The following is a 128,719-nucleotide window of genomic DNA, read 5'->3' on the forward strand; positions in this document are numbered from 1 at the left end:
GATTAGCTAGAGTAATTAAAGATTTTTTTAATTTTTATTCTTCTCCCAAAAAATTATTAAAAATAGGTTTGAAGGATTAACAGTTGGCTAATAAAAATCTATAATTTTTAGATGTTTCCCAACCAAATTCAGGTTATTTTATTTCCCTGCGAGTTTTTCTCCTTAAAATCATAACAAGTGAGAAAAGCGACTGTTTATCGCACATTTGCCAACATTCTGCTCACATAAGGATAAAGTATGCCTACTTAACTTTTATAAGGCTTAGGCGTTATGGGTGAAATGAAGAAGCAACAGTTGATGAAAATATTGCGAAAGCCGATGGGAATTTGAGGATGTACGTGCTTCCTGGGCAAAAGGAGCTTCAGTTACCTGGAGAAAAGAGTGTGTATGCGCATTATTACGCCGCTAATTAACTAAACGCACACACATGTACCTACACACTCACCTCGGCCACACTCCTTGGCCAAGTTTTTACAGCCTTCGCCATCTCATCAGCATAAAAGTTTTTAATGAGCCATTTTGTTACTCTTGACAACGCCCCCGTTGTCGCACTTTGCGCATCTCGGGGTGTAATTCAAATGCGAGGCGAATTTGTTATGACAAGCTCAGTTGACACATTTTAATTAAATTTAATTAATGCATTCGGCAGCATCCCGCTCCACTGCGTAAGCCAAAACATAATGCCGCCGCAGAATGAATGAGCATAAAACCAGGAGTGTGGAATTCAAGAGTGAAAGTGATGTGTATTTTGTTTTATGATGTGTTACATTTGTCGCCTCAATCGAGACAGGTTGTACATTTGGACCACGTATAGAAAAATTCAACCTTCATAAAATAATGAAGTGGGTAATTAAAGAATGGTTGGGGTGGGACTTAGAGTCTGCTATCACACAAATTTAAGCTTTTTCAATGAAAATTTAATTTTATTGTTATTGGCCCATACTTTATTCATGGAAAGGAATTAAAATTTAAATGCCAACTGCACTTTAGTTAATTAAAAACGTGCGAAACTATGTTAAACGAAATTGAAAAAAAAAACTAAATTGTCACATTTGTAATAATAAAATATTTCAACTCATGTTTATTATCAGAGAGTTTGTTTTATACACATTTTATTTCAAAACAAATGAAGTCACAAATTATAAATTTTTCATTTAGGTGTATTATTGACTGATTTGGATTTTTGCGTATTTTGTTTCCTTTCTTCGGCGATCTCCATGAAAACCTCTTCCATTGATGGCTGTGATAACGAGTAGTCGGCCAAATGCCAGGAGCCGCGCTTTCCTTCGACAAATTCGAACATTTGCGACCAGCTGCTATTGTCATCAGGAATATGAAATGTAAGCCTGCCACTGAACTCGTATATTTCTCTTAAGATAAAATAATATTGATTAAATAACATTATTATTATAATCCTCCTGCTGGATTTTACTTACTTTATAGTTGCATCTGGGAATTTTTTAACAAGTTCATTTTCGATCTTTAAAAGCACATCAGCCATGCTGAAGAGATTGTTAAAATTATATTTATTTAATAGTGCGAAGATCGAATTGATAACTTACTCCTGCGTATTGGCGTTTATCGTTAACTTCAGAACCATTCCCCTTGCAATTTTGTTCTTGACATGCTGGTTCGAACCCATGGCGTAGATACTTCCGTCCACCAAGATAACACATTTGGAGCACAGGGCATTCACCTCGTCCATGCTGTGGGATGTGAGCAAAACGGCCTTGCCGGTGCTGGCCTCCTCGCTTATTAGGGTCCAAACTCTAAGCCGGGAAGCGGGATCCACTCCCGAATTGGGCTCGTCCAAGCAAATAAGTGATTTAGCCCTACAGGCGATCGCAGCCGTGATTTTCCGCTTGGTTCCGTCACTGTAGTATTTAATCTGTCGATAAACAAACATTTTTTGGTCAAATATCATTTGATTTAAATAAATTTATTTAATTAGTTAATTACAAATGTATTTATTGATTTAAGTGGAGATTAAGATATCGTACTTTTGATATCGCAAAAAAAATATGTATGGGATAACACATCTAAGGAAATATTTTTGAAATTATTAGAAATATAAATATTTTTAAGATTTTTATAACTTAAATAAATTTGCCCTTTAAAAGCCTTACCTTTTTATCCAAATGCTTGGTGAATCCGAACTGATCGGCCAGCTGCTCACATCGTTCTTTCAGTATGTCTGATTTAGTTCCTCGTAGCATCAAAAAGAATTTGACCATTTGGCGACCCGTGTAGAATTCGAAGAGCGAGTCGAATTGTGGGCAATAACCGATTTCTTTCAGTGCTGATTTTCGATTCTTTTTCATGCTATAGCCAGATATGTATATATTGCCTCCGTCTATCGAATGTTCGCCAACAATCATTTTGAACGTACTTGTCTTGCCAGCTCCATTGGGTCCAAGTAGACCCACACAATAGAACCTGCAAGTTCTCTCAATTAGTTTCGAAATGTAAACTGAAAACCACATTGGATAAATATATTAAAAAGACAACGAACGAATAACGAAAGATGGATAATTAATCTTACTTTATATCTGTACAATATTATATTTACAACTTAAACTTACGTTACTGGGCTTTCGGTTATTAAGAATATAATACGTATAGTAAAAGCTAAAAGAGTTTTTAATCTATATTAAATACGCCAACATAATTTACTTACGGCTTCACGACAAAGGATATATTGTTAACCGCTAAAGGACCGCAGCAATAATTTTTGGAAACCTCTGCTACGACTAAGGCCCGACTGCCAATTTGATCTGAGTTCATACTTTTTATTTTCTCCGCCTCCTTGAGAACTTTTGGGTCATTAATATTACTTTTTCGCTGGACTGGGCAGCAATCTTTCAAAGCATACCACAAACAACCGCCATACTCAAAAAGTACTATTATTATCGAGAAAAGAATGGCGCCAACAATCAAGCAAATTATCTCAGGCCAGATTATCAGATCTGTCAATAACATAAGAATTTAATGGCATAAAGTAACATATTTAAGACTTACATTCACAAACGCAGTGTTTTACCGAGTTAGCAAAAGGGTTAACACAATTGATCTCGCGTTCACCTTCACTTTCTATATATCCTGGACTGCACACATAGAAGTGCGAGAAGCATTTGGCTAAGCTTAGGTAACCAGCTACCATAGGATGTAGGTTGGCAACATATACAATAACATACACGTATGTACGTAAATCTGGTATATAAATTGCCATTGTTCCAAAAATACTTAAAATTGTAGCCAAAAAAAAACCTAAAAGAAAAGAAATTTATAATAGGGGTACTGGAAATATATGCTGAATTGGATGCATATGTATATAATATAATATAATATATATAATATATATATATATAATATGTAATATATAATATATGCATATAAAACCAATATAAGTTTAACAATTTGCATGTTTTCTTAAACGACTCTGAATTTAAATAGTGATAATTTCATTTGAAAACTTTAAACTATTTGGTCCCGGTTTTGACACATACCTGAAAGTAGGACCAAGGACACTATCAAAACTGAGGCCGAAAACACCAAAATCATGAAGTAGCAAAATATCAGGCCCGTTAATCCCATTAAAAGGAGCACCAGCAGCAATTGTTCCCAATGAGCGGATTTGTAAAGGGGAAGAATTAGGACCAGAACCAAAATTAAGTAGACCATCATGTCGATGAGAAGGTTAGTTAGCCAATAGGATATCATGCTCAGCCCGGAAACCTCTTGTTGCATTTTCATGTGCGAGTCCCTCTCCACGATAATCATGCTCGAGAACAGGATCAGAGCGATGCATATGTAGATATAAACGTTTAATTTCTTTGCCGAGTTATCCTTGTCTATAAATATGTCCTCCTTGAAGGGAGCAGTAACTACTTCCAAGTTGATTTGGGGTCCAAGAAACTCATGGGCCAGGACATTGTAGAGCAGGTTAAGGGTCATGGGCCTCGCATGAACAAAATGTCGGGGGCCAACCCATCCAACCAAAGGAGTTTGCACGCTGACTGCAAACGGCATGAAAACAATCTCGCGACGTCCCTCTTTCGTTTTCGAAGCTTCCTCTAGGTACTCATCCACGGTTAGGGACGTTTCCTTAATTTCGATGTCATCTCCGATCACCCTCGAGAGGGTATAGGGTGTAGGTCTTATTCCTGTCGAGTTACCCGGATCTGACAGCAATGCGGAGACATCGTACCGATCGTACACACCGAAATTCATGTCCAACCTGATCAAATCTTCCGATTTGTCAATCCGCAACAACATCAATAGGAAGTAGAAAAGGGGAACCAACAGGAGCACCAGGAAGTAAACCTGATGTTATATAGTTAAGTTTTATAATTGATAATTGATTCAAAGAGCGGGAAATGTAATAAAATTATTATGTGCATCTTTGAGTTTAAATATTCAATATTCAAATGTTACGTATTTTCCGTATTTTAAAAAAGCAATTATGGTTAAATCAAGGATGTCTTAACTCTTATTACCTTATAGTCGTAGAGAAACAAAAACTTCTTGGTCCCCAAGGCCCCCCACTGATAGCAACATTTGTGTACATTTTTATCCTCATCATCGCTCTCAAAAGATTCATCGTCGTCATCTTGATTTTTGTCAGCACCACCATCCTTTCGAGGTGCTTGGAGATCCTCCGCCCCAAAAGTCATGAAAATCTCCTCTAGACTCACGGAACTTATACCAAATCCCCGAACACCCAAATCATCTCTCTTGCGTTCCAAGTCGCGGAAAAGCGCCGAAAACGATTTCGACTTCTTGAGCGGCAGCTTATAGCAAACATCACGGCCCTTGGTGCTATATGGCGTTATTGTACCCACGTGACTGGATATCAACGCGGAAAGCTTATCCACTTCACATCTTTTTCTAGTTTCGCAGGTGAGCAGGCAGGAGGCATCCACCAGGTTCTTGAGAAACGGCATCGATCCAATGCAGCGCAGTGTTCCTTCGCTTATGATGACCATACGATCGCAGAGGACCTCTGCGTCTTCCAGTTCGTGGGAGGTTAGCATGATGGTGCAGCCCTCCTTCGACTCCAGGATCAGTTTCCACAGGTCCCGCCGGGAACTGGGATCCAATCCGGTGCCGGGTTCGTCGCAAATTAGAACCTGGGTGGATACAAAAGTTGTTATCCCCAAGCCATAAAATTAATTTAAAATTAATTTTTAATAAAAAATGTGGTCACTAAAAACAAGGTAATCGAGTAAAAAAGAGCAAAATGGTACAATTGGAAAACTTTTTAAACATACCCGTTACAAATTTGTGACAACACACATGTTACTGTACTGTGAAGATGTGACCAATCATTGCAATTGAATGACAAATCGCAGATACGAAACGACTGCATGAATCATGCACATTACTATTGCAAATACGGTCACACGAGTCCACAAGTAAAAGCGAGAATACAGTGTTAAAAGATCATATAATTTCTCCAACTTTAGAAAATAGTGTTATGAAACAACCGATAGAATGAGTAAGGTTACATTAACTAAGTGTCAAGTCACTTGACTCAAGTGATTAAGTAAGTTGCGTTTTAACGATACTATTTTGTTCTTAAAAATCAACTAATTATCAAATATTTTATATTGCGTTCACAGTACCTTGACGCCCCCGCAGAGGGCACAGGCGACGCTCAGCCGCCGCTGAGTTCCGCCGGAGAGGTTCCGGACTGGCGCCCTCCGATTGCTCTCCAAATTGAGCTTCTCCAGGTACTTTTCGACCTCGGCCTTGACCTCCGCACCCCTGAGTCCTCGAAGCCGGCTGAAGAACTCGATATGGTTTGCCGAACCCATGTTCCTGAACAGTACATTTTGCTGCGGACACAAGCCGATGCACCTGCGAGCTTTGTAGCGCTGCTTCTGGATGTCATAGCCATTAACCAGAGCCGTTCCGGAAGTGGGCATTATAAATCCGGCCAGCATGCTGATCAGCGTGGTCTTCCCGGCCCCGTTGTGTCCCATCAGCACGGTGACCTGATCCTCGAACATGTCGAAGCTCACGCCTCGCACCGCCTCCAGTCTGCCGAAATTCTTGCTGAGACCCATGATCTGAACGCCTGCGGTCTTGCCCTCGGGATCCGGCTCCATCAGTTCGTCATCCAGGCGCTCCACGTCCAGAGTGGATGCCTCTCGGATGCCGAACAACCTGCGGAAGAGCCGCCTATAGGGCAGCAGGGCTTGCGGATTACGGCAACAGAAGGTTACGGGAAAGTGCCAGGGTCGGGCAACTCCGTAAGGACCTGGCCGAATCTGCTCCACATACAGACAGATGAGCACGCAGACGATACTGCACAGTATCATGACCAGCAGGACATACCCGATGCTGACCGAATCCCCCGGCCAGGCGGTCTGGAAGAGATTATCCCACTGGACACCCACACCGTAGTCTTCCCAACTGCCGGCCAGTTTGCTCAGCAACATCAATCCGGACAAGAGGAAAACGCTAATCAATGTGTCCATTGCCATCCTATTATCCTCTGAATATAGGAAATAATACGGTAGTGTGGTGGCGAACAGGGACAAGGTTGCGATCAAGGCGACTCGGCGTTTCGTGGAGATCAGGCTGCTCAACAGGAAGCTGAAGCAGATCATACAGTGACCGAGGACCATCAGGATGAACAGGAGCACCGACCAGTGGGTGAACGGCACAAAGGCGATCAAGGTGGTTTCCTCTGGCAGAACGACTTTCCAGCATATCGTGATCAGAACAAATCCAATCAAGAGGATTATAAAGTTCTGGATGTACCACGCCAGCCATTGCAAACCGGAGCAAACACCCAACAGGGCCAAGGTCTCCTTTAGCTGAAGAACCTTTTCCTCCACAATGCTCTGCAATAGAATCTTATAGAAATCTCTGATATACATAAAGCCCTTGTCGCTTTCGGATACCTTTGTCAAACTTACGACAATGAAGTAGGTTACTATTATAATCATAAGTTCGGCAAGTAATTTTATAAACGGTGCGAAACCATTATCATAAATCAGAGGTGAGGGCAGGTCCTTGAACTCTGGAAACTTGGCACGCTCAATATCCTTGTTCATCTCCTTGCACTTTTGTTGAATGTGCGCTTCGCTCAATGCCTTTTGGACTCCCATATAACCATTGAAATAGATTAAATTCGTTCCAAAGAATGCAAACAAAGGTTGCACCTTTCCTTTCCAATTTTTGGGAATGCGAATAGCAAAGGATAATTCATCGGGCCATTCGTTCCAACTTTTGCGAAACTCGATTCCAAGAACGCTACTTCCCGGATCTGCGAAACTAATTAGGGCATCTTTGAGCTTATCTGCATTTTGAAAGCCCGTGATATTGCTAGTATTAAATATTCCCAACATTGACTCGAGAAATTTAGTGTGAGGGGCATAATATATGTTTCGGCTTTATAGCCTATCATTAAATTTTATCCGAAGAATAAACAGATTTATTTGACTTACGGAAGGCTTTCGAGGTAGAACTGGACCGGAATTACTCCTTCAGTTTCTGGTTTATCTCCTATTGAAGGAAAAAGCCTCAGACACATAAGCAATACGGGCAGTATGGCAAATATTATAAAAAGGCTGACCATGTAGCACTTTTGATCGAAAATCAACAAGAAGTTCTTCCATACGAGCAGCAATAATTGTACCAGGAAGTTGGGCCCTTTGCGCTCAGCCATTATTAATATGTTTTTCCGAAAAAGTGTATAAGATCCAAAAAACGTGTTGATATATAAATCACTACAAACTAAAAGCAAACACGAAATTCTAAGCCACTTTGTTTTGGGTGGGTCAGGACTTGAATTTAATTCTGTGGGTAGAACCATAAAATGTAATAATTTCATATTTTTTAATTGCTGTGTATAACTACCAATTAAAGATCAATAGGCATTCTGTGTAAATTTATATAATTTAAAATTTATATAATTTTAAATAGTCTATATCTACAACAATGATTCACATCTCATATTTCTGAATGCTTTCAAGAACAATGAAACACATTCACCTTTTGTTGTCAGCTTCTGCAACTTTCTAAAGTCAGCCCCAAATATCGCCCCAAACTAAGACCGTTAACACACATAACTTCAACAAATAGGATTACTGCGTCACTTTCAAGCCAAGGAGCTCCGACTAAAGTCTGGTCATCATCACAGGGTTATCCATTTTACCCGAACAGCAGCCAGGGCGAAGCCCCAAAAGTCAATCAGTCTGAAATTATAAATGCAAATTGATGAAGCCAGTGAGGCTGGCAGCTCATTGATTACTGGGTTTGCTGGGATGCGGAGAGGACATAAACAAAGGTCCACCGCACAGGACACACACATCAAGGCAATCGACGACGACGACTCCAAGACGGATGGACAGTATATAACAATTAGAAGTTTCCTGCTGATGCACGGAATCGGAGGACACGGGAAGGCACCTGGTAATCTGAGGCCATGTGGACAAACGACGGTGGCAAAGGCAACTTGTCAGCTCGAATGACGTTTTAATAAGTCACATAATTCATGGGTCGAAAATGGGCGGAGGGGCTGTAGGTTGGACTCGGCACGGAGATAGGTGGTTGGAATCTACTCAAAGGAGTTGAGAGACTGGCGAATGTGAATGTCCCGCGTTCCCCGAAACTCCAGAATACTTGTTCAGCATGTAGATTGCAGCGCGACTGTCGTACAGTGGGGCTCATCAGGACCAGAACCACTCAATGCGGGGGTTTTTAATTATTGCCATTAATAAAATATTTAATGACCTTGCGGTACTTTTAAGTAAACAAATGTTTGTTTTATAAAACCTGTCAGCACCTTTTAAAAATGCAAAATTGATTAAGAGTAAATACAGTCTGGCAAAAAATTAATGTAAATTAAAATGGTTGATTTAATTATTTACTTTTTTAAATTGTAAAACGAAGCTCTTAATTCTTATACAAAAATGATTCTGAATAGTTAAAATGTAACGTAAAAAATAATTATAAATATGATAGGGTATCACAATAGTAATTTATATCTATAATAAAAAAATTATTATTAATATCAAGTGACTGTTATTCTTCATGATTTTTATTTCTTAAAGAGAAAAAAAATTTATATGTATAATTATTTTATATTTATATATTTTTAATGGAATATAATTTTTAACATATAAAAAATTATCAAAGAAATTTTACATCTTATCTGTTATCCTTATAGATAGCCCACTGTGCACGTTTACCTGGTTAGCCCGCGTAGCATCCACTGCCTTCGGGGCAAATGGCGCTTTTGGGACGCTTTGACACATGCTCCCTCCGCACGCTCCACCACCCACCCCCTTTCGCCGTCCCATCAGCCCCCATCCCACTGCTTGTCAGCTGCTCATTTGTCAATGTAATTGATTTTATGCCTGGGCTTTTGACTAAGGTTGTCGTGCCGTTAAGTTGGCCTGTGTATGGACTTAGTGGAGGGGATAACTTGGCCTAGAGCAGACAGTCAAATCGGAGATCACAGGAAAAATAACAGTCCTTCTTGTTTCCTAATTCATTATCAAATAACAAGGTTTCGCATTCATAATTATCGTATTAATTTACAAATAGTATAGAAACAAATTTAAAGTAATAAGTTTTAAATGATCTTTTTTATTATAAATGGAGGGAAAAAAGTTTTGTAGTTTGTTCATTTTTATTAAAAAAAAGGTGTAAAACTTCAATCGCATTTTTTTCAGTGTGCACATCATGGTCAAAGGGACGAGTGAAGGGGCATCCGCAGACTGGATTGGTTTTTGCGGCTGAGATAGTCGGAGCTACCTGGCAACTTGGCCACTAGCCTTTTGCCTGATATATTATTCGATTACAGTTAGACGTAAATCAAGTGGAAGAGCATGATGTAGCCATCACGTGAGCTTCAGGTTCAAAATGCGAATTGGGGCTTGAGTCGGGAGAAGTTATTGCGTTGACTTCATATGACAACGATTCAAATTGAATGTCTGCCCTGACCGATGGTCACTTGGGAGGCTGGAATCAATAAACTATGAAAGAAGGTCAAACGGATGTGGTCACACATGAGGTGATGTTTAAACTCTCTGTTGAGAGGGATAATCTATGGGTTTTGGCATGATTAAAGTAGCTTAAAATAGGAAAAAAAATATAATTTGAATTGGTTGTTATCTTTAAAAATAGTGCAATCAAATTTTGGAACTATTTCAAATAAAAATTTTTCCTTAAATAAAAAATATATATTTATATTAATTAATTTTAAGAATAAAAAATGCTCGTTGGACTGTATAAAATATTTAAGTGTTTGGAAAATATCGAAATGGGGGAGCCTCTTACTTCCTTTTAAGACTTAAATTTTAAGTGTCGTAAAATTTTCTGTTAATATTTTTTACACGGCTTTTAGCCAATATAATGAAATATAAAAATTCAGCGTCGGGTAATTTTTCTAGCTTTTCAAATTTGATTTTTACACATTTCGTGACGGCATGATTGAATGATGAATTGAGGAGTGAGAGATTGAGGCACAACTTAATTTTCAATCAATGCACGAAACCAGAACAAAAGCCCGGCCAAAACCGGCGGAGGAACCGGTAGCCGGGAGCTGGCTGCGACTGAGGCGGCTGTTTTATGGGTGAGCGCATTGTATCCGCGAGATACATAGATACTTCTGTTGGCCAGTGCCCGAGGCGCACACACGCGTTTTGTGGTGGCAAAAAAATCCTTGGCGCTCATAAATTTTTATAGCTTGTAATTATTTGAAATGTCGGGCTGGACAAGTCTACAGTTGGGCCCCCTTTTCCCAATCTCTCACAATTATTCCGGCTTGACTGCTGTTAGTGTTGTTGAAAATTATCTGGCTTTTTTTAAGGTCAAAAGCCGGAAGTTTTTTAAATTCAAATAAGAAAATTTTACGTAAAAGTTAATATTGTATAACTCACTTATAAATATAAAAACAATACCTACTAAGTAAAAAAAAAAAGGTTAACTATTTGGTAGCCAAAAAAATATCTATAAATAAGTATCTATATAATTTAATTCCTTTTTTTCGGTTTTTTTTTTTTAGCTACCTAAAAAAAGTTAAGCACAAAGTTAACACCAATGGGCATTCTTATTTGCGCATGCGCGGCAGGCGGTCCGAGTGTATGAGTTTGGCAGCTTCCTGCTTTGTTTGGTTTTCGGCTTTGGAGCAATGCGAGATTTATACTTTGGCTTAATTAATGGCAATGCTTTCGCTATTGGGTTTTATGGCTCGTACGCGTATCTTGTGGATGCATTCGAACTGCCGGTATCTGTAATTAGTCGTGGCCAGCTGAGAATCGTGTTTACTGTGCTGTCTTGGCCAAAACTATCCGCCTTGCTCTCTCTTAGGTGCTAATAAAGTTGTCAGCTAATGAAATTGGCAATGCCAGGAGCTACAATCACGATTGTTGAACGATAAACGATTAATAAAAAATGTTTGGTCCACAGCTTTTACTTCGTTCTATGGTCGCAATTAGGAGTTAAATATATTGAGTGTGGGAATCAGATATATATATATATGCGTATACAATAAATTACTTAACATTTAAGGTAATTATAGTTTGAACAAATTTTCTGATTTTTACCTTTTGAGTTTTTATTGGTAGAGTATCAAAATTAATACCACCAAACGTTTGGGTTGCAAAAGTTCCAAAGATAATAATATTCCACACTTTTCTAGGGGATAATCACGACGCTGTAACATATCAGTGTGCACTCCCGAACATTAAGCAATATCGCTTTGCTTGCTCATTATCTTCACAGCCGGCACTTCCCCGATTTCCCCAATTCTCGGCCACTTTCAACGCCTCGGCGAGCAAACTCAATTACTTAGAGAACACACTTTTGTCCCGCACTTCTTCTTCTGGCCCGCCACGCCCCCCCAACCGCTCACCGCCTCTTTTTCATCCTGAGGCGATTCCTGTCTTGGCTTTGGCTTTCAGTTTGACTTCGTTTCGTTTCTGCCTTTCTGCCCGGCAACTTAAAATGCAAACATTTGCCGAGCTTCTCTGGAGCGGCAGAGCTCTTCTCTACATGGCTGTTTTTGCCTTTTTGATGATTACAAATTAATCACACTTTAAACATGGCAATTACGCTCTGGAGGGGGCCACAAAACTTGCATAGACACTTGGCCCGGTGGATCCCTATCCCGATCCCGAACCCGGCTTCCTCAGCAGCGAACTCCGCTTCTTTTATATGGAAAATTGCTTCCTTTCGCTGTTTAACTTTCGTTTTAATAAATAATCAAGTAGGCTCTGAGTCGGGAGCGCAGCTCCACTTCAGCTGTGTTAAGCTCCACTTTAGCTTCTCGAGCACTCAAAAAAAAATAACGAAGGAAAACACAACTATTCAAGTTCAACTGAAGTTCTTAATTTCAAAAGATTGTGTTAAAAATGTTATTGAGGATGGATCTTGATGCATCTTTTTGTAAAATAAAATTAAAAGTATTCGTTAGTTAAACTGCCAATTACGAATTCAAATACATTTATTATTTTTTACTAATTAAATTATTAAACTTTTTTTCTGAAACAACTATTTTGTAAGAGTTCTAAATTTATGAAGAAAAACCTAATGCTCAGATAATTTTTTTTTTTAATTTCATTTGTAAATTCAAGCATTACACCTAAAATAAAAATTTTTTTGAATAAAGATTGGATTTTTTCCAAGTGCAGTTGCTCTTCTTAGCTGCTGTTCGTCAAGTCCCTCGTGTAATTTCCAGGCAATTTCTCATACCCATAATTGCATAATTTCAAAGTTGTTGGCAACTTAATTGCGCTGCACATTGGACCAGGCCAAGACCGATTCTCGGGCTACCTGTCTCCCTCTGGCTGCCAACATGCCGTCCCGCTTCGGCTGCCGTCTTCGGTGTAAATAAAACCTTTTTAAACGGTTGTCAGGCGGTTGGAACCCACGATGGACCTAACTGCCAGCGACTTCAAAAGCGCGCATCATCATCAAACATGTGTTGCTGGACTGGGTTCCAGATCAACTCCCCTCCCTCCCCCGCCAAGTCCGCCCCCACTTCTCCCCCTCCCCTCCACCAATTCGCCCTTCGCCCCGTGGTCATTTGCCATCAAAGTTAATATGCTTTATATTAAATTTGTAGCCTGGCCTCCTTTTCTGTCCGGTTCAACTGCTCTGGCCGGCAGGCATTTTATAATCTGCATCAGCCCTCCGCCCACCGCCAACTTTTCAGTCTTGTTTGTGTGGAATTGTTTTCGTTTTTCCCCACTTTTTTCATCCAGCTTTTCCCCTGCGTGTCGCAAGCATTTCGCATCAAATTACTCAATTAATTTCACTTAAATGAAAAACAAAGTTAAGGCCAGCGTTAAATGTGGGAGAAGCAGAAACAGGAAATGCTGCGGCCGGTCATTCCCACCAGGAATTACCAAATTGGTAGGCATTTGTGTGGAAATCGCGGATAATTGGTCGAGAATAAAACAAGTTAAGGAGCCAACTTTTGGTTCGCAGGACGTAAAATGATGGCGAAATTATATGGTCCGGAGGATCAGGTTAAAATTAAATCAGGGGAATAAAAAATGTTTATGTCTTTAATCAGAGCATTTAAAATAATTTGATTCCACGAGGAAAATAGTAAAATCAACTTCTACAAATTTTAATACAGTTGAAAATTGAATTTTTTACAGGAAACAATATCAAGTTATACCTATTATTACTAGTTTTAGAAAGTATTTATAAAAAAAATCTCAATTCTAAATAGTTAGTTTAAAAAAAGTACTTAAGGAAGTACATCTAAAGTTTAAACCTTATACACAATTCGAAAAAGTTCCTGTAATGCCATCAGAAATATTCAACTCACCAGGGGGCTATTATTTCTCCCTTTCACTAGATCCAACATTTGACTGGAATCTTGTGTTACCACCTCTCCAAAACTTTGAGGCATCTGGGGATGCCGCCTCCACAAATGTACATGGAGTGAAGAACGTAGAATCGTGGTCTTCAAAGGAGTCGACAGTAGTCAACGAGCATTGCCAAATTGATTTATGGGCACATTTCTTGCAAATGAGCCAAGCAAATCAAAACAAGACTGCAAGTAGGAGCATGTGTTCCTGTTTTCCTCACCATTCCTTGGATTCTCTCCACTGGCTATTGCCAATGTGGACCGGCCACAGAGCCAACGAAATGCATTTGGCACGCAATTACGGCCCAAAGTGTTAATTGCATTTCCGCTCTGCTCTACAGCCAGCCAAAGGAGCAGAATCACCAGCAGGAGCAAAAGCTGGAAGGCTGCAGCCGGGGCTATCCAAGCCATCAAATGCGGCACGGCCCACAGCTCACGCATTTGGCATTAACCAGAGACAGCCAACAACACACTAGAAAAAAACCAGCTCAAAAAAATTATATGGAAGGTAACAACATGAGTGCAAGTCACCAAATCACCTTTTTATTATCATCTCAGTTAGAAGTTAAATTGGCTCAACCTAATATAATTAATTCGTGTCCCAAGGACATTAAAAAAAAATTTCAAATATAATACATAATTAAAAATATGTATACCCTTGCCCCTTTTTTTTTTTATTTTTATGATGCAACGCTTTCCGAATGTCCAAAAAATTTGTTTGCTGAAAATTGACATAAATTTAGATTTTTTTTTTGCTTGACATTTGTGAGGACTGCAAGGGTATATCAAGAAATCAAAAATGATTTGGTTTAGACATACGATTATTATACATTTTTGATATGATATATGATATTTAATATATGATATAAAAAACATTTTTTCTGAGTGTAGTTGGAGAGCCAGCCTAGCTAAGCCCAAGCCGAACCAAAACATTTGGCTGAGATAAGCGAGCGGCAAGTTAACGGAGCTTTTTTGTGTGCTGCAGTGCGGAATGGAGGAGAACCCAGTGGGGCAGAGGGAATATAATGGCCAAGACGCATGCGTGGCACTGCGGACCTGGCCAAAAACAGAGCAGAGAAGCCCAGACACGCAGCAGGCGGCCAGATGGAGCGAAACTAAGTCAAACATTTGTAGAACACGGCGGAGAATCCAGCAGTGGAGCCAGATTCAGATGCCGGAGATCTCCCGAGGGAATCGCGGATGGAAAAGTGGAAAATTTATGGGCCCCAAAAGGCGAATAGATGTCGTAGATTCCGCATGCTGCACTGAATAGTTAACAGTTTCGGAGGGGGAGAGTTGGAGGAACCCACCATGTAGATGCCACGGATATATGTAAAATATAGGTTGCTGCAATTGATAGGGTGATAGCAATCTCTTTGTGAGATAACCCGAAAATACGAAAAGTAAGCATATGGCCATTTATGGTGAACTTCCCTTGAACTCCGTTAGCAGACCAAAAGTGCTTTTTAATTGGTCAAACGTGCAATTTGCATAGACCATTTTCAGTAGTAGTTATCGCCCGGAGGTCCGACATTCGAAACGGGTCCCAGTTTCCATTCGGGGATCCTGCTCACCATCGCTACTTGTGGCAGCATTTCAGTGATAAGCGGTAGTGGCAAAAATGTTGGCCAACCACTCGCCGGTACCCAGCTGGCTGTTCCGCATTTGGCCAAGCTGCAATCTCGAAAGTCGAAGCCCCATCCCCTTGGCGCTGTCGGTTTTGTGGCATTTGTATTGGCAAATCAATGATAATGACATTTATTTGAGCCAACTCCGATACGCTCGTCGCGCGTTCTCGTGCGGCTCTTACCCAAATCCGTTAATAAGCCATTTTGACAAATTGGATGATTGCCGACGCAATCGTTCGCCTGCCAGGAGCAGATGGGACATTCCCCACAATTGTGAAAGTGTGGCGAAAGTGAAGATAAAATGTCAAGCAAACAACCTCTCGTTTGATACGGAATATGGCTTGCAAATGGGAAAATGGCTGCCTGTTCTTTGGGGACTTTGAGTGCGAAATCATAATGATTGGGGGAAATGGGAATACTCAAAATAAAAGCTACTAGGAATCAATTCGGCTTGAATGTTTTTAAGTAAAATGTAAAGGCTACTTATTCATTTACGTTATTATAAACTTCATTTGGAAAATATTATTTTATTTCATGGAATGTTATTGTGGTTAATTTGTAATTATTCACGGAATTAATTACATCATCATGTCCCTCTTATAGCAAGTAATGGTATTTTGGCACTCGGCATCGTGCACTTGATGGAAAACTATAAAAGAATAAATTTATCATATTAAACACTAATATTTAAATTAAATATTTGTGTGTATAAATCATTACCGTTCTTGGTGTTGAAACAGTTCCATTGACTCAGTTCACATTGGCCGGGAAAGGTGACCACACACTTGCCATTGCTGGCGCAAACGGATAATGCCGCTTTGGGGCACTGGAAATTGCATTTTCCGAGTTTCATTTCCTCGCGATGCTGGGAAATCAGCTGTGGAATGTGCGCGTGAACCTGGTTCACCACATGGGAGACCTTATCGGGAATTACGATAGAGCGACCTGTTTTGGATCCATTTGGCTGGTTTGTTGTCTCGGTTTGCTCTTGATCCACCTTGCTATTATCCTGATTTTGCTTATCCTTTTGCAGCTGCTCCTTTTCCCTTTGCGCCTGCTGTTCCCTCTTTTGCTTGATGGCCTGATTGACGGCCAAAGGAATGTGTTTCTCAGCCTGTTGCATCACCTTGTTCACATGCTGTTGCAGTTTGCCAAGTTTCTCGGCCACATCAATGGGTTCCTGGCCGGGAAGGGAGAGCACCATATGCTCCACCGGCCGCATCACAACTTTGTTCTGCACCACCGGCCTGCCCTGGTGGATCAGGGTTCCGGTGGCGTGGTGGTTGGTAACCTTCACCTGTGGATCGCCAGCTTGCACCGACTGTAGGCCAGATTGCAGCGCAGGTGAAGTCGTTGGGATGTGGGCAGTGGGAGACGAAAGGACATCACCAGAGTGTGCCAGTGGTGGAAGGAGATCTGGATGGGGCTTGACGACTGGCGCCCCACTCCCACTCCCAGTTCCACTCCCATGCCACTCCACCGGGCCACTCAAAGTATTCGCAGCCTGGGGTTTGTTCTTTATGTGCTGGAGCACCTGATTGACATGGCTGGTTATCAGGTTCTGGACGTGAACGGGCAGTTCCGGCTGCTGGGGCTTCCCCGCCGTGGTCTTCGGTGCGGTTTCCGTGGTCTGGGGCAACTCGGCGGCGAGTCCAAGCGACAGGAAGGCTGTGGAAGTTCAAGGATTCATAGTTTTCTTTTACGCAGCACAAAAAATATTCAACGTTCTTTCGCCAATTTAATGCATCTCTATTAAATTAATCTTTGTACAATCCTATTTAATGAATTTCAATTTCTAACGCGCGAGGTCAAGAAACTTAGGATTTTGTATTAAAAAATAAGAAGTTAAGTTAAGTTAAAGAACATTAAATTTTTCTATAATCTTTTCTTCTTTAATAAAAAGAAAACTGACGAACTGTTAAATTTTCTTATTGCCTTTTTTGTTTTCACTAGGCACTATGAAAATATATTATTTTTCTTCTTCTTAAGCTGTGTAAAGCTTAACAAAATTTTGGCTCAAGCTTACCTAATACCAAAATGACTTTCATGCTGCTCAGATAATCCACACTTGCGTTGCTTTTCGACACTCGAAGGTGTTCTGTGTCTCTTCCCAAAATGTTTGCACTTTATAAAGGCTTTTCGGGCTCCCTTAAACGTCAGCAGCCTTGCAAACGATTTGTTTAATAATATTTGTTCATGTTATTATTTGGTTTTTATGTAAATTCTGAACACACGAGTTGCTAACAGGTTTTCGGTTGCGCTTGAACGGACCAGTGAGCTGAGACCCGCTCATTGAGGGAAGGTGTCGACTTGTCTGGTAAATCTCATCATACTGCTTCAATCGTTTCCTTATGGAAACGACATTTTAAAATAAGATAATAATGTGGTATTTTTGGAGAAAATCCATAAGTTATAAGTTAATAAGTTCAACAAAAATGTTGACATGCCAAAAAATATAGTATAATATATATAGAATATACTATAATTCATCTTTTTGAGAATTCTAAATTTGCTTTATATTTTCTGAACACCGCTGCTCAGAAGTTTATTAAGTCATAAAAGTGCAGTTAGACGAATTTTTCTATAAACACGCATCTATATTTATTAAAAAAAAAAGTAACAAAAAAAATATATTTCTTAATGTAGGTACATACATTGCTTATAAATAAAGTTAATCCTCTTTCGACAAAATAAACATTTAACTTCCTCCTAATTTAAATAGTATCAATAGTAATTAAAAATGGGAAAATAAAATTATTTATTTCAATTTGATACACATAATTTAATTGGAAAAATTAAAAAATTGTTTAATGAGTTGAAGAGATTAAAAAAGTGAATAATTCAATTTATCACTTTCAAACAATAAACTTTAGCGCCGTCACAGAAACCAAGCGGAATTTTCCCCAACTAAGAAAAAATGAACGCATTTCAAAGAGTACTTTTAGGCGACAGCCGCAGTGAAAGCAAATTAAAATGCGAACAATAAATATGCAAATTCGGCATTTCAGAGTTTTATTTTTAGTCAGGCGGGGGACGTTTAATTACAACGCAGTTAAGAATAAAAATGACAGTCAAAGCTGTTGATGCCGCTCATGATGATGATGCAATTTAATATCTGCGGCAGGTGTTAAAATAAGGGATTATGCAGGGAATCAGGAAGAACAGACCGCAGCATCGGCGGCAGAAACCGAAAGCTTTCATCAGCACAAATCTGTTTCGTATATAAACTGGTCGAAAGTCGGTGGCAAAATCAACAGTTTTACAGTTGCTGCGAACACAGCAAGGTAAACGCAACAAAAATAAACATCAACAGTTTCAACCGAAACTCCTTTACATACCAACAATGAAGCTCCTGTCGCTGCTGTTTCTGGGTTCGTTTTTTATTAACCAAAACCTTAAATCATTTATTATAATAAGCGATTTTACCGCAGCTTTTGTTGCCTATACTGCCGCCAAAGTGATGCCCGTGACGCACAGCAACAATTTGAGTATTATCGATCAACATGGCAAAAGGGTTTATGCCGACCTAACCGACGTTAAATGCGATTATTATTGTGCCGAAAAGGATCCCTCGGTGTGTGCCACCAATGGACAATGCCTTTTGAAGTTCGAAAGTCGTTGTGCCATGGCAGCGTACAATTGTCGCAATCCCCAGAAAATGTTCACGGACGTGGAGGACCATCGTTGCACCAAGGATTGGGAGCCCCTCTGCTTGGAGTCAGATCTCAGGGAGTTCGGCCTGTAAACTGGGTTTCGGTTGAAAGGTTGTAGAATTAAGATTTAATAAAACTGAATTGTAAAGCTAAACTATCTTTTTGTAATTAATTAATTTATCGTTAAGGATTTTTTTGACAAAGAAATCTGTTTATTTCAGGCTACTGCAAGTTTAAGACTTTCTTAAATATAAAGTCATTTTTCGGATATCAAGAAAATGGATCCAAAAATCTAAAAAAAAATTTGGGATACAGTTTTGTTAAGATTTTTATCAAATCCAAGATCGGACAACATTTAGAAAAGTTATGGGCTTTCAAGAGCGACATTTTTTAAGAAAGACATATTTTTGGCGGGGTGACATCATAAAGATATAACAAAAAATCGACCCAAATATCAAAACCAAACTAATGACAAAGCTCTTAGAGAACATCATCACAGTCATTTTGAGGTACACCAATTCAAAATCGGATATCATTAAAAAAAAGTTATGGTCTTTGGAGTTTTGATTTTTTGACATGCATCACCAAGGATTTTTTTTTAATTATTGAAAATAATAATGCAAATAATTATTTAGATTTTAAGCATTCAATCTAATGTAATGTAATTCTTTAAAAATACTTTTAAAAGATTTATTTTGTAGAATATGTTGTATATATATTTAACTCTTATCCTCTTAGTTTCTGGTATTTCAAGGCTTGAGGTCCTCCTCCTTGCATCGCCTCATGCAGACTCCCAGTCGGCAGACATCCTCTTCCACAGCACGGAAGGTCGAATCCCGGTTTTTGCAATTGAAGGTGTCCATTACGCACTGATTGGCAAACTCATGGACACAGACTCCGTTGGTGGCACAAATGGGCACGAACTCGAGCTTAGTGCACAACTGCTCGCAGTTTTCCATCGATGGAGGAGCCGTTGTCATCATATCCGTTGGAGACATTGTAGTCATGGCTCCCATCAGCAGGTGGAAGCAATTCCTTGTTGGCACCTTTTTGGGCATGGGTGTGGATGTGAATGCGGGTATGGAGGTGGTTCGTCCAGGTGGCATCACGACAACAGGCATAAGTTCCGAAGCACTGGCAACACCTGGATTGGGAGTTCCATGGTTAGGGATCCCGGGATTCGGAATTCCATGGTTAGGGGTTCCGGGATTTGGAATGCCATGATTTGGGATGCCAGGATTCGGAATGCCATGGTTGGGAATGCCAGGGTTGCTCACTTCTCCTGAATTCCGAATGGATCTTGCCTTCCTAACCTTCGGAACTCCATGGTTGGGGATGCCAGGATTCGGAATACCATGATTAGGGATGCCAGGATTCGGAATGCCATCATTGGGAATACCACGATTCGGAATTCCATGGTTAGGGATCCCGGGATTCGGAATACCATGATTAGGGATGCCAGGATTCGGAATGCCATCATTGGGAATACCACGATTCGGAATTCCGTGGTTCGGGATGCCAGGATTCGGAATACCATGATTGGGAATGCCAGGATTCGGAATGCCATCGTTGGGGATTCCGCGGTTTGGAATTCCATGGTTGGGGATGCCGGGATTCGGAATACCATGATTAGGGATGCCAGGATTCGGAATGCCATCGTTGGGAATACCGCGGTTCGGAATTCCATGGTTCGGGATGCCAGGATTCGGAATTCCATGGTTTGGAATACCAGGATTAGGAATGCCATCGTTAGGGATTCCGCGGTTCGGAATTCCGTGGTTGGGAATGCCAGGATTCGGAATACCATGATTAGGGATGCCAGGATTCGGAATGCCATGGTTAGGAATACCAGGGTTGTTCACTTCACCCGCATTCCGAATAGATCTTGCCGTCCTAACCCTGTTCTCCTCCTTCACAGTGGGTGGCACTACAACTTCCTGGACAACATGGACCTTTCCCGGCTTTATCTCCTGCACGGAGGCGACTTCCTCTTTATCCTGACTGGTAAGGATCACTGGTTTCCCATTGGACAGCAACGGCACTTGGACGGTAATCCGACCGATCTCTGAATTTGGCACAACCTGCGCTGTGGCGAAGACAAAACACAGCAGCACTGGAAAAAAATAAAAGTCAAGCTGATTCCGGCTCCCCGTTAATAAGAAAATATTAGCTGCCCACCTGCGGCCAAAGGATAATACGACTTAAACATCTTGAAACTTCAACTCCAATGTCTTCTCTGTCCTTGACTGCTGGATAACCCGGCTTATATAAGAAGCTCAAAATCAAATGATCTTACGCAATCTTCCCTGGGAACCTGTTCTCAGCTTCAGGCTTCCTTAATAAATAAAACATTTATGTGCATTGTCTTCGAACGAGTTTCGCTAATTAGCAACGCTTTGGTTTTAGGGCCAGTCAAAAAACCCCGCCTTTGAGTTTATAAAATATTATCATTTTATTTTGATAAAAGTACTGAGACTTGCATCTGGTAAATTACATTTAAAACTCCATTTTACTCAGCATGTCATTAAACGTTATGGACTTTTTTGTTAGAGTTATCTAAGCCTTAATACACATTAAAAATTTCCGTTTAAGGCAATCAAATTTTGATGAACGATTTTATATCGAGTTTTCAGTTTTCTTGGATATCATAATATCTATTTATAGGGTTGACCGCTTGAGTTCTTCTGTTGCTTAGACTATTAGGGATCACCTTCGTTTGGAGTTCTTAGGTGAGACCTTTGCATGTGCTATCCCTAAATGTTTGCACGTTACGTCCATTTCATGTTCGGTTATATATGCAGAGTAAGTTTAGTTGCAACTGTGCTATACATTGACATATGTTTGTGGGTTACGATATAAGTTTGCAATTGTATACATTTTACTAGTGATAATTGCTTTCTTTTTCGATCCAAATTAAATATAAACACCGTCTTCGTACCTTGGGATTGTCCATACCATAAACGCAAATTTTTTGATAGATTTTTTTTAACTACTTTGGGGGCAAACTAAGGAAGATCCTTTTGCGAGTACAAATTGAAGTATAAAGAGTACAGAAAGTTGAGAAGTAGTAAAAATATATTGGTGTGGAAAAAATATGAAAACTTTAAAGTGAAGAATTCATTATAGCAAAAGCCTTCTTAGCTGCCTTAACAAAATTGGAAAACATCAACGCTCCTTTAAAGTTCCTCATTTCGTGCTGTACAAATTCGCAATCAGAGTTTCCATTAAAGTGAAGGTTAAACTCTTTTAAGACTTAACATCTAACAATATTTATAAGTAATATCTTTAGGGATCAACAACACTCACTATACAAAACTCAAAACTAGAACGAACGAAAATAAATTTTTACACAATTTCGGGCTTTCTTTTTTACAAAACATTCTCTAATCGAATTAAGGACTTTTTCACCATTTTGACATACAATCTTTGTGTTCTCTTTCTGTGTTGTTTTGGTTTAAAAAACTACAATAAATTTTTATAAAATAAATTACGACTTACGTTAGGCATAAATACATGTATAGAGTGTAGCTTAAAAAGTTAACATAGAGTATGATTTAGTTAGTTTATTCTTTTCAGTTAATGTTAGGTGGTTGTGGCTCTCTATAGAGTGCCTGGGGATTGGTTTGTTCTTCCGTTTGGCTGCTCTACTTCCGCTCCATGGGCTTGACCTCCAGCAATTGAGGATAGTTCTCCACGATGTTGAGTAGGATGGTGTCAATGTAGTGTTTGAGTCGCACATTTTCATCCTCCTTTTCCTGGAAGGCCTGTTGCAGCTGCAAGACATAGTTTATTATTAGTACTCAAGTCAAGCTTTGACCAACATGAAAACACAAAAAATAAAATGATTATTGAGATTTTTATGTACACCAATGAATGTTAGACCAGATGAAAGTTTGTATATATATATATGTCCTTAACAATTTTGATAAATTAGAAGACCATGAACCATCATTAACGTTAAGTCAAATTTAGTTTAAGTCAAACTGCAATGCGTGCACAGTGGCTCCAAAACCGTGTTTAATTAATTCGTTTTTTTTAGTTTGTGGCTTTTGCGTGATTGAAGCATTACCTGACTTAAGGATGCTAATGTGGCTGAATCCACAGAATCCTGTAATACAATAAATGTCATTTTAAATACATATGTTGGCAGATAAAAAGTAAATGTTTTTAAATAAACGCATGGCAGTACGGTCACTAGGAGGCTCTCAAACTGTAGGTTTCTAAAGCATTTTCATCAGTATTTCTTTTGCGGTGACTGTGCGTGTGCTTTTGGACTTGGCTTCTAAACTCTGTGTTTTTGTGGGTGTGGGGATGACGGATTGGACTACACTAAAAGCGGAAGCAGGCGATATTGCAGAGGTGGGCTTTGGATACACACCTGGGCTTGTGACATCTCCTCCAGTTCCTGGGCCAAACTGTTGAGCGTTCCGTTCAGCAGATGGCGACCCTGCTCCACGCCATTCGTCAGCATGGTGGCCTGGTTGGTCAGCATCGTGGCCTGCAGCTCCTCGTTCTGCTCTTCGAGTGCTGTAAACAATAAATAAATTAGTTAAATTCCATCTTGTTTAAGATAAAGAATAAAACGTTTCAATACTTGTAATTTTAATTTGAAATGCAATAAATTATAATCTAACCCACACTCAACCTCCCTAGCTACTCACTTCGATTCTTCTGGCGCATCTCCTCGAGCTCCTGGTGCAGCTCCTCTAGTCTTATGCTCTCCGGCGACGTGGTTGGCATCGCCCGGGCGCCGCTCTCCTCGCGGGCGCGCTGAAGTTCGCGGCTCAACTCCACCATCAGATCCTCGGCGGACTTCTTCTCCTGTTCGTGCCGTCGCAGAGCCTGGGCCTGCTCCTCGTGCTCCTGCTGCAGGACGCCGATCTGGTCGCGGGCCAGTTCCAGCTGCTCCTCGGTGCGGTGCAGGTCGTTGGCCTGCTTATCGCATAAAACGCGCAGTCGGGCGGCCTCTTCCCGCAGAGCGGAAGCCTCGATCTCGGTGGCCCGGATCTTCATCTGGCAGTTCTCGTTCTGCAGCGAGGCTTCGCGCTCCACGCGGGCCAGGATCTCCCGGTGGCGCTTCTGCTCTTCGGCCAGCCGCTCCTCGGCACGCAGCTCCGACTGGAAGAAAAAAAGAAAGTGTATTGCCAATATTAAAGTTTAAGAAAAATGAACTCCAAAAAATTTGTACATATATTCTTCTCATTCAAATAATATGTCTCAATTGTTGTTGAATTTGAACTGAATTTTAAAAAACTAAATGTTTCTCTATGTTCAAACCAACAAACTTAAGAAATTTCGTTTTTAAAATAGCAAAGAAATTGATGAACATGAATTATTGCACTTTATATAGGATACTATTGATTTAATCTTGTTTTCCAAGTACTAACCTCTCGGTACTGCTCCTCGAGCATGTGATATCGCGCCTGGAGCACCGCATATTCGGTTTTGGTGCGGGTCGTCCGATCTTCAGCTATGTTCTGTGTATCCGACAGATCGTCCACCTTGCGCTGCAGTAGCTCCAGCTGTAAATATATAGATGGAAACAACTGATAAGTCTATATTCGAAAACGAAGGTTCGCGGATCGACTAACACAATCTTTTTTCATGTGCCGCAGATCGAGGAGCAGATCGTTCACCAACTGCACATCAGCCATGGGATATTTCACATACATTTGCCTATATCTATATGGTTTGCAACTGTGTTTATTTCTGTGTATAAATCTTTTTCACATTATTGAGGAATGCCTATTTCGCGAAGGCTTAAGAAAAATTCAAATTATTTCTGCATCGTCGCGTAGTCTTTGCTCATTTGATGGTCGCAGAAGACTGCCGACACTTCGTTTATATTTTTTCTCGGAGCGACAACGACAACTCACTGAAAATGTTGTTAATTACACCAGCCAACAAAAGCAAACAGTTTGTTGATAGCAAAACTTGTGCTTCAATATTGGAACTTTGGAAAAATAAAATTTTACTTAAGCAGCAGCACTTTGATGCCTTTCCTACACATCTGCCATCCCACTTTGGTTGCAAAGTGCTATTGGCATGCCTTGCCCATATGAATCTCATAAATATTAAGCATACGCCCCATAGGCAACCACTTCAGTAGAAGGCGTAAAAAGACACGCACACACACACTGTCGTTATTTTGCATTCAAGTTTTGGCCAACTATTTGCTGGCATGTGCAAAAATCTGTTTTCGCAATTACAGATTGGCTGGCTGCTGCTTTTTGCGCAATTACTCACGATCCGCCCGCACTTTTAAAAATATATAGGGGATTTAATAACAGATGATCTGAACATGAGTTGGTTGCCTGCTTGCGGTGATAAGAAATTTGCAAGATGACTGCACTACAGGATGCCGGCGGGTTTTGATATGAACAAAACAAAATACAGGGTGAATAAACCAGGTGAAATATTTTTATTTTTGTTTCTTTTAAAATGAAAAAAATAAAGATTACTTATTTGCTAAAGCCTTAAATATTTAATGAATTTGTTTTAGTTTTAATTTGTTAAAATAAATTGCTTTGAAAGTTTAATTTGAAAACTAACCAGATTATAATATCAGAACTTTTCTCAACTCACAATGTATTTATACCCCTAATCTCAATGTGCTGCTACGTTAAACAATAGGTACTAATAATGAACGACATCGCGGGATTCCTGTTAATTTAATTCCACCACCTTTCCTAAGGACACCCTCACCACCCCCTTAACTTTGGCCCCCAGAAATGTCAATTGAGAAGTTCAATTAGCGGTTACAAGCGGCTGTTATTCGGGGTCGGCAACCAATAGCTATCAAACTGTGCGGCATAGGGTTCAATTAGCCTTAATTAAATGCAATTTGCTGTCAACAATTCGCAGTTGTGCATTCTTGTTTGGTTTACAGAGCGTGTGGCACAATATATATTATATTAGATCGAGATGAGAGTGGAGCAGTGGCAAACGATGGATACACGGAAACACAATCGACGGCAAAGGCGGCACGACGGGTACTGAAAAATGGGCCTAGGGCCCCACCAAAAACAAACAACACACAGAGTCATAGAAATGGAGAAATATTCAGAGAGTGAGAAATATACTCAGAGAAGAACAAGCTCGCTGAGTCAACCGAAAAACACAAAGTACGATATGGCAGGGGTCTCAATTAGGGGCTGGGTATGTGTACAATGAACCATGCCAAAAAATCTAAGCATATTATATAGAAACTAGCATTTAAATTAAATGTCTACTGAATTCTTCCGAAAAAAAAATACGAAAAAGCCAAGAAGCAGAAAAAAGCAGCAAAAACAGAAGTCGCGTCTCATTCAGAAACCGTTTGGTCAGAACGTAAACAACAACAGCAAGAAAGTAATAAAAATAAAATGTTGCTGAAGGCATAAAGAGAAAACAATAAAAGTGTAAGACAAATTGAGTAACAAGTGACGAGGATTTGTATATAGAAGGAAAAAGTTGATGGTATAGAATAAATATTACCCTGTCTTTAGATTGCTGTCTTCACAAAGAAGAAATCTGTCTATCGCAATATATCTATCAATCTTCATATCATATCTATTTGGATTTACCAGAAGAAGAATCGATTTAAGTGATTTTACTTTTATTTTTAAATAATTGAGGGACAATTGCATTTATGTAAATTTGCTTATATATATTCCTTGAAAATTATCAATTAAAGTCGCATTGCTTTTTTTTAACTAACAATGTATTTATCTAAAATTATCTGTAATGCAATATACCCATTTTTTATTCTAGACTTACTATTTATAAAAAGAGTGGTCTGGCTACGGTTTCTTTAAATGGGATTTACTTGTGCCCGTCACCTTTCGTCTTTCTCCAGCCTGAGAAAGGTGTTCCCGGGGTCATTAATGCCCCTCGGCCTCTTTGAGGGTCTTTGATTTTTCCAGTCTCGTTTTGACAAGTTGATGGCACGACAGGTGCGACCGAACGACGGGAAATTTTTAATGACAAGTGCGGAAATACGCAACAGATGTTTTGGCGCCGTGAAGGTTGCCCCGAAAATGGGGAAAAAGTGGAAAATTGGGGAAAATAAACTTGAAAGAAAACAAGGTGTCACAAGTTGAAGTGCCCGAAATAAAGGTACGATTTTAACGAGGACACCTATTAATAAGTTAAAAGGTCAAAGGCTAATTGGACCGCTTGCTCTAATTAATTGGGCATCGGTTTCTTTTTAAGTGAAGGCTACTAAATCAAAACAAAATTTGTAGTAGCTTTACGATTTTTAAATGTTTTCTTTTCTGATTTTTCTTTCTTTTGTAAATTTTTTACCATTGCCACCAAATATAAACAAAGATTGCATTACATCGACCCGGCAAATTGCTTTTCTTTGTTTTAGTTCGCTCGTTAACAGCTCGTAAATATCGAACGGAAAAGCAGATGGAAAAAAACGAGGACCATTCGCACAATATAATCGGCATTTGCTTTGACCCCAAAACGAAAATCTTGACTTGCAACACATACTCAGTTTCCTCTTCTGGCGATACAAAGCCCTACGATTCTTTTCATTTATCTAATGAGTTTCCTCACTAGTTTATGTGGATCAAGTATAGTAAACAAATCTAGCATCCGCCGGAGGTTTATCGCTTTCCAGAAGCAAAAATTGACCTCTGGCGCAGTGGAGGGTATTTCAAATCATTGCCTTCCATTTGCAGACCCAGTGGGAAAAAAAGCTCTTTAATTGGTTGCATAAAGTGCTGGGAATTGCATCAGTAGCTGGAAGATTCTTTTCTTTGACTGCCATAAAACTGGAGCAATCGCCTTAGGCATTATCGTTCCATGGGTTTTTCTCGGTTTTCTCTACATCCACATGAGCTCGCTTCTCTTACTTTCGTTGACACATTTTCCCTTCACGGCTAATCATCAATTTTGTTACAGTTTTTTTCGGTATCATTAATTTTGGCTTCCTCAACAAATTTCTCAAAAAGTCTGTTTCGATTTTCCTTTCTTTTCTGACTGATGACTTGTGCTCGATGATCTCATTTGACGCAAACTATAATATATTTCTGTTTATAGTTAGCAGATGTCTGGCAAATTATATGGCAAACACAACAGTTCTTCGACTTTGAAATGTTATTTTTGGCCCAGTTTTGACGTTAAAAAAGGTAAATAAGTCAAGGAAATCGTAAACAACGTTTTCGAAACAATTTATTTTCAAAAAGGTGGCAGCAGTTGGAAGAGAAAATCTTATGCCACATTTTTTTAAACTCGAGGAGCGCAATCAGTTTAGCATTGATATTATCGATTTTTTCAATCAATAAGAACCCAACGTTACATTTTCTTTCTTGTTTTGCATATCAACACTAAAAACTTTTCATTTCCAACTTATTATCCACGTTAAGACCACACTTTCAATGGAATTTTCCACCACACAACTTCAACTCACTTCGTTGGTTTCCAGCATATTGTTTTAGCTTTTTAGTATCGATTAAAATGTCAAATCGTTCTGAAATTTGCCACAACCGCACCGAACTAAACAGTTGAACTAAGGCAATTCAAAGTTAGACTAAAGCAAATTGCATTCAATTGCGGCTTATTTATGGTGAACGGACTGGACATTATTGACAGGCCGTATATACTATATACTACTCAGATGTCGTGACATGCGAACTAAATAAAGAGGGGCGTCACCACCCCCAAATGAACCCTGAACTTTGAATGAAATTGGCCCCCTGAATCGGGGGAATTAGTAGAACTTAGCTTACTTGCTCGTTGAGATTATCGCAGATCTCGGCACTGAGGGCCCCGTTCATCATGCCAACAGGTCCTGATCCTCCACTGCCACCTCCTCCACCACCTCCTCCTCCTCCGCCGTTGGTGTCCTCGAAATCACAGAGTAGTTTGTTCTTGAAATTCTTCAGGTTCTCCAATTTGAAGCCGTTTGTGTTTGTGTTGTTGGTTTTATTGTTGAATTTACTTGTCAAGTTCTCCAAATTGTAAATCTTATTATTATTATTATTGATATGATTATTGTTGTTCGATTCGATGCTGTTGTTGTTCGTCTCAAGTTTGTTTTCAATAAAAACGAGTGAATTGGGCTCCGAATTCGATGGCACAATGTCCTCAAAGTCCGCTGGGTTTAGGCTCAGGAAGGTCTCCTGATCGATGAGTATAGGCGGGTGTTTTCCAAATCCACAATAATCGCCACCGGCACCGCCAGTGACTCCCAAACTGTAGGCGTTGCTCAGCGGATTTTGCGAGGCACTCGTGTTAAAGCTCAGATTCAGATCTTCCAGACTATCCGTAGATAGTTTCCGATTTTGTTGCGCGCCAATCCTGCACTTGTTGTTGTTCAAATTGCTGTTGTTATTGTTGTTATTCTTGTTGCTCTGCTGATTTGTGGGTCCTACGAACTCGAATTGGCCCGCCCACATATCATAGGCTAAGTCGATGCTATCGGGCTGGCTGGCAGGTTGACTACTCATGATTTGCTTTTTGTTTTACTGTTTTTTTGTTTTAGGCAGTTTTTATCTTATTTGGCTAAATGGTTTTACTGGGGCGTGGCACTGGTTGGGGGCGATTTCTGTTGGATTTGTTCTCACACTTTGATGTTGTATTTTATTTTGTGATTATTTTTATTTGAGTAGGAAGACGGTTTTGTCTTAGGTTTGTAGGCACATAATTCAGATATTTTTGTGTTGCTAGGTTTTCATCTCTTCATACACTTTAAGGCACTTTTCTGGGCATGTTTGGGCTTTTCTCTGGCTAAATTAAATATTGTACGCATAAGTAAAATAAAGGAAATCTTTTTGGGCTTACAATTAAAATGATATTTATCATATTTATGCACTTATCACTTTGTTTAATATTTATTTCTTTATAGATTTTTATGTTTTATGTTTCCTTTGTATTTTATAGTTCACCTTTAAGCTTAAAATATACTCTTTTACGATAATAATTGCTTTTTTTGATTTCCTTCCCATAACAGTCCCATTAGTAAATTCCCCTTGCATAATTATAAACAGACCTATTTTTTTCGCAGATCTCCCCTCAAAGATTGTCCCCCACGAATATCTTTCTTTTTTCACCAAAAATGAGTTTCTTGAACTGCCAGCAAAGTTCAGCAGACAAACAAAAGAATTTTCAGTCCCCCCAAGCAGATAACTGAGTTATGCAGAAAAATAATAGTAAAAAAAAATAAGTAGAAGCTTAGCAAATGATTTCTTCTTTTGTATCGCGATGGCCTTTAGCACAATTCTTAACAAATTGAAAGGTAATTGTTTGGGATCGGGATTCGGATTTGGATGGGTCTCATGCAAAGTGGAGGGATGCGGAAAGCAGATCAAGAAATTGACTGGAAACAAAGGCGGAGAACGGTGGAAAACCATAAAGAATTTTTCTGTATTTCATGCAGGAAATGTGCGCTTGCAAAAAGATAAACAAAACAAAAGAACCGACGAAGACAGTCCAAAGAGGCGTGCTCCCCGATTCTTCTCCTCTTCTCCCGACCGAAGTCTCTTTCTTTCTACACGACTGAGTTTGGTTTCTTCTGGGCTTCTGGCTAAGTTAATTTCCTAGTTGAATTGATGAACTTCGTGTAGATAAAACAAAGCAATGGCAAGAAGACGCTTAGAAGAGGGAAAACTGTTGGTGCATGCAATTCTTCTGCTGTAACTAAAGAATTGCATAATCTTGTCGGAGACCGTCTTCGCTCTTCATTGCTCTCTCTTCTGAGAAGATGATTCAATCCATCGCTTGAATTGGCGTCGGGAAATGTGTCATGAGTTTGAGTTTTTCATCTGCTAAATTGTTTATAATAAATTGTATGAATCAGAAAAGCAGAGCAACGGGAATTATACAAATTAAGAAGACTGGCAAAGAGAAGAGAAAACAACGCAATTCTGCACATCGGCTAATGTCAAATGGGTTTAAGTGGCTTGTCATAATAAATTAGAATTTATTTGCTTACGAAATTCGACAGCTAAGAAATGAGAACATTTTTTTAACAGCTCAAGAAAATATTCTTCAAAAATAATGTTAAACGGAATAAACGATGCAAAAAACATAGTATTTTAAACATTTTATGTCTTCTATTTTTTCTTATTCAAAACTCTCTTTACTTTATTCTCTTCGCTTTTCATTTCAAACCACAATCCACACAGCCGAAAACAGAAGTCCAACCAACTTGACCGCAAGACTCATTGATCTATGGACAATTTTGTCAATGAAGCATGGCAAACGCAGCAGCAACAACAACATTAACGTGTACAACAACAACTTTCACCAACAAACTTGTCTGGTAAACAACTGAAAATAACAACAACAGACCCTGGCATAAATATCTTGTGCAACTTGTTTCGTTTCGAAGGAAAAATATGAGGAAAATTGAAAGTAAGTGAAATACCAACTTCAACTACATTTTCTATTTTCAACTGCAATATTTTCGGATCTTTATGCAGTAGCAGGCACGTTTTATGATGCATCGCTCATCGCCTAAACGCTTGAAATCCGAACTGGAAGAATGTCTGGGGTTCAGATGAAATATCTCAGTATTAATGGGGGATCTTATAATGAATGCACACGCGCTAGTCCGGGAACTATTCGAGTTTATGAGTTCCCAGATGAAGCATTTATGTGGGGCCGTTAAGATTGACTTGTTTAGCATAAATAGCTTAAGGGGTTATATACCTTTTTGAGCGAAAAAAATTAGGGAACTTTGGAATTTTTTTCAGGTGTTAGCAATTCTTTTATGATACTGAGGTTATTATTTATTGATAGTACATGTTTTTATATACACAACAAACGTTTGTTCTTAAAAAAATATAAATAACTTTCGAAGTTATGGCAATTCTCTCATAACCCTTTTTTTGTTATAGCGGCTTGCGGTGACCACGATGGAAGTCCAGCGGGTCAACTAAAATCAATAAACCAAAAAATTTTTATTAGTTTAGTATTATTTCTAGTTCGTCATTGAATTACTTCAAGAATATTTGGTTTTTTCTGCATACAGTAACAATTTTTTCAAAAAATTGAATTTTCGAGCTCTAAAAATTTTATTAAAAATTTCTTATCTGCAAAATCGAAATTGCCGCATAAAAACTGATTCAATGACGAACTCGATACAATCATTACGAATATTTAAAAAAAAAATTGAAGAAGATCGATCAAATAGTTCTTGTGCAATCGCGGTCACAGCAAAGGCACTTTTGGAAAAAAACGACTTTGAGATAATCGCATTCAAAGTTTTACGTTGCGTTACAAAGAGTGACGAACCGCGCCTCAAAACGCTGTTTTCCTATCGAACTATTATTCGGATCTCTTCAAAAATTTGGGAAAATGTTCTCTAGGGGATATACTTTAGGATTCAGCTAAAAAAATTTTTTCGTTTTTTTGAAAAAAAAAAAGGTATATAACCCCTTAAATGTGCGGCTATATTAGGTAAAAAAGTCATGGTTGAGTTGGGATAGGGCGCGTGGTATAAATAGAGTTGTGGGGATCGTTGAGGAATGTTCAAGAAATTCGAATTGGGAGTTTAAATTTAATGGGTTTCTACATTTAATTGTATATCCATGTTCAGGAGAAATACCAAAGATTAATGAGTAGTTAATTTGTTACTCTTATCCTACATTATCTCAAAATTCTTGTGGTTTAAGCTGATTCTTTTGATTCTTTTCACCTTCGTAATATTTTGACTTGGCAACAAATTCGTGCCAATTACCCCGGCTAACCTCGATTTCTTTGCCGGGTGTTGCAGTTTGCATTTGCAATTATTTCTTCTGTTGTTGCATTTTACATGGCAATAAACCTTTTAGACGACCGACCGCCCACGCTAAGGCAAAGAACCAAAAGGTGAAACTGATTAAAACAACATGCTAACCTCATTTCACAGCTCGAAGGGAAACGTCAAGAAGGCGAAGGAAAACAGTCAGAAGTCGCGACAAACAGCAGATGTTTGCTGTCACAAACTGATCTACCCCAAATTAGAATTTCCCCCTATAGCAAAAATTAATACTGTATTATCATATAACTAAGAAATTAAAAGGTTACTTGGCAAGAGATATATTTTCTGACAATAAGAACCAATACAGATATGCTAATCACAGTTAGCCACATTATATAAGCCAACCCTCTTTTCTCTCTCGACCTTTTTTTTACGACCAACAGAGCGTTAAATTATTTCTGTTCAGACTTCAAGGCAAATTCGTAGACAACTTTACGTATCCTCTCTGTACAGCTGTTTTTCACCTCATCCCATATTCTTGGTTTTTCATTTCTTTTCGCTTTGAATGTCCGACATGTATCTAATTACCAGAAAATGCAATGGCTGGCTAAGTTTGCTTTTCTTTTGCTTGGAAATGTGAAATGCCGTTTGCTTTTAGTAGACAAGTAGACTGAATCATTCTTAGCCTTATCAAAGCGTTCTGCTACTTTTATTGGTAAGGTGCCCTTGTCGAAACGAAATAATCACTTAACACATATAAAGAGAGGTCAATATAAGGGCCAATTTAAAGCAGGGAATGACTGATAAAGATTCGACTAGTTTGAACAACCGAAAACAACAAGAAAAGTTTATTTCATTTATATAAAGTCATTGTTCAATTGATTGTTGAGTAGCCGAAATGTAATATTTAATAAGAAACATTACAATTTTAGGAAAGATAAGGAATTAGTCAGCCGTAGTATTAAAATAAATAGGTATTGAATAAAAGATACAATACAAAATAAATAAATAATGAAATACAGCCATTATTTATAGAAAAAATACCCTTGCTTTCATGAACCAAAACAATCAAAAACTAAATTGTTAATTAAGTAAACTTTCCTTTTTTAGTCAGTCAGTTTGGTTTTTTACGATTTCCATATCTTTTCAAAAATTTTCTGCCTTGGCACATGCCCGGCAATCAAAAGTAGCATAAAAGAAAATTATCATTAGTTACTGTTCAAAAATTGAATTCCACAAAGATTTGCATACAATGGGTGGAGAGGGGAGGGTGTAAAAAAGAGGATGAGTCGAAAGAGGAGGAGCTCATTAAATGCAAATTTTTCTCTGCCACTGTGCCTTTTCATGCAACAAAGTAAGACAAGAAGAAAAGGTTGTAAAATACACAATGATTGAATGATTGAGCAAAATTGGATCAGGAATGCCTTACACTATGGAAAACGTCCTAATTTTGTAAAAATAAATAAAGTCTTTTAACGCCACAATGGCAAACGAAGAAGTAAAAGAAAATTACATATATTCAAACGATTCATTCACGAAAATATTGAAAAAGAATGTTTTTGAGCATTATTCACAAACAAATGATACAATCAAATGTTTTGCCCTTATTTATTATGCCAATTTAAGAGAATCTTGAAAATCCTAAGGGTGCGTAATTTCTACATTTTTTAAGTTTCCCCAAAATGGGATTTACATTTTTTGCAAATTTTTAATATGGCGTGTTATATATTTTTATTACAACCACAATCGGGGGAGGCAAACAATTTACGATTAAAGCACGCGAAACGCGAAAAGCAAACTGAATGAACCACAAATTCAGGGGCAAAATAAACTGAGGCAATCAGGGAAATAGAGAAAGAAGAGAGACTGGGAGAGCGAATTCGGGGAGGCGCAATCTTTATAAATAGTACAAATAATAATCAACAAACAAGAGCAATGACAAGAGAGCGATCCCCCCCAACGAAAAGTTTTTCGCCATATGTCCGAGGGTGATTCTCTCGTCGAGTCCGACTCCCTCTTTACTTTTCGAACATATGGTCTTTGACTCAGAGACAGCGCATAATTATGTGGAATTTTTATACGGTCACCCCCAACCACTCCCAAAATCCCTCCCCACATTATATCTTTTACTCATTACTAAACAAAAACGCAAGTGAATAAGCGTGGACAAGAACCGAAAGTCAAGAGTAACGGGACGCATGCGGGTTGGATAGTAATCCCCATCTCATCCCATTTCTTTCGTACACCCCCTTTTTTGTTGATGTCATCAGAGGTTCTTTCCGTTCTTTTTGTTGTTGTTGCTAACTTAGGCCTTTTGCTTATTGGTTTTAATGTTATTTCCAGTTCCGGTTCGTTGTCTTCTTCTTTTTTGCCTCGGCCACTTTGCCGTTAGATTTATATGCCTACTAATTGACGAACCATCGCTAATGAAAGAATATTTTCTTACCAAACTTAACGGTACGGAAAATGCCTAGTCTAGGAAAATAAATATGTACAAAAGAAAAAGATTGTAACCTTCTATGAATTTCAAAATCCTGTGCATAATTTTAAAAATGAAAATATCACATCCCTCTTTACATTCTGCTTAGAATTGTAATTTTTAGGTGTTTATGCTTTGTAAGTTTGTTTACTAAATTTCTTTAGCTTAATAAACACATATGTTTTCACATGTAAAATAACTATATGGGGCTTATGAACTTTTTCTATCTTATCTTAAGTACTTTTAAGGTTTAAAGTTATTAAAACAAAAAGAGAAATACGTATTTAACTTCGCCATAATTTTTTGTAAACACAATAAAGGCACAATATAATATTGATACCTTATTATTTATTATAAAACAAAATTAATTAAATGTTATGTATTATATTAATTAAGTTCCTGCGTTTTTTGATCATCAATTACCACCAGGCCTTTTAAATGTTTAATACCCACATCACAAAGTTTTTTAATTTGTTTTATTTTTCATTTCTTTAGTAACCATTAATTTATTCATTTATCAATTTTATACCACACTTGATTTCCATTTTTTTGTTTTTCTATAAAACACTTGACGGAATTATTCAACCGCACTTTTCAATTTAAGATCAATCAACCAATATATTTGCCAGAGGGTATGGAAATTGGAATATAAGGCGAAAAAGAGGGTATTATTTTGATTAGGGTTTTTCACAACAGACCATATAATTAACGTGTTTTTGTTTGATTTCTTTTTTTTGTATTAAATAACCGTTTAATGAGCCGAAGGCACCTGACACAGCTGATAAACGATTTCGATCGATAAAAAACTAAACGAAAAAAACAACACTTGAACACACACAGTTAACGTTAATTTTCGGTTGAATTTTCTTGAATTATAAACCTTTTTTTGGCAATTTGCTTCAGGGGAGCAGCAGCAGCTGCATTTTCCTTAGCATTTTCCTTGGCAGTTGCATTGCCCAACAACAAAACACCCGCGCGAGAGAGAGAGCGCGACTGGGAGAGAGCGGCGGTTCGCTGCGCTGCTCCGCTTCTTTAGTGTTGTGAACGCGGCAAGAGTTAAATGCAATCTGAGAGAGGAAAGCGCTGAAAAGCCAGCGCCAAGCGGCGGCCCCTCCTCTGCCGGCGTCGGCGTCGCCAGCGACCGCGACTTGTTTTGGGTGCCGAAAAAAACTGAAAAGAAAAACAAAAAAACAGGGCCCCAAAGCAAAAGCAAAACAAAGGTAACCGAAAAAACCCACTAATGCGATGTAGTAGTGTTGGAAATTCGTATTTTATGCACTCTGAAAATTATATAATTCTGTTCCCTAACACTAAAACTGTTTAAAAAATATTTGCTATTCATTAAAAATTAACTTTTGTTGAAAACATATTTATTGAATTATTGTAAAACGATTTTTTACCAACTACCAATATGATCTCAAAATAGAGAGTGTTTTTCTTTAAGTGTATGTAGCTTAATAGACATTTGCAAAGTGCATTTGGGTAAAGTGGATAGAAAGGCTTGAGGGAAAGGTAATGGGAGACAGCACAAGAATCGAGTGGAAAGAATCAAAAGCGACACATGTATGCAAGCATCTCTTGAACTAAATTGAGTCAATTAAAAGTAATGGAAAAGCAAATCAAAGGAAAATGAGTCAGGGAACTTTATAGTTCAGTGATTCAGCGAATTGGTCTGAAAAATGAGCGATTCTACTAAAAGAAATGGCAAAAGCGGCTCTAATTGCATCTTTCTATTTTATTCTGTTTTATTATATAATATGATATATTTCCTGCTCCCCTATGTTCTCCTAGATTTTATATGAACTTGAACGCAAACGTGAACTTCCTAACAGTTGATTCCTTAAATGTAGTGAGGTGTGCATCGCTTTAAGAAACAAATTGTAGTAATAGTGTTCGATTGTGTAGGCTAAGTTTAGAGGGACCCGCAGTCTTCAATGATGATCTTCTTGCTGGTCTTTCCCTCCCTCGATCCGAAGGATTCAACCTTCTGGACGATCTCCATTCCCTGGACGACCTTGCCAAAGACGACGTGCTTGTTGTCCAACCAAGTGGTCTTCCCGGTGCAAATAAAGAACTGGGAGCCATTGGTATTGGCACCGGCATTGGCCATCGAAAGAACCCCCGGTCCAGAGTGCTTCAGCTCAAAATTCTCATCGGGAAACTTGTTACCGTAGATGGAGCGTCCTCCGGTGCCATTTTGATTGGTGAAATCGCCACCCTGGCACATGAAATTGGGGATCACCCGGTGGAAAGGACTTCCCTTGTAGCCGTAGCCCTTCTCACCGGTGCAAAGGGCTCGAAAGTTCTCCGCCGTTTTCGGGACCACATCCGATCGCAGCTCCATCACAATCCGACCGAGCTTCTCATCTCCGGCGGCTATATCGAAATAAACACGCGGCAGCGACATCTTCGCAAATGCCGAAAATTTACGTAGGAAAGCCAGGTCTATTAGGTTTAATATCACATTTTCACTTGTCCGAAAACAAGTATATAAATAATTACCGAATAAGTTAAGTTAGACAAGTTGAAAAAAAGGTAATTTCCAAGAGGACTTCACAGTGGAACAGTAGAAACTGAACTGAATAAATTCCGGAGTAAGCTAGGAATCTAAACTAAAGCCGGTTTGAAATAAATTGCAATGCCTGCTTTATAAACACCTTCAAAGCAATAAGGATTCACAGCTTACTTAAATAAATCTATTTTAAAAAAGTTTATTTTTAATAGGAATCTTATTATTAGTAGAAAAACCCTCTTAGACACTCTAGAACCTTTAATCCCCTTTGTTTATGTACCCAAAGAAACCAGGCACCTCACTTTTGCTATCTTTATACTTCGCACTACGTAATATTGGAATCTTTATTTACTCTTCTAATTTGTTTAACCGACTCTTTAATCAACGCGAGCCCCGCAGATCGGTATTATTTACTTTTCATTCGGAGCCTTGTACAAACCTCACTTATTCCACCCGATGAGTGTGTGTTTGTATAATTAGGCAAAAATATGGTCAATATTTATGTGGCAAGTCAAATAACAAATTCCTCAGGAACTGTGAGAATTATTAAAGTTTTTAAGAAGCGGCTATTGCAATTTGAATTCATGCATATGTTTGTTTTCAATATGAACGTATAGCACTCCTTTAAAGTCGTTGTATTCCGATTTGTTTGTGTTTGGCTCATTATGTGTACACAATATGTGGTATGTACATATTGCAGGGTTTAGTTAGTTGCCAGGGTAACTATTGCTTTTAAAGTAGATATACACAACAATTGTTATGGAAGGAAACTAAGGAAGGTCTTGTACGATAAACTGTTAAAAACAGTTTATGTAATTAGAATTGTATTTTATTTTAACACTTCTTGAAAGGCTGAATGAAACACTACAAGTTATAAATTATCCTTTTATGCGATAATCTTATTCTTTTTATCATATTTTCTTGTCGAAGTTAACATTTAATAATCTTTAAACAGTATCCCATCGCAAAATGCCAAGAGTTCAAGATGATTTTGTGAAAGAAGTACTCGAGAAAAGGTGATTCGCACGTAGGCCGTAATTGTTAACTCAGATCTCCACTGTCTCATTACTTATAATAAATTGTTGTGCGGCCAAATAGCGAAGACAAGAAAGATACTACCCATAGTTGGCCAAGACAAGTGCGCCCGGCCTCAACTCACCTGAACTCGAACTCGAACCCGATTCGATTCGTTTTGACTAGTTACCCATTAATGTAACGCCCCGTTTGCCTTGGACAACCTTGTGCAAAAAAACAATATACGAAAAGGCAATATGACGTAATGGAAAGCGTAGGATTTCTACTTGGCAACTGCTCCCACTGCCACGCCCCCAGAAATTGGCGCCTCTTGCTTAGAGCGTGTGTGTGTGTGGGAACATAAATTCACATTATGGCCAATTCTTCGGGCGATTTTTCAGCTTAGATAAAAGGCAGACAAGAAACACTTTTGTGGGTTCGTTTTAACACTTACCAAGTGGAATTGGTAAGATAAGAGTGCTTGAGGTAGTTGGTTTTTGGCCATTGTAGTGCTTACCTGGAAGTAGAGGAAAATAAAGAACGAATTATTATTAGATTTGGAATAGCAAAAGGGAGATAATGGATATGGAAATGAGGTGAATGTAAAGTCAACACGAGAAGAAGTTAAATGTCAACCAAGGGCAAGTCTTGGAGAAAAAGAAAATTAACAAAAATGAAAGAGGTGTGAAATTAGAAAGAACAATGGAATTAATTTAATTTATATAAAATAGAACATCATATAAACTTCAATTTAAATTTAATTTATACAAAAAATACAGAAACTTTTTATTATATTGGCAATATAATTAACTTTTAAGCACTAAAAATAGTACAAAACCCTCCATAAATATTTATCGCAAGCCAAAAGACCGTTTTACTAATTCCCCGCCATCATCGATCGATCCATCAACTGAAAAGCGGCAAAGAAAATCGGTTTCTACGCCCACTCTCTATAAAAAAGACCACTGGAAATGGGCTTTTTGTCTGGCAGGTCGTGCCATTCCATTCGCCACCTGCTAGGGTCGTCTTATCGATTAAACAATTTTGCTGGCACCTCTGCTCGCCCACCTTATAATACGTATACCCTCTACGAGTCGAGGCCCGGCACAACATAAAAAGCATAAAGCCGAGTCGAATGCGATATGGAAGGAAAACACGAAAAACGCGACTGTAAGCCATAAACGAAAATCAATTTTTAACCCAAATGTGACGTTGACCCAGAAAGTATCGAAATCTTAAAGACAAACAGAGCCACACTCAAGGAATCGAGGCATAAACGTTGCAATTATCATAATTAATGCAAATGCGCCTTAAAGTAAACCGAAAGAAAGACGAATTAAATACTCGAAGCCGTTTACGAAAGCGTTTAGGCCAAATGGGGGGAAATTGTTGTGATAGGCTAGGTGATGCAAACCCATTAGGGGGAGGTTAATTGGTCGAAATGACAGGGAAATTTCGGGGGTTAGTCATATTTTAATTGAATTTAATTGAGTGATGTTTTGTAGTAGGAAAGTTGCGCAGTAAAATTTGGAGCTTAGTCAAATTTATTGGGAAATAGTAATAAAATATATTCTAGTAAAGAATTTTTATAGAAAAATAAGGAATACAAAAGTATTTAAACTCAATTAAAGATATTAGCATGTGTAGAATACAAATTAATAGTTGTTGAATTGCTTCACAAAAGAAATATATTAATAAAGAATCTCGTGCTGTGACCGTAGTATTTGTATTAAATAAAACGCTGTTCAATAAAGCCAAATGGTAATTTCTATTCCCGTACACTTCGCGTTTCTTTTTCCTTCCTGCTGGCTTTAGCTTCATTTGTATTCCATTTAATATATTTATGCATTCTATTAGCCAGACACCTGGTCGAAGTTTTGTTTATGCGATGTCTTGTAGGTGGCTGTTTCCAGTCAACGCCTTCTTCAATATGGTAAAGAAATATATATATATATTTTGCCAGGGGGATTTATTCGCTGCAAGAGATTACCAAATCCTAAACATTTTGCTTGGGCAACTTCAAAGTGATGTCGTCACCGCAGATACTCCACTTGTGCATGTATTAACCCAAAAAAAAAAGAGAAACAGATTCATTCCCCACATCTTTTGCCAGCTCTGACAATTGAACAAATTGCAATTGTGGCATTGTCTTGGGCCTGCCTACAGTTATAATTGCATAAGTGCGACGATGCAAAACAGCTGGAAAGTGTCTACAGATTTAATCAACCTCTGACAGCGCTGGGAAATCAGGGAAGACGATGTCAAGATCTCTCCCTCTTTTTAAGCCTTATGCAATGCGAACGGCTCAATCCAATGCGATTCTTTTCTTCCGCATTAGATTGTTGAAAAAGTGACCTCAGCTTAATTAAGCCAACGGAGCATTGAAAACTAGGAAAGGGGAAGGGGAGGGGGAGGGGGAAATTGGGGCAAACAGAAGTGAAAGAGGAATTAAATAGAAAATCGTATTTGGTGCAGTGAAAATCTTTTTGGATACGCTTAGCACTTTCCTGGGCATCGGGCCAAGGTGAGATGTGGAAAGTTTCACGGGTTTTCACCGGCCAATTTCAGTCAGGGGTTAAAACGAATTTTTCTTAAATGAAAGGGGACCCAAATAATACTCATTCTACTAGCACTTTGTTTAAGGTTTTCAAAATTAAAATAAATATTAACATAACACTATAAATGCAAAAACCTTTATTTAGATCAAATGTATTTTTTTTATCAGAATCAATACTCGCCAAAGTCGCTGCTTTTATTTCAAACAATATTTTAAAGCTTCTCTTTTGTAAAAAAAAAACAAAATAACTTTTTCCTTATTTAGCTCTTTATAAACGAAGGTGCATAAAGGTTCTCGACTTTAAAAAACTTCTGTTGTGATGCTCTTAGCTTAATTTGTATTCAGCGCCAGGTTTCACACAACAATCAAACCAAATGCGAGGCACTTCTATGCCTTGTAATGATCTCCTGGGCCAACTCCTCCAACCTGGCCAAAATCCCCCTGCCCTGGCCCACAAATTCCACTTCCGTTTGCCGCTGGCCTGTTGCATAAAAGAACAATCGCAGAGGGGCGTTTAAAAATTGATTCGTACGTGAGATTTTTCGCAAAAATCATTTTCACTTCAGTTTGTTTTTTCCGAGTTGTTTTTTCCTGTATGCCTTTCCTCCTTTCCTTTTATGGTCGTTGCTGGCGACTTTTACCAGTTACATACTCCTTTTATCTGTTTATTTTAAGCATTTATGCAGAAAGCAATTTTACATCTGTCGCATTGCCATAACATTGTTGTATCCCTATCAGCTCTCAGTTTTATTTTCTTTCCTTTCTTGCGGGAAGTCTTAAAGCTTAAGATGGCAGGAAAGAAAGTGTTCGGCTTTATATGATAAATATTAAAAAGTGTTTAGTTGTCGGATTAATTGAAGAAAGTTTTGGTAAAACAAATATTTTGTGTTGAACGCAAAAAAAATACATAACATTATGACTTTTCACTGCTATATATATTTTTATCTAAATTATTGCCTTCTTCTTCTTATATCGATATTTGAATTCCAACCGGAACTACTAAACATTTTAGTTCTTCCTCACACGATGATTTCCTCAAACAAAAGCGAAAATATACAGCCAAAGGCCCAAATGCTTTTCCGACCACTTTGGCACCAAATCAAAAAAGCTCTTACGTTGAACGCCATCATTTGGCCAGTGGGAAATCTAATTGGCGGTAATTCGAGGGAGGCTGAGTGAATTTCAATGACCTTGAGGCGCCAGTGCACTCCCCTTTTGGCCATGGCCAATTGCGGCGAGCCTGTTGAAATGCTTTTGCTTTTTTCGCTTTATATAATAGTCGGTGGAGCACAATCGAATTGGATCCGCGGAGATCGCGATAGACAACGGCAACCCACACAAGACCTGAAAACTGAATTTCACCTGCCAAGTAGCCACGAACTCCCCCAGTGAAAAATACCAGCGAAGGTGACTGCCACAGCGATTGAGGGAAAGAAAACACGTTTTATTTCATTGCGGCCGAAGATCCAAAGTGAAAAGTCACAGATTCACTTTTTCCAGGGAACTTTTTTCCCAACGAACATAGAAATGGCAATCAACCAAGTCGAAATATTTTCGGAATTTCGTCGCAATGAAAATGTCTTACAAGCTTGCACACATGAAAGTTGTGAAATAAATTCACAATTGCGAATTTGGCTCAAGTGCAGATTATGACTCCTCATCAGCAATTTCTTTGATGAAATATCAGACAGTGACAGTTTGTCTCATTATTTTTGCACAATCATGCAATGACAGATTTATTTATTTATTCAGTTAACTTTTTTTTCTCCATTGTAAAATCTTTGATATCAATTTGTGAAAAAACGTGTAATAAGTTGCAGAAACTAATTTGGATTTGATTGAAGCAATGCGTGTTGTCTAAACGATATCTTATTATTAAGAAATAATTGCAAAACTTAAGTTTGTTGGGATGGATTTGGAATTGCACTTGAATTTTATTAAATTAATTTGATTATTTAATAGGTGGTACTTACCCTATAATCGTAGTCATGACGATTCTCCAAGCTGATGTCGCTGTACATGTCTTCAGTGGTATCACAGTTGGAGCTACGGCCCGATGAGTTAAAGCTCGATGATCTGTAGAGTTGGCTGAAATAAATAGTTTATATTTTTTAATAAAAAAAATAATAAATGGTATTAAGCTATAAAATTTTTTTTACTACTTTAAATTTTTTAATGAAATTGCAGGGAAAAACTTTGATCTTTTGTTATTTTACATCGTTGATATTTTAATAAAATACAATGCCTCAATGCTTTTATTTTATTTGTGCGCGAAATTTTTAATTTTAAACTGTTATAATTTGGAACTGTGACTAGCGAGGACACCAACATTTCATTTTTACACCGCTCTACGTGTATATTGGCGCCACCTATGTTACACCGCTAACGGTTTGCGTATCTGCTGAGTTATTCACAGTTTGGGAGACTTTCTGTTATACATTGTTCCAAAGACGCTAACCGACTTTTCAGTGAATCACAAACTGTATAAAACAGTGAAGAAAAACCAGTGCAATAAATATACATGTTTTTTTTTTCAATTTTTACCATTTGCTTTCAGATTACAAAATTTGTTTAATTGCTTTTTGAGCAATGTTAAGCAATGTTTTATAACCGATATTTAGTTTTGGTATTTAAGTACAAGCAAAAACATTCAAATAGCAATGAAGTTACCAAATATACTACAAAAGAGCTCCTACAATAAATATTTTAAAATATAAAGAACTCACCTGGCTAAGGCATTTGAACTGATCTGTCGGCGACCGGAACTGAAAATTATAATGAAAACATAAATCAGTATATGCAATATTATTCAATAGAATTAAACACTTAGAAAGAAAACCTTCAAGCCGCTAAGGATGGATAAGTGCTAATTTAACCCTTAGCCCAAATCAGCCACAACCTATAGAAGCCCTTCAGCCCAAATGGATGAAATTCTAGCAATTCGAAATGCAAATAAATTCGCTGGCATTGAGGGGCCAACAAAAAAAAAGAAAAGGGAATTGCCAAGAAAGGCAACTTGTAAAACAACTTGACGCAGGCAGCCAAACAAAAATAAAAGGAAACCAAACACGTGATAATGAAAGAAACAACACTACCCATTATTGCGCCCAAAACAACAAAAATGCGCCACCCACGCGAACAGGTAAAAAAAACTGAAAAAAAAGAAACAAACTGCAGCCAAGAAATTGTAACAGCAACGAAACGTCAAAGACAAAATAATTGCGAAAGATGTAGATGTAGACAGATAAAGACACTTGGATAGAGACAAAGACGCAGACGACTGAATTTCGAGTAAAAGTGGAAAAGTGGGGGGAAAATGTTTGTTTGTGTAAAGTGCACATCGGGAAAATGGGTCAAAGGTGGGAGACATTTTGCAACTACCAATGCTGAAAGCCAAATGAAGGAGAAAGGAAATGGGAGATGCAAGAAAGGTGCCGGAAAAGTGTCTTTATTTATATATTTTGGAAGGAACTAAGTTTTTAAAAATAAAAAGTAAATTGAAGCAAAATAAGAGCAGCTAAAAGCTAATTGTGGAAAATATTTTCATGTCTACGCTGTAACATATTTCATATTAATCAAACAAAACAAATCATATTACATTTAAACACAGCAATTAATAAATATTTCATTCTAAGGTAGCAAACCTTTGAAATTTATCATTTTCACAGCTTATCATCCACTACAAACATTTAAACTATCTCTCTAATAATCAAATACTTGTCAAGCCCTAACATTAGCTACATTTATAAGTGTTTTGTTTTCTTTATTGCGGTTTCTATCTGAGGTGATCTCACATGGCGAATGCATGGAAAATGTTTCGCTTTAGCCGAGCCATAAAACGCGTAGATATGAAAACCGCAAATAGTTTCCGTTTTGGAAAATTGAAAACCAGAAATGAAGCGAAATTTGCAAAGCCAGAAAAGTTTGCGAACAAAACGTTAGCCAGTCCACTTTTTTAGCCTCTTTCTGTGTCAGTTCGGCCCCAACTGAACTCATTAGCCCACTTTTGAGTGTAGTTGAGCCAAGACCATAAAACATTCGTGAAAATCTATCTCATCTGGGTTTATGGCACTCTGCTCAACGAACGCAACTTTATTTTATGTTTTAATTTACTTTATGCAAAAACAACATACAAATTGAAGTTGCGTGCTCGTAAAAAATGCAGCAAAAAATCTAAAAACAAGCCAGCAAATTATTGCAAATTGACCAAAGCCAAAAAGTGTTGAGGGGACCTGCTGCAAAATGTTGCGCAATTTTAGCAACCAAAAGGCAGATGCAGAAAGTAAAAAAAAAAAAAAACAATATTTTTGCGGCTAGTTGTATAGCTGCTTTTTATGCGTCAGTGGTCTGCTGGCATTTTATTGATGCAAAGTGGAGTTGACATTAAATGGCAGCCGAAAAGTTGCAACTTTGAAATCGTCTGACTACAAAAGCAAGTTTTTCGGTAAACAAAAGTGGTATTTTACTGGGGGCAGCTGTCCACATATGGCATAATAAATAAATGCAGTATTTATATCTACACTGCATAATGCAAAAACTAGTTAAATAACAATATCATTGCATTAATTTTAAAAGTAGTTCTAAGCTGTTATTTATGTTCAAGGCAAACCAATTTTTTAAATGTCGTACAACTTAATTCAAATGGTAAAATTATTTTAAGTGCTTCATTATGTGATAAAGAGGAAGTTGCGAATAAGTTTAAAAATAAATATGACTTATATAACTTCATATTACAGTCAAAATTACTTTAATATACTTTTTTGTTTGCTCACATTAAACACAGCCAAAAATCCACAAAAAACAAAGCAGTAAAAGAAAATAACGAATCAAAAAATGACAGTTAATTGTACACAAAAAACAATCAAGATAATGACTTGAAAACTCTATAGCAACCAAAAAAAAAAACTGTTTAAATATGATTAAGGTCGTTGGCAGCATTTGGAGGAGGAGTGGAATGGGGAGGGGTTTTATTGGGGAGTGGAGCTGGAATTACTGAATGAGTTTTCCGTTTTTTGGGTAACCTTGAATTACGGAGAGGGAGTGCTATCAAATTTGAATGAACTTTGAGTCTTTGACCGGAAAATATTGCCGAGGTATTCTTTTTTTTTACAGATTTCTTACTTAAACTTCAAGTTGTTGGACCTGATTAAAATTCCCAACACACTTTTTAAGCTGTAATATTTTTAAAATTTTTAAAGGTAAACAAACTGTAAAAGAATTTTACCAAAACACCTGTTGAATATCAAAGTCTACCACTTATTTCCCCTTTGATTTACCTTTTTTACCAACCATTGCAAGCTAATTTCCCTACCTCCCACTTGCCACTCCCCCTGCTTTATTCTATCCCCTCTCGAAATGCGTTCCGCTTCGTTAACCCTTATGAGGGACCCCTTGACATGGGTGGGAACGGGAGGAGCTCACAAAACAGAGAGAGAGGGAGCTTTCAAAGGCATTTCAATTGTTATTTAGAACGGATTGCAGTCATAACCAAATATATATTTTCATGTAGTTTATTACATTTATTTGTCGGCTTTTAGAGATTGTGTAATAGAAATAGAATACATTTAATGGGAACGAGGATGACGTTTTAGAAGTGCTCGTGATTCAGCTAGATTTTTTTCTTTTGACAAATATATTATATTCTGAGATAGTGCTATTTGAAATTTTTACTCAGTTTTTTAATGTTCCTGTTTATCTCACAAAGTGTTAAAAACCAAAGGAACAAAAACCATCAGTTAACTTCATTTAACTCTACAACGTTGACTACGTCACTTGCACCTTTTAGCAAGAAATCGTTAATTGAATGCAGGGGAAAACCCAGCCATCTCCTCAAACTAAAGTCACCTGACAAAAGAAACCTTCATATAACGACTTATGTCTTTACACAGAAGTGGTTAACAGTTTGCCGTACTTGTTATGAGGCCCGGCTCAGATTAAAGTAAAAGTCAAACTTTAATGATCCCCAGACCCGGTCCGAGGGTCTTCAAAAATTAAATAATCAACTAAGTAAAGGTGGCAAAAGTTTCTTGAACTTTACTGCTTAAAATTCAAAACAAAAACAGAAGCAGACAATGGCCGCCAGTCAAGTTTGTATTTTATAGCTATTATCTCTCCGAGTTTCTTTTATTTCCAGTATTCCGCTTTGTTTATTTATCCCTGGCTTTCTTTAGTGCAATTTATGTCTCATATTTGCGCGCCAATCCTCAAAGCGCGTCAATCAATCACGATCGGATTATGCAAAAATAAAGGAGGGGAAAAGAAAACACAAAAAAAAGGGGAAAAATTGGTTAGACAAACACCTGTCCCCGTCAGGTGAGATTGACCCACATAATTGTGTGCCTCTCTGGCGGAAGCTTTTTTTTTTTTGTATTTTGGCTGCCCAAATCAAGTTTTCTATTGCAGAAATTGTTGTTCACAGGGAAACGCCTCAATGCACAGTGGTTTTGGGCTGACTGTTACAGTTATTTCAGCGCTGTTGCCAAAGGGTGAAACACACCTTGCTCACTCACCTGGCCACGCCCCCCGCCCCTCTTCAGGTGCTTCGCCTTGCAAACCGCTCATTAAGCGCCTGGGAAGTTCAGCTAATTGAAACTATTAAAAACAACTATTTTTTTGGACTGGTTTTCGCCTGGTTACGACAGTATCTTGAGGCCTTTTAGATTTTTGTGGATAACTTAATTATGAAATAGAAGGCTGGGTATTCATTAAATTTTAAGAAAACCGGAGAAAGGGCTGGATTGTAAAAAGGTTATGAGAGGAAAGAGCACCCAAATTTAATTTAATTTCATGACTTTTTTCTTTAATTACGTTTATAAAAATAAAAAAACTATTAAGAATCTTTATGCAACAATGAAATTGACGATGATGGTTACGTTCTATTGCAAACACTTTTTGCTAAATGTGCTTTAATTGCTAACTGGAATAATTTGAAAATTAAAACATATAAATCATGTCTATTACTAATCTAATTTAACATTGTTTAAATAATATGTTATATATAAATACCTCTTGCTTACTGACTTGTAACATAAAAACACTCCCCTAATTAAATGTTTCGTATTTTTAATAAACTACAAAACTTTTACCTCAACAAACATTTTGATGTGCTTCAGTTGGTTTCTTTAGAAATGGTAACAAAATTACAAGGGGTCAAAAAATGTCGCGATTGTTGCGATTTCCAAAGAAACAATGCCTTGAGACGCAGTTAAAGTGAAGAAGAAATTGACGTCTTTTGTTGCCGGACAAGTGAAAGTATTTATGGACATGTGGGCGGTGACTTCTTGTTGTTTGCGAGTTTTTTTCAGTGGGCGTGTCTGGTGAGCTCTCTTAAGAACTAGCTATGAATACAACAAACAACATGAATACGACTAAGTGCAACAACATCGAGATGGTGAAGGTTTTTAGGTAAGGACTTTATACGCACATGTCTCTCAAATGACTGCGACGACGGTCATAAGGAAAGTACTCAAAATACTCATCATCCATTTAGGTGAGATCAGATTCCTTTTATTTTGTAATTTACTAAGCGGTTTATCTTTTATTGTTTGGTTAGCTCATTTGCTTATCAGTTTTAAATGCCATTGTACGCATTGTGAACGTCATTGACTTTAATTTGTTGACATTAAACGATAAGGTCTGTTTTACCACGATTTCGATAAGATATAATGGCTTGTAGGAGTAGAACGATAATTCCTTTGTGTATTAATTTTCTATTCTTACAGGTGTTAACACAAATTAAATGTTGACGAAATTAATACGAGCAGAATTGTCGATTAAACACAATAAAAGTTAGGCAATTTTTAATTGATTTTGATTAGTAATGCTGTCTTAGTTTCTAGCAGCATATAAAACTTCAAGGTTGATCAGTTTAGCGAAATGTACTTTGTTCGTTTTTCAGCACTTTTAATTTAGTTTCTCGTCAAACTCGTTAAACTAACACTATAAAGTACTTTAATGACAACAATTTATAGTGCGATCATCATCATTAAAACTAATGATACATCAATGATTTCTTATAGATCTTCCTGGATTTACGATGGCTTACACTCCCACAGAAAAATGTTGCACATCCGTTAACTTCACTTTTTATTTGGTTTATGAGGCGCTCAACAAATTGTTAGCTCGTTTTTGCCACAGAAAAGGAAATTTCGTTCGAGAAAACGCACTCGCACTCATCATCGGCAAATTAGACACACTTTCGCAATTGACGGCTCCGCCAGCCACACTTCACTTTTCATTATAAATCTCCTCAAGCCGAACAGCCAAGCCAAACCAAACCAAACTGAAACCAAACCGAAACCAAAACCAAACCGCAGTTAAAGTCGATGAGAGGATGGTTAATATTTTACCAACACGCTGTTGGAAAATCGCTCTGATAACGTCGTTAAACGCTCTCAGGCAGCGAAATCGAAACCAAAGCTCGAAAATCGAAAAGAAAATCGCTGGAAAAGTGCACTCTCGACTGCGCTGACCAACTAACAATGAAATTGTTCAGCTGCGGACGGGCAACATTTATACGGCTGCTCTCCGTGTAATTAAGGCTATAAAACTGATTCGATTGTGATTGATGGCTCTCGACAATGCGTTGCGAGCAGGAAAGGGCCAAAAAGCCGAGTTGAAGATGCGGTGAGTGTGGCAATGGGCACTGCACTTTTGGCCGGCTTCCACGCGTCGATTACTCTTTCAACTCCCAACGCATTCGAGAGCCCCAGTTGATTGGCTCTGTCGTTACTGGTTTTTAAAGGTGTCGAAACAAGGGTGCCATTTGGGAAGATATCATTAATCATGATTTCAGAAAGCCCTTTTTTTGGCAGAGATGGAAAACGTTGTTCCAAGTAGTTTTTAAAACCCCTGATTTGTTGTGTAAAAATTCATAAGAACGTTTCACTCAGTTACTGCTGCATTAAAAACTTTCTTAAATTTGAAATGCAAATATCTCTAATAAATTAAAGCAACAGAATAAAAAATATTAAAATATTTAGCTTTCAAAAAAATGCAAAAAAATTTAAGAAGTATTTTGAATATTGAATTCAATTAATCAAACTAAAATAAGACGAAGGAGAAGAACATTTCTCAGTTTATAAATTTCTAAGCAATTGTATTTTCTGGTATAGAGTGACAATAGTAACCTATACACCTTTTGTTAACATTGTTTATGCACCTATTTTTAACCAGCCAGTGTGTAAATGGGGCTTTAATTTGGCTGAATGCATGGGAAAAGTGCAGCACAAAAGGGCGTGGGCCCCGTGGAAACCCGGGGAAAAGTCACGTGCAAAAGACGAGACACACATGTCGAAGATGGAGAAGAGGATAACGCACGAGAAGAATAAAGAGACGACGAAACGACCGACCGACCGACCGCCTTGTCCGATTTTGCATGGGAATGTGCAGTATACTATACTATATGGCCGAAGAGTGCTCTTGTTATAGTGGCCATTATGGCGGTGATGGTAGTTGAACGTCATTAAGGCGTGACGCCGTAAATTACCAAAGTGTAAACTACAGCACAAAACTATGTACGAAATCTCATAAAACCGCGCGGCTCAAATTAAAATCGTTTTCTATTCCGTGGAAAGCGAAATTTATGGCCAAAAACAAAACCGAAAAAATCACAATTAAATCTATATTTGCACAAATGTTTCACATACGACGCGTTGTCTGGAGCCCCCAAAAAATACATATATATATCCATATAAAGGCCACACACACACTTTCACATACTTTTGTTTTCTCAATGGATGCGGCGGAATTTTGTATGTTTGTTTTTTTTCTCGGTTTTATACCGGAACACTAGTTACAGACTCTCTGGCGATTAATAAATAATGAAATCGGTCCAAAACGGTGACAAAAATTATCTGACATCCGCTCGCGGTTAAAGCGAAGTTCGAACTAAAACCAAAAACCACATTCCAACTTTTTAGCCGCTTGCCAATCTAAGGCGGCCAACAAACAGGTTCGAAGCGGGAGAGCCAACAAGCCAAATAATAAACAAAGCGGGAGCGGGCCAAAAGAGCGAACAAGTGTGTGTGGGAGAGACGCTGAGAAGGCCAAAGGCATTTCTGTTGCAGTTCAAACGGTTGCCAGACGCATTGAAATAGTCGGCGAGTGAAAAAGTGGTTGTAGGTAACAGGAAAATACTACTGACTTACGGTTAAAAAAAATTTACTTTAACTGCCTATAAGCAAGGAGGGGTTTTATGGACCATTTTAGATAAAAAAAAATAGTATAACTACATGTTCGATTTTTAAAATACGTTGGATGCTGTTTTCTTAACCCTCTAATGCCACTTTCCACAATAACGCAAGTATAATGAGTGCCTCAAGGCACTCTTGGGGCTTAGAGGGTTAAGATTCTATTAACTGATTCAAAGCAAGTATAATTTATCTAAAAATTCTTCCTATTCAAAATAATAAATAATAATAAATTGTTTTAAAGGTAATTTATAGTTTTAATATGATTATTTTTAATTTATTGTCAAAATAAAATCTAAATATTTTTAAAGAGAGTTTCAAAAAAAACATGATCACGTAAAATAATGCTTTTATTAATAAATTTCTGTTTTTATTACTTTAATTGGCTTTAGATATTAGTTTAGTCATTTTAGTTCTCAAATTTTTGTAAATCGTGAGATTTTTTATTAACAGTAGACTGACTTTTCCTAGCTTTGTCTGGCAACTCTTTTACAGCCTCTGCGCTTTCCCACGCAACTTGTTCGCCTGCAACATGTTGGCCGGCGAAACTAAAATCTAAAACTACAAACAACATCAACAAATCTGGCAGGCAGTGAACATTCTCAAGTATCTATTAGATGCCAGCTACCTCAAACCGAAGCCAAATTGGCGTCAGACGAAACTTTCGAGCTGCTTTCGGCTGCCAAATCATTGGACAACATGCAAGCAAAAAACGTGGAATTGTCGCCGAGTCTGCCAATTAGCCAAGAAATGCCAGCCAACTGCCAGCAAAGTCGGGCCCCCGCAAAGTGGCCAGGAAAATGCCTCGATTAGGCAGCCGACCACCACAAAGCTAATTGAGGGCCAACAATGGTAGACTTGGGAATTATGTGCGGGAAAACTGAGATAAACAACGAAATAGGTGAGAAATACAACGAAAGACAATTGAAAATCACTTAAAACTAAACGTTTTCCAAGGCGAGATGTCAAGGTTGAACTAAGGCATTGGAAAAGTTAATAGGGACAGCTATTGGGCCAAAATTAAATATTTTTAACAAACACAAAAAAACCAGGTTTTAAAAATGTTTATACAACTACAAATTTATATCATGGTTATAAAGTAGTACAAACATTTATGTTAAAGTAGACTTTGCAATTTTAACAAATAATTTATAGGGTTTACATTTTGCTTCCTCAGTGATATAAAAAAATTATCTAAATTTTCCATGAAGGACTCGGCACATTCTGACGTCTACGTAAATTTTTTTGATCCTGGTCATTTTCCACATTTGCATTTTCATCTGTATTACGCCGATTGGAAGACAAACTTCGAATGGGTTTCGGTTTAATAGGGGGCTTCTTGGCAATTGCATTAGAAGAATCAGGAATTTCATCGGATTCGGGAACTTCAAAAGATTCTGGAGGCTTAACATCCATTTGTTCATTACTTTCCTGTTCATTACCTTCTTCCTCTTCCTTTCTCTCATGCAAGGCGGCATTAACCTGGTCTATAACCACATGGGAAATACTAGGTATCGACTTGGCCGCATCAAGGGCATCCTGCAACTTGACAATATCCTCACTGACATACTGAACACGATCTCTCAGCGATCTTATCTCCGACATGGGCACCTAATGAAATATCTCAAATAATGCTATATACATAATTTATTGAACTACAGATCAACTCACTTCGCTCCTCTTACGCTTTACCCATCTAAATAATATCCAAAAGAGTCCGATCAGAAAAATCGACATAATGACATGGTAAGTCGTTGATCGGTCCGATACTAAGAATTTCCACATGTCCACGCCTTTTAGGAAAAACCAACAAGCCGATTGCCAAGAATGGCAATACGGTGACATTTTCACCGAAGTTTCAAGGTTAATATCCTGGCGATACTCCCACATCTTTAGGCAGAATTTCGTTTCTTTATCTTGTTCAACAATTTTGTTTGTTTAACGCAAAAAAATAGATGGATGTTGCTTGCTGTTATTACAAATTTGAACTGAAGTCTAGAACAATTTGGATAAAGTTAATTTCTCAGTTTACTACAACTTTTGATTTTGTAAAAGTTATTTTTGATATTTTATTCGAAAACTTTCAAGTAGCTTACAAAACTATTACAGATGCATAAATAGTGAAATTTCCAGAGCTCTCTTTTAATATACAGATCTTAATCTCTTTTCCCTTAATTGTTCTCAGTTCTGTAGCTGCATTTTCCCCCTCCATTTCCCAGAGCAACTTTGTTGAATGCCAAGTGCAGACAGGGAAAAACATGTTCACAGCAGATGAGCAAAAACAAAGGCATTTGCATGACAAATTCAAGTCAGCCAGAGATTCAAAAAGAGGAGAAGCCCTGGGAACTTGAAGGTCCGGAAAGTTGACAGAGCATCCACAATTTACAGCCTGCGTGGGGTTAACTGATTTGCACACGCCTTTAACGCAGAGAAATCTAATTATTTTTGCAGATTTCTCGCATTGTTTTAGCCGCCTTCAAGATTTAAAGAAAGGTTAAGAAAGATTGTTAATGCTGTTTAATATTTAAAATCAACTAAAATAACAAATCATTAAATGTAACTAAATATCAATATCAACTTCGATATCCCAAAAACCATTTGGCCAACACCAAACTGAGTTTTATTTTGGGTCAACTTATTTTTTTGCGACTTGACAAAAGTGCCGGCCTAAATTCTGAAGAGTAAACAATTGCCGCAAGTTAAACCTGTTTCTGGACCCTCTCCACTTCCTCTGATCGCCTGAGCGAAAAAGTAAATTCCAACGGCATGACAACCCCAGCCAGTCAGCGAAACTTGTAAGCCAAGTTAAGCGGGAAGGAGTTGGCCAAAAAGAGGGGAGAGTAGAATGACCCGCATCTTCTACCTTCAACCTTTTCACTTGGTCCCTGAGAAGAGTTCACAAAAGCGGCCAAACAACTTTTGGGCCGAGAAGATGGCAACAGGAAACATGGTCTTCAGTTGACAAGCAGAACTGCCAAAGGAAGTTATATAAATACTAGTAGATCCAATCTCAGTGTTCTCATTCTATTAACCAAAATCTCTTGCTATAAATCTTACATATTCGTTTGACTTTTGTAATAGTCTGCGTTGCAATTAAGTCCCAGGAAAAAGAGCAATTTTGGTTTGCTGTAACTTTTATGACAGCCCGCAGGCAATAATCATAAATTTCGGTTTTTCGGGGGTGATGGCGAAAAGAAAGCTCTTGAAAATTACCCAATTGAACATTCGCTTGTACAACAATTGAAACAGCCGAAAAAGATGGTAAAAACTGATAACTAATTTGGGTGGAGAAAAACAGGCAATTGACTAGACCAACTAATGGAAAAATGGGAAAATATGAGCCAACTTATAGTTCGAATTAACAAGCTTGGGAAAAGATAACGTGAAAATGATTTTTGTGAAAACTATCTAATTGCGTTACGAAAGAAACAAATTGAATTAGTAATGGAATTTTATAAATCTAATTTTTGCTTTGGAATTATAAGTTTTATAATAATATTTGCAAATTATAAGACATCTAGTTTGTTACCAAAATAACTTTTATACAGCTGATAATTAAGGATACCAATATTATTATTAATATATAACTTATAAGACTTTTATTTACAAATCAATATACCAAAACCAAATGGGACCAAAAATGAGGGTTATGATATTTATGAGGCTCTACATGAAAACCCAAAGAAAATATATTTGAGAGGGCTTACTGTCTCATTGATCCCCAACGACGCTGGGACAAACTATCAGGATTGCTGTAAGAAAAATGATTTATCAATTTGAGGAACTTAAGATGGTTTTATATTTTTTGTTTTTTAAGGGATCTGTTGCTAAGCTCAAAACACCATTAAAATGGAGCAGTCATTAATAATTTAATGGGAAATTCAGAATCTTATTAAAAATACAAGAATCAATATTATTTTAAATAAAGAAAGTAGAATAAAATATAGAAATACGAACACAAAAAAATATATATTATTACTACTAATTTTTTAAACCTCCTTTTAAGACAGCTCTTTTATTAATTTTTAACCATTTAGTTACTAGCCACTGATAAAATTAGACCTCATCACGGTATAATTTAAGAGAGTTTCGCGACTCTCTTACGATCAGGTGAATTGTGAATTCACCACGGCTTTGGCCAAGTGTTGAGCAAAGGCGGAAACAGCCAGAAAGAGACGGGTGAACGCGAATAGAAAGAGAGGCACGATCACTGTGATGTGAGAGATTCCGAGACTCGAAGACAGAGACACGCATGAATCACGGCCCAAAGCGTTTCATGTGCCCAAGACAGAGCATAGAAAAAACTGGTTTCAATCTGTGTATGCATTTTTTATGCCCCACACACAAGCACACATACAAATGTACAAGCTGACAAACACAGGTTTACATAAAAGAAAAGGTTAACTATCCAAATACGCTTTTTTATGTTGCCTCGGACAGACAAATTGAGAGTTTTGAATTTGTGAAGTCTCTGGGCCTGGTCAGTTTTGTTTTTTGTTCACGGCAATTACGTATTCAGTCCGATTATGTGGGCAACCTTATAAATGTCTGACAACTAAGGAAATTCGCATTCGCTTCGATTTCCATTTTGGGAGGTGGCCGATCAAATGAGCGAGATTACCTGGTGGGAGTTCGTCGCAGACTGCGCCTGGCCCAATTGTCCCGGGGCATTATGTTCAGTTCGTCATCACTGCAACAATGGAAACGAGATAATAAAATAGTCAGTTAGTAGTAATAACAATAGAAATATACGAGCCAGTTCAATGTGGATACTTCAAGCGATTAAATTGGGTATAGCTGAATGAAATTTAATTGTCTATTCGTCTTTATAACTTTTACTTAATGAAATGACATACTTATGTAAGGCATTTCTGAATAGAATAAATAAACTAACAGCCATTCGCAGTAAATATGCGAATTCAATCTGCAAACAATTTTGTTTTGATTATAAGGTTATAATTTATACAAAAATTCAATTCATTTAAAAGGATTCCAATTCCAGCAAATCCAATCAAAATTCTCTATCAATTTCAATGAAATTTCGTTTGTGTTGTGAAAAACCCATATCTACATTTGAAATGCTCTGTATATAACCTTTAAAGACTTACTCTTGTGGTGTTGATGAGCCGGCGTGAGGGGCCAAATCGAGTTCGATGCCAGTGCTGCCATTTAAATTGTTATTACCGTCATTCGAGTGTCCACTGTGGTTGTGGTGTGAGCTTGAATTGCCTACGCTCAAGTTATTATTATTGTTTATAAGGTTGCCGTTGTTGTTGCTTCCATTGGAATTGGAGCTGCGACCTTCACGAAGTTGGGTGGGATACTCATTTTCGCCATAGCCCTCAAAGGATTCGCCATCCGAAAGCGATGAACACTGGGATTTGGCAACGCCCGCTTTGTTATTAAAAATAATTGATTAAAAGTTTATTCAACCAAAATATAGTTGTTTAATATTTACCTGTACTGGAAGGAGGGCTGCTTGGGGTAGGGCTACTATCGCCCGACATCGTCTCGGCATAAAGAAAATTATTTGTATTGGCCTTTATCGATGCATTTCCATTGGGCAACTGAATTCGGGGCATTGGCGCCATTTCGGAGGAACAAAAAATGCAACTGGAAAGGAGAATAAGAAATTTAAGAGCTCAAGTTGGTTATCTGTGAAATTCATTTAGATATTCGATTGACTGCAGACATGACATGCAGGTCAATAGGTCAAAGTACTAAGCCAACTTCGTCATGCAATCGCAGAAAGTTTAGCAAAAGAGCAAAAAGCGAACCCATCACTGCATTACTTATTGATTTAAAAGAAAACGAGAAAGTTGGTTGGACTTAAACTTTTAAGTGCACTTAGTAAAATTAAAACTACTGCTTAGGAAGAGAAATAAACCTCAAACCAAACAAAGACAAATGTTTTTTAATTCTTACACTCTCTAAATGTCCTGTAATTCAATATATACAGTTTCATTAATTGCATTTCCTCCCCAACCAAAACTTGTCACAATTTTCAGGAACAACCTTCAACAGGTGCGTTTTTTGTTTCCGTTCAAAAGGAAAACGAAAATTATCAGCCCAAATCGTCATTAGCTAAATGGGTCGAGGTTTTCTGTGGACACTACTTCCTTTCCTGGCCACTTGCATTAGTCCCCACTTTCCGCCCCTTCAATTACTCGAAACTTTGAGGCATGACTAAGGGCCTAAGTACTTATATAGAAGGCCCCGATCTAAGCGTGAGTAATTACCTATATTTCTTTTTTAATTGGTTGTGGCTCTGCCTTTCCAACAATTTCGGTTTTCTTTTCCTAGTTTCACGCTTTCGTTTCTTTTGGGCATATTGTCAAACTGTGGGTGTAAAAGGCAGACGGAGAAGGTATGGTACAAAAATCTATAAATACTGTAAGTACAATTGTTCGAGTCTTGAATGGCTGATTGATTGATATGTCAGGGCCGTTAGTTGTAGAAACCAGAATTAGGTCAACATTTGTTTTGGGGATTAGGTAAAATTACAGTGCCCAATAAAAAGACTCAACAAAAAGGACAAAATTATTAAAAAAAGTTGTTTGTTATATACTTAACACCTATTTATAACTTCATCACTGTAAATATACAACAAAATAAATTGAACAAAGAGAAACAAATATTTAAAGCTTTTTAATATTTCTTATTCCGAAATGAAAAAAAGACTTTTAATCATCATCAATATTTCCCTATTAATTAATAATTAATAAGATATTATGGCATGTAATCTTTTCTCTATTTTTTCCCTACAAATTTCTCTTTAAATAATCCAAATTACATATCCTGGCCAAGTCATCAATTTCATAATAAACTGACCATAAACTTGTGATTAAATATTGATTGTCTGCTTAGCTCGATGCAAAACGTTTTTAGCTGGAATAATATGCAATAATGAGCATAAATATGTGATTAAACTGAGGAGGCTCGACGATTGAAGTTCGAAAGAAAGCAAAGAAAATAGTAAACACACAGCCGGCAATCAAATCAAATGAAATCAAACTAAATATACCATTGACCAGCCCACCAAAGGAGGCGAAATGTTGGAAATGGAGGTGACTTGAGGGAAATGCAAAAGCAAAAGAGCAATGAACCCTGCTCGAACCCAAAGAAAGCAACAAAAAGTGTGCACTGAAAAAATCGATGAAAGTTACTCAAAATAAAACCAAGCTAAAAAACCTCAGAAATCTTTTCCCCTTATGCAATGTTTTCTTTTGCTTTGGTTGCTTTGCATAATGTTTTGAAGTTGGGTGTAAGTTTTTTTGCTGAGAGCTGCCACCCCCAAAAGTTCACATGGCTGACAGCTGTGACACTTGATTAACTTGGCTAATACCAGTTGTTGCGCAGGGTTTTTCCAAACAATGGGAGTGGGTAAAATTTTTGGGTTAAGCTTTTCATTTATGAATGGCAAATCAATCATAGTATTTATTGACTTGAAAAAATTATAAAAAATCCAACATAATTAACTGAACCCTATCAAATGTTTAAGTTTTGCTAAATAAAAATAGTTGATTTTTTATTTTACATTCTTAGCCAAAGTTATAAATGCAAATGTCTATCTTTAAAAGCCAAGCCTGTTCGGTTACAAAGTAGGCAAAAAAAAAATGAACAACCAGCTGAGCAAGAAGTGCAGTTAGAAGAAGAAGAAGAAGTCAAACCGCTTGGTTTACAGTTACTGCAGATGCTCAAGGGGCCATAGCTTTTCCGAGCTTCCCATGCGTTTTCCCTTCTGCCCATTGAGATTATAAAATATATTTCCCATGAACGGTTTTCTTTTGTTCGCAGCTTCGTTGTAATTATCGTTACCTGATATGCAAAGTAAAGCAAGAAATATTTGGAATAGAAATAAATGAATAAAGAATTGTGTGAATTTCCTAAACAAAAGGGAGGTGCAGAATGTCGTGATTAACTTGGGTTGAGCTTTCAGCTTAGATCGGAGATTGTGCCCATGCAACAGTGGAATACGGAGGATCGTCTATAATAGTATATACTGTTCTCATTTATTATTTTCCTTATCATTATATCCAAACTGATTAATGGTTACAAGCTTATATCTAGTTCACTTTATATAACTGATCCAAATTTTTATTTTACGAGTATAATATTCTAAAAAAGTTTTTAACTTTTTACTGTCATCAAATTGAAGTCGAATTAATATTTATACATTTTTATATTTGAATTGATATATAATCTCTTTTGGATATGTCTATTTTATCACACACATTTTCCCCCAATTACCGAGTGACCCAATCCAGCCTTGAACCATTTCTCAGGCCACTTTCGATTCATTAACGCCAAAAAAAATACAGCTCATAAAAGCGAGGCACTGCAGTTCATAAGGCCGAACCATTAGCCATATGCTAAAGATCAAAAACTCGATCCCGATCTCCATCCCGCCCCCGCCAAAAACGAACACAACTCATATACGTATATGTATGCCCAACTCTATATGGGAATCGTATAATTATAGCACAAGTCGTGAATTGGAGGGGGCGGTGCGCTGACAGCATGCAACTAAATTTCGGTTTTATTTCTATTAGATGTTATCCGAGACTTGACCAGCTGGCTGCCCTCCAACGATTTCCCCTGCGATCCACTTTATGACTAATAAACTTGAACTTGTGCGAGAGGAAACAATTGAAAAATTGAACCGATGGGAACAGAGAAAGAAAAAAGGGGGAGTAGTATCGCCTAGGATGTTCAATTACTTGTATGTTGTGTTGTCACACACATGTAATCCATCTATCCATCTACGTATCTTAATAATTATGCAGATGCCTTGTTGTTGTCGCAATAATACTTGGGGATTATGAAACCGCACGTACCAAAATACGAGATACATGAACCCAAGGAGGCTCATTAAAGATTCCAAGCCATGTGGCAAATGGGCGAGTTCGAATTCGATCCGATACCGAGAGTGGATTGCACACTTCAATGGAACAATTCCACAATTCCGATGAAAAATCCTAATTAAAGCGAGGAGAAAATACGTAGATTTCGACAGATCCTTTTTTCCTCAAGTGGCAACAGATGCGGAGATTTTCCAACTACCTGCTCGAGAAATCGCTTCCATAAGCATGAACAGCTGTTTTTCAATTAGTTTTGCTCGCCTCAACTGTTCATCTTTGGAGAATAATTTTCTTATCTAACCCGAAAAATCAAGAAAAATGCATGGAAAGGCAAACGTGTTTAATGCCTCAAGTCGAGAATTTCGTTAAACCGCAATGCAATTCAAATGTAGTACGTGCTTTTAGTAAATCATTCGGCGACACAGCAATCAATTGCTTAAGTAACTAACAAAGCAATAAAAACTCGCTGCGGTATTTTGTATAATATTTCGAATTATATTTAACCATGTTCCGATTTTCAATTTTATAGGAGATTTTTATAGCGATTTTGTAAATAGTTATACCTCTTAAAAGTGTTTAAATTGTGCTGGTCAACAGTGTTTTAAAAGAATAAAAATAATACTAAATAAAATATTTATATTGACATACAAACTCTAAAAATAAAATACATTTTGGCTTACTTTGTTTTGATAAAGTACATAATATATTTTCTATATCTCACTTAGCCTTCAAATGAGCTTATCTGTCGAATTAGCTCCCAAAGTCCCAAAGCAAACGCCCCACATAAACAACAAAAAAAACGCCCACAAAAAACAGACACACTATAATAACAATCAAAGAAAAAGACAGATACCCAAGAAGTTGAAGCAATATTGATGAATTATACAAAACACAGACTGGAAAAACAAAGAGGAAAATTTGGTTACAACACTTGAATCGGAAAAATTGGGTCACTGGGGGAAGTGAAATGAAGGGGAACGTGGTGGAAATTAGAAATGAAAAAGCGACAAAATCTGGGAAAAGCACCATTAAGTGAAACTATTAAAAGAAAATAAAACTTTAAAAATGATTGTATTAAGGAAAATATATTATTTTAAAAGCTGAGTGCCAACAGCTAATATCCTATATTATATTTACTAAGGTCCCAATGTCCACACACTAATTTTCGCTTAAAGCTTGATCTTTTAATCCTTATGTCGCTGACATGCACTGTATGGTATATCCTCATTCCACTCCGTATACTTTGAAATCAATTAGTAAGTCCACGACACGTCTGAATCAACTAGAAGACAAATCTCATTTGCGCCCATGTTGACATATTTTATTTTAAGTCGGTGAATTTATTTTTATGCCTCCAACTGTCGGCACCCGTGGAGAAACTCCCTCTCAACGTATTTCCCTCTAGTTTGCACTCTATTTCTGATCCGGTGAATGCTTCGCTGGCAGTTCCCGCTAATTTGTGCTCCTCCCCGCAGGTTTGAAATTCTCCGGGCGCGAACAGAAAGCGGAAGCCAAGGAGACCCGTAGAGAATCCACAAGAGCGAAAATTCCACGTCAAGTTTTTCGTGAATGCCTTTGCTGAATGAATAATGAGGCAGGCGTGCCGTTCCCTATTTTTCTAGGTATGCGGAGGAGGTGAAGGGGCGGAAGTAAAGCCGGCGGAATCTGTAGACTTGTCTGAGAGATCTCGAAAGGAAAGACTGGGGCAGGTCAAGAAAATAAGGCCGAAACACTCAGATCAGGCAAGAGGAATTTTTGTTCACGAAACAGTACCCAATAAGAATTATATTCCTAGTTATATTTAAACAATTATTATGTATGAAATCGTATATCAATAATAAACTCTAAGTAACATAAGTTATTAAGATAAAACTGAAGTTATGCTTTATGCTTTTAATTAATACAATGGAAGACCAGATTAGGGGAGCCTAATCCTCCGTAATATCCGTAACTGATATCCTTAATATCCGTAATTGATATCCATAATATATCAAATTAATATATTGAAAATCATTATCGCCATTTTCCTTTTATTTTAAAAGTATTGACAGCATTTTATGCTTCAGTAAAGTTCCCTTTCGCTTTGTGTTAAAACAATTGAAGCATGAAAACAAGCCCTAGTTAGTTTATTTAGTAAAAGGTAAATACGGAAGTCTATTACAGATATAAAGCCTGGTATGCACATATATATACCTATGTAAGTTATAGTTGCTTGTGAGATGCACTGCCGCCAACAAAGATGAAAAGCAAAGCACACACATTCAACCGCATGGCAACACATGACAGAACAACAATAAAGAAACAAAAACACAGGGAAACAAGGCAGACTGTCATAAAATGCGACACCTGTTTAAAGTTGTGGCAGTGCCCCGCCTCCCCAGCACCACCCCCACCTCCTCGCCCACCTTTTGAGTTCTTTTTGTGTGTTTGCAATGCATTTCATTTACCGCAATTATTTACTTTGGCTACGTAGACGCGGACTCTTCAAAAAGGTGGAAGAACCAAATGTGGAAAGAGGATTTCCTCACACGCTACACTTTAAAAAACATTCAAATATTTTCGAAAAGTAAAAATAATAAACAGCGAAATGTTTTATATATTTATTTTGACTCAAAATGTGTTATTTGCAGCAATTTTGGTATATCTTTTATAAATTGTTTTGGTTTAGTAATTTAAACTTTTTAAGTGTGGAACCAAAACAGTAAAAGGAAAACTTAATTGATTGCTTCTTCTTCTATTTTTGGTGCATTGAACCGGCAGCACAGGTGGAAGAAGAAGAGGAAGTTGAAGAAGCGGCATTTGACCCAGTTTGATGGAATGGCATTTGAATGCATTTCCATTTGAGTCGCTCATTCAGTGAGTCGGTCGATCAGCGAGTTTTTCAGGTTGCTGTTTAACCAATTAAATGTCAATTGGCGACGTCATCTGGCTCTTCAATCAGCCATTCATTCAACCCCTGCAGGGAGCTTTTCTCACCCCCACTTAAACAAGCATCTGACACAATTGAATTCTTTCACATACTGTCTTCTCTCTTCATTTACATTCTTTTTCTTTCCCCCTTTCGTTCTTGTTTAGGTTTTGGCACAATAACAATAATAGCAACAACAGGCACGAGTTCTCTCGTCATTGCCTCGTTTATAAACAAAACAAAAAAACCAACGTGAAATAAAATTTAAAAAACAAATACGAAATCTTTTTATTTTTAACTTGTTTACCTTGAATCGGCTCGAGTTGAAGTTCAAGCAATTAATTACACTCAATTTCAGCTAAAGCTTTTTCATTTTTTCGCTTTTGCATTTATTGCATTTTGTAAAAGGCTTCTCAACAATTAAAATACTAATGACTTTTTGGTTAAATTGGTTACGGGTTAACAATTGAAAGGCAATATTTACTGGTAATAAATTAGTTTGGGAAGATAGAAAGTACATATTAGAGAATTCAAGGAAAAAAGTGCATTCATAGTTTTAAAAAAATCTCAATTATTATTAAGTATAAATTTTTTTGTGACTTTTGCATTTAATGCTTCTCTTTTAGTTCATTAAAATATTTATTATCATTTGTTAATTTGTTTTGGGTAAACGGATTCGAAAGGGGATTTCTGGCAACGAGTGTACGTAAATTATATGATGTGTTATTAAGACACCCCAGCTGAAAATTAAGCAAAAAAATGCAAGAAAAAAATGCTCAAAGCCGCATAACTGTGCCAAGGCAAAATATTCCAAGCCAGCAGCAAAATGTATATTTCTTTCTTGGTTTTTTTTTCTCTTTTGTTTGCTGGCCAGCATTGTTTTTCCCTTTTTGGCAGACTTGCAAAGTGCAAATGTGAAACGAGAACCTCTAAAGCATGTTAAACAGAGGCCAAAATGAACTTAGGGGAAATGGACGCACTTACAAACGAACGAAATATCAAATTACACTGTGCAGCCTGATGCAATAGGAAGAGGAAGCAGCTGCCTCTGCTGATTTTCCATCTTAGGCCAAGTGGATCTCAGATTACTGAGGGAAAAAGAGCAGATACTCGAGTGCAAGATGAGCCACTTGTAGGGATGCATCCTGTAGGATAAGGATAAGACAGGTGGTCCGGAAATAGATGACAATACCCGGCACTTTAATTAATTAATGGGTGGCATAACTTCCTCAAACTCCAAAAACCACAAAGCCCAGTAAAAAGTGAGGGAGCGGGTCGAAACAAAAGCTGAAATAGCAATGAAACCAAAACAAAAAGTCAACGATGTCTCCGGCTGGCACGAAACTGGCTCAAACCCACAATATATAAAAGCGATGAGAGAATTGCAAGCGAAAAGCAAAGGGGGCTCCCAAAATCAACAAATAAAAACAATTGCGAATTTTCGCATTCGTGGAAATGTTACAACTGTCCCACGCAAACACACTCACCAAATAAATAAATGCGCAAAAGTCGTTTACTTAATTGCCAAAAAAAAGACAAGAAAGACGATACTAAATTGTATACTACTAAACTTTTTCAAATGACATTAGACAATCAATAATGCTAAGAATGCGTGACTTATTTGAAAAAGGCCAAAGAAATTAATAACCAACTCGGTTAAATAATTTAATGCATTATTTAACGTTGGCAGTGGGCTACAAAGTTAATATGTATACATTTTCTAAAATAATTGCCTAATCACTGAAGTATAATATGGTTTTAAATAAATAAAGTACAAATTTATGAGCCCAAAGACAAAATACACTTAATTTTAAATATTGAATAAGTAACTTCTATAGTAATCTTTTAAATATTCCTAACCAATAAAGTATGTATAAATAAACCAAGTTTATTAATTTAAGAGAATATGCATACATATATAAGTGTATGTGTTTACCTATGTACACAGAGATCAGATAAGGTAATATATTCCCATGAAAGTAGTTATAAAAACTAGATAAAACATTTTGCTAGGAAATTGTGACAATGAGAATCTCAGTTCTCTTATTTTTACTATGGAGCCCTAACTTGTTGTTCCTTTAACTAATAAGTCTTTCCAACTAGTTTTGCTTTATCATTTGCTTAATTCAGATTTTCTCGGTTCTTTCCATTTCGCTTCTACAGTGTTTTTTAAGCTTCTGCTAATTAGCAGCCGTTTTAAAAACAGTTAGTTGGGCAAACGCACCTGTTAAAATATATTTGCGTATCCAATTGGAGCAGACGACCGACTTTAACCGTTAGCGGGACATGAATTTGGTTAAAAACAAAATAAACGAATTATTTGCACTTGGCGAACAGCAACAACAATTGAAAAGTGGAAACACACACAAACACAAATGCACGCGAGTGGGAGAGACGGAGACGGAGAGAGCCGGCGGAGCGCAACAGTTAGATGTTGTTGTTGTGTGTGTGTGTATATTTGTTGCAGAACAGGTAGTTGCACAAAATATTGCCTAAATAAAGCTATTTATTTTTGATTTTATTTGATTTGTTTGCACTTTCACTCAGATTAGCATTTTCGCGTTATTTTTTGTGTGTAAGTTGTAATTGTACGCGTGCGTAACGTTGGTAACGTCTTTAACTATTTTTTTGGCAGTGATTTCGGGCTTTTACGAGGGAAATTTTTCCACCGCACGCACGCTTGTGTTAATGTTAAACATAAAAGTAATGAAGTGTCAAGATGCCGGGAAGTATATTTTATCAGTAAAAGAATCCATAGTTTTGTTGATGTTCCGATAAAATCCGACAACACCCGCGCACACGACCAACCTGTCTCGAATTTTTTTGAAAAACCAACTAGTGGTGGAATGACATCAGTCTCGCCAACGATGTCATCGATATATTAAAGCTGTTAGAGTTATCGATATTTTGCAGCTCTAGTTTCCCACCATCGATGTATAGCTTGTTCACTTACCATCAATAAAAGGTTTGAGACCTTACTTACAATGTTACCATTCACCTACATGGGCATCACTGCTAATAGCGCCAGAGCGGCGAAATTGTGCAAAATAGCGGATAAACCAACCATGGTTTGTAAGTACAAAAGCATTTGGAATATTCGATAATTTGGATGTGAAATAAAATCGCCGCTTTGTTTGAATTTCAAGAATCAGTTCGACGGATAATTTTGTTTAAACTTGTTAAACAGTTAATGGGGAAAGGTAAATGTTAGTCCTAATTAAACTAACTACGGAACTGTAGTAATTAAAAAATACCTTTAAATTAAACTTAAAATTATTTTTATTGGTGTTTCCAATAACTGAATAAATTTGAGAATTATGTATTTAGTTCGACTCTCTAGCTAAAGTCATAATATATTTTTACATGATGAGTTTGTAATCCAACGATTATTAGCATGAATCACACAAATTTTACAGTATGATTAATATAGTTAACAATACGGTATTTTATAGTTATATTTATATTTTAAAAAATATATTCAGATTAGTGAAAGAAAGTTTCAAATGTTATTGTTATCAACGCCGGTAGTCTTCTCTTGTATGTAAACAAATATCTAACGAAAAGGCTAGCAAAACCTGTTGAGCGAGTGCAACAGGCTCGATGTCCTGGCAACGCAGCGTAAACAGAGCAAAGGAGCTCAAGTTCAGCTGTTGCATTGGCAACGGACGTGCCTCGGAATGTTTTGTCGATAGCCACCGATGGACAAGGACCACGCCACAACAAACAGAAAATTCCAAGAGCAGACAGTTCATCCAGCAATGTCGCGCTACAAAAGCCTGTAAAAATCGGAAAATAGCCAGTGGGAAAGTGAGTTCGGGATCGGATAATGGGGAATACGGAGAGCAACGTGACCAGCGGGGTCAAGAAGCAGGCCGGAGTCTCCACGCAGGCCCTCTACAAGTTCGTGAACCTCAAGGGCGGCGGCCTTCTGGTGGACATGATGAAAAGGGCCTGCCAGACGAAGCAGTTCGCCGAGATCGATCACGCCATCAAAACCAAGGTGGAGCCCTTTCTCTACAACAAGGGCGCTGGCCGGTACTTCCCCATCTCCAAGTTGGTCCTGCTGCGGAACAGGGATCGCCCCCGCACCCGCCAGCTGCCCGAGATCAGGGCCCTCGAGAATCCCGACGACGACTTCAACATCCACGACTACTGCCCCGAGGTCTCCGAGGCCGAGTACATATCCAATCCAACCGCCTATCGATTCGTCTGCTGGGATCTGAATGTGAGTGGTAATAGTTTTTAACCATTCAACTAACTACATTCTTGCTGTTTAAAAGATAGTAACAATTATATAGGGTGACATAGAAATTTTTAGAGATTTAACATATTATGGTTGGGAACTTATCTTTGTACTTCTGGTATATAAATATTTATATATAAACCTGATTGTTTAAAACTAAGCAGAATATATTTCCTGGCAACTAGAAGGATATAGTAACAAAAGTACAGAGGGCCTCAGAAATTTCTAGAGTTATAAAACTGGGACATTGCTGTTTGGAATTTATTGTGAGCTTCTGGAACCCAAATATTTTGAAGTAGTTTTCTCTATCAAGTTACATTTGTTACCTATATTTCTGGGCTAAGAACTGCCTTTTAATGACTTTTAATACCCCAAGAACTTTAATCAAGCTCTCTTAATCTCTTAATTTTCTTTTTTAGATGCGTGGCGCTGTGGGCGAGACCATCCTCCATTTGTGCCTGCTAAACGCTTCTTCTTTGCACGCTGACTTGGCCAAGAGGCTGCTGAAGTTCTATCCAAAACTTATCCTGGACATCTACATGAGTGACGAATACTACGGAGAGAGTGTCCTGCACATTGCCATCGTTAACGAGGATCCTGCTATGGTGAAATATCTGTTGGACGCCAATGCAGATGTTCAAGAGCGGTAGGACACTAAAATCAACAATTTATTTCATGAAAATATATAACTAATTCATTATTTAATTTTTCCAGTTGCTGTGGAGCTTTTATGTCGGCGGAGGATACAAAGTTTTCCCGAACGGATTCGCCGGATCACGAGTATGTGGCCCTCTGTCCCATGACCAACTACGATGGATATGTTTACTGGGGGGAGTATCCCCTGAGTTTTGCTGCCTGTTTGTCGCAGGAGGAGTGCTTCCGTTTGGTTTTGGCTCGAGGAGCGGATCCGGATTTCCAGGACACCAATGGAAACACCGTGCTCCACATGCTCGTAATCTACGAAAAGATCGAAATGTTTGATGTGGGTTATGAAGTGGGAACTAATATCCACATAAAGAACATCCAGAACCTCACGCCCCTCACTTTGGCCGCCAAGTTGGGAAGAGTCGAGATGTTCTTCCACGTGATGAGCATCGAAAGGGAAATCTACTGGCAGTTGGGGAGCATCACGTGTGCCGCTTACCCACTTTTAATGATCGACACCATCAACGAGGAAACTGGCAATATCAACAAGGACTCCGTGCTCAATTTCGTGGTATTTGGGGATAAGTTGGAGCATCTGGAGTTGCTTGATGGCGTGGTCATCGACCTGCTGAAGACCAAATGGGAAACGTTCTGCAAGTCGCGTTTCTACAAGCAGTTCTACATGTTCGCGGTTTACTTTCTGATCTCGCTGTTCAGCTTTATCCTGCGACCAGGACCGGATTCTAAAGATAAAGATGAGGATAGTGCCAACAGCACTACAGCTAAAAATGATCTTTATAGACAGAACGGTTCGGATTCATACCATCGTCAAACCAAAAGGGGTTCTCTAACTACAGAATACAGTTGAGTATCACTAAATAAGAGTAGTAAAACTAAATTCATATATTTAGAATTAATATATTTTATATCTTTCAGAAACCTTTTGGCTGAATTTCACCGAGTATTATGACCCATCTGAGGTTGAGGTTTTGCCAGCTTGGTGGGAGAGTTATGCCCAGTGTCCTCTAATGAATCTCGAGTCCGATTTGGCTAAACTACGAATTATGGCTGAACTTTTAAATTTTGTTGGAGCTATATTGTATCTTTTAATTGCTTTGCGAGAAGCTCGCTTTTTGGGTATCAAAATGTTTATTGAGAATTTGGTAAGTAGGTTAATATAAATTAAATACGCTATTAATTATTATGAGTTTTTTGTTAAGATGACGGCTCCATCGCGGGTAATGTTTCTGTTTTCTTGTGCTTTGATGATGACCATACCCTGGTTGAGGGTTTCTTGTCTCACCGAGATCGATGATCACGTCACCGTTGTGATAATGCTAACCACTGCTCCATATTTTTTGTTCTTCTGTCGGTAAGTTGAAAAATAAAATACGATTTACTACCACAAGAAATCTTAATTTATAGGTTACATAATTAATTCCCATATCTCTTTTCAGAGGTTTCAAAACAGTGGGTCCCTTCGTTGTGATGATATACCGCATGGTCATGGGAGATCTGCTCCGATTCGTCTCCATTTATTTGGTGTTCGTGATGGGCTTCTCGCAGGCTTTCTACATTATTTTCCTGACCTTCGACAACCAAGCGTCTCCCGAGGATCCGGATGCAGAGTCCAACCCGATGCCCTCGCCCATGGAATCGATTGTGGCCATGTTCCTGATGTCGCTCACCAATTTCGGTGACTATTACGGAGCGATGGACTCCACGCAGCACGAGTACGAGGCGAAGATCCTGTTCTTCCTGTTCATGGTGATCGTGAGCGTGCTGCTGGTGAACATGTTGATCGCCATGATGGGCAACACCTACCAGGTGATCGCCGAGATCCGCAACGAGTGGCAGCGCCAGTGGGCCCGGATCGTCCTCGTGGTGGAGCGGAGTGTCCCACCCGCCGAGCGCTTGAAGAACTTCATGCAGTACAGTCAGCCCATGTCGGATGGCAGGAGGGCTTTGGTCCTTCGATTAAACATGACTGTAAGATTATAAAAAAAAAGAAAAATATAAAAAATTTGAATTGATTACCTCAATGTATAATTTTACCATTGAGAAATGTAATACTTATACTAAAAGTTGTATTTTATTATTTCTTTTTTAATACATATATCAAAATAATAAGCTCCGTATCAATACAACAATTTTATTAAAGTATTTCTTAAGAATTTCTTATCAATTTAATATCTGTGTAACACTATTTTCTAATTTAACAAAGTAAACTTATTTCGGGAATAAATATTTTTTTAATTTTTCTAGGACGAGGAAAAAGAGGAGATGAAGGAGGTGCAGGAAATGAAGCGCATCCATCTGAAGTTCTCCAAAAAGCGGCAAATGGAACGCGAGGCACGGAACCTTCGGAGGCAACAGGAGTACGAGAAGTTCTTCGGCACCGCCCACAAATCGGAGAGTTCCGACAATAACAACTTTTGAAAACCAACAAGAGTCACTTAATTAGTTCAAGTTTTATTGAGCCTTGTTAAAATGTGTTCGTTTCAAGCAATAAATTTAGTCTACATTGCGTTTCACAGCTATAAATTAATTTGTATCCGATTTAAAAGTGGGATACCTTGCTGAATTTGTTATTAAAATATCTATCAAGCCTCATCATTATATTATTTTCGTAATTTTTTATGACCACCGACCTTTCAATATTGGCAAAAAATGTTATTTCAGGTCCCTTTTTATTTAAATAAATCTTTGAAGTGCGGTAAAAATTTATAAATTAAATATTTGCTCCTTCTTTGGTTAGTAAATGTTTTAAAAACATTTCACACGTTCTCAAATATATTGTTATAAAACGCTTAGTATTTAAATGTGGCAAACACTCAAAATCATCCTTGAAATCAAGTTTAGCCACAGCTTTTGACACATAATCGATGACTTATTTAGGGGAGCCACGAAAAATCTGTGGCACAAGTGTCGATGCATGCAAATGACAGGTCGCCCCAACAAACAGCAAACAAATATCAAAATCAAATTCACTCAAAACAACATTTAATAAAATCAATGTGCTTATAAAGTTCGCAACCCGAAAAAAGGAAGGAAGAAAAATGTCCCACAAAAGCTGCGAACAATCACCCATTTTCCCATTTTCCGATGGGTCCTAGGTAAATTTGCATTTCCATGTGGGTTGGGAGTAGAGTGGAGCCATAACTCAACGACTAGCAATACTTTTTTTTAACTCTCATGTGCGTTGACAGTTTTAAATCAAAGAGCAAAGCTCAAATGCAAACAGAGTTAACAAAGGTCAGACCCTCAACCCTTGAGAACCCCCACAAAAACCCAACCCCCAATCGATGAAATAAATTGCAAACTTTCCTTTCTTGCGCACTTTGATTTGCATAAATAATTTACTTTAAACAAACTCTTGAGTATCGGAGAAAGTAGAAAGTAAAGAAATTTCCAGCCAAGAAAAAGGCAGTCAAATGTAAGGGGAAAAGGGGCAAAGGAAAACCGAATTTCCTTTGACTTCTAGTGGCAGTTCGCTTGGGAATGGTCCATAATTCTTATTTGACTGCTTGTTTAACAATTTTCCTTATGCTCAAAGGCAACTCCCTAAAGGATTCAACCTGAGGCGGGTATAATTCTTGGGTTTCTTTTTTTTATATTTTTTTTTGGTAAGAGAACATGGCCAGCGAAACAATTACGATAGTTAGGGCCAAATCACAGACGGCATTTAAAAGTCATTTGGCAAACGCCCCTCACCGAAATTGCGCTATAAACGATGTTGCTCAAGGATCATAAACCCTGTTTATTTTCCGGGAACACCGGGAAGGTGAAAAACTGTCCGTTCGCATTACCATTTCGCATTTCCCGTGGCCCATTACCTTCCAGCGCTTTTATTGTTATTGTTTTACAATGTTTGTGTGTTTCCAAGGGGCGTAATTAAACAGCTTTCTTCTTCAGCCTTTTTTATGGCTGGAAATTTCACAAGTCGAAAGGGCCATCAAGATCCATATCTATAGTTCAGTTGGACTTTATAACCCTGGTTTTGGGTGTCTAAATAAATTTAACACAATTATCAATTTGCTATTTTAAACAGAAAAACTAAATTCTTTAAATAATATTATGATCTTAAGTTTCTTCAGTTGGTTTAATATTATAATCAAATACTTTATTTTAAACTCAACAATACAACTGATTGAACTATAAAAAATGTGTGCAGGCCAAAGAATGATTTTAATTCAAAACGCAGGAGGTCGGGCGAAATATTTACATTCCGCAATTAGGGGAAGTGGGCGTTGATTTAGCCCCGTGGGCGTGGCCGCACCATTCACAGCTGCCAGCGGAGCTGAGTCAAAAACATGTGATTACGCAACTCGAACTCGACACCTAGAACTCAGATCCAGAAATCCAGACTCCGACTCAAAAGGTGTGTAATTACATGGCGAGGACACAATGGCAAAGCCAATCGCCAAAGCTGGGAACATACTTTCTGGCCACACTGTGACACATTCAGATGGTAATTGTTCACCCATGAATATAAAGAAAATGGAAAGGGGGCTGCGATGGCTGCGGGGGCAGGGCGAGGGGTTAAGCGAACCCCTTTTGTTGTGACCGTCGGGGGTTGGACACCATATCATTAACGCCACACCGAAGGAAAACAATTTTTCCAGCGGGATCTCGAGCTGAGAACTTTTGCCCAGATTCCAGATCGAATTGGAATGCAAAAAAAAAAAAAGGAGTAGTGCTGAGTAGAATAGCGAATCCCGATCGCAGCGGGAACTAAATTGCTCTATTCAAACTCAATTAAAGTCAAGCTGCGGCCCCGAATGAGAGCTCCGATTGTGAGTGATCCCTGCTCTTTAACACTTTCAAATAAAAAACGCGAACCCCGCTCCTTCATCCTTCGTCCTTCGTCCCTTTTGTTAGCGATCCTTAACAAAGACGCTTGCTAAACGCTCTTCCGGTTGGGAAAAACGAGCGGAGACCCAAAGGATCCGACCTGATGCGATCCCAAAAGGATACGATCCCACGCATTATTCGGCAACGCTCCCATTGATGTCAATCATTGATATCCCTTTCCTGAATGCAAGGTGTCTGGTTATTGTATCCCTATCTGTATCTTTTTCTTTCAGCCTTCAAACTTCGTTTTTTTTTCTCGTTGGCCTTTGTGTTTGCTGCTACAATTGCAATTACGTAATCGTTATCTTGATGTGCAAATCGATAAACGGATGTTGTCCTCTTCTCCCTCTCGGAATCTCACTTCCCCGACGGACTCCATCTTTATTGGCCCAGACGAGCCCCATAAAAGTCGTTGGCTTAAATCGAATGGCCGCCACTTGCCGCGAGCCTTTTTTTGTTTGCCAACTCATAAAGCGCAACTTTTATGGGCTCAAATAGATAGCTTCGGGGTGGTTTAGATGTGCTTAGAAATTGCGTTATAAGCCATAAAGAAGTGGTAAACAAAACACCAAGGGACATTTTAGGAATTGATTTCAACAAGGTTTTTTTAATTTGTTTAAAGAAATAAAGAAAATCATTTTAAATGCTTGCTCTAAAAAGCAAAACTATTGTACTTAAATTATTTACATTCCTTATTTAAACATAAGGTGGTTCTCCTTGAAATTTGAGTTTGTTTATTTGTTTAATTCGTTTTGAGCTTTTCAACAAAATGTTTACAAAATTGTACATATCAAACGAGATGAAGATTTTTTCGCACTTTAAAATTTGTTATATTCTTAATTGCATATCCGACTTTTAAATAAAATTTGTTATGACTAACCAGTATTTTAAGCAAATTGCTTTTACCATCTAAACATATTTCTAGCATTAATGAACAAAGCCTCTAAGCTCACCTTCAATTTATTGATCTGCTTCCTTGCCACCCACCTCACATCGTCTTTCGAAGTCTGAATAATACGCCTCGATTTGATTGAAAACCACTTGAGAACCGAAGGGAAGCGAAAAAAAAACAAATTCTAACAAAAAAACCGCAAAGTTTTAATTGAATTTCCTGAACAAAATAATGTTTTGCCACTTGAGTCTCGCGGGAGGACGCTAAGCAAACAATCAGCACAACAGCCACAAAAACGATGACGGCGACGCCGCCAAGTCTGAATGACTGACTGACTGATTGACGGGCAGATTGAATGGCTACGGGATGGATGGGTGGATGGATGGATGGATGGGGATGCTCCTTGATCTAGATATGCATACACACTTGGAGCGAAAATTCAATTCGCCAAATCAAATCACTTGAGTGAAAATGTTGCATTCAGTCAATGAAAATAAATAGAAAAACACACAAATAAACACGCAAAAAAAAAGGGGGCGGTGGTGCGAAAAGGTGTCTTTGAATTGCTTAAAGAGCGCTTTGATCTCCGACAGCATTAAACGCGCTCAATAAAACCCTTTGACTTTGGCGAAACCATTTGCCAAATGACTGAAATTAATTAAGCGAAGAAGCCACAGGAAAATAAATCAAAGCAAAGAACTGGTTCATACCAAAGGATAATTGAAGTGTGGCTAAAACCACTGCTGCTTCAATTAAAGCAATGGGAAGTGAAAAAAACACAAACTGGACTTAAATGCTTGAGAAGAAATTTGTTACATTTAGAAAAGTATTAAAAGGATATTATTATTTGTGAGGTGTTTATCTTCGTTCTTTATTGTTATATAAAAGAACAGGTATGCAATAAAACAATAAAAACTAACCTAATTCAGAAAATCTAGTTATATTTTTTTAATTAATTTGTAAATGCACACATTTCTTCTTTTTTTAAATTTCAGGGTAATAATAACAATAAAAGAATATATTGTATTCCATGTGTAATTTTTATAACCAACATATTTTTGGTTCCCAACTTTGTTCTTGGTAATGTATTGTGTTACTTAAGCTAACAAATTGTGCCTCTAATGAAGTCATAAACCAGTTCAAAAACCGAGAAGGCGTTTTACATCAATGCCGAAGATTGCAGGCTGTCAAAACGATGCAAGTCGTTGTATCCTGGGGGGTTAAATAACTGCTTCTGACAGCCGCCCATCAGGTGGAGTGGACCTCATTTGGCAGCGGTTTTCCCAAAGACACGCCCATCCGCCCATGAAAACATTGGTGTTTGGCCCTCGGGCTACAAAACCGCAAGATTTGGACACAAATTTTGAGTTTTTCGGCAGCTAATCGATGGGCGGCTGTACTTTGGCTTGAGCAATCTGTTCCAACTGTGCTTGTTGGTCGTAAACACACACCGTGGGATTCGGCACGTCGGTCCGGAAGGAAACCCACCTCTTCTCCGTTTCGTTCTGGAATCCTTCCTCCGCCCGTTCGGAACCCACTTCAAACGAAAGTCGCATCGAGTGGGCACTTTGACGGCGACGATTTGCCCGGAGAGGAGCGACAACAAAAATTAGGGGTACACTGAAAAAAAACCCTAAAAGATAAAAAATTATTACAAAATCTATCATATATAATATAAATCAGATACATTGTTTAAAAGGTTTATAAAAAAGTGTGAGCAGCCATAAACATTTAATTTTTTTATTAAAAAAAAAAAAAAAATAGGTTTATATGTATAAACAACACATTTTAAAAACACATAAACTGTATTAAATATTTTATACATTTTTAACCATGTCTTAAGTTGCACCCTAAGGTTTCCTTAAAGGATTATTTATTAAAAATTTCTAGACATTCTAAATTCTTCAAAAATTGGTTATAGGTAAGGCACCTTGAAAATGATTTATTATAGAACATCTATTTAGTATTAGGAACCCTACCTTTAAATATTTCTTATAATTTCTGGTCTGTGTACCAAAGCACTTCAAATATTTACCCCCACCCCTAGAAGTCAACCCCTAAATTCGCGAGGAGAAAAATATGCAAAAAGAATGGAAATGAAATGAAATATGAAAACGAGGCATAAAGAAATTTGACTCAAGGATCGCGGCGGTTCCTTAAGTGGCTCGTTTCGATTACAAACGAGTGAAAAAGGCCTCTAGACGAGAGATCCCAGGCAAAGTCGTAAGTTAACCCCACCGGACGGCCACTTCAACTTCGTTTAAGAAATTAACATCGTTTAGACCAAGTGGAATGGATGGATGGAGGAATCGGAATCGGCGAGCAAGGGTTAAGAACAATGCAGATGGAGGAGGTGGTGGGGGAGACGTGTTAAGGTTTCTCGGTTAATCTGTTATGACATCTAGGACCTGGAATCGTAATGAACTCTAATCGAGCGAGGATTATGAGTGGCCATCGAAGATCTACGCTCTGACAGCTCCGACAATTGGATTTGCATTTGCCATCACATTTTCCCACATTCATTCAACAATAATAATGAATAAGTCGATGCGGGCTTACACATGTTTTTCACAGCAATTATCCTTTTTGGCAAACACTGCAAGTTGCTCGGAAAACACGCTGAATTGATTGTTTTTCCTGGGATGATATTGCGAAATATTATCAACTTGCTTGGGACAATGCAAATGACAATAACTGACCCCGGAAATAGTATTTCCATACAAAGCGGTAAACAGCGATATTGTTTTCCTCGAGTTTCCCTGAAACGAGGAGCAACAATGGATGTACAAAACGGATACAAAAGTTGTTGGAATTGTGCAACATCCATGACAGTCAGGTGAAGCCGAAACGGAAGTCGACGGCACATGTGGGCCTCCTTTTATCGCTATAGAGTTTTCCTACAGTTTTTATCCCTCGAAGAATGCCTCGTTTTGTTTCCCTAATGGTCTGAGCTTGGGATGAGCCGAGAGGCAGAATTCTGGAGACAATTTGGCCATTTCTTGTCACATAATCACGCCCGGAGCTGAAAGTAGGACCCGTATATCATGGGAAATTTAAAATTTAAAATTCAATTCCATTTTCTTTAGATAGGTAACTAGAAAAGTATGAGAATCTTTAAACGGTATAATAAGATAATTTCTAAGAAGAGATTATATTTTTCTAATCGAGTAAAAAGTAAAAAAAAAAATATTTTAATAATATACTTACATGCCTTTTGGTATCTAAAATTTAACAATGATACGTTTTCATTATCCCGACAGGATTAATCCCCCTATTAACATCAAACGATAAATGCGCCATAATTTTTCATTTTTCCATCCCAAAATGAAATGCAGAAGAGCCCCAAAAATGCAGAGAAAAGGAAGGGAAATTCGTGAGCATGCCAAAAATGCTCTTAACTGGAATGACATGTGAAAAGCGCCGAAATCTGTGAGGCAATCAAATGGACACGTACACCGAGAGTCAGATGAAATCAAAGGAAAATCTAGTGGGTGGAAAATGGAAATGCAAAATGAACAAAAGCCAAACCAAAAACGTGAGAAAATCCAGCCGAAATGATTCCTTTTCCATCTGCCGAAACCAGGTGCAAGGCGAACCAAATTATATAACTCACAATCAGCAAAAAATAAGTATAACTTGCTAAAATGATACTTGCATATATGCCGCATCAATAATTGAACGATTCAATCATCTGAACAATGCTGGGAATGTAACCTCATTTGGCTTTTATATTCGTTTCATTTTTGTCATTATCATTGAATCCATTCTGGACATTGTTAAATCTCACATTTGCTCGATTGTTCCTGAATTTAATTAAAAAAAGAATAAATGAAAAAAATTATATTTGCGGAATACAAAAAAAAAAACGAAACCAGCTCCCCGAAATGACAATTGAATGACAACAACAACAATCAACAATCGAAAACAACAACAATGCAGGAGCAAACAATGAAACGCGAGTCTTTCTCTTTCTCTACCGAGAATTCTGAATGGGTTAAGCGGCGAGGGTGATTTCTGACGACAGGATAAAGGTTAATATTGTATTCGAATAATAGTAATCACGGCCCAACTTGACTCATCTCTCACCTGTCACGAAGCGATAAAATTAATATTGCATTCATCAAAATTTGTACTCCAAATTTAACCATCTGTCGGACGCTAAATATGATTTTATTAAATTTTTGGTTATTAAATCAGAAAACAAAAGATATTTAACCCTTCGAAACTCGTTTTATCCAGCTTTAAAAACTTAATTAATACAATATGATAGACCGATATTTTTAAAGAATTATGAAGAAAAGAATAATAATCATTAAGAAAAATATTTTAGTTATTACCCATTGAAAGAATTAAACCGTAATTCAGTTTTTATACTTTTAGAAAAACATCTTCTCGTTTCTTATCTGAAATATATTATGTTTAGCCTTAATGTAAGCCACATATGAGTGGGCGGTTCCTAAGAGTCTGTATATTTTGCCGTATTTATCTCACTCTCATTGCTATTATCACTCACTTAGTGTCCTCGTCTGCTAAGTGAAATGCTGAATACTTAGAAAGAAAAATGTGGCCCGGACAAAACTTTTTCCATTACACAACGTACAACAGTTTTTTGCTTTCATTATTATTTGAGTTTCGTTGTTGTTGCCGTTGTCCTTTCTCCCTTTTTTTGGGGAAAGCAGACACAAAGGAAACGTTGAGAACGCTGAAAGCTTTTTATGCTCTTACGCTATGGGCCAGGTATAAGAGCTTTGTAAATGCAATTGGAAATTGCACTAAGCTTTAGGTGCTTCTTGCTAGTGTGTGGGTGCGTAAGTGTAAGGGAAAAGGGAAAAAAAAGGTTGGGCGAAAAACTGAACTAACTTTGGTTTTGGGGTAATGGAGATTGGGAATTTGAGAGATATAATAAAAGATTACGTTCCCCTTGTCGAATACAAAATGTATTTCGTTATTAAAGTGCGAAGAATATTTTTAACAAGCTAAAACTAACTAATTAACCAACAGTAAAACCCTGTTAAGTAATTGAAAAGACATAGTTCTATTAAATATTATTATCCATCCGGGTACCTAACGTGCACTCAAAACGACGAAAACGTAGTCGATTGCCCCTGCCCCAATCAATTTAAAAAGGTTTCCTAACTGAAGTTGAACTTAAAAAAACGCTTTTTTGTTGCTTATTTATAAAAGAATAAATAATGGAGGACTAAAACATCTTTATAATCAAACTCATAACATTGGACCGTTCTACATGCAACTGGGTGAAGACTTGCCTCGCTTCCACTCGCAGTCTTTGTGGGCTTCTTTATTCGGGCTCACTTTTCTATAGCCAAATAAGTAAATAATTGCAGTAATATCCTTTCTGGAGCGGCCAGGAAGAAGTGGCAAAAAGGGAACGGAAAAGAATGGAGAAGAATGGCGAGCGAAATGAAAGAATGCGAGAATGGAGAGCGGGGCGAGAGAATGGAAAGCGTGTTTCCATGTCCTTTTCACAAACTAAAAAGTCCTTTCACATATACATAGAGAACGGTATATAGCTGAACACAGACACCCACAATGGACAAAAATTCACACCAAAGACCTATTGTGATTGGCCCAACAAACACATATACACTCGCACTTGGAGAGAGAGAGAGTTCCTTCTCCCTCTCGGGATGTCTCTCCCTCTCTCGCTCTGACTGCACGGGAGATGCGGAAGTGCAACGTCGCCGTGCAAAACAATAACGGAAATTGTGTGCCCACTGTGCAAAAATCAATGTGCTCCCAGGCTCCCGCATCCGCTCTCTCCCATCCACTCTCTCTCACTCTCTTCGGCTTTCCCCCCACCCGAAATGGGGTCGCTAAATCGAATAACACGAAGTAGAGCCGAACGAGCTCTATTGAGATTCTTCTATTGAACACACCCCTCAATGGGCGAACAACTATAACCGATATAAAGGAGCCAATGGAACAAAGCCAATGGAACAATGGGCCACAAAGCCAAAGAGAGAAGGCGAGATGTGTGAGTGAGAGCGCGACGGCGGCGCAACTCTCTCCCAGGTAACATACACAGGCGCTGTCCCGCTCGCACCTACACAAGCTTACCCAACTAAAGGTGCGAGGGTTGCTCGTTCACTACTCTCTTCCGAAGAGAAACGGGATTTGGCTGGAGTCGTGTCGCCAGCACTGGAACGCCACACAAATCAGTCACAAAAAATCAGTCGAGCCGAGCAGAAGCATAGCAAGAGCGAAGCAAAGCAGAAGCACGAGTTGAGCAAACCAAAAGCAAGACATTTAGAGATACAAAGAACCTGAAGAATCACAGTTTAACCACAGACATTGTGTTCCACAAAGTGAAGTGTTGATCTTGAAAGAACCCATAAAAACAGAAATAAAACAAAAAACAGTGAACAAAATAGCTGGAATGGCCACCTTATCGACACATCCCAATTACGGTTTCCATTTGGGCCAGGCCCAGGGATTGGAGGACTACGCCCCGCAGGGTCAGCTCCAGCTGAGTCCCGGCATGGACATGGATATCAAACGGGTGCTGCACTACTCCCAGAGCCTGGCGGCCATGGGTGGTTCGCCCAATGGACCCACCGGACAGGGAGTGAACGGATCCCCGGGCATGGGACACCACATGTCCAGCCACATGACCCCGCACCACATGCACCAAGCCGTGTCCGCTCAACAGACCCTATCGCCCAACAGTTCCATCGGATCCGCCGGCAGTTTGGGCAGTCAAAGCAGCCTGGGCAGCAATGGCAGTGGCCTGAACTCCGGTTCGGGTCACCAGTCCGCCGGAATGCACAGCTTGGCCACATCGCCCGGTCAGGAGGGTCACATCAAGCGACCAATGAATGCTTTTATGGTCTGGTCCCGCCTGCAGCGTCGTCAGATCGCCAAGGATAATCCCAAGATGCACAATTCCGAGATCTCCAAGCGACTCGGGGCCGAGTGGAAATTGCTGGCTGAGTCGGAAAAGCGACCCTTCATCGATGAGGCCAAGCGCCTGAGGGCCCTGCACATGAAGGAGCACCCGGACTACAAGTACCGCCCACGGCGGAAGCCCAAGAACCCCCTGACCGCTGGACCCCAAGGTGGACTGCAGATGCAGGCCGGCGGAATGGGTCAACAGAAGTTGGGAGCTGGCCCAGGAGCCGGAGCTGGAGGATACAATCCCTTCCACCAGTTGCCACCATACTTTGCGCCATCACATCATCTCGATCAGGGATATCCGGTTCCGTACTTTGGAGGATTCGATCCGTTGGCCCTGTCGAAACTTCATCAATCGCAGGCTGCGGCGGCGGCGGCGGTGAATAACCAAGGTCAGCAGCAAGGACAAGCCCCGCCCCAATTGCCGCCCACCTCGCTGAGCAGCTTCTATTCGGGCATCTACTCCGGGATCTCGGCACCTTCGCTGTACGCCGCCCACTCCGCCAATGCCGCCGGACTCTACACATCCTCGTCCACCTCATCGCCGGGATCCTCGCCGGGAACCATCACGCCAAATGGCATGGATGGCTCCATGGACAGCGCATTGAGGCGACCGGTTCCGGTTCTCTATTAGAGCCGCGATTTAGGGTAGAGTACAGAGTAGAGTACAATTGTTGAAGCATTCCCAAAGTGATCCACTGGTTTTAAATCTTCAAAAGCTCTAAGTAAGCCAATCCTCCAAACCACTCCGCTTAATTCTAGTACAATCTTCGCGCACTTCAGATCGTAGATATAAGGAAAAAAAACAAAAGCACACACACAAAACATTCCTAGCCAATACACAAAAACTATAAACTATAATTTATTTCGCGCACTCAACTACGACACGACAAAATGAAAAAAACAAAAACCTAATTGTAAATTAATTTTATTTAGTTTTAAGCATTGAGAGAGCGCATCCTTCTTGTTGTTTTTTTCGCATCAGCACCAACTTATAATATAGCTCTTAGTTTTAAATGTCTAACCCTCTCAAATTGTAAATACCCCAGCCAATTTCGTTATAGTGTCAGTGTAGCCCGAAATGTGTGGAAAAGAATATACATCAATGTATTATTGTATTATTAATTGTATTAAAAGTAAACGTTATCATCTAAGCAAAATGGTTCATGAAAGCCAACACAAACAAAGACATTTAAAAATGAATGAATAAAAACAAAATAACTTGAGAAAACCAAACTTTAAACACCGACTATTTATTTTGAAATATGATATGGGTTTGCATCGTCAATATTTTATGGGCTTATAAAAACACTACGATTAGTGGGTCAATCTTTTCAAACAAAAATTAAAACAAAAATATATAACTCCTTATTTATTATCATAAATCAAAAGTTACACAAGGACTGACACGTTTTTTCAAAGCCTATAAACAAAGTTTTACGTTCAACTTAATAATCAAATCTTAACATATTTTAACTCTAAACTCTCGGCATCATATTTTCAATTATCTTTCCCATAATTGGATCATCATAATTTTATTTGATAATTTTTTAATTTTTGCCCATAAACTTTACGATTAAAAAAACGTGTGCTCCGAGCTCTTATCAAAATATCAGAAATACGAACAAAATCCATTAACAATTTGAATATTCATTGGATGAGATTATACAACCATTAACATAATATTCTCAACTCGACCGAATGAGTCATTTGGATATAGTTTTAAAACAATAATTTCATCATCACTTAATAATGCGGACGACTTTGCTGTGTTTTTTGTTAAGTTTACCTTGGCCCAAACTCCTCTCCCTTTGCTGATCAAATTAACCTTGTCTCTGGGAGTCTTTACCAGTATTTCGCTCATTTTTGTGAGCGTTTTTGTTGGTTAGTTTACACCCGCTGCGAAGAGAAGAAAAAACTTAAATTTGATTTGCCATTATACAACTATTTGCCGTTGTGTATTAATTTCTATTGATTAATGCGCTGTTTATTTTGCGCCTCCAAGACAGAATTCGATAGTTTGAACAAAAGGTCGTCTCTGGGATCATTGGATGGGGGTCACATTGTGTTTTTTTTTTCGGGATCAACGGGGGGCCCGGGCCCTCTAAGACCTCACTATTCGGAGTGTAACAGAATACCCTGGCGAAAGAAATCAACGCGTGTTTTTTCCGTTTTTTGATTTTTGGCTTCTTCTCGTAATAATAATAAGAATAATTGCGGTCATTAATAAATCCACTTGCATTGTCTTCCCTCGAACTCTGGCTTTTCGATTGCCGTTTTCTACTCTTTGGAGTCTATTCAATCTGGCCCCGCTACTCCCTTTCCCTACAGTTTGTCAAATGTGTTAAAATATCAAATATTGATTATTGTTGTTATTATGCGTATTGTTGATATTGGTCTTTTTGTTGTTGTTCCCTGCCTTGTTTCTCCGTTCTCTGTTCGCTTTCCGTTCTTTATTCGATATCTACATTTCACAAATATTTACCCAGCATTGACGTGCTATTGAATAATTATATAAAGATTGGATTCTTCTGGCTTAGCCCTTTAGAACATTTTTGGTTTAAGTTTATAAAGTGGAGTCAACAGTGAGTATCAGGGAATTAATTAGTTCGATTTTTCAATTTGATTTCATAATATAAATGCGTTATATTATTTAAAGTATAAAAAACAAAACAAAATTATATGAAACTTTACCATTGATTACATTAAATTTTTTCCTTTTAGATACTTCTGACTTTGTATGTTATTTAATTTTCAAATAACGAAAACGAGTAAATAGAGTCTTACAAAATAGTTTAATACTTAGTTTTAATCATGATATTAATGTCATATATTTTATTACTAGCCATAAAACTCACCGGCCTTATAAAAAGCCAGCTAAATCCTTAGCTTACCCGAAACGGAAGTGACATTTGACTTTGCTTAAGACTTTATCTAACCATTAGACTAATCCCAGCCGAAAGCCATAACCTCTCACGCCTTTTAAATCCGACTTTATCCCATTTCATCGAGAAAATTATCGCACAGATTGGCGTCAAATAATTGAAATTCCAGTTCAACTCGTTGGGTTTTTAAGGATTGTCGAAAACGTTTTACGACCCGTTTCGCCTACGCCTCCTACTCCCAAAAGCCACGCCCCGGAGTCTCATTTAGTCATGTCTGTATACAAATATAATTTGCAGCCTCTGGTGCTTCGATTTTTTTACGACTTTATGGCCGGGGGATTAGCGTCCGGTCCGCAGAAAGGAGTGTGCAAAATGTCGCGATGTTTTTATGCATCTATCGCTGTCTGTTTGGGTTGTTGTTGTTTTTTGTCGTGGGCCGTTTTGGCTACCTGCGGTCACTTAGACCCGGATTAGCCGGACTCTTGATTTCCTTCAACTTTTCCCAAAAATCCTTGTGTTTTTGTGCACTTTTTTAGGCGAAAGATGCGCTCGCTAATCCGGCGGATTAGTGACAAAGGACCAGACGGATTAGCTAATAACGGTGATACAATTTGCCAGCCAAATTATTGCAGCGACCTCGTCGACAGTCGGCTGGTCTCATTTCCCGACTTTTCCAAATACCTTTCTTACGCGGAAGGTTGAGTTTACTAGCAATTCGGGTTGTTTGTGCCATAAACCATTAACTGGATAGATATAGACGGTTGCCAGATCGGCCTGCAAAGGGGTCAAGCTGTTTTCTGCTGGAAAGTATATTCCCCTAAATATGTATCTCCCCCAATGACAGTATATATCCTAAACATGGCGGCGGTGTCTGTCGTCTGTCAAGTCCTCCCACTTCCTCCACTTTTTTTCATACCCTTTCCCCATTTTGTGTCACTGGTTATGCAGCCTAATTTGTGGGTGGTGGCTTTTTGTCAAACTGTTTCATATTTGCAATGGCTTAACAGGGTTGTTTAGCGGTTACACTAGGCTACAAAATCTAGGGCTAATTAAGAGCAATCAAATTTGTTGTGTAAATAAACTAAAACCTAAATTAAACCAAAAAACCATTACATATTAATTAATACTATGACATGTTTAAATATTTAAATTTTTTTCGAATACTAGAATGCAAATTTACATAACTATTTTTATTCACTTTAATGATTTTATTCAATTTTTTTTTGTTTCTGTTTAAACTTGATTTTAAATGGATAAATGATAAATAAAAATGCGTCTCCTACAATAAAAAAATAACATATAAAAGGACCAACAACTTTATTTATGTTAATTAAAAAACATCTTTATGATACTTTCTTTATTGTCAAATTTGTAGCTTAGTGTCTTGTCTCATATTTCATTCAAAATCGACAACCGTTCCCCAGTCCCTGAGGCAACTACCCCAATCCCCCGCCGTTCCGTCTGGACGTGAAGCATATTGTCGCGAGGGTGGCTATGGATGAGGATATAGCCGGGGCTATAGCCGACTGCCACGGCGACTGAGGCGCGTGGTTGACAAGTAGCAAAGCGTGGCGGCTTTTTAAGTGCTAGTTTGACATTTTTTTTTTATTTTTTGTGTGTGTTTCTGCCCCCACTGCAGTGGCGCTGCGGCGTTTTCCGCGCAACGCTAACCAACCAACCAGACCGTCAATAAGTCGCAGGCTAACAATTAATTAAAAGCCTCCACCGCACAAAGAGCCCGGCGCACTTAGGCAAATGAGCAGCGACGGCAAAAACGAAGGCGGCCCACGGGGCGAATGCGCGATGTCGACTGGGACATAATTTGTCAGCGAGCGCCGAGGGCGTCAAAGCAGCAAGGAAATTGCAGCCGTAAGTGCAAGGATAACGCTGATTTGCCTCAAAAGTGATGCCGAGTCGAGTCGAGGCAGTTGAGTTGTTGTCAACTCAACAGCGTCATTAACATTTGGCACGAACGCCAAATGGAAATTAAATGATGCTAAATTTGCAACCAGCCGCAACTTGACAACTGATTGCTTGGCAGAAGCAGGAGCGGCACACAAACAGGACCTATTTGCATACACGGCCGCCGTTTCGAGGCTCATTCAGTTGTATCAAATTTGATTAGGTGCGAGACATTTGTCATAGCCGTATATTCGGAATAGTGCGCCCCGACTTGGGCGACAAATTTGTGGTTTGCCTCGCTTTTTCCACACATCCATATCCAACCCTCCTCCCAAAGCGACAGCGATTGATGAGATGGGCTCCGAGTTTTGTTCCCGGTATTCTATGTATGCTGATTTCTAAGCTGGACGCTCGACGTCGAGTGCCAAAACACTTACGCCCTGCATACGAGGTTGATGTGTTGATGATGATCATGACTGCCGTCTGGGAATTGAAAAATCACACATACTTTTAATCGGGAAAAAGGGTGGAGTGCAGACAAAAGATCATTGTCATTAGCACGCAAATTAGCTGGCACAGCAGATAAATAATGGTAAAAGCAGGATTAGGTGAATGAACTGCTTTAAACAGAGTCTGAAATGACTTATGATTTATTTCTTGTTTAACATAAAATATTATTTAGTATTTTAAAAAAATTTCCGTATGTATCATATCATCATGAAATAATTAGGATAAGTAAAAAAAAAGTAACTTTTCTCATTCTCATTTTAAAGCTGTTTGTTTTGGTTAAATATAAACTTCTATAAAGAGCTTGTGGTAAACAACAAAAATACCCTCTTATAAAACATATAAAAGTATTTTAGGAACTTATGAGTAGAAAACGATACAATAAAGTTTATTAATAATTTAGAATTTTAAGCTCCTAATAAAATTTAAGAAGCTTACATTTATTAACTCTAACTAGGTATCAATTAGCATCTAATTCCCATTGAAAAAACCCCAAATTTTCACCTCGAAGAGCAGAGTATAATGGGTATTGGTTGCCAATAGAGCTTAGTTATTATTTTTTGCAGTATTTGAGGGTATAAATTTATACTTTTAAAAAATGTTTCGATTGATCCCTGGTCTCTCCATTATATTTTGAGGCTCTTGGCGGGCGTCCAGCGTTCGCATGACAATGGGCCAGTGAACTGAAAGGATTTTTATGACGCGAGGCGAGTGGAAAACTTCCGTTTCGAACTCCTGGCCGCTCCTTACCACGTGTCAGAGGAGATTGGAGCAGGGGCACGCAGAAAGGGATTTGATTGGAATTAAAATCCTGAAGCCATGGCCCGTCGCCACATTGTCTATTCTGTTCCGTTCTGATACACCTAAAATAAATTGGGTTACTTATTTTATGAAATATTAAAAAAGCATAAAAAAACACAGTATATGGTTTTTTTTAGCTTACTAATCCATTTTGATAAAAAAAAATGGTCATTCCCTTAAAAATGTTCCGTTTTTCATTAAACAATTATTTTTTAAATATATAAAATATTATTTCTGTTTCTATTTTTCTTTATTGTTGTATCTTATAATTGAATTTTATTTGTTTTATATAGGGACAACAAAAGTTATAATAAAAATAATTGATTGAACGTTATGGGAATTTTTCTACATTTCTTTCAGTGTACTTGGATGAGTTCCACGGCTTCGTTTGCGGCTGCCTCATGCATTATTGTTCCTGTCCAGTGAGACGAGGACAACAACAACAGCGGGAGCAGGAGCATTAGCAGGAGCAGGAACAGATCCGGGAGATCCGGGAGTCTTTATGGCATTTCATAACTGCTCTCGAGCGTAATTTGTTTCCTGTTTACGCGCAGCAGGACATCGCACATCGCGTGCGCATTGGCGTATAAATTATTGCCCGAATCATGGCTCGACGAGTGCGGAAACCACCACCAGATTTCGATATCCATGTGGCCTGGCCCATCGCCGGTGCATCTGGGATAACGGACTGCGATTCCAGGATTCAGCTTCACAACTCAAGTGCTAGCCCATTAATTTGCTTAGGCCAGGGTGCCATGCCATGCTAGATACTTTCCGCCCTCCCCTGCCACGCAAATATTTGCATAAATTTGTAATAATTTTATCGTCAATTTGGGTTTTATTAGCATGTTCCGAGGCCCCTTTCATCCGCACTTGAAGCCTCCCCCTTTTCCATCGCGGCTTTGATTTGTGGCCTGTTGCGGGTGTCTTCACCGTTCGGTTTCATTTTCATTTGCATGGCTTGCTTTTTAATTTTTTATTAATTTGTTTAAAATTTGTCACTTTTGCTGTGGTGCTTCTCAATGGCCCCTGATTATGATAAATGGGCGCCGAATGATGAAAGCGAGCAGCGAAATGGAAACGCTTAAGTGTTTTCTAGGGAAGGTGGTGAGAATTCAGCACTTGAGATAGAAAAACTGAGTGCTTTGCTGGGAATGCTTTTAAGTCCTAAAAAAAAAAAAAAAATATTTTTCTTTATTTTTTATACTCAAAATTAAAGTAAGTAAACCATGAAAATTTTATATGAATTTTATATCTGCTAAAGTAAACAAAGATATAAAAAAATTGGAAATAAAGTTTTTGAGGTAGACGCATTTTTGTAAAATCTGTACATTTTGTTATGGACTTATGAGATAATAATTTATTTATGTAATAAATTTGCAAGAATATTTTTTTCGCCTTCGATAAACTAAAATAATAGAATTTTGTTTCGTTCATACAACTTAATCCCTACAACACATATAGTAACTTCCTGCCACTCCCTTAATACTCATTTCGGTTAAATTGCATAAAGGAAATGGCTTAATTTTTGCTTGGATAGCTCTTTGATTTGGCCCGTGTCCCAGGACCCAATGTCAGACATCCAGACAAAGGGGTTTCTGAGCCCCAAAAATGAAAAGAGGAGGGAGAACGTTTGCTGCAAGCGGACAAATCGGAACAAAACCAACAACGGCCACAAGGCAAACAGATGAGTCGAAGGGACCTAACGAGTTCGGTTGCCGGTCTATTATGACATAATTAACTCCTCGAATTGGCCCGACAAGCGATTACATAACGCGTACTAAACGGAGGGCGGAGGGATTACGCAGCCGATTACGCAGAAAACGCAAACTGTTTACATTTTTGGCAAACAACAAACGGAAATGCAGGCTCCCGTTCAAACAAATAACCCGTACGCCAAAGGACTTCCGAATGGGGTGGGGATTGGTAGGACAATGGTCCTCTCACAATGGCCATCCCAACCATCTGCCCGATGTCGATGCGACGACACACCGTGTAGAATCCAGAAGAAAGCCGGGCCAGAAAAGAAAGCAAAACAGCGCTAAGAGTGGAGAAACAGCGATAGCAACAGCAACAGAAACATAAATAGAAACAGAAAATAGAAAATAGAAAACAGAAAATCTATCTTTATTGATAACTGCATTTCGCCCATTGTCGGATTCCGAACTGCTCAATGGGTTAAACGCCACCAGATGTTAGATCCCCTCTTCTGTTAAATGCCAATAGCTTAGGATTATAACTGTTACCCCCGACCAGACGGAAAAAAAAGAATCTATTGGAGCAACGGAATTGTGTTCTGCTTTTTGTTAAGCACTAATCACATTTAATAACAATTTTTTTGGCAACAGTTTGTTAGGGGGAATTGGGGAAGGGGAAAGGGCGGGGTCTGCTCAACTCATCAACACCTTGACGAATCGTAAACAAAACCAAATTTGAGTAATCAGCTTCATTCAACAAAACTTGAAAAGAGTTGAGAAACGTGTAGCAAAAACACAGACGGACAGAGGGACTAAGAAACACAAGGCGGAATAAATAAAAATGAATTTTAAAAATATTAATGAAATGGTAAAGAGCTGAATACTCTTTAGAATTTTTTTTTTTTTTTATAATTTATAGTTTGATTCAAATAATATCTTTAGGCTAGGAATAAATAATTGGCTATATGATTCATAAATAAAATTAAAAATGATTATACAACAAAATACAATCGCCTTAAAAACAGGGAAACTACTGTTTGACTTTATAGAGCTTTGACATTTTTTTCAAATTGGTTTTTAAACTTTAGCGTATAAAATTATATAAAATATTTTACATTCAAACAGATATTTTTCAATCAATATTTGTTTATCATGGTATATAGTTAATCTAGATGATTTCTCACTTCCCAGGGGAGGGCATTGGGAGGCCAAGTCTCCGGTTGTTTCCCACCAGTCAATACTGTAGTGGGAGCTCGGAGCGGGGTCAAGGGGGCGGGGGTCATCGCCGCTGAGCTGGGGGCCCCACAATAATAACAAAACGCAAACAACAAAAGCGCTTAAATGAAACAAAGCCACCGGACAATGGGTGCGCATTATTTTCTAATTTATCGGCATTGTGTGGTGGATGCCTCTCGCTTTGGATCCGATCGGATCGGTTTGGTTTGGTTCGGATGGGATGGGATTGGTTCCTATGGTGGGGCTTGTTCGATTTGGTGTTTTGATTTGGCCTTTTTCTTGCCCCGAAAAGCTCATTGTTGTTGCTTGTTTTCATTATTGATTTAAACAAATCGAACAGCAAGTGAAGAGCGGTATTAATGCGGTTTTAATGAAGTAATAAACAACGGCGGCGAGTCATTGCGTTTCCTTTGGTCCACAAAAAAAAAAAATTATAGCCAACTAAATCGGACACAGGGAATCTGTAAAAACGGCAAACCGTAATTAGTTGTAATCGCATAGAACTCATCTGTCCGGACAATCCCAGCCATTAATTGCATTTTGTCATTACAAATTATAAAACAGAAAAACCCGGCGAGATAGATAACTATTTCTGGTTGCAGTTTGGCACGCAAAGCTATAGTATTTGGCCTAGGTTTTGGGTTGGGCTTTTAGGCTTGCGATTGTCCAGTTCTGATGGGTTGGGCCAAACACTTTCGCTTCGAGCCATTCGACTCCATTCTCTGGCGGTTTGTGTGACAAATGTTACGTTCCAATAATTATGTAAAGAGCCAAACGAAAGGTTTGGCCATTGACTGACCCAATTTTTCGGTCATTTATGCCGAACAAGTGATTTCTATAAACGATAGTTTTGGTTTGCAAAACGGATTCTAAACGAATTTCTATTGAGTCGGACAAAGGTTGAGAAATTGTAAATGACTCGTAATAAGGGCAATTGATTTTCTTTGATCTTGTAAATATTTCTTAAGTACAAACGACAAGAAACATTTTCAAACTTTGTATAAATGCAATTAGACAACTATTTACACAATTCGTACAATGAGGTGTTTGTTATTAAATATTCTTAATTATACAGAAATTAAATTTACATTTGCCAAAGGCTAATTTAAGGTACAAATTATTAGGTTTTTTCCGTTTTAAAGATTAGGACCGAAAAAAGGCTAACTTTGTTTCCCAGAATTTCGATTTGATAATTACAAGTCAATAAGGTATCTTTCAAACAATATATGTTTAAAATTCAAATGAGCAATAAAAAGACTCCCTCTATGTAAAGACAAAACCCACAAAGGGGCCTAAAAGGATTCAAATATTGATTGAACCTGTGTTGGCATTGTCCATTATCTTTGCATTCGATTCTGTCATCGAACCCTGTGATTACCTGGAATCGCAATGGATCGGAGTCTATAGCGTCACGAGCTGTCTCCCCAGAGGCCAAACAAAGTCGCGACAAAGCCAATTGACAGAATCCTGGCGAGCCTTGGAGTCACTTGGCCGAATGTTAATTACAGAAATAACTGAACCGTCAGACAAAAAGCGAAGCGACAAATTCCAGTTAATAGTCGAGAAGAGAACAACGCTGCGAACTCTGTGTACCATTCAATTAGCAATAGTTTGCGATGCACCCAACTCACGACTATTACAAGGGCCAACTACTGTGCGGATCCGTTGCCATATAAGCTATAGTATACTATTTGACTTGACTGCCGGCCACTAAACGATGGCAAACAGAGGAGCAACAGGCCCGATTGGCTGCCAATCGGCTGTGGAAGCGTCAACTGGATCTTGCAACTGCAGTTCAGATTTTTCGAAGCCAAAAATCAAAAGGGTATATTGTTTTTAAAGGCGTCTCTTTATAGCGGAGATTTAAAAGATATAATAAGATATTAAAGGTGACGTACTAATATGTCGTAGTAATGTAGAAGTAATGTTTATAAATATTTTTATTTCATTATATTATTAGTGAAACAACTATATAAGTTTTTATAGTTATTTATTGAATATTAATTTGAAAACTATTTAAATATATCAGAATCATTTTTGTATCACAATTTATCAATGATCAATGTATCAGCATTTATAAAAAAATCCATGACAAAATAAAAACCGCAGAAGTAGGCAACTATTTTCCACTCAACCAAATAATCACTGAGTATTTTATGATCGGAACACTTCATTATATTGCTGTTACACGTTCTTTGCTCTAATATTCAAATGAGCCCCTACAATGGGAGTAGTTTCTAACTGTTTGTTTTGGGCCATTTGTAGTTTGACTTTGTAATTCGTAGCTACGCTTAACACTCGATTGGTTTTGTTGTTTAGCACGAGTGCCCGATCATGGCTACCTATGGTCCGAAAACCCTCAACACTCCAAAACAGCTGCCTGTTGGTTTGGGTGCCCCTGTTCGATATCATTAGGGTTCATTATGTTCGATGTCCAGGAAAAAAAAAGGTCTTCTGCTCTCCGTTGCATTTCGTTTGATTTGGCATGTTTATTGTTTGATATTGTTTTTGTTTACGCTCGATACCATTGCGAATGCTATGGCGAAAACTCTGCTGCGAACATAATTACGTTAATTCTTTGTGCCCATCATCATCATCGTCGGGCATGAGGGTAGTGGCATCGGATCCGATATCGCTATAGGCTCTTCCCCCTCGTTTTGCCAAACATATATTTTGCTTGATTTATGATGTGACGGAAGTGTAGTGTTTCGGAATTTATTAGACAAAACATTCGGTCTGTCCGGTCTCGGGTTACGCAACATCAAAAAGATCTCCGATTCACTGATGTCCACTAAACTGCACATTTTACACCAAGAAAAACGAGAAATTAAAACAAAAACTATACAGATATAGGTAAAATAAAGTCAGCTAGGATAGTGTAGATTTTTTCCAAGTGTTCCGAATCTCTTGGTAGCTGGAAAACTTTCACAAAAGGACTCGAAACTGTCACAAAAAGGAGCAGCAGCCTGGCAAGGAGCAGCCATTCGGCGAATGCTGTCACACCAAAAAGGCTTCGATGGCATCACATTCAATCGAGTGCGAGTTCCATGCGAAAAAATTGAGAGAAATGCAAACTTTTGACGAGACATTTTTCGCTGAATTCATCTACAAAATACAAGCAATATATGGATGCCAGTGGCGCCAAAAAGGGCGGTGGGGTGTAAAAAAATAACGGTAAGGGGAAATCGTGGAGAGTGACATAAAGGATTGTCGCCAATCGGGGCGTGTAAAACCAATTAGCGGCCGACAAATTGTTACTATGGCAAAAGGTTACACAACGCAAATTATATTTCGCACATGCGAAACTGGAATTGAACTGAATTGCCGTAATAACCAAAGGCAACAAAAAATTTGAATATTAAAAACAATATTCAATTGAAAAATGAGTTAAAGAGGTTTTCTGTATTACTCAATTTTTAAAGGCATTTAAAAATCTGAAAAATATTACTTTTAAGAACATATTTAAAACTTGCTATGAAATGAGTTTCATTTAAAACAAAAAACGTGTTATAAAGGTCTAATAATGTCTTAGTTTTTACTCACATGACTATTCTATTTTCTATAAAGTCTGTTTAATTTATATCTGGTTTTTTTGTGGTATGTTTACTATTGCTATTTTCAAATATTTATCCAGGGCAATGACGAAAGTAAATTAAAACAGATGGGATTATGGGAAATTTTTTTTTGAAAGTAGTGGTAAAAGCAAACAAAAAATTTTAAATAACGCCTATTTGCTTATGACATACAAAAAGAGTATTTATTTATTCCAGAATTCTTAAAAGATTAGGAAATTCCCGTGTGTGTTTCATATATGCATACCCAAATTATTAACCCTATTATATATAGTCTTTTCAACATTTTTTGTTTTTTAAACAGTAATACAGCTTTGTTTGATCTTTTGTTGCATTTCTTAAATTCTTTTGCGAAAACTCAAAGTGAATTTAAAGGCTTGAATAGATTTTTTCGCGTTAACTGGTTTTCAGCGGTTACTGGGTTAACTTCTGTTGGGGTTATTACGCAATGGAGCGGGTAAACAAAAAAGGTTAACTGAAACTGCGTCACTCGATTGGAATGGTACTGGGCACCAACTGGCGATTGCACAGGTGTGTCTATATCTGTATATATCGGTACATATATATATCTTACACGGCATTGTCATATTGGTTTTTTTTTTCTAGCCTCGCCTGTTGCTGCTGTTACGCATTTCATCGGGTCAAAAAAAGAGATAAATAATAGAAATGAAGTACAATTAAATCGAAACAATTGCGATTACAAAACAAGTTGCCATTGTCTGCTCTATGATCGCTATTTCAGTTTGTTTTATTTATTTATTTGTTCTGTTGCTCAAATGGTGCGAAAACTGCGCTTTCAGTTCTATGTTTTCCACTTTTTGTGTTCCAATTCTTTATGTTTTTTTAACCCCCTAGCGAGTATGGCCTTAATAAATTTATTTACACTTTGTTGCGTTTTTTTTTTTTTTTTTTCGTTTTCTGATTTGGGGCGCGAGTCATTTGTTCGAGGATGATTTCCGGACCTTCAGTGCAACCCCTAATTGCCGTCCACTTGAGAGAGCAAAGTACAGACATTCAGCTGCACTTATCTAAACCGAACCATCAGTTGTTCGGTTTCTCAAGCTAATTCCATATATGTATTTATCGCGGGGCCACATCGAAATTGTCCATTGGCCAAAAGGGGCGGTGTGTGTTTTAGCTTTTTGCGGTGGTTTGTCCTCGGCATAATGCCCTGATCACACTCCCCGCTAATTGGTAAAATTCTTTTCACACGCCGCTTCTTGCTGGTTTTTTTAAACGATTAATTTGGCTTGTTTATTTGATTACTGATCTGGTTTACTGAATGGACAAAGATATTCGGTTAGCCTCCATTGAGCATCATTTTTTCATTCAGAGATTCGCATATTTCGGCGTCTATTTTGGGGACATGAATTTATTTTCCATAACTTTTATCTCCCTTTTTTTGTGTTGCCTTTTGTGACGTGTTACCAAAAGCGCTAATTTCGGGCTCTATTCTTTTGTTGATGTAGACCGAGCTATGAATTTGTTTACTATCATAATTATTTTAAGCTGCTTTGGATACAGGGCCGATGGCCGTCATTGTTTTAATGTTAAAGGGGAATTTTAACCACTTATAATCATTGTTTGAACAACCAAATTAGAAACTCAAAAATAGCTCTTATTTAAAAAAAACGTAGCTGACGTCAAAAAGGGGACACATGTTGATGTTCATTGTCATTGAGTAACAAAAAAAAAAGTAATAAATACTCTCCTGCTAAAAGAAATAAAAATGTTATTAAACATATTTAATAATTTATTAAAGCTAAAGAAGAAAAGACATTTAATTTGTTTACATTTGTATCAAGTTCTTATCTTGGAATCATATCTTATATTATCGATGTTTAAATTTGAAAATAACCTGCTAAGAATTTTACATTAACAATCAAACAAATCCACCGACTGATCTTGTGTTTTCATAGTTTCACAGATCTATTTAGTTCCTCTAAATATTCCAATGCTAAGAGCACGTCAAATTCGATTTGCCACCTCTCCGTCGATCATCACTTCCCAATTGTTATTGTCGATTGTTACATTTAAAATTTTCCATATTGTATTAGCCAACGATTGTCGGCGACCGTTGTTGACTGAGTGTGTTTGGCTATGACGATCGCAATTTGCGTTGCCAATTAGCACTGGTTTCGGCCAGAAAAGCCAGCAAAGCGATGGCGACAATTCGCTTTTGTGGTACATATATAATTGTGCAGTGTTTTTGTGTTTTTGTGGGTAACTGTATCAATTTCGATTAGCCAACAGCGACTGTGGCTCTTAGCACCTGTTGAAGCTTTTCACTAAACTTTGAGCTCACGTCTCGGGTTACCGAAAATTCAATGGCAATCCGGTTGGAAAATCTGTTCTCACAGGCCGCCGGACTCAAGTGGGCGGCTTCGTCTGCGGCCCACTTCAGCCGGATTCTCACAATGAAAATGTTTTGCCCCGGTTTTTCCACCCCGCCTTTGCAAACCGTATGCTCGCCCATTAGAGCATGCTTAATGTTATTTATTCATTAGGCTCAAGTGTGCGCGAAAAATAACAATTATCAAAAAAATAAAAAAGAAACTCACCATTTTTTCGGCTCGCATAAAAATGTACAAGTCCGTGGCGGGGTCAGATTTCCCGAAAAACGATAATTGAGAGGCTGAGTTCAGTCGAGCCTGTGAAAACACGAGCACTTATAACAGGGGTGTAGCAGGATTTATTGATGAGGGATTAGGAACAGAATTTGTTTAAAAATGTATATAAAAATCAGAAATTTTTATATTTAGTTTTAAACTTTAATATATGACTAACTAACTAAAAAGATAAGCTGTTAAGTTTTTTGGGCTTTAAAAAAAATTGTACAAATAATGAGTACAACATTTGGATATAGTATACTAACTATTTATAAATGTTAAAATATGAATATTTTTTTCTTTTAATTTTAAAGCACGATTGTGACTAACTACACCACTGACGCTCTCGCACTTTCCTCAATTTTCACTAACATATTTTTCGCGTTATGCTGCTGCAGCTGTATTGGTGACAGGGGTGGCAGGGGGGTTAAGTGCAGAATGTGAAATTCGCCAAAGATTCTGTGGTGTTTTTTCATGGGCCGCGGCTCAAAAGTCCTTGAAAACTTGAAGGGGGCCAGCTGTGGCAGGCACAATTAGACAGACAATTGGGCTTACTCAATCGGTTAAGCTATAGGAGTGCATTTAAGGGTTATATTTTTGTACAATTTTCGAAAAAACTTATTGTTGCGAAATGGGAATCAAAAGTAAATGATTCTTGAACCTTAAAAGCCTTTTAAAGCGGTTAGACATTTAAATATCAGAGATTTAATAGTTTTTTAATGGCGAGCAGTCTTTATGATTGAATTGTGTTGGTTTGGTTCATAGGAAAAATTAAAAAAGTATGGAAAAGTATACTTCATTAAAAAATCAATTGGCTGTTCTATTTTTTTTTAATCAAAAATACAATTTTAAAGTTTTATGTATTAAAATTTAGACCCACCAAATAATAGTCGCCAAAAAGCATGCTATGAACAGAAACTATAAGGAATGGGCCCTTTTATAAAAGCTCTGGTACTTTTCTTAAATAAACAAGTACGATATATCAAACCAAGACATCCCCTTTGTGTGTTTTGTTTTCCAGAATAATGTATAGTTTCTGTACATGCTAATCACAGCTATAACTAACGTGACCTAGCCTAACTTGGCTTCAAAGTATTATGTTTAGGTGTTGGCCACAAACACACACGCCGAAACACATAAGCAAACACACCACATCCATTTTAGCCAAAGGCCTTTGTGGCCTTTGATAATTATGCGCCTCTGTGAGCGGAAAACAGCCACCAAAGAGGAAAAGCCCAGCTTTTCTTCAGGCAACAGGGGCATAAATAACAGCAAGCAACTAGCGAGAGTTCCAGCACTTGTCGGGCTTTCATTTAATTAGCCACAGCTGACAGTTAGCCGAAGAAAAGAACAACGGAAGGTGGGAGACTGGGACTTCTGGCACAGTCACCGTCAAAAGTTGACACATGTGAGTTGGTCGCAACATAACCCAACTTGACTTAACTCGAGTTTGCCGGCGGCGAAAATTCTGCATTGGAGTTGGGAGGTTCGTAAGCTCGCGGAGTTGAGTTTGCCATTTTCGCCCACTTGACTTGGCAGGCGACCAGCTGGCAGGGTAAACTCAAAGCCTTCGGGATAAAACTCAAACCCAAGTTCAGAGTTGCACTGGGAAAAATGCGCGAGTTTAAATATACGATAAATAATTCGTTAATATATCGATTCTAACCAATCTTCCTCAATAAATATCTAGTAAATAAATATTTGTATATATTATTATCTATGGGTAATTAGTAATAATATAATAATAAACTTGTGCAAATAAGATATTTCTTACTTATAAAATACATCTGAATAAATATTATATATGAGTAATATTCATCGTTATTACCGTCGTTATTATTATATATTGGATATTTTTGTATATGTGGTGTTCGAAAGAGAATTTTTAGAAGTAAACACCTTTTCTTTCAGTGCATCATTGCGGTTCCGGAACGGGCCGAACCACTTGACGCTGCTTCAATGGCTACAAAATGCAATACATAATGACATTTCACTTTGCAATTACAATATAATATTGCGCGGGCATTAAACGGCTTCAACTCGGTACCCGAAATGCACTCGAAAACATTTCAAGTGAGTTCTCGAGCACAAAAAAACGGAAAACGAAAGAATTATAAATCAAAATGTGGAAAAAAAATAGAGAGAGAGAGAGTGAATAAAAGTGAGAGGGGGGAATGGGGGGTAAGGTAGAGAGCACCGAGGGCAGTCAAGCATTAAAAATTAATTATGAATTTTTGAAATTCTACTGTACTTGGGCAAAGGCATTTCTATGATTTATGGCGTAGGTAGAGGAGTCATAAATTTGACTTATTGAAGAAGAAACCTCTGTGGTTCCTCGAGAGGAAAACACACCCTATTACCAGCCCATTTTCCATTACCGTTTGCTGGAAAATTTTTCTTGAAGGCGCCAAATGTTTTGGCAAACAAAGCGTAAATTATGAAAATTATGAATTGCCCTCGCCGTAACCATGGATATAAACCATTTTTATGGCTCACACAGACTTCGATCTACCCGTTTAGGATTGTATCTCATAGTCCGATTGTCTCCTATGGCCAATGACATCTTTATTAGTTTCCACAACACTGCATCGCCGACACTCGAAAAAGTGTCAAAAAAACTTATAATGAATTATGATGAATTGCTTTTCGTTCTCAGCGAAATCAGAAATAAAGAAACAATCCGGAGTTGAGGCCAACCAGCCAACAACAATGCGCCCATAACAAAAGCCAATTAAAAACTTAATTTAAGCTTCTCTTGAATGCCGCAAAATATTTAAGCTGGCATGTTGATATAATGAATGCTCTTTTAGTAAACATTACAAGATAAAACTTTATAATGATGTAATGGGTAGCACGTTAATAAGTTCAAGTTAATGTTGAGATATAGCATTTAAATAAGGTTAATAAAAATAATACAACTAAGGTATTGTAAATAAAATATACAGAAGTATCGCAATCTAAATTAAAATATTAAAGCATAGCTAGTATAAATTAATCAAATTGAACCAACATGACACTAAAAGTGAAATACCCTTAAGGAAGTTTAATCCAACCCGACAATCAGAGCTCCTTTTCGCGATGACTCAAGGATTGTTATGGTGCCAAAATAAGAGCTTAAGCCCCAAAGTCATTTCGGATCTCCAAAGTCTGAGCCGCCCGCTGTGAATTATCTGGGGATCAGCTCGGTAGCCGACTGGGCAGTAGCCAAAAAAATAGTTTCATACATTCTTTTTCGGATCGGCCATTTTGATTTCAAGATTTTTGTTCCGTGACACGCTCAGTGACATTTGAAAGCGCTTTAAGGCCCCAATATTCATGCGCATATGAATATCTTTTGACATTAATTGTTCGGGTTCCTTAGCCCTTGACAATTCGAAATTCATTTCAGATCGATGCCATAACAATTGCGTCAAATTAAAAAGTGAGCCAGGTTTGGGGCTCGGACACCAAATATCTCTTGTGTGTTTTGTTCGAGTATATTTTTTGTATCTTCAAGTGGCACGTGCTTTTGTGATCGGTGAAACCGTTGCTCGCATTTGTTTAGAGAAAGGTTTCTTTTCAAAACTATCTTATAATATACATAACAAACTGTGACAATGTAACTGAATGGCTTGAGATTGATTGGACCCTGAAAGTGGGGCCCTTTTTACAAACAGATTAATTCAAAAGGGGAAAAATTAAGGTCAAAGGAACTTAGTTAAGCAGCTCAACACAGATATGTCAATGTGTCGCTACATTTTCCCAACTATAATCCCAAATAATCATTGGCATTAATTAGCTAAAATCATTAGAGCTGCCAAACAACTGACCCGCAATAGTAAAAGAACAGATATTTCCCAACCATTTCATAGGATCCTGGTGACCATTCACCAAATGCTGGTAGTCAGATCATCAATAAACTGATTGAAACCATGCTAATGATGATGGTTTTTTGCTATTCAATTTGATTTCATTTTTTCCCTATATCTGACAATATTGCAAATGCGGGAGAAAACTCAAGGGAAAGGGAAGTGGCTGCCACTGACCGTTAAAAGATCACATCGAAAAAATGAAACCAAATCGATCGATTTGTAACGTTCGAAATAAATTTTTATGTGGCTGCCGCGCCCCCTTTGGCTGCATAAATTTCTGGAGGAACAAAAAAATATATCTCTGAACCGAAAAAGGTAGCGAGAGCCGCGGCAATAAAATTAACATCTTTGACACTAAGCTCTGATTTACTTTTGTTTTAATGTCGCGCACTGCTTTTGTTCACGTGGTTCGAACTTGATTTTTATACGATCTGATCGCTGCTGAACCTAACACGCCTACCTGTCTTGATCGCATTGGATTTACATAAGGCATTAAATTTTGAAAATATCTCTCTAGTTAAGGTCGAGAGGAGCACACTTGATTGGCCAAGTTGGGGCTCCAAAATTAACAGAAATCTATTTAGTAAAGTTGATTTCCATGACATTTGTGTGATGCGACGAACTGATTCGGTTTAAATTTGCTTTACATTTTTATTAAAACGGGGAATCAATGAGTTGATTGGCTTATCTGAATAAATAACAACGATTTTTATTTTAATCCTTAACATGCTTTTTATATTCTAATGGGATTAATTTTCTTATATCTGGTAAATTATAAAAGTAGAGCAAAAGTGTGTTCGGTTAAATTTGATTTGGAATGCAAATGGGTTCTAACAATTTATAGGTAGAATAACTATCTAAATGTAAATACTCATTCCATACATATTTTGCATTTAGAACAGTAGATTTATCTGCAAGGGTATATATACTTCTGCATGCCGAAGCTAGCTTTATTTTTTGTTTAAACATAATTAAGATTCCAAATGTTTTCAGTTAAAATTAATTTTTTGGTAAAAAATAAACCTGATACTTAATGACAATTTATGAGTCCTGGAGCTATAAATTTTCAAAGAAAGTTCCCCTACCCTAAGCTTTCAATCAAAGCTCCGTTTAGCTCTTGGTCTTAAGAATTGAGAAGGGAGCATTTGAGACAGAGCCAAAGAAAACACGGCAAATCCTTGTTTAACCTTTGCCCTCTAGCCGGCAGCTATTTAACTTTGGCAAACACATAACATGTCCAAATTTTCGCACCGACAAACTTTTCGCACAGCCAGAGATTTTGCCCCGGGGCGAAGGTTTGCCTCGAACCCACCGAGAAAAATGCGAGACGGAACGGGTTCGACTGGAATTTGCATTCAGAAACCGAAGGGGAAAAAGACAAGGGACGTGTCGCTCGTAATCTTCACGCAGTCCCCGTCCACGAAATCCAGAAAAGCTTGGGACGAAGGGGATAATGGAACATTGATTATTATTTTGATACCACCACTCAAAAGTCTTGCAAATTAAGTACGCATTTATCTCAAGTAATTTGGGTTCAAATGTGCCGCAACTGCGGTCAAATTGTTGCACATACTTCCGTCGACGACTCCTGTAGAGTTTTCTCAGACGAAAGCCCGTTGACATTAAGCGTATCTACAAGATACTTTACCCGTTCAAACTGGCTGCCATCATATGGCCACTTTGCTCCTTTGTGCGAGTCGCCAAATGCTCTTCCTGTGGCCAATGGACCTTCATTGGGTTCGGTTTCGGTTTTGGTTCCTATGATAAATGGTTGTTCGGCAGGACCAACGAAAACAACGCAAAAAGTATCAAAGTTTTTTCCGCATTTTGTTTTCTTGATTTTGTTTTTTTTTTTTTGTGATTTTATGCTGGTTGAGGGTTGTCGGTGGGATTGTTATAATTTGGGATTTTCGTGTTAATTACTCTTCTATTATGTTCATGGGGTGGAACCGGAAGTTTGGTTTTGGGAGGTTCCCTAATGGGGGAAATGGAGACGGAGTTTGCAACAAAGGTATTCTATAGTTTAATTTTGACTGGCCATGATTTCAAGAAAGAATGAAAGAAAATCATATTTTATTAATGGTTAGAGCATTTATGGGGAAATGTATTCCACCAATTCTTACTAATGTTTATTATTTTGCTTGTATATGGAGAAAAAAATATTATTTTTTCTATATTTGTTTATTCTGTTAATATACCTAGCTTTTGCAGTTATCTAAAGAACGTTCATTTGCATAAACTTTAAATTTAGCTGTTAAGCTTTCGTTAAATGTCCAGATTAAATCCCATAAATTTACATTTAGAACGTCCAGCTGGCAATTATTCAATTAGCACGCCGAGTGACGCGTAAAAATAACGCGTTCTGAGCCGCACAACATCATCAGAATCCCAAACAAAGGTCGGACAAGAGGATGGGAATCAGGAGGATTTATACTCTCCAAAGCACATTGAACGTGGCCTAAGCTGGAGTGGGCTCTTAATTACGTCGGATTCGTACCGTTATGAGTGTTAGCCAGCATTGGCAAATGTTTCCACATGCTTTGGCATTTCCGTTTCCGCTTGGCGCCAACTTGCATCTCTCCTGTTGCCAAATCGTTTTCAAAACTCAAGTGGCGTAAATTAATTACAGCACCCACAGTACGAACGTGTGGGGCCTCCTGATATATCTACTTTTATGGCTTTGTTTCCTTCCCAGCCAACATTCTGTTGCCAAGGCCTTCTAATTGCTCTAAATGCTCGGTGGGCTTCACTTCGTTTTCGATTCCAGTTCGCTTAGGTGGCCTTCTTTGTTTTAAAAAATTGTAGATTTTTTTTTTGTTGTGCGAAATCATAGCGAAATATTTTAATTGCATTTTTAAAACGTTGGAGATTAGCAGTTGGATGCAATTAAATTATATGATAGAAATTTCCTTTTAATACTGCACAGAGAGCTATAAAAATATTATATTTACAAAAAGGATAATAAATATTTTTCAATACGATAATAAATTTAAATAAATATACACAATTTTCTTTAAAAATAAATTTCAAACGATTTTGATGTTATACAAATATTTCTATTAACAAATAATAAAATTGGTAAGATATATTCTTGGCTCTCTGCAAAACTTTCCATTCTTTTAAACAATCAACCGTTTATTTAAATTTCATTATCCTTCAAACTTTGCGCTCAGTATGACAATTGTTTTAATCTTTCACTGGCCCTATTAACTGATATAATGAATATTTCATGAAGACAACTAAGAACCGAACATCTGGCCACTGTTCTGTGGTGCACAAGTGGTTTAAAGAGGACGGGATTCCCTGATCTATTTTGATGGACACTTTAGTGGTAAGTGCGCTGCCTTTTGTCCTTTTGCTACCAAGGACCTCCCAATATGACTTTATGTGGCATCTTTCGCTTCCTTTCTCCTTGTAATTTTCCTTCGAACAAAAAGACAATTCTTTAACGCAAAATTAAAATTTTAAATACGCAATTGTCCTTTTTGTACGATTGTCCTGCCGATGCCGATCCACTGTCTCTATTCCAGTGTCTTTTGAAGCGAACCGCGCGACACAAAACAACCAAACAATTGACAATGACAATTGTCCTGGCTTGGAACTCGGAACTCGGTACGGTACGGGGTTCAGTCTCCCTGAAATTAGCATTTTCGACCAAGTTTCGCCTTTGCCGACGACGACTCATTCCCTAGAAGTAGTTCCATAAGAGTCGAGGAACTGAGGAGACCCACCGCAAGGCAAAAATGAGGCTCATAAAACGCTCGCAAGGAGACGAGAGTCAGGGCAATAAAAGTAAGCCAGCTTGAGAATCGCGTGCCTCGCAGCAATATTTGCATTGCCTTCTTCGTCGTCTTCGACGACCATCAGCCATCCAAGTGTAACTGTTGCGAGGTGTGATTTATAACGTTTGTAAAAATATGACAGACTTGTCGTATAAATTTTCATATTGTTAGCAGCAGTGCAAAAATGCCACCAAAAGCATCTCCTCGAGCACCTTTTGTATGGCTCCCCCTTTTCCATTTTACCATCTTTGTTTTTTTTTTTTTTTTTTTTTTTCCTTTTTCTGTAGCCATCCTCTTGCGTATTCTCAATTCCCGATTCCCGATGATCTTGGCCGTCGGGGTCACCAGCTTTTTGTTCGCTTTACAGGCTGCACGTGCTTTTTCCGTTGGGTAATAAAGCATTTCCCATTGTTTCTCCTCAACGCCAAGTGCCAGAAACTGAATGGGCCATAAAAAAAAGTATAAATATGCATAAATATTCTTGTTTAGATATTATTATTATTGCATCGGACGCAAGAAGTGGAGGCGCAGGAAGTTGGCTTAAAGCGTCGGGTTGGTAATATTCTTGGCGGGGGTGGTCAGCGTTTTCCACTTTGGAAACTCCTTAAACGGGAGCTGAAATTGATTTACCTTCAAGCAACTGAAGTTTACATTTTGTTATTAACATAAGGATAGGTGTGACTTTCAGGAAATTCTTCATTATTTTTACCTTGTTATTTTTAAACTTATTTTTTGGCGCTTTAAGCAAACAATTCGAAGGTTACCTAACTCTTGATTATCAAAAGAATCGATATTGACATATCTCTGTTTCTTTGACAATTACATGAACAGTTTTAAGATTCAACAATTCTTCTCTTTTTTTAGGAAAACTTTCAAAAAACAAATTTTTTAATACGAGGGTATTTTATGGATAGATTGTTTTACTCCGAGTAATTATGAATATTATTATAAGTATATATAATAAGTTGACTATGAGGTAAAATTCAATATTGCTTAATATCAATATCAATGTTATTTAATTATATATGTAAGAACACTACAACTACGATTAGTTCTGCCACTTAAGACAGCCATGATGAGAAGAGGACACATCCCACCCACTTCTGCTGCCCACCAAGTAGGCATCATAAAACCCGGATTCCTGGCAGGTCGGTCGTCCTTGATCAGCAGTCAGTGCTTCGGGTAGGAGTGACTGCGAGGCGTTTTCGGTGAGCTAAAGTTATTAGGCAAAAAGTGTGACCTTTATGACGGTTCCGTGCTGAGCCTTTCCGCGATCAGCGATCGGCGATCGGAGATCAGCGATAATCCTAAGTAGAAACAGACGCGAGAGTCGCGCGATCTGTTGTGGGTATTTCCATTTTTTTCCGGATGGGTGGGAAGGTCGCGTGTCCAGGGACAAAAGCTAAATGCCTAGCCCATTCCATTGTCCGGCTAATGCTAATTCCACTCGGCCAGTTCCTTCTGCTGTTTGGCCTTATTAGTGTGCCGTTTTATTGAAGGCAGGAAATTCCGAATTTAACCCAATCCCAACTTCCGAGAAGGCGAACGATTAGCGCTTCTTCTGGCTGATTTCCTCGCTTGCCTTTGGGTTTCTGTGAAAATTCCGTGGAAATTTCACACATCCCTGCGAGGGCGGGGATCAAGGTCCTGGGATATATTCTTCGACCTACAGATGGTTAAGTGTATCCGATACTTGATACTTGATTGCGTAATCTCTCTGAACTCTGTGAAGCCTCCCCATTCCATCGAATGAATAATATTATATCCTGACATATTAGACAATCCCGGATACAAAAGGTAAAAACGCAATACAAAAACATTAGGAAACAATTGAAAATGTTGAAACATAAATCCCCCCACCCCGCGACGCCTTCCACCCTCCCCACTTCTCCCCTGGCCACTCGAGACTTTATGTATATCCTTGTGTATCCTGCGCAATATATGTGTAACTCTTGTTGTTGTTGTTGTTTCGCCTCATTGTTGCCGCCTTTCATTATTGTCTGGGTGTTATTCAGTCAAAAGGAGAGCGAAAGAGACAGGGATGCGCTGATAGAAAGAGAGAGAGAGAGAGAGAGGGACACTGAATTCGCGTCATCGTTACGTTGTTTTTCTCGCTTTGTTAGCGTTCTTTATTTGTTGTACTCCGCGGCATTATTATCCCTGATATTTCCTCTATATTGAATGGGAATTGAAGGGCATTATTTTTTATATATGGAGCAACAACTAAGTGCGCATTATGACGGCATTTGCCATGGGTTAATTGAGCGACTACCCCAACTTAAGCTAGATTGCACTGGAAAAAAAGTCTTCATGGCTTAATTAAATATAAAATTTATAATGTATAATTTAAATACATCACTATTCATTTAAAAGTATAATTTTTGTAAAAAAATTAAATAAATCATTAATAAATTAATCTTTCGAAATTATTAGCATAATATAATATTATGCTTTAAAATATAAAGAATCATTTGATATATAAGAAAGTTGCTCGAAATAACCAACAGGTTAATATTCTTAACATCATTTTGTTAAATTATGAAGTACTAAAATTAAGTTTTATTTTCCAAGTGCACTGATAAGTAGGCATAACTGTACCTAATCAATTGAGACTCACACTCGCCGAACAAAGCCACTTCTCACTCTCTCAAATTCTCGTGAGGATGACCGGATGTTCCAGGGCATGTTCCACGCTGATCTAATCTGACATTTGGTAGACAATCAATGCATCGCTGCACAGATTTACCAATAAACAAATTTGCACATGGAATAGATACACGCACTCATGGATGCAGGCCGAAAAGATACACTGAATATCTGCGGCGGAGATTAGCGTTTTACGCTCGTTTGAATTTTTATTATACTAAGCTCGGGGATTTAAAACTCCCCATTGTTTGGCAATTGAAGAGGGGTTGGCCACTCAATTGTTTTCCATCGAGAGGAGTTCCGAGATTTTAGGGTCGCTTTCGGGAGGGGTGGTGGCTCAAAATATATAAAATTGGGTGCGGGGTGATGCGTCAAAATGTAACTGTCAGAATGGATTGATAAGCTCTGATCTGTAGATGACACCTGAGAGACCGACCGCGTTTTCCTTCCAAGTGAGCAGCCTCAAAAGAGATCTACTTAGTGAATTGTCATGGTGGAAAGGTATTAGACGGTTAACAAGACGCACAAGGTGACTCGAACCAGTTGGCCAAGAGATCCTGCCAGACAGTTTGTCGCCACTCCAGGTTCCATTCAACCATTCAGACGGACATGAACACCTAAACAGAAACAGAAACAGAAACAAAATGCATATAAAGCATTTAAAAGAAAATAGATTATGCCATGAATGAAATGAAACGAAATGAAATTTCAGAATGATCTCAGCAATTCTTTACTAATCTACAAGGCAGGGACCATTGTGTTCTTGGCCCGAAACTGCTGATCTTGCCAGACATGCTGGCGACGGCGATCGTCTGCACAATGAACCATCGGGTGGCAGGTAGGTGTTCCTCCTCTCCCACTCTTTTCACTCTGTGTCTGTGTTCTGGAAAGGAAGTTCATGTGGCCCTGGCCATTGTCCATAGATCTTAGTTTATGCGTCTGCCACGGATCCGATCCGATCCGAAACGATCCCAGCCGAACCGATCCCATCCGATGCCATTGTTGGCCACACGCTTTTCGTAGAACAGTGTGTGACAAACTGTGGAACAAGGGAGAGACACTGAGAGAAACACTGGGAGAAACGACTTCTTTTCTTTTCACTGCTATGGTCCCATCTTTCTGTTCATATTCTCCCATTATGAGCATTTATTTCGCCGCCTTTATGCCCAATGTGTTTGCCTGCTTATTAATGTGGAAATGCCTCTCCAAATTGGAGTGTCATTTGGCTTGATGGCTATGGCCAGAGACAAAAGGATCCAACCGAATTGTTAGGGTAGAACTTCGCCCCGCTTTATACTGCTCTCTACCACCAGACCCATAAAAAGAGTGTGAAAGGAAATGTTCAGTTTTGATCACAATGGAAATTGTTACAATTCAAGCGACGTTCACTTTATCGAGGTTGACATGCTAAAAGTGCCACTGATCGAGGGGAAACCATGATAATAGAAAACTAATATCTATGGGGTCGAATAACTACTTCGCTTTTCCTACTGCAATGACAGAAAATATTTTTAAGAAAATATTTAGTCGAATGTATATATTATAAAACTAATTGGTTAAAATATTTTGTGGTGACTTTCATAAAAAAAAGGCTACTCTTAAAATTTTGTTGAATTTAGGTATAGTTTATATGTTTATTTTAGTTAGTTTTATAAATTTTGATAAATTAGATGTAATTTTGAAGACCAAAACTTATTTTTCACTCAGATTAAACTTGAATAATGGTTAATATCAGAAAATTGTTTAAGCCCCATTTGAAGAAGATTTGAGCAGAGCTCTAAACTTCTTTTGCCTCATTAAACAATCGAAGCACAATATAGCAAATCCTGCTCAACTCCGATCAAAAGAATTGTTAGGAAAATACAATTCTCATGGATATCTATGAGTGCACTCGAGTCTGAATCAATAATCCCATAATATAAATGATGTCAGATCGAGAAATGAAAAGGAAATAGGTATACAGTCGCATTTGCCTATGTAAACCAATGGTACATAAAAGGTCGAGTACATACAAGGTGAAACCCTGACGCCGACGCGCCAGACAGTCTGTCGCCAGAAGAAAGAGAAGAAGACCCCGAAGAATAAGAATCAGGGAGAGGGGCAACAAAGGAGATAAAGAACCAAAAAGTAGCAGACGATCGACAACAACACGCACAATGAGAAAGGGACAAAGGTATATCTGCACCGAACAAGAGGATCACTTACAAGGCGAAACAGAAAGAGAGCGAGAGAGAGAGAAGGATATATATGAAGAACAATGCCCTCCTACTCAGTAGTGGTAACCGATCTCGTTCAGATCCTGGGTCTCAACTCCAAGATCTCTCCGGGATTCTCGGGCCCGTGCCCTGCGGCCATTTGACTTTTGTTGTGCCCTGCACTTTATTTTCATTTGTTTTGGGAAATTCCCAAATAAAAGGTAGTTAAAGCCATGACAATGCCAACAGAGAAACAGGTAGAGCCTTCGAGCCAGTACAGTCGTTCGGTGACATCGGGAACCAAAAAAGGAAAAACACCTGAAACACACATCGGACTTTCCCAGGCTCGATTTTAGTCCAGCTGGTGTTCCTGCAGGAAAGACAACAAACCATCGAACGACAGGAAGGAGTAAGCCGCTCTTTAAGCCGGCTTTTACTTATCAGCCCAAAACGACAGATCCCGCAGATAGGATCGAGCGGACTTGCCAAGTTAGCCATGGCCAGATTTAAATGACCGCAGCTCAGCAGCGATTTGTATAATTAGAAGCCGCATGCAAATTGTGGGAATTTCTGCCTCGTTGAGCCACCGATTTTTTCACCACAAAATGGGTGGGTGGAATGAAGAGGAGGGGCGTTAATATAATACTTAACCAATTCACACAGTGTTAAACCAATTCAGGCCAAGTACTATTCCGTTATAGTATTTATTTAAGATCATAGTAGCAATATAAAAAATACACAAATTCCACGATATATTTTACTAACCAATTCAATTTAATAGAATTTTTTGCAACTTTTTTTTACAACTTACTTTCCTAATTATGAAAAAGAACTTTTTTTCAGCTTTCTATATAAATGACAACTCCTTTATAAACGATTATAAATCCGATCAAAGCTCAGCTTATATTTTTCTAATCTATATCTCCCCCATTAACAATCTGAGTTAAGCATTTTTATATTCCCAAGCGCTCTTAGCCAATTCTCAAGCTCAGTTTTCACGTCAAACGCCAAGGTCGGCAATAGGTTAAAGTTCAGAAAAAATGATTTATGAGATCCAAATCGAATTCAAAACCATTTTTAGAACAGTACACAATAACCCAGAAAACTCAGACAAAATGTCAAACGAAATTAAAGAAAATTGCGAAGTTCGCCTTCGTTAGGGAATCGATTGTCAAGAAAGGTCGCGGGTTGCAAACCCCTTTTTTTTGCATTGGTATTTTTGTTTTCGCCGTCAAAAAATCAAATCGATGCGCCCTAGATTCATTTAACCCTTGGAAAGAAGTTCGGCAAAGGTGATCTCACCTGAGCGGTTGACAAAAATAATATCGGAAAAGAAAAAAGGGTCACGCACCTTTTTGCATTTGCGAAAATAGTATAAAGAAGTGAAAGGGGCTGGGGTCGGGGTCGAGGTCCTTGGGTTTTCGACTTGATTGAGTTTTTTGGCTCGCTGATTTTCGATCGAGCCTCTTGCCCTTCTTCGATCGGATCAAAAGGTGCAAAATAATTGAGTTCGAAAGGTTGCGAACAAAAATTTGCAAGCATGTAATTGACAATTCTCTCCTCCTAAGATTTTTTTTAAGGGAAAGGTCGCACCATCCGCAGTAGAGTTGAATTTAACTCCTTTGTTGTTTATTTATTGGCATCAGATCTTGGCCCTGCCATCGAAGTAGAGCAGATCAGTCTGAGAATCGGCAAGGGGTTCGATTTTTGCATTCGAATGCGAACAATGAATTCGTAATTGCAATAACATGCAAAGCGCAAAAGGAGAAAAACTAAATTTTGTCCTAGAAAATTGGCGCCAAAGGGAGAATTATTCCTTGTCACTGAATGGAAGAATATGAAAAGAGTTATAATTATGATTGGATTGTATGGGATTTCTTTGGCTAATCCTAGCTTTATGTAGACCAAAAATGGTAACAAGACATTAATGCAAATTTTTAATGAAGTAAGTTATTTTGTGTTTTTGTGAGTGTGAAATGTATGGATTGAATTTCCTTTGCTACAAAATTGCTATAGGGACAAATAAACCAATTCCACATTTAGAACAGCTCCTTGCTTTAATAAATTTTCCCAAACATAATAATTAAAGAATGCATTATAAGAAACTCAATTTTGTTTAGGTCACTGCCAACGATCACTCAAAACTGATATTCATCTCTAACAGACAACTGCAAATCTAGAATGGCAATTCAAATATTTTCTCAAACTTTATCAAAGATTGGCCATAAAAGATCTGTGCAATCACTTTTGCAATCACTTAAAAAATCGTTAGCGGTTTTTCCCCCAAGAAATGAGCAACGGCCCTGAGGCAGATGACGTTTTTCACTAAAAGATCACAGAGTCGCTACCCAAGTAGTGCAAAAAAAGAGCAATGCTAACTAACAATTCAATAAAGTATCACTTTACCCCCCAGGCCGGAGTCAGAATTTGCATTGATTTCTGCGACCATTCAAAACCAATCAACTGTGAGTGTGCGATCTTGCCAAAACGATATATATGCAAATTATGGTGGAGTAGTTCCTACCAAGATTGAGTTTCATTGCACAACAAAAGGGAATTGCAACCGTGGCGAAAATCAAAGAAAGAAAATCGTCTCAGAAGGGGAGGGAAACTACCACCCGTCATTCGTTTCAAATCGGGGATCGATCGTGTGACATTTGAACTGGATGCGTAGCGAAGAAGGCTATTTTCCTTTTTGCGAATGCGAATCCAAGACAATTGGCATTCGGCACGCATTTGCATGCATCTCAAATTCATTGACATCGATCGTCTTGACTGACTACTGTTTGTTGATTTTTAATTTATTTTTTGATTTTTTGCGCAGCTCGATCTCAAGACTTTGGCAGCTGGCGTTTGCCAATTGCGGTTTCCTGAAGTGCAGCTCGCCATCAAAGTGTCATCCATCACTTTGATGGGTTTTTTGCATTTGCGTAACGCTGTGTTTGCTTGTTTACATGTTGTGCCTACTCGACCCAAAGTCACACGGATCTCTGTAATTGAATCTTTTATCCTGACTGCCAGATCGCTGGGAAACTTTTTGCATGCGCTTTAGATAGGAAAATTTACGGTGCAAGAAGATAAGCCTTCAAATACCTTATAAAGTTGACTTAAATTGTCTGAACCATTTTTATTACATTTTTATTTTTAATATATTGGTTTGAATATTATATTTTAATGGTAAATAATATGTAAAATCTAAATATGAAATATTTCATTATCATTTAATGTATCATTTTGTATTTTAGGTTACACTGGTATCTATTTATCTAAATATATTAAACTTATTTTCCCATAACCTATTGTTCCCTCAGGCTTATTTAAACATGCAAATAATAGTTTCCCAGATATTCTTCTCCGCCCTTTTCAAACTTCTCACCTTAATAACAACACCTTCAACAAGGGCATGCCAGAAAGTCAAATAAATTTGCATGAAATTTGCCCTGTGTGCGTGGATGCGTGGGGGTCTCTTTTCACAATGCCAAGGAGCAGCCTAATGGGGCAACTTGAATAATAATTTTCCACTTAGCCAGCCCGAGACGGGTGCCATGGCCCATGGGTCTTGCCCGGGTTTTGGGATCAGTGCCCCAACTAATCAACTGTCAGGGCCAAAATAACTCAATTAACTTTATCTCGCCGGCGAGTTCCACGGAATTTTCAAAATGCAACTGTCAAAATTGTTGTCGTGTGTTGGAAATTCGAACGAATTTCGAGATCAAAACAATATGGAAATGCATTTCTCAAAGACAAGAGTCAGACCAAAGCGATCCAGCCATTGATCAGCCCCACATAAAGTGGCGACTGTCATTTCCACAACGGCCACGATGACTGTGTATGAAATGCGTTTCGATGGCAGTTAAGTGGGGTGCACAGGAAAATAAAATGTTTAAATGGATTATGAAATCGTATTAGAGGTCTAACTAAACTATTTAACAAATATTGCAAAGTGAATCTTATTTGGTAGCCACACCTAAAAAAATAAAAAAATTATTAAGAGACCAGAGTAGGGATTATAATCTTCAATAATATATTACTATTTATCCCAAAATACTTAAAGCACTTCCTCAACAAAATTCAAAAGTAGCGCTATAAAGTATGCAATGATTTTTTAAGAACACATCCTTGCATCAAAGAATTACTATTAAAAAAAATTTTTAAATTGTGTACAACTAAAAATATTTTATTTATATAAAATATACGAGTATATATCGGTGGACATCATATTTCGCAGACATTCTAAGACTTAATAAAATAAACATATATTTTAATAAAATATTAAAATTCGTTTTTGGAACATGGATCTTACCAAATTATTCCAAAGCTTTTAAATATTAAATATTTTTTTTTCTGTGCGGTGGGACAGGGAGAAAGACATACACACTCGCAGCTGGTGGTTCCAGCCTGTCTGGTGTTGGCCAGACCAAGTGGCGACCCGTCGTCCACTGGCAACCACTTGTCTTGGAATGTTTTCACGGGGGGAAATGATTTCTTTCTTTCCACCGCTTGTTGCTGCCTGCCTCGAATTAAAAGGCAGCACCAGCAATCAATATCCAATAATCAATAGAGCAGCAACATTTCCATTCCATTTTTCCAACAGATATCCATGCATCTGCATCCACACAAATGACAAAAGCGCATCCACAGTTGTTACTGTATCCGAATGGACAAACAATGCCAACAACAACCACAACCAGAGTCACTCCTTCCCAGATACAACAACAATAACAATGACGCTGCCGCAAAAAGTTTCTTATGAAGGCCCCCAGAAGAAGAATCGAACCTAATGAGTTGGAGAGCAGCACTTCGGGGACCGATCGACTCCAACCGGTTCAAAAAAAATACAGTGGGAAAAAAAGAAGAAAATTCAAAAAAAAATTTTAACGATATTTTTTCCTCTAAAATCTTGGGTACACGTATATATAAATAATTTAATGATAATGAAATTTTGGCTAAAATATTTTTATCGGGAACGGGAACAAATAATAATAACAATTAATAACAATTCAATGAATTTGGATTTTATAAAATTGTATTTTATAACGAAGGATGTTTTAAAAAAAATGTTTTTAATTATTAACATTATTTTATGATTTAATATCTCTATTAATAGTTCTTCAATATCTACAACATCAATTTAAAGCATTTATTTTTTAATCACAGTTTTTACATTACATCCCATTGTACCTCTTGAGTGCTTGTGCTCCGGCTGTCTCTGATTGAATCCACTATTTATGCGCTTAAGGTTAATCAAAGCCCATTCCAGCCATGCCTTACACTTGGCCAAGAAGCGGCTAACAGGAGGGTGACAGGAGGGGGACAGAGGAGGAACAGAGGAGGGAAAGGCGGACCAACAGACAGAACAGGAGGCCGGCAGAAACAATTGGAATCTTTTCGGCCGTGTCATAAATGCCAATGAATATATGGGGGAATATGAAAAGAACGGCCGCAGGATATGCTGGCCCAGTGCCATCCATAAATAATCAAATTTTATGACTTTCGCGGGCTCTTCTGGGGATTAACCAAGAAAAGAATCCGGTGTGCACATATATATTTATATATGGGGCACCATGGGGCGCCAACCGATTGTCCATACTCAACGGCCTGTTTGTTCTTATTAAAAGAGAAGGCGGCCGCTAAACAAAAATCTAAAAAATGTTAATGAAAATCCACACCAGCGATATGAGAAGTTATGCAGCTAAGCCCATCTCTCAAATATCTTTTTATTAGGGATGGCATATTATATTTAATCTTTACACATCGGAGTAGTCTTAAAAGTTAAACCCAAGGGGAAAAAAATGGATTAGGTTGTCGGTTCAATAATCTTTAAATTTATTAAAAATAGTTTCGATAAATCTGAAATTACTAGTATTTATATTAATTAAAATTAAATTACCTTAAGGAATATCTACATATCGATTATCTAACTTTCCGTTTTAACTTTCGTAATAATAGTATTATTATTAAATATTTAAAGAAATGCCTTTATACAGATTAGTTGTTCCTTCCCAATATAAATCCCAAACTCTTTGTCTCTCCTCCTCCTTGAAAGCTTTGGGTAGAACTATAGGCTGGCACTTATTTATCACAACAAATCAGTGCGAGCACCCACACAAAACCGATTCGACACGCGCCCAAGGTGGGCCACCCTTTCCAAACCCCCGGGATCCACAATTCAGGGCTCCTCAAGCCTGTCCACACGATCAGTGCAATTAAGAGTCGAATCGGATCGGATCGGGCTTTTAGTTCGCATTTGGGCTGGGTTTGCCATATGCTCCTCCTTCCATTTTTTTTTTTTTTTGGCTCTGTAACAAGGTGCTAAATCATTGGCACGACATTAACCCCAAGCTATGGCACACTTTATCAATGCGAAAAACCAAAAAATGTTGCGCCTATCAGCGCCAAAAAGGATAATGTCTGACTGCAATAACAACACGAACAACAGCAGCATCAACAGCAGAAGAAATCTGGGCGGCCTGGATGTTGACCATTCGACTGAGCAGCTAATGAAAGCGAAATGGCTGAATTACGACTGCCACTCATAGCACAGTGGATCATACATATATTTATATATAATTCATAACCATAGATTTAAATTGTTTTGTATTATATCTGACCAATTTATTTTGCTTTCACTTATATTTGAAATTCTTAACTTTAACAATAGTTATTTTTATCCATTAAAAATTTTAATTTGTTAGCAACCATAAATTTCAGGTACTCTACTTTTTATTGCCCAATATTTAAAGAGTTCATTTTCTATCGAACTTGCTCCACTGTGCATTCCCACATCGCTTCTCATCCACAGTGCGACAAAATAAAAATGCGCAGCCAATACAGCGACAACAACTGAGACGGAAAAATGCCTAGAAAAAATGTGTAAAAATTGTTTGGATTTTTTCGCGCTGGCATTTCCCCTTTCCTGCCGGCTCCACCCTTTGCCACTTTGTTCCCCCCAACATTTAATGGCCATTTGTAGTTCATATGGTGGCCATCGGTAGTTCATTCTGGGCCCAGCGGTTGCCAGTTGGCAACATTGTCACGGCGAAAAAATTTATGACCAAATGGGGTCGTATGCAGAAAAGAACCTTTGAGCCAACTCAACTCCCTTTTCGCTTTTCAGCCATTTATTTCTTTGATCAGGCCATGTTTTGAGGCGTTTGGAAATTGCCATTCAATGCCATTTGTTTGCATGAAATTGGGTCAAAAAGCGTTTGCAATAATGACGGACGAAAAAAACAAATAAATGAAAAAAAGATAAATAATGATTGAAAAGTAATAACAATAATGAGAGCGAGCGACAAAATGATCAAAAGATATAACAGAAAAATAAAGGAAAAAACACATATAACCATTTATAACAACTGTAACAACATTAACAACGAACGGTGGCAGCAGCACGAGAAAGCTTAAGAAAACATAACAACAAATGGTACGGAATTCGCAATCAATCAAATATTGCTTAATAATTAAACAATTCAATAAAATCAACAACGAAAACCCGAGTAGTTATAATAGCAGTCACAAAGGCAAGATAATAGGAGAGTTGAAATAGATTTTTTTAGGGAAAACTGACAGTGTGATACTCTCAAGTTTTGGTTAGTTGAAAAAGATTTATTAAAGTTAAAATTATTATAAACTAGTAAGAAAATCAAGAACTTCATAAGAATGGGATTTACAATAGCAAAGAAAAAATCTGTAAGGGTTTACTTATGTACATGAGCTCCCTCCCCAAAAGTTACTTATAAAATAAATTGGTTTAAAATTTAACATTCTCATTGGTTCTACTGACAATTGAAAAATTAAAAGAATTATTTAATTTTTCAAACTACTCCAGAATAAAGGGCTTTCCAACTTACTTTAGAGAGCACCGGTACAGAAAACGGAACCGTTTTTGGGGGGCAGTCGAAATCAAAAGTTGTTGCACCGCTGTTTTGGACCGTTGCTTTTGGGGCGAGCGATAAGAAATACCCGGCTGTGGCTGTTTGGCTCGTTTCTAAGCAGGGCTTTGGTGGCATATTACCGGGCGAAATGACAAATATTTGTTGTTTAGTTATTGAGCGGCATGAATAGGCTTCCCTGGGCCGCAATCCGATTTGAGGGCTTTTGTCACTCGATTGGTTTGCTGTCGCTGTTTTGTCTTGCCTTTCTCTGCCGGCCTTTGTCGCATTCGTTTCGCTACTCTTTCTGGCCGTTGCTTTTCCCATTCGAGCTGCCTCCCCTTTGCCGGTTGTCGCTTTTCTTCAGCCTTTGTTTGTACTAGGAACTTTTAATTATAAGCAACTTAATATCGGAGAAAAAGCCAATTGTCATTGTCGCTATTGGATCGGTAAGCTCATTTATCAGCGCGATCACAGTTCTCGAAAATAGGGAAAGGTCTTTAGTTATGGGAAAACATGGGAAAAGTTGGTACTCTTAGCTTGTGTATTTTCCCCTATATTTATGGGTAAAGATTAAACAAGTTGTTTAATTTTTAAATAGTATTTAAAAATACATTTCCAACAATTACATTTTAAGTGTTTCATACATGAAGTTTTTATTACTTTTAAAAAAGGTATGAATTTGTCTATAAATATTTCTCTCACAAAAAAACATTCCTCTTTTGTTCTTTCATCTTCTTACGAATTGAAAACTGTTTTCCCATGCTAACTGCAAAACATGAAAAGAATCTTATTTTCAAGCTTTTGAACCAGTTTGGTTTGTAACTCTATTTACAGCTACACCCGTTGTCAAACCTTAACCACGTGATCCTCCCCGCTTCTGTTCGCCTTTTGTCTCGAAAACAGCGTAAAAGATGGAAATTATTAATTCACAGCAGCAAACAAGGCAGGTCCACTACCCTTTTCCCCTTCCCTAAGACAAAACCCGCTGGCAAAGTGAACGCATCTTACAGATACAAATCACTTTCGCGCTGCATCTTTCAGCACGTTCGTACGCATCAATCACAACTACTTAAACAGCATATGAAAATATGACCAAAAAAACGAAAAAAAAGCCAGAAACAAAAGCCAAGAAAATATTTACGAGTTTTTTGTTGTGCTTCACGCCTTTAAGCCGACAGATACAGGGAAGAATAAAAAAAAAGAGAAAAGGTGAAATAATAAAAAGAAAAGCCCTGAAATTTAATGAAAATATCCCTTGTTACATTTACTCAGTAAGTTTCGGCTTTTTTGACTGATTGAAATGCGTTGTAATTGTTTGAACTAGGTACAAAAAATATAAATATAGGCACTTTATATATATGAGCTTAACCAGAGCAATCTTAATAAAAAATATAATATAAATACACATATAATAAAAGCAAAAAGAAAGTCAAAATAAAAAAACATAGTTGTCATAGTTTTTAAGATTTTATTTAAGTTTTATTATCTCTATTTAAAGAATATTGAGGTAATTATTTTTTAAGTAATATAAAACAAGTTTCTTTCGTACTTGTCTGAAACTTTTCCTCAGATTTACTTTACCTATTTGAAAATCGGCATAAACACATAAAATTCACTATGGTACAAGACGGACTGCTATTCCATCTCCCTTACCTTCTAACCCACAGACATTTAGAAGCCTCTATAAAATTGCTACAAATTTCCTTTACAGTTTTTATCCCTTTTTTTTTAGCAAAGATGTCAAAGGGCCGTTTGGGTCAGTCAGCCAGTTTGGTTATTGTCTTGTCGGAAAACTAAAACTGGGCTGGGCAGCAACCACCGAGGGAAAACACATTTTCTCAGCTTGTAAGTTGAAAATTTTATGGGCCTTGACTTGGGGTAGCAGCGTCATTATCATTAAATTAGGGTAAAAGAAAGGAAATTTATGAAGGCACCGCAATGGGATGCGCTAAATTTTCTTTTGACTTCTTGCCCGGCTCTCCTTCTTTTTATTTTTCTCTGACTTTTTTGAACATTGGCAAACTTGTAATTTATGAGGCTGAGAACGGAGAAGGGACAGAGAACTGTCTCCGGTTTTTTTTTTGTCAAGGTGTGGCCAATTAGTGGCAGCAAATGGCAGGACTGGTTAAAAAAGGTCCCCCGTCCAAGGACAAGGAGGTTATTTTCCAGCCCAACCACCCACAGATTTTGTTTCACCCCGCCTGCAACCTAATTGAATTGGGGACAAGTGCCAAAATCGCTTTTGGGCTAATCCGATTTGCGGTGAGATTTGGAGTGGGGATAACTGAAGAACCCTCTAAGGAATCCCCGCCAGACTGGACACCCGCAAAATCTTGGCTTTTACTTTGATAGTCCTGTACAAAAAATTGGTCATCGAAAAAAGAAAGAAAAAACTGGACAAATACTCATGTGCACTTGAGTTTCCTTTTCTTATGCGGCCTGTCCCTTTGTGGGAGATTTTCTTTCATATTTTTCCGTTTGTTGTCAGGGCGAAGTGAAGATTGAGCGTAGGTGGAGCTCTTTTGGCCGGTCAGTCAGGCGCAAATTATAAAGGAATTAATGGCAGATCCAGGGAGAGAAAAGCAACACAATGAGCATAAGGAAAAACCGCACAAAAAAAGGAAAAAAGCGGGACAAAGGGAGTTTTGAGGTCTGGGAGGGATTACAGCCTGACAATCTTGGCGCAAAAATTGCCATTTAAATATGCACACATAATCGTAATGAAGCCCCGGCTGTCCCGAAGCTAAGCTGATTGATGGCTCTGGCCAAAAGATGATGTAAGGACTCGAGCTATCCATCAAAGGCTCTGCTCCCAGCCAGCCACTGGCACAAAATTTCAAATGCAAATATCGGTTGTCTGTCTGGCAGAAGACTAACCCACTTAAGGCTGTCATTATGATTATTATTGATCATCAGCCGCGAAGAATACTGTGGATTCACAACTGGATCTAGGATTGTCTTCATTTGCATGACGAACAAGTTCTGCAGATTAACTAGCCAATGTTTTGGGAAAACTGTTCGGCAAACAATCCACCCAAGGGCAACACACAACAAATGAAAATGAAATTGAAATGGAAATGGATAGGACATGGCATTCGAAGCTCACCGTATGACGGGATTAGCGTTCTACTTAATTTTTTTTCTTTGAATACTGTTCTCATTTTATGTTTTTTTTTGCCAGGCATCTTGAGAGGGGACTACCAGCTGTCAGCTTAGATGGCTAACTTGATCTTAAGCTGTTTTGGTCATGTGAAAATTATGGAAAGCAGGCAAACAAACTTCGGACTCTGGCGACGGACAATGAGTAACGAAAAAATTGCACAAGATTGCAGCGATCGCGTTATCGCATAACGATCAACACTCGCCAGGTAGGAAGGTACATGCCTACTTACTATATAAGGATTCCCACACGGGACATCGGGACCTCAGGACTTGAAGTGGTTCAACTAATCAAAACTGACAAGGTAGCAGAGCGGTTCGAGATCAGGTCCGCGGCAATCCCTCCGATCATCCGGATGAGGAAGAGGTTGAGGATGAGGCGAGGGTTGAGGAGGCTGGACGGAAGTGCCGGAAGAGGAGTTCATCAAATGGTTAGGTGACAAAAGGGTTGCTCAAGACTTACAGGGGCCACGTCCCGACCTCCCGAGGTCAGGTATAAAACAAAGACAAGGGTCAGAAAAGTTGCCCCCGTTCGTCAGCCGATTGACAGACACGGGGCCAAAGTTTAAATTAAATTAAATTCATAGGTTCAAAAGTTGACAACAACAATCTGGGCGAGCCTAAAGGATAACCTTAATGAAGTCGGGATGCGTGTCGACGGGATGGGCAATATAAACTGGTCAGCTTCATTCGGAGATCAACGCCGTAAAAGTGAAGCAAATCCTGGGAATGTAAGATGTTAAAAAAATTGGAAAGGGTTCGGAAAATCGGGGTCACATTTGATTACCTTTAGTTAATATCTTAGCCTAATTTAAGCAATATAAAAGGACAGATTAACAAATAAATAATAAGTATTTTGTTAACTGAAAATGTTTTTGCCTTTTTTTATGACTTCCAAAATTTGGAAAAGTGACCAGATCCGAGTACTTCTTAGCCCATAACTTTTCTAATTTGTAACCGATTTATGACTGGCATACCTTGCTGAATTTGTTATTAAAATATCTATCAAGCCTTATCATAGGATTTATTTTCGATTTTTTGCTCGACGTTTTGTCATTTTTTATGACCCCCGACCTATCAATGTTTGCAAAAAATGGGTTTCCAGAAAAGTGATCAGATCCCAGCACTTCTTAGCCCATAACCTTTTTTATTTTTATCTCATTTATGAGTGGCATACCTCTTTACAATTGTTTTTTTTAATATCTAACAAGCATCATTATTATTATTTTCATTTAAGCAATTGAAATGCAAATTCTTTAAACTAACTTCAAAAACTCTTCTTTATCTTATCATTATTATTTTTTTTTTTTTTTTTAAGCAATTGTAAAGGTTTCTTTTTCGGTCACAGTATATTTAAAACAAATTTCATGCTGATTTAGCAATGATACACCATTAGGCATATGCCTCGAATTTAAAAATAGGGTTTGCTCTTTTTTGCATTTGGCACAAGCCGTATTCCATTTAAATTTCATTCATTGAAAACTTTGATATTTTTTTGCTGAGATGCGTATCATAAATTCGCATAAATTATGCCAAGGGATGGCAAAATCGATACGCAAATTTTCCAGCAATGAAAAAATTCGCAAAAAGAGAGAAAAGGCGGCGAGTAAAATGCGACACACGCAGACAAATGGAAAACATTTGTAACGGCCATTAATCGATGTTTGTTATAACCAAATGCAAATTGTATTGGCGAAGGGGTTACTGTTGAAATGGCACACAGGGGCGGGGAAGGGGTGAAAGGGGCGGGGAGGGGAGTGAGAGTGAGTCACCCATTTAATGAAGCCATTAAAAGATTTTTCTCGATTCTTGACATTTGTCAATCGCTGGGCGTTGCCCATAAAATTTGTGAAATTCAAAAATTGCCAAATTTTTAATGGCCTACCAGGATACGCCTCCTAAGGTCCATTGATTTATAAAGAAATATATTTGATTGTTACGTTTTTTGGATAGTATGGGGTTGATAAAGGATTAACTGTCGGTTACGATTTTGGTTTCTTTCCATTCTTTCACATTTTTTTTGTTATTTGGCCGCGTGTTCATAATGACAAAGTTAGGCCATTAGAAATTCGCCATGCCCCTTCTAAAGTTTTCAGCTTTGTCGAATTATAATTGCTAAATCTTGTCCGAAAAGGTTACAAGCCCTATAATGCGAACCGTTAGCCAACTCACACTTGTTACAACCAAAAGGCAGATCTGGATTGGGCATTGAGACAACAAAACTGGAAATGGAAATGAAAATGGAACCAGAATGCGAAAATAAAAGCGACTGAAGCGGTTTCAACTTTAATTTGTATTCAATCAGAGCCCTTCTTCGGGTCTTGAGGTCTTCAGGTTCCTCACGGTCACTTTCGCCCTGGCGAACAATCAATGCTCATCAGCAGCATTCGAGGATCTCCTCCGTGATTTGCATATGGATGCAAGTTGACCCTCGGTCCGAACAACACAAACAAATAAACAAAGAGTTGCTACACTTATGTCGCCCTGGGCAGTTCATCATTCGGCGGCAAATCGGCGGCGAGATGATCATCCAAATTGGAATCGAGATCGGGATCGAGAATCGGGATCTTCATGATGGTGAGATGATCGCGGTCCGCAGCTGCTGATTCGGCGATTCCCGGGTTGATTCAGCCTCATCTCGCGATCATCTGGGTGTCTTGTCCTTTGCGACGAGTCCTTCGAAGGTTCGCGCGCTGTCAGAAGCAATCAAGCCGACACACTCTTGACACAAAACGATGCGTAACTCTTCGAGAGCGAATTCATCATCATCATCATCATCGTGATCTTCAAAAGGATCCGTGACCAGGGCCGAGGGCGCGCTAATTTACTTGACTTGATCTCGCCTTCCCCTGCTCCTATATCTCCCTGTCCCTCTCTTCTTCTTCCTCACCCGATCTTGATCTTGATCGTGGACTCTCGAGTGGCCTTTTAATGCTTGGCAGCTGCCCGGTGGTTCCGATCACAATGGTGCCCGCTAATTGCTGACTAGTCATTGTGAGTCGCTAAAAACTTCGGATTCGGAGGATTGAAATGTTTACTAAGTTTATTTTTCAACGAACGGGAAAGAGGTTCTCAAAAGAGGACTTTTAAAATTAAGTCATTTAATTATTGAAAAAATATAATAAATATGTATTTATAATTAAATTATATAAATAATAAGAAATAACAAGAACACACTAACATACTCTTTTTATAATACAAAATTCCCAATTTCATTTGATCTTTTCATGTCGCAAGTTGACACTAAAATATATAAAAGAAAAAAAAATTCTCTTACCATTTTTGACATATTCAGGATAAAACCTAACTTCACTACGAAAATTCTTTATAAATAGATTAGTGAATTCTGTTTATTCTTAATTCTTTTTCATTATTTCAAATATTTTTTACAGTAAAGCCATTCAAGGATACAATTGGCACTTGATGCCTAATTCGCTTAATCCGAGCCCTTTATTACCAATTCCCGATAGAACCCTCTTCAGCAGATTACAAAATATGGCACCTGAATAAAAGAACAGCATTTAACTCAAGCAACCAGTTAACGCCTCCGCCAAGAAGATGAAAACCAAGTGACAGACAAATCATATTATGGACGAACCAAAAAAAACCCTTCAACGTGCAAATTGAAAAGGAAAAATCGAAGGAGGAAAACTGAATAGAAATTCAAAGAATCCCGATGAAAAGCGCAACAAGACACAGAATAACAAAAATATAAGAAAATATAATACCTGACCGGTATGCCAGGAGAATGCATGTAATTGACTTTTGTGCCCGGCATTTCTACTCCATTCATGAGGAGATGCGACAATTCATTGAGCATCATCCAGACAAACTGGCGGCGGTACCAAAAAGACCCAAGGGAACCCAGGAACCCACAAATGCCCATCCCATTCGGTTCCTTTCAGCTGTTTAACTTAGGATCCCGAACGAATCCCTCTGAATGGCGCAACGTCTTTGCACTCGCACTCACTTGGCCAAGGATACGCCGAAAAAGTGTCAAAATTCCTATAATCCGCTTTAAGGTGTTTTAATGCCCAAAAACCCGGGGACGTGGTCAACTCAGCACAGCACAGCACAGCCACCTTGCCCGTGTCTGCCTGCCTCGTTTCACATGAATGAATTTTCAATTTGCTGCCATGTCCATTGTCTTGGCAACCGGCAAAACAGCCCGCGTCCTGCCATTCAGGCCATTCGAGTCATTCTGGCCATTCTGGCCATTCTTCCACGTTCGATTCATTCGGGCACGTAGGTGTTTTTTGTCCGCGTCATTGTCTCAAAACCCCGCTGCCCGCTCGAAGGACAATGGAACAGCGGGTGGGGGCCAACGGCAGGGAGCGTTGCGAATGGCCGACAGGATAATGCGTCGAAAGGGGAAAGGGACATGCTCAGATGCAACTACACATACAGATACAGATACAGATGCAGATACAGATACTCACGAAAAGAGCAGGAAGCCGTGGAAGACGCACTCCGCGCAGGAAGCCGTCAAGAAGAGCCACCAATAAACGCTAACAAAGTGCAGCCGACGCCTGCATTATGGCCAAGGTCAAGTGGCCATTGACCAAAGAAAGGATACAAATGCCACCTAAGCGCTTATCTAAAATTTTAAGTTAATTTAGGGGAGAAAAGCCACATCTGCTATTTAGCCATTTCTAAATAAATTTATTCATATTCTTGTGGTATTACAAAATGGATTACTTAACGGATTAAAATGTAGTATGTATTTTGTTACTGGGAGAACCCTTAAAATTTATGTAATGTTCTTTTATCTGTTGAATGCATATTGATAAACTTTGTCACACTTGAAAAAGATACTTCAACTTAAGGCGAGCATACAATTTAAAATGTTTGTGAAAGAGGAGTTAAATAAATATTTTTATGATAAATAATAAATTAGTATATTTTAGGGTATATTATAAAATAAATTAGATTTTTGTTTATTGTTTATTAATTAAATCATTTAATTTTATGACAAAATTTCATTATTTTCCATTAAATTTCATTTTAAATTACCTAATATTTATTTTACTGACTACACAGTTGCAACTATTTAAATCTTGAAACAGGTTTTCGTAATTCATGAGCTGTCCCCAAGATATCTGGAAATCTTTCCCATGCCTGCTGCTATGCAACTCCCATATCATGGAGTCCTTTTTTTGCCGCGTAATCGTCTGCATTGAAATCGATCGATCGACAGGCAGTCTGTCCTGACCAAGGCTACTTCCCCAGACTACCAGACTGCGTGTCCATTAGTAAAGACCATTCCAATACCAATTTTAAACATGTCTGGGACATTATACAACTGTTTTTTTTGTGTTTACTTTGCGAGCCTGTGAACAACATGATTTAGCATTTTGATTGCACTGGTTATACAATCAGGAGGGGCCAAAGAAAGAAAAGGTAGCTCCGCTAATCAATTGGTCAACGCGACAGGCTGTCTGGGTCGATTATGGTTTCATATAAGGGGAGATGTTTAATTATGATATGTCCCAAATATTTTATATATTTATTCCCAAGAATACATCCCTGGTTCTTTATAAATGTTAAAAAAAAAACATGTCTGGAAAGAAAATTATAGTTTTAAGTGTTTTTTACGAAAGGAAAAACTATTTTCTCGAAACAGAAGAAAGAACAGTAGAACAGAAATTTCAAACCAACAGATAGCTTCTTTTTGTTGTCCACTTCCACTATGGTACATCAGTTACTGCTCTTAATCAACTGTTTTTTCTGGAAGCACGAATGAGCGAAAATGCCTATTGTGGTCTTCCAATGAAATCCCCACCTATGCCCACATGTTCCAGGACCAAAAACCCGAAACCATATGAGTTTCTGTTTATCTGCTATCTGACCTATCAATCGGTGTGTCATAACTGCATTTGGTTTTGTCAGTTTCCGTACGGTACGCTTTTTTTTTCCTCCTTTCGTTTATCAATTTGCTGCAAATCTGGTCTTTGTTTGGGTTGTGTCTCTGGAAGGATTCGCAAGGATTTAACTCACTCAGGCCCGATGATGGCAATCTCATTTGTTTGCGACAATTGTTCGACGACCGTCGATGGATCGATGCTGATTTTGATGCTTCGATCGTTTCGAGCAAAATCTGTTTGCCTTGTGGCCTATGAAATTGTATCCGATGTTTATCAAAGTGGAGTGGGAATTCGCACTGCGACTGCGAGGGGAATTGCTAAGGGGGAAGGGTATGTATCTTGAAGAAATCCCAAGCGGTTGCCAAACACAACCGAAAATTTGAATGATTTTCCTCGGGCTTTCTGCTTTTTGATTAACATTAATGAGCGACAAAAAGTGCAAAAATGTACATGGCAACGGCGGCTTCTCTGGCCCCCCATTGTTGTTTGGGTCTTTAGAAAATTTTCCATTCAGCGTGACAGAAGCTTGTCAGGAGTGTGTGGAAGTCCCATCCCCACCTGGGCAACCTATCCATCCCCAACAATAACGATTTAGGCATTAGAGCTCCATTGAAATCTTTTTCGCTGCGATTGTTGTGCTTCTTTCTGCATGTTTAGGGCTCCAAGACGAGCTCAACAAGATGGTAAATCCCCCCATCAGACTTTTCATCACATTATTATGTATCTAAGTTGCAGTCGGTGCATTGTCAGCGCTTTTTGTCTAACTACTCATTAACATTTATTTGCAAGTGCAGAGAATGGCATGGCAAATGCAAAAGCAACTGCCATGATAAATATGACAAACAGACAATGGCCAGATAGACAAACAGAAAACAGAAATACACAAAGGCGAAATGCACTGCGAAAAAAGTGGGTACAGTGGTGGGCAGGGATGGAGAATGGTCGAAAAGGTGGGAGAAAACCGGGGATACTTATATACACTTACCAAAATTAATTTATAAACGAAACAGTAGATAATGATACTACTTTATATATTAAATGCCAATAACATTATTTTAAAGATTTTATAAATGTCAAAACCCTTTTGACAAAATAATGCACCACAACACAAAGTAGCTTTAAGCTTAGAGAACTGATTTATTGAAAATATTTAAAGCAAACACTTTTAAAAACTAATTAATCCCATGCCCAAACTAGTAATCCATTTACCTCGAATTTCCAGCGAACCCCTTCCAATAGCGAGTTAAGCCATTTTAGGCATTCAGAGGAGTGCAGTGTATAATTACAATGGCTGACTAACAGAGGAAGAGAGACAGACACAGCGAAAGAGAACGAGACATTGCCAAAGACAATGGACACAGCAAAGTACATAGAATGCAAGAAGGAGAGGAAGAAGACGAGACCGAGAGCGAGAGGGAGAGGGAAGAACCTGGTCCAAATAAATGGAACAGTTGCAGTCCATCCAGTCATCCAACCATTCAAACACATCCATCTACCCCTTCGTCACTCGCTCAGTTCGTCAAGTTGGGGCTGGAAAAATGTGCCCCATTGTTTTCAACTAGCAATTGTTGACTGACAATTGGCAAAAAGGCAGCAAGTACCCCCGTCTATCCTCTATTTTTCTGAGACTTTTCCTCTATCTGCCGTGTAGGAAAAGCTTAGGTCATTAGAGTCAAATTAAATTAGAGTGTTAGGAGGTAGCCTTTTCGCATAGTAGTATGTATGTATATACTGTTTGCATTTGTCATTAGTTCGTTGTTAATTAAAATGAAGCCCAAGTGCCAGACGACAGAACTCGACTCGACAGACTGAATGGAAATCAAAATGCGCTAAAAACCGCCCTGAAACAATGGCAACACCTGCGTAATGCCCTCGCCCACCCAAAACCCGTCGTACAAAAAGCCCTGGAACAATGTCCTGAACCAAATGCGAGTGGAGTTGTTGGGACTCCCGGTGCTTGGAGTCCGGACTTTCGAGCCGTTGTCCTGGCAACGCCACCAACACCAAAACAAATTAACAAAGCAATAATGTAGACATGAAAAATGCAATGGCAGGTACTTTGCAGGACTATATACTGCTAACCGTGACATAAGGCGGATGCAATACTGAAAAGAGTTATTTGGCCAGTTAAGAAAAATACAAATTGTTAATACGTGTTTTAAAAACGTTATTCCTTGACTTTAATATACTGATTGATTGGTTGTAACTGAAGCTTTACAAAAATGTACCGGAAAAGAGATGACACCGACAAAAATGTTACCTATATAACTTTACTTTTATGAACCAAACTCTTGGGAACCTAATATTTAAAATGAGTAAACATTTTAAAGACACAAAACAATAAAAAATGTGCATTTTTGGAGGTGACCTTATAAATTCTTGTTTACCTGCTAATAAAAATTTGGATATCAGTTCAATAAATATTAGATTCTAATCATTAAATCCGAAAGCCTCAGTACAAAATAATTTAAAGATTGAAGGTAAACGGAGAAAAAAATGTGACCCCTTTGGTATCTTTAGGGACCCATTTGGCTTAAGCCCACCTTGGCCAACATATCCACCATTTTGAGATTAGAAATTAGCCAAAGGCGAAACGCAGTGGCGGGCAAGATGTCAGGCTCAGATCTCCACAGTTCAGTTCGATTCAGAAATAAATGTCCATTAAGATTAGTTGATTTTGCTTTCGATAGTTGGTTTTTTTTACTCATTTTTGTAACGCTCTCTGCTGGTCTCTAAGCAAATGCGGTAAATAAACGACAAACACCCGAAAAGCTCATTCCCAATGGTGGGATCTCCTCCCAATGAACTCCGCTTCGGGCTCCTCACTTCGCCCTTCGGATTTCCACTTGGCGTTTCATGTAATACCAAACCTTCCCCAACCAGAAGCATTCCAATTGGAAACGCCCATCATGGGGCTCGTTGCTTAGAGTGAGATAGCTCTAGTGGCCAGTAGCCAAACTGTTTGTCTCGCTCGCACGCCCACGCAACACCTGCTCATGCTTACTGCCCTCCCTCTGGATTTTCCATCCCTTTCTGTCTGACATTTCTGGTCTCTGTTGCTCTGGGGGTTTTGTTTATTTTCCTGGAGCTCTTTAGGTTTTTTTTTACTTTTTCCTTCACGAAATGTCACCTGGTTGTTGAGCCTCTCTCTCACAAATACAGAGCCATTTTGGCTCTCACTTTTTGGCTTGTTATGGATGTAGTTTCCTTATAAAGAGGCTTTTTATAAAAAATCATTTAACAAACCAATAAGAAAGAAAGCTCCCGGAAAAA

General features: G+C 38.2%; 9 protein-coding genes and 1 long non-coding RNA gene across 25 annotated transcripts; 4 read left to right on the forward strand and 6 right to left on the reverse strand.

Moving 5' to 3' along the window:
• Positions 1-1,095: 1,095 nt before the first annotated feature.
• Positions 1,096-7,738, reverse strand: LOC108086952 (ATP-binding cassette sub-family A member 2). 3 transcript variants are annotated; one of them, XM_043207803.1, is made up of 11 exons: positions 7,458-7,738; positions 6,912-7,401; positions 5,625-6,851; positions 4,497-5,129; positions 3,507-4,323; positions 3,019-3,267; positions 2,678-2,966; positions 2,127-2,436; positions 1,563-1,888; positions 1,437-1,502; positions 1,096-1,370 (listed from the first exon to the last, which is right to left on the reverse strand). In XM_043207803.1, exons 1-11 carry the CDS (start codon positions 7,676-7,678, stop codon positions 1,151-1,153), a joined length of 4,848 nt encoding a protein of 1,615 aa, XP_043063738.1. In that variant the 5' UTR covers positions 7,679-7,738; the 3' UTR covers positions 1,096-1,150. The 3 variants fall into 3 exon arrangements, with proteins under 3 accessions (XP_043063738.1, XP_043063737.1, XP_043063739.1); XM_043207802.1 differs by having other exon boundaries at positions 5,625-7,401; XM_043207804.1 differs by lacking the exons at positions 1,096-1,370; positions 1,437-1,502; positions 1,563-1,888; positions 2,127-2,436 and having other exon boundaries at positions 2,889-2,966; positions 3,041-3,267; positions 5,625-7,401.
• An 8,237-nt stretch (positions 7,739-15,975) lies between these two features.
• On the reverse strand, positions 15,976-17,634 carry LOC108086888. The gene is made up of 3 exons (XM_017183949.2): positions 17,495-17,634; positions 16,189-17,136; positions 15,976-16,117 (listed from the first exon to the last, which is right to left on the reverse strand). Exons 1-3 carry the CDS (start codon positions 17,514-17,516, stop codon positions 16,047-16,049), a joined length of 1,041 nt encoding a protein of 346 aa, XP_017039438.1. The 5' UTR covers positions 17,517-17,634; the 3' UTR covers positions 15,976-16,046.
• Positions 17,635-18,811: 1,177 nt separating this feature from the next.
• On the forward strand, positions 18,812-19,240 carry LOC108086896. The gene is made up of 2 exons (XM_017183957.1): positions 18,812-18,839; positions 18,900-19,240. The coding sequence occupies exons 1-2, from the start codon at positions 18,812-18,814 to the stop codon at positions 19,211-19,213; spliced, it is 342 nt and encodes a 113-aa protein (XP_017039446.1). The 3' UTR covers positions 19,214-19,240.
• A 612-nt stretch (positions 19,241-19,852) lies between these two features.
• On the reverse strand, positions 19,853-21,339 carry LOC108086923 (RNA-binding protein 12). The gene is made up of 2 exons (XM_017184025.2): positions 21,300-21,339; positions 19,853-21,234 (listed from the first exon to the last, which is right to left on the reverse strand). The coding sequence occupies exons 1-2, from the start codon at positions 21,328-21,330 to the stop codon at positions 19,871-19,873; spliced, it is 1,395 nt and encodes a 464-aa protein (XP_017039514.2). The 5' UTR covers positions 21,331-21,339; the 3' UTR covers positions 19,853-19,870.
• Positions 21,340-21,548: 209 nt separating this feature from the next.
• LOC108086921 (rab11 family-interacting protein 4B) lies at positions 21,549-66,141 on the reverse strand. Of its 13 annotated transcripts, XM_017184016.1 has the most exons (12): positions 65,542-66,141; positions 57,007-57,161; positions 56,657-56,942; positions 56,170-56,238; positions 55,256-55,300; positions 44,085-44,123; positions 43,332-43,446; positions 24,509-24,643; positions 23,783-24,239; positions 23,500-23,648; positions 23,191-23,229; positions 21,549-22,894 (listed from the first exon to the last, which is right to left on the reverse strand). In XM_017184016.1, the coding sequence occupies exons 2-12, from the start codon at positions 57,137-57,139 to the stop codon at positions 22,766-22,768; spliced, it is 1,596 nt and encodes a 531-aa protein (XP_017039505.1). In that variant the 5' UTR covers positions 57,140-57,161; positions 65,542-66,141; the 3' UTR covers positions 21,549-22,765. The 13 variants fall into 13 exon arrangements, with proteins under 13 accessions (XP_017039505.1, XP_017039508.1, XP_017039507.1 ...); XM_017184019.1 differs by lacking the exon at positions 55,256-55,300; XM_017184018.1 differs by lacking the exon at positions 23,191-23,229.
• Positions 36,991-37,911, reverse strand: LOC108086925 (peptidyl-prolyl cis-trans isomerase). Of its 2 annotated transcripts, none has more exons than XM_017184028.1 (2): positions 37,778-37,911; positions 36,991-37,682 (listed from the first exon to the last, which is right to left on the reverse strand). In XM_017184028.1, exon 2 carries the CDS (start codon positions 37,680-37,682, stop codon positions 37,188-37,190), a length of 495 nt encoding a protein of 164 aa, XP_017039517.1. In that variant the 5' UTR covers positions 37,778-37,911; the 3' UTR covers positions 36,991-37,187. The 2 variants fall into 2 exon arrangements, with proteins under 2 accessions (XP_017039517.1, XP_017039518.1); XM_017184029.2 differs by having other exon boundaries at positions 36,991-37,720; positions 37,778-37,904.
• On the reverse strand, positions 52,598-53,545 carry LOC108086924. The gene is made up of 2 exons (XM_017184026.2): positions 53,220-53,545; positions 52,598-53,159 (listed from the first exon to the last, which is right to left on the reverse strand). The coding sequence occupies exons 1-2, from the start codon at positions 53,436-53,438 to the stop codon at positions 52,743-52,745; spliced, it is 636 nt and encodes a 211-aa protein (XP_017039515.1). The 5' UTR covers positions 53,439-53,545; the 3' UTR covers positions 52,598-52,742.
• Positions 57,794-58,760, forward strand: LOC108086926. Its single transcript, XR_001771151.1, has 2 exons — positions 57,794-57,941; positions 58,416-58,760. It is a non-coding gene; the product is annotated as an uncharacterized LOC108086926 (long non-coding RNA).
• Positions 66,142-67,061: 920 nt separating the features above from the next.
• Positions 67,062-70,644, forward strand: LOC108086891 (transient receptor potential cation channel subfamily V member 6). The gene is made up of 7 exons (XM_017183952.1): positions 67,062-67,542; positions 67,980-68,206; positions 68,275-69,068; positions 69,142-69,368; positions 69,426-69,577; positions 69,663-70,194; positions 70,471-70,644. Exons 1-7 carry the CDS (start codon positions 67,144-67,146, stop codon positions 70,642-70,644), a joined length of 2,505 nt encoding a protein of 834 aa, XP_017039441.1. The 5' UTR covers positions 67,062-67,143.
• A 9,492-nt stretch (positions 70,645-80,136) lies between these two features.
• On the forward strand, positions 80,137-82,099 carry LOC108086955 (SOX domain-containing protein dichaete). The gene has a single exon (XM_017184068.1). It carries the CDS (start codon positions 80,349-80,351, stop codon positions 81,495-81,497), a length of 1,149 nt encoding a protein of 382 aa, XP_017039557.1. The 5' UTR covers positions 80,137-80,348; the 3' UTR covers positions 81,498-82,099.
• Positions 82,100-128,719: the final 46,620 nt, after the last annotated feature.

The sequence above is a fragment of the Drosophila ficusphila genome, unplaced genomic scaffold (genome assembly GCF_018152265.1).
Source record: "Drosophila ficusphila isolate 14025-0441.05 unplaced genomic scaffold, ASM1815226v1 contig_286, whole genome shotgun sequence".
NCBI lineage: Eukaryota > Metazoa > Arthropoda > Insecta > Diptera > Drosophilidae > Drosophila > Drosophila ficusphila.

Bases quoted from the DNA above. Each gene is read 5' to 3' on its own strand.
- LOC108086955 (XM_017184068.1), top strand. From the start codon at position 80,349: ATGGCCACCTTATCGACACATCCCAATTACGGTTTCCATTTGGGCCAG.
- LOC108086921 (XM_017184011.2), bottom strand. From the start codon at position 29,560: ATGAGTAGTCAACCTGCCAGCCAGCCCGATAGCATCGACTTAGCCTAT. The intron at 24,644-28,840 runs GTAAGCTAAGTT...ATATATTTACAG, and splicing joins GCGATAATCTCAACGAGCAA to CTGGAGCTACTGCAGCGCAA. The intron at 22,895-23,190 runs GTAATGCTTCAA...TATGTCTTGCAG, and splicing joins CATTAGCATCCTTAAGTCAG to CTGCAACAGGCCTTCCAGGA.
- LOC108086923 (XM_017184025.2), bottom strand. From the start codon at position 21,330: ATGTTTAAGTCGTATTATCCTTTGGCCGCAG. The intron at 21,235-21,299 runs GTGGGCAGCTAA...ATTTTTTTCCAG, and splicing joins GTATTATCCTTTGGCCGCAG to TGCTGCTGTGTTTTGTCTTC.
- LOC108086952 (XM_043207802.1), bottom strand. From the start codon at position 7,678: ATGGCTGAGCGCAAAGGGCCCAACTTCCTGGTACAATTATTGCTGCTC. The intron at 3,268-3,506 runs GTATGTGTCAAA...CTTTTCTTTTAG, and splicing joins GTCCTTGGTCCTACTTTCAG to GTTTTTTTTTGGCTACAATT. The intron at 1,371-1,436 runs GTAAGTAAAATC...TTTTATCTTAAG, and splicing joins TTCCCAGATGCAACTATAAA to AGAAATATACGAGTTCAGTG.
- LOC108086925 (XM_017184028.1), bottom strand. From the start codon at position 37,682: ATGTCGCTGCCGCGTGTTTATTTCGATATAGCCGCCGGAGATGAGAAG.
- LOC108086891 (XM_017183952.1), top strand. From the start codon at position 67,144: ATGGGGAATACGGAGAGCAACGTGACCAGCGGGGTCAAGAAGCAGGCC. The intron at 67,543-67,979 runs GTGAGTGGTAAT...TTTCTTTTTTAG, and splicing joins TCGTCTGCTGGGATCTGAAT to ATGCGTGGCGCTGTGGGCGA. The intron at 70,195-70,470 runs GTAAGATTATAA...TAATTTTTCTAG, and splicing joins TCCTTCGATTAAACATGACT to GACGAGGAAAAAGAGGAGAT.
- LOC108086888 (XM_017183949.2), bottom strand. From the start codon at position 17,516: ATGAAAGTCATTTTGGTATTAG. The intron at 17,137-17,494 runs GTAAGCTTGAGC...GAACTTCCACAG, and splicing joins GAAAGTCATTTTGGTATTAG to CCTTCCTGTCGCTTGGACTC. The intron at 16,118-16,188 runs GTAATGATTTAT...ATTCTTTTATAG, and splicing joins CTGTTTCAACACCAAGAACG to TTTTCCATCAAGTGCACGAT.
- LOC108086924 (XM_017184026.2), bottom strand. From the start codon at position 53,438: ATGTGGGAGTATCGCCAGGATATTAACCTTGAAACTTCGGTGAAAATG. The intron at 53,160-53,219 runs GTGAGTTGATCT...ATATTTCATTAG, and splicing joins TAAAGCGTAAGAGGAGCGAA to GTGCCCATGTCGGAGATAAG.
- LOC108086896 (XM_017183957.1), top strand. From the start codon at position 18,812: ATGAAGCTCCTGTCGCTGCTGTTTCTGG. The intron at 18,840-18,899 runs GTTCGTTTTTTA...ATTTTACCGCAG, and splicing joins CCTGTCGCTGCTGTTTCTGG to CTTTTGTTGCCTATACTGCC.